General features: G+C 36.3%; 1 protein-coding gene across 5 annotated transcripts; it reads left to right on the plus strand.

Moving 5' to 3' along the window:
- The first annotated feature begins 18,414 nt into the window (after nucleotides 1-18,414).
- On the plus strand, nucleotides 18,415-116,335 carry LOC131067664 (uncharacterized). Of its 5 annotated transcripts, none has more exons than XM_058002778.2 (11): nucleotides 18,416-18,707; nucleotides 18,859-19,009; nucleotides 30,950-32,857; nucleotides 33,015-33,152; nucleotides 46,098-46,169; nucleotides 67,390-67,431; nucleotides 67,727-67,810; nucleotides 114,679-114,786; nucleotides 114,900-114,986; nucleotides 115,088-115,167; nucleotides 115,316-116,335. In XM_058002778.2, exons 3-11 carry the CDS (start codon nucleotides 31,232-31,234, stop codon nucleotides 116,052-116,054), a joined length of 2,976 nt encoding a protein of 991 aa, XP_057858761.2. In that variant the 5' UTR covers nucleotides 18,416-18,707; nucleotides 18,859-19,009; nucleotides 30,950-31,231; the 3' UTR covers nucleotides 116,055-116,335. The 5 variants fall into 5 exon arrangements, with proteins under 5 accessions (XP_057858764.2, XP_057858761.2, XP_057858760.2 ...); XM_058002777.2 differs by having other exon boundaries at nucleotides 18,416-18,703; XM_058002781.2 differs by lacking the exon at nucleotides 46,098-46,169 and having other exon boundaries at nucleotides 18,415-18,703.
- The last annotated feature ends 7,665 nt before the right edge of the window (nucleotides 116,336-124,000 follow it).

A 124,000-nucleotide genomic window follows, 5' to 3' on the forward strand; every position in this document is an offset into this window, starting at 1 on the left:
AAAAAAATGATTTTTGATTAGTTTTCACAAAATTTTTGGGGTAGCATTCTCAAATTTATGTTTTTTAGGATGTGTCCACTTTGGAAATTTGTAAAAGTTCATACATTCATAAAAAAAAATAGCCAAAAAATCTAGCATAAACTTCAACATGTTAGCTACTTTCTTACCAGAGCGATTTGCAAAACTCTAAAATAAAGTTAACATTTTAGGGGCCACATTTGGTGCTATGTTATGTTTTGTGATAAAAAATAGGACCAATAAATGTGATTCCCCTTTTTGAAACCCTCAATCTCCACCATTTTTAAAACAAATTGGTAGTTTAGAAAGTATATTCAAAGCACTTATATTTTTTTTCTTGTTTCATCTTTAAATTTTGAGTGTACCTATCTTTAATTTCTTGTCGAAGTTCAAACTTTGTTGATTTAAAAAAAAAGTGGCATCTTAAGACCCCTTTTTGGTCCCCCATCTTTGTGCACTTACCTAAGTACATATCCAGAAATGGGAAGTAGAGAGGAACTTGTTGCTCAAATCTAAGCTTTGAAATTTGGGACAGAGATGCTATGCATCCTTGACCCAAAATCGTCAAATGTAGACAATGAAAATAGTTTCAAAATCAGTATGTCACTCTGAGTATTTCCTTGAAATTTTGTCAAAAAAAGCATTGATCATTGATGTTAGGCAACCTTGACCCAATGTTTTTATTTCCTCTATTAGATTTTCCTAAAAAGGATCTTTTAGTCAAACACACATAATATTTTCATTAATGATCATAATTTAAAATATTATGGGTATTTTAAAGCTTACTCAAAGACCTACACATTGGTGAAGATATTTTGTTAATTTTTTGCTCCAAATTTCAAGTATATTCATCCAAGGTCAAATTTTGTTTTAAAACTTCAATTGGTCATAACTTTTGTGTTTTTCATCTTTTTGGGGTGCTTTTTTTTTATTTATTAGAAAAATCCAAATAATTTATTTTTTCTATTTATTTTTTGTAGGGTTAATTGGTTTTCTATATATTACTAACTTTTGTATAGGTCTTTTTTATTTGTGTGAGAATTCTATCCATAGCTCTTCTACGAATCCTCCTTCTAACCATCTTTTCCTACTTCCTCCATCCATACTAACAACCTAGATCTAAAACATCATAAACCCCTTGATTACGACCAACACCCTAATGCATCATACAAAGTGAAGCATTCCCATGAAGCAACAGATCACAATCAACTACCAAAGCCAAAAAAAAATGTAAAATCAAAATGAACCTTAAAAGAAACATATACCAAGAAATTAAGTAGCAAAAAAGAAATATCATGCATTAAATAGAATAGGTGTGCAGTACCACCTTCACAATTATCATGCAAAAGTTCACAATCCAAAAAGATTCTTGGTCCTAATCATAAGCCTAATCTCAATTCCAAATCCAATTTTACCACCCAATCCCAATGTCGCTCATTCTAGTAGAAATGTCACATCTCTAAATTCAAAATCCCTTAGTCCACACACTCACCTTCAAATTCCCAGTTATCAAATCATCGATCCAAGTCCCAATCCTCAACTCCAACATCTAAATATACACAACTTCATCCCAAATCCAACCCAAATCTTAAAATTCACTAGATCCTTGTAGCAACATTCTACCACGAGAATTATAATTGCACTTTATTGAGTTGTTTATATTTGGACAAAGCCAACAAAGAGCATCATCATAGTTGTGAATTGTATACCAATGCAAAGAATAGCAAAGCAACTCTATAAGGCAAGATACTATTGGCATGTCATGATTGAGGCATCTAGTTCAACAATATCATATGTCAATTCACATGATACCTAAAGTGAAACAATTCAAGAGTCACCCAAAAATCCCAAATTTTCAAAAAAATTACAAAATTCTAAATAATATAAAAAATAAAATATATTTAAAAAAGAGAGAAATAGTTTATCAAATGGTGAAAAGCACTTCTTGTAGTGCCTTGGGCAAGTATCATGATAAAAACCTATTTATGAGTGTAATGCGTAAATCAACTACTTATGTAAACCTTGTAATTAAGGCAAGTTTTCTCATCCATTCTACCATACCTATCATGCCATTCCATCATACCCATCCACCATGTCCATTTAGTCATGCTTCATTCATTTTCCTTGCTTACCTTGATCTTAACAATAATTGGGTGCAAACACCAAATGTATACTTTGGGACACTCTTGACATGGTGGTCCTTTAGCCACACACCATCTATCATCACTTAATTTCCCGCATAACACTACCCAGCCCCTATCTTGGATCAAAACATATTTTAATCCTATGTGTTTTCATTGGATATCTCACCTTACATCCTTCCATCAATCTATATCTTCTACATCGCATCTAATCCATCAACCATCTCATGTAAACCATCTATCCTTGTCTCTAGGCTAGCACTACCCATTTCCATTGGTTTCACCCCCAAGGTGACAAATAAAATAAAACACAAGTATCCAAACATATTCCCAATATTTAGCATGATTCCCATAAAACTCTTCATCCATTGCATACACAAACAAATCCAGATATACCCCACTCAAAGTCTCACATCCTTCTAAAAAAATCCATAAGATTTGTTTCTTATTTTACTATAATATGTGCTTAATATAAATCAATCCAATTATCATCATCGAGATATGTATTTCTCAAGCCTCATGTTGTTTTAGGGACACGTTCTTCCCACATCAACAATGCTATCATCATCATCACTTCCAAGGAAATTTATAGCTCATAGCTCGAACAAGCTAAAATATTCCAATCCTCATCCCTAATCCTCAATTCCTCACAAAACACTATGTCCCATCATCCCACCTTCCCATATACCCTTGGCTTCAACATGTCATTATATACGAACTTGTGTTTTTTGCACGTGTTTTTCATTGCTTATCTATATGGGTCTATGTTTTTTTGTTGCCTATAATCCTGGCGCTCCATGTATTTCACTATAATGGTCACCTTCATATGTTATAGGATGGCATCCTCAATAAGGCATCTCTTGATTCACTATGCTATTTGCAACTTCATTTTTTTGTAGCAGTCTTTATGTACATGGTGCATTGTCATCATGATGCTTTATATCATGCTGCATAATGCTTTATATCATGATGCATAATGCTAAGTGTTTTATAAAATAAAAATTTTCTCCTTGCATGTGAGGTTACTATGACCACATCTATTCATCATCTCGTATCATTTATCATAATCCAAATTTGCTATCATTTAGTTGCATTACATTCTTGTGAGATTCCATAATTCAACATGTACATCCATGCCATCCTACCATCCAATCATCTTAACAACATCAATCTATATGCTCAAACACTATCCATCCCTAGAAATTTGTCCATAACATGTACATCATCCCAATATGATTTCCCTTAAGTCATCTTTGATACATCATAACACTTCTTTTCCTCATCCCTTTTCTTTTCACAAGTTATTCTAGGATCCTTTTCACCCAACAATTCTCTCTAGGAGGCATCATCACTTTCATCATCATTCTTAAGCAATCAAGGCAACCTACCACCAGATATTTATCTCACCCTGCCTTTTATTCTTCTTTGATAAAACACCACCTAGCCATGTCATTGTATCAAAGAGGGACAAAATATAAGCACTTAAATATTTTTGCAGTGTACCTAGTCCTAATCGACTAAACGCATGACCTAGGCCAAGTCCCTATCACCTAATTGGTTCCATCACCTAAGGTTCTTGATTAATTAAATAATCTTGTTATTTAATTAATTTCCTTTTCCATCTCAACTCACAATAAATAAATGAATAATCACTATTTCCACTTGTTTTCTATATCACACATGACTAAAATAATTAAATATTATTTATTTAATTATGCCTATATTTCCTCAACCTATCCTCATAATAAAGGTCACCTAAGAACACTTGTCCTCATGGTTCCAATATTCTCTCCACCAAACCTAAGAATATAGGCCTCCTAGATGCACATCTCCCTTATCTCCCTCACGGAAACAACCAATTACCAAGTATGGTAAGTCCATCCTAGCCATTCATAATCCAAAAACCTCCATCTCAATCCTCTATTCCCTTCTTGATCCTAGGAAAATCCTCTCAAGGATCCTCCATCTTTGATCTCACCATCAAATTCCAACCATATATTTCCTCTTCCAAACTATTATAGATGGAGGTTGATTATCATCCATCATCACTTGACCCAAGTACATGTTGTTGAATCAAGAAACTTCAAGCAAAACATCATCCACATGCCAACTATTCATTAGACAAAATTGTATCACAATAGAGTCCATGGTAATATTTGAGTTGATTTTTGATATTATTGTGTTGTTTTTAACTTCATTATGTGCCCTATCTAGAGGTTTGAAGTAGTTTGGAATAGGATTCTCTTTCTTTGTATTTGTTTCCATTTGAATTTCAGGTTATTGCAATTCTATTATATGAAAGATATACTAGTAGAAGATATTATCCCCACTTTGATTGCTAATCCATGCAATAATATCTCCATTTATTTGATTATTCCTTTCTTTTTACTCATCTATTTTTAGAACGATATGTTATAGTAGAGTCTAATTTTATTCTTAGAGCTAAGTGCAAAGTGGTCCAAAACCTTGATATTAACATAATATCCTTATTTGATATGATCTTTGCAAGAACTTCATGCAACTTAAATATTTCTTATATAAACGATTTTACTAAGGTTATAGCATCATCTATAAGGTTTCTTTGTATAAAATGAGCTACCTTCATAAGTTGGTCTACTAACATCGAGGAATGAGTTGAATATAAACATCCTTTACAGGAAGATAATTACAAGGACAATCATCTCCAATCTTTGAAAAAAATTACATTCCTCCATAAAGAGATCTATTGGAACCAAAGAGTGAATAAATATTACATTGTTTATACTTATTTCTCAACCCATAAATCTCTTTGACAATTTTCCATGATGCTTTCTAGTAAGTCATGGAGTAGGAGTAGGATCAAATCTTACTGCAGGCTACTATAAAAGGTTTGCAAAGCAAGGAAGGGTCATCAAATACATTAAAGAGTCACGTCCCTTCATGAGAAACCATATATATAATGAATACAAATGATATATGGAAGATATAGATAGATGTGTGATAGGAGATATAAGAGTAGAGACTAAGACCTGCATTTTGTATAAAACTATAATATAATATAAGGAGTTATAAGGATTCATATATATGTGTGTTCTATTGATGAATATATGCTTCTTTTGGTTGTTAGTATAGTATGATTTTTATATCTATGCATCTAGGTTCCTTCCTACATTACACCACTTGAGTGTGAATTCAATAATTTAACAACTAATGATTTCTTTGTTTGTAAGGAATATGCACCATTCATTATAGATGGACTTATTACGACACTTATAATTGTTGGAATGATCTGATATCGGGAGAAAAATGAGAGGGGGGGGGGGGGGGGGGGGGGTGAATTAGTTTTCTCACAAGTACAATAGTTAATACAAACTATAAGATTAATACCATAGCACAACACACATGACACCAATATTTTGACGTGGAAAACTCGGTAAAGGGAAAAACCACGGTGGGAAACCCTACCCACAATTAGATAATACTTCTGTAGTAGTATGTGAAATAATTACAATGGGGATTGCACTTGCAATCATGCCAATAGCCTAGAACTCACTTCTCAACACAAAAGAGAAGTCTCACTGACTTATAGAACATCGAGCTACAATCTAAAGAAAATGAACTATGAAGGTAGCATCCACTAATGTTTGATGCAGTTTCGGTTAAGCACAAATGTTTGCCCTGCAATACCAAATCCTTTTGATCCCTTCGCTGAAAGTTATGACTTTATTTGCACATAAACCTTTCTCTCATAATGCAAACATAACCATCAATCCCAAAAACCATACACAATTACATGAATAAGTTACCTATAAATACAGGTCATCAATCTTAATAATAACGTTGACTAAACCCTAAACCCCAAAACCCATAATTACAAAAATTACATCACACGGTACCACCTGACCAATATTATAATTTACATTACATAGCATGGACCTAATTCAAATATCCAAACAATTATATTCGTCAAAAATTCCATTAAGACCAAAATCCAGCACGTTTCACCAACCAGTAGAAACCCTCAGTGCAATAACACAAAAAGTCTAACCGAATCCAAATAGGACCACCATAACAACACACCAGCCAATGCAAAGTCACCAAACACTTAGGACACGACCAAGAAGAACCTTCAACGTGATAGAAACCGATTCTATAAGCCAAACCAAAATAATTTGATCAAATATCGCTAATCGATACCAAGAAATATCAACAAGGAACATAAGAGATAGTTACTGGAGCACCAACACATGAACCAACAAAATATGGCAAGCATATAACCATCTTGAATAAGCATCCAAAACTGCATCCAAGGATCTAATCATGCCGGATCAGAATCGAAGCCAAAACCAAGATAAACACCAAGTCTAATCGAGATAGGTCCAACTGGGATAGCAGAACCATATCCAACTGGGATACGGTGTTGACATCAATGACAACACTTAACCAAATCCAACATATTCCAACAATAATGTGGCATTTTGCATTGTCATTCTCTCTCTTCTATGTGGAGGTACACATGTGCCTTATCTTTCAAAGATTTTAAGACACTATTAAATCTTTCCTCTCCTTAGGAAGGGGTTTTCTCTCAAGTTTATCATCCTATTCTTTTGTAAGGAACATATTTACACATGTGCCTAATATGACTACTCACTTGTAGGGACCCATTTAACATTTCACCTATGTTACACTCGTGGGGGATATTGGTGCAATATTCATGTTGTATCTTGGATATATATTTCTATCCTAAATGTGACATTGTAGGTAAAATAAGTTTATTTAGGATATTGTGAATATTTAAAATTGTACTCACTAGGTAGCTAATAATAACATGTGTACACCTTGAAATGACGTATATAAATGCCACTATTACCTCATCAATCTTTGATTAATGCTAGTTAACACCTTAGTTCTATCAAGACCACTTCTATCCCATTGAGTCTAATTTAGCTACTCTCTGCTAATTAACAATTCAACTTTTGACCTCTTGATTAAATTATATTGATTGATCCACTTATTGATAGTTAAAATTGTGACCTTTAGACATATCATCTCCTTTTAAGTCATGCACCCAAGAGGTCAATTTACATGAATTCATCCATGCATTTGATATTTGATTTTTTTGATTTTGATTATTGATTTCCTCTATTAAAAAAAATAAAAATTCTTATTTGCATATTTTAGCCCTTGTAATTTCCATTATTTTTTATCGTATCTTTCTTCATTCACCTAGATCTAGGCTCATTGGATTGAATTTAGATCAAATCTCACAAGGTGTTATAAAGATTCATTATCACAACTAGATAGAACATTACAACATGACATGCCTTTTGCTTCATGCACCTTGTTGTCCAATGGCTACCATGTCAAGCACACCATTATCATTTTTTGAACAAGTGAAATTTCCTAACATTACTCTTCCTATCATACTTATATCCTAGATTGTCAATCAAGTACCTATTTTGTAGGATCACATACCAAAGGACATATATATGATGCCACCTTGTAGGATCTGTTACTTTATATAGACCCTGTTTTATATATTTTGTTGTCTGAATTTTTACTTAACACACACATTTGTGAGTGCTATATACTTTGAAATGCATGATCATTTAGAATTTTCACGCACCTCAAAGTGGGTGCAAAATGGAATGGTGAAATTTTCATATCCATGCCATTTTCCATTTAGTTTAGTGACTATTTTAAGGAAATATTGCAATACAAGTACATATGAACAAATGACACAATCTTATACAAAGTTTGGTTTATTTCTCTAGCCTTTAGCATTTAGTCCTTACCTTTTCCTCACATGCACGTTCTACACATTTGTCTTATCATCAAAATCATGACATTCACTTATGCACCTACTTTCAAGATTTGATTATTTAATCAACCAAGGTCATTTTTATAGTTGTGAATTTGATATTTTTATTTCTAAAATTTAAAATTCATTTTTCACTAATTGACCTCTTCATTTTCCTACTCTATGTCGACTAAACATGTTTTACAAAATTTGATGTGATGTACTAATAAATTTAGAGATATTTAATTGCATCCATTTAACACCCTTCATCTCTTAAGCATCACTTATCATCCTAAAGCATTAAAGGAGAAACCAAATGTAAAATATTTGATTTTGATGCACCTTTGTAATGAATCTACATACATCATCTTAGGTCCCTTGCCTAGTGTGTTTAATTTTTTATACATTTTTAGGGTTGACCTAGGAGAGCTTGTTTGCTTGTGACAAAATGACAACCCTTTCAAATTATTTCTAAGTAGTACTTGCCCTCAAATCAAGATAAGAAATGTCGAGCCTTCTGATTCCGCTTCAAAACTCAAGGATAACTGAGCAATTCATCATGGTTTAGAAGCTACATTTACTTGTCATACTAGGGGTTGTGAACTTGAAATGGGACAACATGGTATGTGCATCATGAACTTATCTTAGGCTGTTATCCTATATTAACTGTAAAGATTACAATAAATTAAAGTGCATGAAAACAACTGCTAAAGACTATTACAACCAATAGTGAAATATCAAAGAAAGAATTGGTGTAGTGAAAGCAAAACATGATAATAAAATGTTTCTAATCAAAGCGAGCATAACAAGAACATATGCAAACTATTACTTACACTATTTAAGAATTAGAATAATAATTGCTACAGAAAACCAATAAAGATTGAAACACTATGCAACAATTATGTGAATTTAACAATAAATTTGATTGGGAAGATTTAATGAAACTATTTGCATAAATGAAATTAACTAGGAGTAACATTACCTCTTGAGTGGGCCCCTCTCGGGTAAGTACTCATTTAGAAGATCACAAAATCATGAACTAATTCAAAAGATGCATTGCATTGTTATTCATGTACTGTAGGCATACATGCCTTTTCTTATAGAGCAATATTAAAAAAAGAAACATTACAATAATCTCAATATCATTAAGCTTTTTAGGTTACAATTGTAACTCATTTATATTCTCATAACTCAATATTTAACTAAACGCTACATGATCCACAAAGATAAGGAGAAATTTATTGAACAAATAAAAAAAGCATAAACTGAATAGAGTCCTATCAGGACTAAAAGTCATAACTGATCCAAGACATAAATATCCACTAGAAACATCATAACAAACTATTAAATAAACACCCTCAGGTAGTTAAAATGTTATGGAAGAAGTCCACACGTGTGTGACACTCTTCAATGGGCCTGAACACTTGGAACCACCTTTGATTGATTCAAAGCCAATTCTACTTTCAACTACAAGAACTTGTCCAATATTGGCTACATGAATAGTTGCCTCGAGTTTGAGTAGAATACTGCATATCAAGTTAGTACACACAACATTGCAAACCATAACAATTATCCATCCACATTGATCACACACAATTATAAGCATTATATGTATCATATTCATATTCATTAAATAAACATGTTAAGAGTACTCATATGAGAATTTAATAGTATAATGAGTCAAGTTACAACTAAAGTTTGTAGCATATATGCCATAAAAACTTAACTAAAGTTTGTTGTACAACTATGAAAAGAAGATTAAACATGAGCATATTAAGTAATAGAGTAAGCACAATCCTATTGGGCAAATGACATAGTAAAGTTAGACATAACACATGGTCAAATATAGGGATGTAGGATAATTATGTAATCTGTTAGGCCCAATATGGAAAGCTAATGTACTGAGAGGGGAGGGGTGAATCAGTACTTCAAAACATTTCTTCAACAATATCTTTATTGTTATGCATAAACCGAATAGTGCAGTAACATAATATAAAACTAAAACAAATAGATAACAGTCATACATGATTCACTCCATAACACATATATTTTGATTACGCAGAAACTCTTGGTTAGAGAGAAAAACTGCGATGGGGATGACACCCACAACTTCACTACTGCAATAATAAAGAGTGCTCGGTTAGAGCTACATGTTTAGCTATTTCTGATAGCTTACCTTGTTAGGAGTAACAAGATCTGTTAGATCTACCTTGCTAAAGGATTTTACAACACTTCATCTAAATGTTGCACCTGGTTAGAGGCTTTACAATAAAATATTACAATAAAATCATTACAAATATCTGCAACTTTACATCTGGAATGTTATAGCAGATTCTATGTGCTCAGAATAAGTTACCTTGCTTATAGCATACCTTGGTAACCCATATAGTAACTTGGTAAACCCTTCTGTTTACTCTGTTCTTCGAGTGTTCTCTGAAAACCTTCTCGGTGACCTCTGTGTCTTTGTAACAGTCTTCTTACACTCATGCACACACCTTTAACTCTTAACTCATGTTGTATAAATAGATCTCTTATGATGGTGATCCAATTCATTGCTTCGATCTTACAAATACGATTTATTGAATGAATAACCATGCAAAATATTTCATTGGTTAGATAACCTCAAAATCGTACACAATCTTTAAGTGCAATTTCCAATGTGATAACGGTTAGATGTGCCTCGATCTTGTAACACGTTTTCATATGCATGTCCAGGTTCAATGAATCTGGTAACACGTTTCACTCGTTGTAAATCAACTCGGTTTGTCATCTTTACTGCTCGGTAGACATGTAAAGATACTCGGTAGATAGCTCGGTGTATACTGCGTTCTATGACTACTTTCTTTTGTAACCGACTAGACTGTACATACCGACTGAATATTTCGGTAAAAGATAACCGACTAGAGTATATAGTATAACTTTGACATAAAACTAATGGCAATTTGATAAGTAGTAACAATCTCCCCTTTTGACATTAGTTGAGATGTTTGACAAAAACTACTTTCAAAGTTATAACTCAATAATATATATACTTACAAAATTTGACTATGCTGACAGTATATACAATAGTCAATAATAATATATCAGATATGCTCCCCTTATCAATATACTGTACATAACTTTGATTTTGCATGCTTGGTGATCTGTTCTTGTGCTTTGCTTACTATTCTGTATACTGCTCGGTTCACTGCTCTTGGATACTCTGCTTATTCTACTCGGTATACTCCCCCTGTATGCTATACTCCGAAAACTATATCATTCTCCCAAAACTGTATTAATATTGTATCACTCCCCTAGTATTGTAACATATTACTCCCCAAATATAGTATTAGTATCACTCCCCCTTTTTGACAAACATCAAAAACTTAATTTCCATTCGGGGGCGGTGACTGGTCAAAAATGGATTTGTACTTGGTCCGGGCGTCGGTGAGAGCGACAAAGAGTGTATCCTTTACACTGTCCATTAAAGAATTATGTGCTTAATTATCAGCCAATAGTGATATTAAGCCATCTAGAGTGCTTCCCTCTTGAGTAGTAGATAAGTATGTGGCTCGGTTGATCTGTTCTTGGACTGATGAAAGATGAGGAAGGAATAATGTCTGAAGTGTCATTATGTCCATCTTGATCTTGTGTTTGTCATTTCTTAAGTCCAATTGTTGAGCCATGAGCTGTTGTAACTTTGTATAAAAATTTTGAACTGAATTTGGCTCGGTGGTCAACTTATTTGAGAGATTGGTGATCTCTTTCTCAATTGCCTCTGTTTTATTCTTAATGTCTTTAATGAATAAAGAAAATGTGCAGAGTTTCTGAAATAAATAATGAATGTGCTTGAGTTGAGGAGTCAATTCAGCAATAAATTTGACAAGTTTAACTTTGCCAATAGCTATAGCTTTTTGTACCTCTTCTATCATCTTGGTAGTGAGCTCTTTGTCTTTCAGCTTGCTCAAATACTCTGATGCATCTACTCCAGATGTCTCTATCTTTGTTAGGAGTTCATCTAGTTGAATGTGGATGGCTGCATCTGTTGATACTGTAGCTTCAGGTAGCATATCTATTAAAAGTGCTTTTACCTTCTGAAGTACTTTATTTTTCTTTTGAATGGCCATTTGCTTCTCTTGTTCGGCCTTTGCTTTGCACAGTTCACCGAAATCAATGAGTGCTTGCCCCTTTAATTTTGCTATGTCTACATTGGGCAACACTATGGGTTTTGACAAATCAACTTTAAAACTATGCTTCTTCACTTTCTTTTCTTTACCTTTCACCGATGGAACTAAGACAATTGCTTGTGAGGCTTGATGACCCTCGGTAGGTTGCTCGGTAGAGGCAACACTTTGATCAGTTCCTTTAGCCTCTATAGAGTCCTTCGGTGTCTCGGTACTTGGTGTCTCGGTTGCAACATTCTCAGTGCTAGAAGGTGCTTGAGATGTCTGTTCTTGAGTAGTACCTTCTCCTGTTGCAGACTCGTGACCTTCAGTGCCTTGATCGGTATCCTAAGGAGTTTCGGTTGAGACAGGTTGCTTGACCGATGGATAAGGTTGAACTTATTCCAAAACGGATTCACTAGATACAAGTTTTGCATATGTAGTGCTTTCTATCATTTCCTGTTCCGGTGCCTCTATATCCATGACATCTTCATCTATTTGAATGGTGTCAGCAGGATCTTGTTTGGTAGCATCAAGACCTTGCTCGGTGACATCAGGATCATGCTCGGTGACATCAACAATTTCAACTGTAGCTTGCTCACCGGCATCCTTGATTTTAAAGATTTCCTGCCACTTTACTTTTGTCTCATTTTCTACTTCAATATATAGCCCATTCATCAGTTTTAAGGCTCTTTGTTTGACAAGAAACTTTGAATTGTAGGTTGTCAGATGTTCCTTTATTTCAGCTACTGACATATCAGGAAAGAGATGGACTAGACTTCTTTCTCTGATTTGTTTCTTTGAGTCCATTGCATACTTCCACCTATTATCAATATGCAGATACAGTTCATTTGGAAGTGACTTAGCTAGTTCCAATGGAGCTAGTCGGAACTTTAGAAGTGTGCAGATGACAGCTACTTCAATTTGTCTCTTTTCATCATTGTTCCTGGTTTCATACTTGACATATCTAAATCCTCCAAATCCACCATATTCTTTCAGATTAGCACATAAGTTTTCAACACTATGTATATTTACCTTCTTGCTCTTGACAATCTAGAATTTGCTTGCATCTTTTGATTCGGTATCACTAGACTCTTTTGCCAATATGAGTCTCCGAGTAGATTTCTTGTATGTCTTTGTTACCTTGGGAACAATAAGACTCTTTGTCTTCTTACTCGGTGAAGCTGCATATGCTCTAGTGTTAGGTCGTTTTACTGGAGGTGGAGTCGGTGAGACTTTTGATGTGTCCTGTTTCTTTCTCTTTAACACTTTACCCTTAGGCAATTTAGTGCTCAGTGTTATAGCTGTCTCTTGGGCTTCAGATTCCTCTTCGGTAATGGCAATGGTGCCTTTGACAGGTGTAGAGGAAGAGTCTTCTCCAAATTTCTTTGACAATGCTTTTATCATTTTTGTTGCATTTCTTGTAGCTTTGGGTACTACAATATTCATCTTTACCTTTTCCTTTACTTCCTCATAGGTACCATACCTCAGCTCGGTAGCATGTTTGGGTAATGTAAGAAATGCATCAATTTGTTGTTTTGTGATGTCAAAATCAATCTCGTAACCCATTGGTGACAAAGATCGAGTCCTCGGTTCCACAACATTCACATAACAGTAATCGGTGTCAACTTCAAAACATATATCATTTTTGTATTTCTCTACTAGCTGGGGTGGAATCCTATATCTGTTATGCATTTTCTCTTGAAATTTACTGAAGTAATCATCCATGATATCATTGAAATTATCACCTAAATTCTTAATGAAGTCATTAATCTGATGGGTGATAGGTCGGTGTAGCTCCCAAACAACTTTACCGACTGATGGAAAGAATTTTTCAAAGTAGAAAAACATGCATACCAGTAGTGATCCAAACTTTAGAGTATTAGTCGAGTTGTTCTTCTTCGGCTTCCTGATGGTGTTTAGATTTTCAAATAGGTTCTTCAGCAATACCTCGCATAGGTCAATTTTCATTCCCGTTTTCACAATTTTGTAAGCCAAGTCTACTGTTGCACAGGGAACACTGTTTTCCCTTGCCGATTGGAAGAAACAGTAGCCTATTACTCTAATGGCAAATTTTAGTTCTTCATCAGTGACATTATTCAGTTTCAATCCTTTGCAATCAGATTCCACTCCGGTTAAATTGATCAATTCCTTCTGTGATATCATCTTCTAGGCTCGGGCATGATCATAGATAGGGTAACCAGTGATTAGATGAATGATTTCCTTGGTAATCTTAAATGGTTTCTCTTCTAGCCACATGAAATCATCGTGAACTATGCTCAGAACAAACTTGACCCACTGGGGTTTGAACACACGAGGATAGGTTAGGGCTTCAGTTAATCCCTTGATCTTGATGTGCTCATACTTGTTGTTCAATATACCATTGGTACATAGCTCATCATAGGTGTCTCTGATTTCCACATGACTGAGTTCTTCAACACGTCATTTGGTGAAGAATCTCACATCTTCGACTAACAACACTCTATCCAGGATGAGTGAAAAGGCGGTTTTGTCATCTGGTTCAGAAGCGACTTTGGGGTCAAAGAGTATTTCAGTGAGGGCTTCTCTACATTCTTGACAACTATGGGATCTTGGATCTTGAGCGCCATTTGAAGATTTCAGATAAAAACTAGCAAAGAGTCCTTAGGGTTTCAGGATTTCAAACGACAGATGCTCTATACTTAGCAGATAATGGCAACTAGATAAGATCGGTAAACTAGCTTAACAATGTGTTGAGATTTGATGTAAATACCTTGAATTTGCTTTGTCGGAGGTTTGATCGCCTTTGAATCGCTTGCTCTATTCTCTCGAAAACTTGGTAAGTGTAAATGACCGCGAAAATGCTTTTAAGTACACAAAATACCTTATCGAGCTTTGTGCGGATTAGGTCAAAAACATTAAATGCACTCAGTTCCTCTTTAACCAATTTACTCTCCTTTTTCTGTTTTAACCTAGTAACCAAGCTTCCTTCATTTACCGACTTGACAGGCTTCCTATATTCACTGACTTGACAAGTTTCCTGTAAAGTGCTTCAAAAGACTTTGATAGAATTTCAAACTTACTATTACATCTTAACTATGCAGATTTTGAATTAAGTACATAATAGAATAGGAACTGTTAAGATTTTAACCTTCGGAGAATGTAGTCCCTTCATACCTTTACTGATCAATTTGGAATAGGTGCACCTAACTCGGTAGGTAAGGTGCTTTCTTCATTTGACACAATTTCCTTCTTTTTCCAAATCATCTTTAATTTTTCTTTTATTTCTTCAATGTCTTTTCTAGGTTGATCTCTGTAATCTCCAGCTAAGTGTCCAACTTTGTGACAATGAAAACATGCCATACCAAGATTTCTCCATGATCTTCGGTTGTACATCCCAAACCTTATAAAACAGTTAGCACTAATATGTCCATATCTTCCACAACATTCACACCATATCCTTCTATTGTAATCCCATGGTACTACAAAATACTGTCGGTAAGGATCTGTGTGAGTTCGGTAACCTCTAGCATTTGCTCGGTGTGCATACCACATATAGTTCTTTTGCTTAAACCAACACTTCTCGGTACTATGTCCATATCTATTGCAATTTTTACAAAACCCTTTAAATTTTGCCTTCTGATAATTGTTAACAGACTTTGTCCTACATTGATTAGATGTGTGACCATATTTATTGCAATTGTAACAATAATCATTGGACTTAGTGGCATTCGGTTGCTTACCTTTTCTGATTTGGCATATGTCAGCAGTGTGACCTTGATTTCCATAATAGTTGCAAATAGGCTTCTTTATTTTGATATTATTCTTGTTTCCAGCTTGCTTTGATGATTCTCCTCTCTTGATAGTATGAATTCCTTTCTCGGTAGAGTCTTTTCCTTTGTAACAGAGTCCTACATCTTTGTTGGGTCTTCTTGTGTTCAGTTGCTCATCCAACATCTTTGATGCATCATAACTCTTCTTTAGTGTTTCTTTGGATTTCTTCTTTGTTTCAAGTTCATCGGTCAACTTTGATACTTCAAGTTTCAATGCTTGATTCTCATCATTCTTTAGAATTGCTTCATGATGTGCATAACCTAGTTGATCTGATAGGTTTTGTTGAATTCCAGTCAATCTTATGATTTCATCATTCTTATCAGATACTAAGACTTCAAGCTGTTGCTTCTCTCTTTCTAGATCTCTTACTTCATCCTCAGCTGTTCTCAATGCATCAAGATTTTCAGTCATCTGTGTGCTGAAGTGTTCATGTTCTCTTTTCATTGCTTTTAGTTGATCAACCAGTGCTTTATTCTTTTCTTTCAATACTCCAATCATTTCTTCAGTTTCTTCAGATATATTGTTCTCAGATGATGTCTCAATTTGTTCCACTAACTCTTGAGAGTCCGGCAAATCATCAGATAATCTTCTTCTCACTTTTAGAGATTTTTGCATTTGCCTTTGCATGTCTGCAATCACTTGATTAGCATGATCTAGCTCTTCTTGCATATACACAATCCTCCGAGATTGTTTATAGCCTTCCATTGATAAGATCTTTCTCTTTAGGTAGTTAAACCCTTTTCCAAGATTCAAGCTCTGATACCAATTGTTAGGCCCGATATGGAAAGCTAATGTACCTGAGAGGGGAGGGGTGAATTAATACTTCAAAACATTTCTTCAACAATATCTTTATTGTTATGCATAAACCGAATAGTGCAGTAACATAATATAAAACTAAAACAAATAGATAACAATCATACATGATTCACTCCATAACACATATATTTTGATTACGCAGAAACTCTTGATTAGAGAGAAAAACTGCGATGGGGATGGCACCCACAACTTCACTACTACAATAATAAAGAGTGCTCGGTTAGAGCTACATGTTTAGCTATTTCTGATAGCTTACCCTGTTAGGAGTAACAAGATCTTTTAGATCTACCTTGCTAAAGGATTTACAACACTTCATCTAAATTCTGCACCTGGTTAGAGGCTTTACAATTTATAGACTTGATTAGAGTCTTTTCCCTTGTTAAAGGTTTCTCTTACAACTTCAAAATATTACAATAAAATCATTACAAATATCTGCAACTTTACATCTGGAATGTTATAGCAGATTCTATGTGCTCAGAATAAGTTACCTTGCTTATAGCATACCTCGGTAACCCATTTAGTAACTCGGTAAACCCTTCTATTTACTCCGTTTTTCGGCTGTTTTTTGAAAACCTTCTCGGTGACCTCTGTGTCTTTGTAACAGTCTTCTTACACTCATGCACACACCTTTAACTCTTAACTCATGCTGTATAAATAGATCTCTTATGACGGTGATCCAATTCATTGCTTCGATCTTACAAATACGATTTATTGAATGAATAACCATGCAAAATATTTCATTGGTTATATAACCTCAAAATCATACACAATCTTTAAGTGCAATTTCCAATGTGATAACGGTTAGATGTGCCTCGATCTTGTAACACGTTTTCATATGCATGTCCAGGTTCAATGAATCTGGTAACACGTTTCACTCGGTGTAAATCAACTCGATGTGTCATCTTTGCTGCTCGGTAGACATGTAAAGATACTCGGTAGACAACTCGGTGTATACTACGTTCTGTGACTGCTTTCTTCTGTAACCGACTAGACTGTACATACCGGCTGAATATTTCGGTAAAAGATAACCGACTAGAGTATATAGTATAACTTTAACATAGAACTAATGGCAATTTGATAAGTAGTAACAGTAATCATAGATCTAATCTAGACCTATGAACTCAACCTCTAATACAACACAAATTTTGAGGCCTCCATTGATAAAGAGATCACACTTTCAAGGAAAAAACATAAAATGTTCTAGAATCTTCTAAAAAACAATCATTCTTCAATCACAAAACTAAATATTATATCCCTGTATTTACTTTTCTAGAATGATTGTTTTACTTTATCATATTATGAGTCTCAATTATAATTAATTAATCTAGGTCAATTTGAGCTTACGATTGCATTTTGTTTAATTACATGGTCCCATAGAGATGCTTCAAGAACAAAATTCATGACTTATGTTTCTCATAAAATAAATTTTTATTTACTACGTAATAAATTAGAATGTATTTCAAGTAAATAGAAGTCTCTACCTACAAAAGTCAGGTGTGTTATGACATAAATGAAACAAATTTTTATTACTATAAAATAGATTATAATTCTTTTCAAGTGAATAAGAGTCCCTAATTTTTAATTTTCTAATTTAAGAGAGTAAATTTAGAGTGGGGTTGAAAATTTCTCCATGACCATTGTGAAGAAATTAATAAAACTACCCAATTTCCATAGGTTTATCTAAAACTACAAAACTCATAAGATCATCTGCTTTAAAATACTCGAGGATTTTCGAGAAGCTCCAATGGGATTGCAGCCTTCGTCTAGGTTAACCGTTAGGGAAGGTCTATTTTCCCATACAAATCTATAGTCGTGGATGGCAATTAAACTATTACGAGCAGTTTAGGCAAAATCCTTTATTTCTAACCATCCAAGGACACTCAGCTGCATACTGAACATATTTGGTCTTATTAAAATTTCTTTTCTGCCCTATCTGACTATGTGATTTATCTCGCAATGGCTCTGAAAGCGTACGGATGATCATGATAATGGCCGTAAGTTAGTCCTTAATCCTTGGAACTTTTACTACTTTCTTTCACACACAAAGTATGAGCGCTAGAATTAATGAACGGTTTTCTTACCTGTCTTATGCAATGTTTTCTTTTGGATGGACGTTGAACTGCTTAACTAGGGTTTCATTTATGAGCAGGTTGTGTGTGCCGCCTCAACCGTAAGATTGTTTTGGAAATCTGCAAGAATCGCTAACTGCAGTTTACAAAAGTAGCTGTAGCTTAGTATGCATCTCTCTGCTGTAAATTGCTTGAAGATTTAAGTTGCCCAAGACAAGGTTCACTTCCAAGGTAGTGCTGCAAATTTCTTCCCACTCTCAATTTCTTACATTTTTATTATGCAAAAGTTTTTTCACGTTTTTTTGCCTTTTTCTTTTCACTTCTTTCTGTTGGGGAGATGTTTTCAAAGTTGCAGTGGGTAAATTTATTCTTCTAGGTTTCCTTCATTTACACCAGTGCAAAATTATCTTTCTTGATTATGAGAATGCTATTTACATGTGTCCTTCTGAAAAGCGACCATCCTATGACTAGTGTATGTATTTCCTGAAGTTTGTCAAGCACCCGGAGTATTTTGAACCTTGGTCTCAGTGAAAATACAAATCTGTCATTCACATCTTGGCAGTAGACTCTTCTTTGGGGGCTTGGTTCAAATTTTCAACCAAGCGGTACGCCTGTATTGTTAAAATTTTGTTCTCTGGGTTTCAAGCTTATGTAGAAAATGGAACTTGCTAAAGTATATGGAACGCATTGACTCTTTTTTTTCATCGAAGTTCATTCATATATGCATGTCTATAACTTTAAGCATGCATTGACTTGTTTTCCCATCAATACTCTAAACTACCATGATTCTTTTTTTTTTTTTCGTCAATCATCAAGCTGTTGTAAGGACCAGACATCGTGCTTGCCGAAAAAATTGCAAAAGCCACATGTATCGTGAACACTAATCTGGCTTCAAGACATTGAGAGGGGGTGGGAAGGACAATTGATTGACTCTTGATTGTGAATATTAGAAAGAATATTCTTGGCATGAAATTGTTGTTTTCTCAGATGCTGACTGGCCATGCACTTGTGAAGGAAGCCAATCAAAATTAAGTCTCGTAGAAAAAAAGTTCTTGGTACAAGATTCATTGTTTGCTTTGATGCTGATAGGTCGTGCACTCAGCAAAGAAAAGCCAATTCAGACATGCATTTCAGCAACTTTATCAAGTAAAGTGGCTTTGCAATAGCATGTTCTCAGCTCCCACCGATGGTAGAATACTGAATGAGGATGAGATGAATATGGTTGGGAGAAAATGCCTTGCACCTGATTAAAGAGGCTAAACTTGTGAAAATACACATTTCTAACATACTTCCTTAGGTCATCTCAACAGGATTGGACACTTTTAGATATATAAAAGCGTGAACAGGATTGGACACTTTTAGATATATAAAAGTGTGAACAGGATTGGACAGTTATAAAAGTTTATCTGTTGCATTATGGGATTCTTTTTCTTTCTGCAACTAAGTCTAGTTTGATACCATTTTACTTTTAATGTATACTAGTGATAATTTGAGAGGTGTTTCACTTTTGGGTAATGGGATTTAGCAAAGGAAGATGGCAATCTTGCTTTGGCTTGTTTGTCTCACCAATCTTCAATAGCTGTTCTCCACTGAGTGTGGAATTGGGATGGAGAGGTGAAGGACCATAATCGTTTGGTACCTCCCAATGCTACAGATTTTGAAGTTTATAATTGTGAGATTGATGATTTGCAGGTGGGTCAATTGGTTTTGTTTATTGTGCCCATAGGAATGCAGAACCTTTTCCAGTGTTGCGCCACCTCCTTTTACAGCTGCCTAGAAAAGTGGATGGTCCAACCCCTGTTATGTGTAAAGCTTCAACGCTGTGGCAGGAGCCCCTTGGTTTTGAATGCTTTCGCTAGTGGTAGTGAGGGCACTCTTGATCATTGCTCTTCTCTGAGTTAGCAGAAGGTGTTCAGGGGGGCTGCAACGAATCTAAGGATACAGCCTTGTGGTTCTTTTCAAATGGAGGATTTTGTTGTTCTTCTTGTTTCTCTATCGGGTACAACCTTCTCAACTTGGTGGATGCTTCTTTGGTTTTGTCTCTTTTGGAGAAGTGTGTTTCTGAGTTATTTTTGGAGGCAACTAAATTTTTAGTTGGAAAGTTTGTGGAGAGATTTCTGAACGAGCTTGACTTTTTTTGGTGGATGAAGGCTGCCTGAAATAGAGTTACCTTCCACTTCATCTGATCCAAAGGTTTTTTTTCATCTTCAATTCTGTATGGTTGAAGCAAGGGATTTTGTTTGGAACCGCGGGCTGTGTTTCTTTGTGAGATTTGGATTGTTTTTGAGTCCTTAATTGCCCTTTCTTAATCCAAACAAGGTTATCTTTTTTAAAGTCCCAATTTGACATGGTTCTATGATTTCCCCTTGTTTGCAGATCGATGAAGTTGATCTAGTTGATGTTGGAAATCATTGGCTCCTTTGTAAGTTTGCATTTTGATCAGATGGTTCCATTGGAGGCTTGCGAGTTTGTATCAATGTCTTATGGGTTTGGAGATTGTTTCTAGGTTTTTTGTTCAATCTATACCTTTGGGTGGTATTTTGTATTTTAGTCTCTTTTGGTATGGGGAGGGCCCCAATGGATCCATCCCTTTTGGTTTGATAAAAATAATGATCCAATTTAAAATAGTATTATCATTGCCCAAATAGTATAATGAAATAAAAATAATCTATAGTTATAAATTAATATAAAATAATTTTTAAGTTTTATTTAATTAATTATTCTTAGGATCATAGGGAGGGGAATTGAAACAGGTATGGGAGATGGGGATGGCTACTATTTTTAAAAAGGTTGGAGACAGGTACTTGGAGATGGTAAAAAAGTACAGATAATTTAATTTAGAAGAAAACAATTTTACATTAGATATGCAACTTCTAAGAATGTAAATGTAAGAATTTGTTGAAAATAGCCAAGATCAAGAGCACAATCAATAACACAAAAGAGAGACAAATAGATTTGATAAGAATAAACTGTATTCTAATCAAGATGCAAAATATTGATCAACTGGATCATCAAAAAGTTACATACAATGTAGATGAGCCTGCTTATAAAGGCAAGGCCATATGGATATGTGAGCACACAATCATGACATGTGGCTCAATGAGAAACAAAGGTAGGTAAGGGTAGGTAGGAGTAGGTAGGAGAAATAATAAAATATTCCACATGAGGTGGATCACCCACTGAAGGTGGAATGTAACAACAAGATAAGACCACAAAAAGTGAAATTTCTCCTACATGCATCATCCCAATGTGCACACTTCCTTAAGCATCTCATATCCAAACTACTAGGAAATGCATTACCCTAAGTCAACTTAAGTAAAGTGTAATTATGAGACATGATTTGCACCAACACCCCTCCTTAAGTGCAACTTTAGGGGAATGTAGACTTAAGTCAACAATGCAAGATGGGTCCCGACTACGAGGCCATGTTAGGTACTCGTGTACAAATGTAAATGCAATCAAACCAATGCAATCTCTCACAAATGGAGAAAGAGAGAAAAACCCAGTGGGAACCCCCCCCCAAAAAAAGAGAGATGGAAAGTATACAAAAGAACTCTCAAAGAAGTATGAGAAGGACAAAACCCCATGTGAGGAAAAAGTCCCCCCCATATGAGAGAAGAAGAGAGACCAAGTAGCCCCCCCTCAATGTAGAATTTGCACCAATGGTAGAAGCTCGAAACGGAATGAAGAAACTGCTCCACGATCGTCGAACAACGTTCCTTCCCTTAGGAAGAAACAAAACCAAAGGTGTGTTCATGAAGTCTCCCCAATCATGAAGGGAAGATGTAGGAAAAAACCTTATGATGTGTGGAATCTCTGAAAACTGCTCAAGTGTCCCCATGTCGATGTTGAAAGTTACCCCCTCCAATTCAGGTGTACTGGTTCACACTGCTGAAAAAGGCACTCCAAGATCTAGTGGAGATGAATGTAAAACAAGATCCAAAGACTCACATGTCTCCTCTAAGGATAAAGAGACCTCCTCCAAATGTTGTGCATAAGTATCCACAATCATGTCAACCTCAAAAGAATGATCATGTAGAGAATGAACAAGAGGGTCAGAGTGTTCCCTCGCAACAATCGAAGAAGGATCATCATCATCATAGAGAAGATGAATATCATCAATGATGTCTCCCAAATCTGCAATGTAGGACTCCACAAACAAACCTGCAATGTCTGTCAAGGAGTCATCCCAATGAACTGAAGCTGGAAGACAAGGTATAACCTGTTGCACTGAATCACAAGAAGGTAAAACTGTTGCAATATCTGCATCATCAGGTGCAATAGGTGATGTGATATCAATTGGAGGAGATGAAATGCAAGGCTCAAGGACGGGGTCACATGTGAGAATACCCAAGTTCAAGTACCCAAAATTCTACTCGATATCTGAATCATCACAAGAAGTGTGATCAACATATGAAAAATCAATCTCATCAATAGGACCAAAACGTGAAAAGGAGTACAACTGAGATGCATGATCCACCATCCCAGTTGCAATGATAGCTCTACTTTCCAAGTCTAATGATAACTGAATCTGGTGTGAACTCCGCAGTTTTCCTTGTTGCCCCATGAGTGATTTGATAGATGGAAAGAAGATTGTTTGTCAATTGGGGTACACACAACACATCATTGAAGTAGTTATCCCCAATAGCAATAGATCCTTTCCCAATCACATTCGTATATGTGTTATTGCCCATCAAAATCTGTGACATGTTGCAAGGCTCAAATGAAGAGAACATAGACTGTGAAGGTGCCATATGATGAGAAGCTCCTGAATCTAGAAGCCATCTCCTTGAATCATGACTTGTAGTAGCACAAAGAGCTTGTCCCTTTCCTTTTGATTCAAAAGTGTGATCCTTCCCTTTATCCTTTTCTGTGGAAGAAGAAGCCGATGTAGACATTCTAGAAGGCAAATTGATTTTATTCTTCTCAAGAAGATGTTTCAATTCATCAATATCCTTCTTGTAACAACGTTCATTATGTCCTGACTTCTTGCAATATGCACAGAAAAGATTGTCCTTATACGATTTCCTCTTAGGTGAGGATGTAGAATCATCTTGTTGTGGAGAGGATAATTGGCCTCTATCATGTGGTGGCTTTGACTTAGACTACTTTTGGTTCTTGCCTTTTCCTTGATTGCTTTGATTTCCTTTATTAGCCACCAAAGCTTGTGACTTTGAAGATTTGAGAATCTCCATCTTGGTCAACTGAGATTGCTCAAGTATCAACATCTCCGTGAATGCATCAAATGACGGTGGAGTGTATGAGGCACCTTGAGCCAACCTATGGGTGTGAAAGCTAGAAACAAAGGCTGCATACTCTGATGGAAGCTTGTCCAACAAGTTGTAAACCAATTGAGCATCCTTCTTGTCAATGCCACAATCCTTAAGCTTTGCTCTTAGCTCTTTTGCTTTCGTAACATAATCTTGGATTGTATCAAAATCCTTGGGATCCAATGTTGTGAGTTCACCATCAAGCTTAGAGCCCTTAATCTCATCAACTTGACCATACAATTTCGCATAAATATCCCAAGCCTTTTTAACTGTAGTACATTTCTCAATGTGAAAAATGAGGTCATCTGATACATACTTTCTCAAAGTTCCAAGTGCCATAGAATTTTTCATGAGCCATTCAGCTTGAGCATTAGGATCCAAGTGGTGCTGTTATTGCTCCATTTACATAATGAATGAGTCCTTTTTCTATTAGTTTACTCCATGCTTTAATTTTTCATGATGCATAATTATGTGGAGTTGAAAATGGAAATTTAGGAGAACCCATAGCACCAAAATGAAAAAAACAAGATAGAAAGAGGCAAAATCACACAAGATACCCCCCCAAATTACTCAATCAAGAACCCCCGCCCCCCCAAAATGATGATCTGGCACTTTATACTTAGTGCATGTACAATGGGCCACTTGCGAAGAAGGGCAAAGTGAACTTCTGATTTCAACTTTACAACTGCCTTAAATAGGCTATAAGAGACTCCAAAAAATACTACAAGAGATTCAAGCAAAATACAAGTACCAAATAGGCCAAAAATGACCAAATATTGAAAGTACAATTTATACTCAAAATGGTGAAAATCTGATAGCACCACATGAAAGTAGACGAAAAATTATGCACTTTAAAAAAAAACGGCACCTGAAAAGGAGGTCATATGAGCCCGAACGAAGCCTTTGAAGTTTGGAAAATGAGGATTACTCAGCTAGAAAGGTGAAAATTTGCATTTTCTGAAAAATCTGTGCATCAAATGGAAATCCACTTGCACCATTGTGAAGAGCATAAAATTCTATCCCATATCAAAAAAATTGCACTGAAAAATGATGTCATATGCCCAAGATATCACCATTTGAGGTTCGCCTATCAAACTAAAAAGTTCAATGAGAGGGGGTTGAAGGAAAAATTCTTTCTTACACCAATTTAAGCAGAATTATCACCAATTTTAGTGCTGGGCTAAAACTCCATCTCATTAAAAAGTCCCACCAATTTGATAGGCACATTCAAGGAATTTTTTCTATTAAAAAAATTAAAAACTTTTAGTGGGGAGGGGGGGCCACTATGCTTTACTCCACACTTCCAAAAGAAAAGCTGCATAAATAGTACGTAGGCATTTTAAAAAATCTGAAAATGTGCTGCAAGAAACCTCCAAATTGACAAATGAATGGTCCCCACAAAGCTAATTTCCATTCTACATTGAAAACGTGCCTCTAATCAAGATATGATTACGATCTGGAAAATGGAGGCAACTAATGAAATTAAAGATCCATTTCAAGAAAATGATAGACCAAATGGGTCGATCAAAAGATAAAGGAGCACCAACCTATTAATTGAAAACAATGGGCATACACCGCCAATAGAAGCCAAACCGATAAGAATGAAGTCTTCGACTCTATGATATAGGCAGATGCAATGCAAACTCCTATGACGTAATGATGAAGCAGACCACTGGAACTAGAACCACAGGCTGTCAATAATCAAACCAGCAAATGCCAAGACTAATGGTGGCAGTCGATATAATGGATCATATGAGCCAATTCACAGTATCGAGATGCCAAATGCCAGCTTAAATAGTAGGAAACAAAGCCCACTGAATATGATTTACACCAAGTATGATGGATGTGCCAGGCAAAAATAAAGCAAACTACAATGTGAAGGAGCCCCAACATCAACCAATGGTGAAAGCCACCGATCCAGATGAAAGAAGGTCTCTGTCGGCCAACCATGTATAAATCGCCGGTCTTTAGAAATGATTTGACTCACGTTGGATCTGTCTAGCGAGTCAATGAGATGCTTCCACCAAATACGATAGATTTGCTGCTCCCAAACAATGTGGTGATCAAGATAGATAATCACACGCTGGCCTTTATCCACTATGGATAAAGTACGAAGCACAACCGCCTCTGATTCACAAATGCCGATCTCCACTCTATGTGTAAGCCATAGTGAATAGGATCCTCGACTCCAAAGTTGTAGTGAACTTGCCAAAAACAATAAGGCATTGAGACAAAGAGGTAGATAATGAATATGATTGGTCAAGATGGATCATAAATTGGCCTCCAAACAATGATTTGGGCTCTTGCCAGACAATATAAATTATATCTCAAACAAAAATATTCTTCCAGAATAATTGAATAGCCCAGATTTGAAAAAAATGCAGAAAGAAAATAATGACAAAATAAATTCTGCAAGATGCTGCTGGGGAGGGGGCCTAATGTCCCTAGGACTAATTTTTTTTTGCTACAAAAACAATTTTACCCGATCGTAAGCGTATTTGTAGTCAAAATTCATGGAAACGGCCTCTCGGACTCACTGGTGAGGTCGAAAATGTCGTAGGATGCCCCCAAAACGTGCAGCTCCCCAGATCCAAAAAAAAAGAATGCTCCAAAATCTCTCAACAAAGACTACTCAATGAAGCCCCAATGGCTCTGATACCATGTAAGAATTTGTTGAAAATAGCCAAGATCAAGAGCACATTGAATAGCACAAAAGAGAGACAAATAGATTTGATAAGAATAAACTGTATGCCAATCAAGATGCAAAATACTGATCAATTGGATCATCAAAAATTACATACAATGTAGATGAGCCTGCTTATAAAGGCAAGGCCATATGGATATGTGAGCACACAATCATGACATGTGGCTCAATGAGAAACAAGGGTAGGTAAGAGTAGGTAGGAGAAATAATAAAATATTCCATGAGGTGGATCACCCACCAAAGGTGGAATGTAACAAGAAGATAAGACCACAAAAGGTGGAATTTCTCCTACATGCATCATCCCTATGTGCACACTTCCCTAAGTGTCTCATATCCAAATTGCTATGAAATGCATCACCCTTAAGTCAACTTAAGTAAAGTGTAATTATGAGACATAATTTACACCAACAGTAAAATACTAAAATGCTTAAGAATTCCAAACTTTGATATTCTAAATATTGAAATATTATTGCAACAAAAGCAAAAATAACTATATTGATATTTAGTTTAGCGGCTGGATATAAAAAACAAAATTTTAAACCATACTTGGAGATGGCAGACAGAGGCAGTGGAATGCTATTAGTTTAAATACATGGTATGAGGGTTTTTGGAGACGTCTATTTTTCCAATCAATTTATAAAACTTGTTGATGTAATAGCATCGGTTGGGATTCTTTTGAGCAGACAACTAAATTGTCTAATTGGCCTAATCGGCCTAAGACAATTTAGTTTCACCAATTTGCTTACATTATGTTGAATCGAACTTGTTATAAAATAATAATTAAAACGTACTTGTAATAAACCGATTAAGATGTGAATCGGTTCTATTATAAAACGTGTTAACATAACAAATTTATAATTATTTTCAATAAGACGTGTTGATTGGAGCATAATTGATCTGTGTGAAGAGACGTGATATTTTATGTGAGGACTCTTGGAGAAAGTTGTGCTGGTTGAAGGGACTTATTATCGGGTATATATGATTTGTCTCTCCCTCCAGCGAACCAACTTCATCCATCAGCAGTTCGGATTCTATAAGCAGATCAAATAACATATCTACTCCAGCAGATTGGGCATCATCATCTACATCAGACCAAATCAATACAATCATTATTGGATCGAGCAGATCGATGATCTTGTTAGAAGATCCAGCAGTTCGTATGGTGTCTTCCATACCTTGCATTGGCATCTACAGTTCGTGCTTTATCTTGTGCAAGCAAATTTGCTTCATCTCCAGCCCATACATTCTCAGTTCGTGTGAAATCAATCCGCCTCCATCTGCAGTTCTAATATTGTGTATATCATCAGTTGTTTGGGCATCATCATTTTGAGTTTGTGCATTGTATTTAATTCATCTAAAGGAGCAGATCGATCACATATCATTGTGTAGAGATCAATTACACATTGCGTGCTCCTCGGGGTAGACAATAGCAGTATATTGTCTATGGTTGGGCGGGCAACCATGATCTGAATCACTGCCCGTGGTTAATCGAGCACACTCTATGATTACTGTGCATGGTCATCTTCTTGTGATCCTAGTATTGCAAGAAAATCAACATAACTCGATGCATGTGCACATCTTAAGCCTTACCATTGTTTCTCTTTCTACTACCTCTTTGGGTAAGAAAATTTTCAGCTACAAAAACCCTGGTAAATTTTTGTGCATAAAGGAGAAAGTTACAAGCCTATAAATGTATTTCTTTAAATCTTTTAGCTTTTCTAAATCAGATGTTGGCACTTTAGGAAAACCCAATGTAATCATGATATATCTAAGAAACCTGTATAGGAATTTTATCAATATTTAAGGTATGCTTCTAGGAGACATATAGAGATGCAAAGTAACTTCATCTGAAGTTTTCTAGTGTCTGAGGATGTCCCCATATGGTTTTCAAAGGTAGGGACACATTTCCGATATAGGAGGCAAATGCCAAGGGTCAAGGTTCATGTCTCTTAGTAAGTATGGCTAGGATATTTAACTATTTATTGATACATTATAATTAATATTCAGAAAAATATCTTCATCTGTATGTAAATCAAATACTCATATTTCAAAAGGGTTTTAGAAATTAAGAATACTAATATGCAAATATTGATCAATTGATACCTTTATGTGGTGCTCCTTTTTCAGCAAGTAGACATCAGTATGTGTAATTGCAAATTGGCTCAAATGTGAACACAAACCTTCATAGTTTAAATCCTTTAATGCAGGGATCTTCAGATAGGAATGAACTTACTTATTTTTTTCCTCTTCCATACATGTTTTTAGTCAATTATCTGGTCTCTGATTAAGATTTCATTCCAAAAAACTTACAGCAATGCTAAGAGAGAGCTTGGGAAACAGCAGAATATCGCTTGGAAGGCCCTTTTCTCCCGATGATGTCATTCTGTAGGTCTGTAACAAAGGGAAAATGGACTCCATGTGCTTTCAAACTTTCAATAACGAATATGAGAGTTTGAACTGCCACAAATAGATTTGCATGATGTAGAGCATCAAATATAGATTGGATAGATTGTCCATCGGAAAGGGAAGAAAAACCCCAAATAATAAAAATGAATTTTATATGATTTCGTTCTACGGTTTTCACCAGCTTTTAGAGCATTTGACTAGATTTGAAAAAAATTAACCTGTATAAATTTTATCAGTGATTTTCAACTGATTTTAAATCTGCTACTTCTCATTGCTTCTTATATCTGCTTATGAGTTCAATTTATATGATTAACTTTTATGATGCGACTTGCATCTCAACTCTTTAGCCGATGGCATGCCTGCGTCGTAGCCTTGGAGTTTTACAATCTTTAGTCCCACTTTTAGTGTGTCCAGTCTAAGATATAACTGCTTGATGCAAATTTCAATCCTATAATGCATGGACAAATTTTAAACAAACAAATTTGGATTATACTTTCAATCCTATTGGGACACATCATTCATGCAAACTTTGAGGTATGATTTTGTAGCTTGCATGTGGAATTGATAACATAAAGATAATAGTCTGCACCGACAAGGGATGAGATATGTGTTAGTTCAATCCAACCTTGGATATGCCTTTTATTGGTTTTGTTGACCAATGACAGACTAAGTCTGCCTTGATTATTAGATTTGTGGGTGTATTTATGGATTGCTTATGTCAAATTCCTCGAGCCTGTCTCTGCTATGGCCTATTATCATTTCTCCTCTTGATTGATGAGATTTTCTTAGAATACCTTCTTGCCTCATGGGTTTCTTAACTGGGTATGAATCCAATTCCTGATGACCAACTTTTGTCATCATTGATATAATTTGTCTTTTTAAGGTTTATGTAGCTGTAATTTAATCCTATATGAGAAGAATTTTAATCTTTTTGATTACAACATCATTTTTCTTCAGGATGACAATGCTTACATTGTTTGTGATTCACATTATGACAGATTTAAGGTTAGCTAAATCCAGAATATGGTATGCCATGATATTATAGAACCTATTGTATTTCTATGCTTTGCTTTGTATCGGATGGGTGAAATTGTTCACCCTAGATGCAGTAATGTAAACTTGGAGTTGGGAACTGTAGGATTGCTGGAAATGAAATCTTTCCTTCTCAGATATGAGATCCAAATGGGCCTAAATTTATTTATCATAAAACTTGTGAAGATTTGATGTTTGTTAAATGCATTTATTTTCGGTCACATTGTTTCCTTTTACAGGCTTTTGTTGCCAATTTTTAAAATGTTGCTTAGGAGCCTGTAATCATGTTGCTACTTTTTGACTAAGGCCACTACAGTGGAGGCCTTTATCAATAGGATAATCTCACGATGAATAACTTGGATGCACAACAAGACTAATACTATACTTCCAAGTTTCTAGTAAAAGATGGCTTGCTTTCTACTTTACTGCAATAGACCTTAGAGTAGGGTTTAATACTTTGATCCAATGATATAGATTCTTATTTCTCACCAGGTCTAGTTGGTAGCAGGCTTAACAGAGAACTCCACCTTCTTTTGGTGATTTTCTGGGAAACTCTTGAAAATGTTCTTTATGCTGTCTTTCTAGATTCAGGAATGCTCTACAATACCATGAAGATATTTTGTGCACAAATGGGTCTTAAATTGAGCACGAAATTTCATTTATTTTGAATGGACATAATTATTCTATTGTTATCTTGAAGTGGTCATTTGATCGGTGGGTTATTTGATTTTGAATTTTCTTTGTGGGGTACTGTTGCAGGTTAAAATTCTGGGACAGACTTAATGCAAACATTAGAAGATTACCAAAAGTGCATTCATGATTTTGAAATATCAGTAACTGTGTACATTTCTTCAAATACATGGATGAGATATTGATTTTTTTTTCAAGTTCTCAAGGCTGAACGAAATACTTCTTTATTAACAAAGTTGAATTCTCTCTATCTTATCCATTAAGATTTGGGAAAAGTTAATTTTAATTCAATTCATATGGAGAGTCTATCCTCATCTTTTTGAACAGTCTCAGTTAACAGCCAAGGTTAGGATGGCTGATCTAAAAAGAGCTGGAAGCCAATATGGCTCACAAAATGCAGATGCTACAAGCCCTAGTTTTGAAGGTACAGCAGCAAGGACACGGCCTTGCAGTGTGGAGGATATCATCTTGAAAAGGTATAGTAAAAAACTCATGAAGGATGCTAAGGAAGGTAACAGTAGCACTAAGATCAAGAGTGAGTTAGTAAAGCCTGATATAGAAAATATTGCTCCACAATCCAAAGATGGTGCAGGTGAAATGCATGCAATAGGTTCTGTTCCAGGATCTATTTCCCGTGTAAAAAAGAATTCCGGGGACGAGTTGCCTTCTATAAAGGATACTTCAAGCAGGAGGGAAGAAAAACACAATATGAAGGACACTGGATCCCGCAAAAGATCAGAAAAAGATGATTCAAGAGTAACATCCAAAATTAAACTGCATAAGGATGAGGACAACTCTAAAGCCTTTGGTGATAGCTTTAAGGAAGGTGGCAAAGAGGAAAGAAGTGAAAAAAGAAGCCACTATAAGAGTAAAGGTTATGATGAACGTAAGGACAGTGATTATCACAGAGAAGATAAAAAGGAGCCCATGAAGGGTAAGAAAGAGAGAATTAAAGATAAAGGTCTGGATAAGTCTAAAAGGGAGGAAAGAGGATCTCAGCAGAAGTATGAAGATCAAAGAGATGACAAAAGAAAAATTGATAAGGATAGAGTTAGAAGAAGGGAGAGCAAACGGAAACACGAGGATGATCAAGATGAAAAGATAAAGATGGAAAATGATAAAGGTGACAAAAAGAAGAATGATGCTAAATTTCATCTAACCGATAAAGTTGAGAAAAGGCAAGATAGTGATTATTCAGAAAGGAAAGAAAGGTGGAAGGAGTCATCACACCCATCATGGCACAAAGAAACTAAAAGCAAACGCAGGAAAAGATCTCTCAGTCCTGACCATAAGAAGGCCAAGGAGAGGGGGAGATCACCTTCCTCTTCACCAAGATCACACAAGCGACATTCATCTTATTATGGTAAGGATCACGACCAGGACCATTCTTCACATCATATCTCCGTGGAGAAATCAGAAAGAGATAGAATGGATTCAGAAAAAATTGAAAATGATAATAATGGAGCATCTGCTGAACAGGGTAGTCACTATCGTCGGTATGGTGGAGGTACAAGTGGGCTTGGTGGATACTCCCCAAGGAGGAGGAGGTCAGAGACTGCTGTAAAGACACCTTCTCCTCCTGTTCATTTACCAGAGAGGAAACCTGGATGGGATCTGACACCTGGTGGCATGGATAGTAACATGGTAGCTGCCATGGTTGCTGCTTATCAAGCTTCTACACAGCAAATGGCTGCATCCTCAATTACATCCACATTAGCTACTGTTTCCTTGAGTACATCAAATCTGCAAAATCCTAATGTGTCTGCATCTCAGTTTGTCCCATCTGTCTCTCAGCAAGTAGATTCGGTGATGGATGCTGTTGAACTCACACAATCAACAAGGCCATCAAGAAGAATTGTTGTGAATAATCTGCCTTCCTCAGTGTCTGAAGGAGAGTTTATGGAGTTCCTCAATTCTGCATTGCTGTCAAAAAGTGCCAACCACCTTCCAGGAACTAAGCCTTGTATTAGCTGTGTTGTAAGTTATTTGTTCATATATTAATATTCTAATTGTGTTAAAATTCAGTCCCATGGTCTTGTTTCTAGATCATATTTGTAGGTTTTTGTTCTTACTGATGCATGAAACTATATGGCAGTAATTGCATTTTTTGAATTTTCATTGCATCTGTCTGCAGGTAAATGGAGATAAAAATCAAGCCTATGTAGAGTTTCTCACCCCAGAAGATGCAACTGCAACACTTTTGTTAGATGGCATAACATTGAATGGAAACAATCTGAAAATCAAACGACCCAAAGATTATGCTGAACCAGCAGTAAGATTGCCGATTGAGTGTATTGTATTTTAATTGCATTTGGTTTTGTTCTTGTTGTTTTTTGAATTGTTTCTCTCTTCTTGTATAAAAACATATTCATTATTCTTGTTTATCCTGGCCAGTTACAGGGCATAGAGAAATCCATTTGTATTGTTGAATGTTTTCTGTGGAACCGTTTCAATACCCAGACCCCAACCTACCCAGCTTTTGGGGATCTTAAGTTAGTTTTGTCCAAAAATGTATTCAGGATATTGGCAGTATCCATGAATTAAATACCGTGGCCCTGTGGGTATACCTATCTCTCTTACCATGTTTTTCTTGGTGACATGTTTTGTGTAAGTGCATTTTTAGCAAGTTTGACCTTCTTGTAAAGGTCAGTGCATTGATCATGTGTAAAGGCATCTCCATCCATAAAATGTGTTCTAATCTCAAAACCATAATTTTTGTATCAGCAGTTGGTCTTTTCTTCAATTTAGGATGTGGTTTGGGCTTTAGCCTAAGTTACAGGTTCAGGTTTGTGTATACCTATGGCAATTTTTTTTTGGGTTTGAGTACATACTCTGGGTATGTCAGTGCCAGGAACATAAAAGTATAATAAATGTATACATATTTTACCCCTAAACCAACAATAAAGTTTAAATAGCCACCTAACATTCATATAATAAACAAAAGAACAATAAAAGTTTTATAAGATCACATGGACTTCGATATTAAAATTAATCCTCTTTGCGTGGACACTTAGAAATCAGTAAAAAGTAAAACATGTTTGATGGTGCTTGTGAAGAAAACTGTGGTGGTGATCAAATTATTGGGACATGTTTGCTCTCAAACCATGGGTCTTTCTTAAGACTAGCACTTGCCTAAAATGCTGGAAGTCAATAAATGAATAAGAGCAGCAAATGCAAAGAGTAATCCATCTCCTTCTGGATGCTTTTATGTTAACTGCTAGAGGCTTCTGTTTCCACAGCTGCAGTCGCTATGTTGGAGTAACCGCCTTACCATTCACAGAACTTGCAGGTGGCATGATCGGGATCTATTATTATTTGCTTCACCATGATTTACTGGCAAATATATTAGTGCCACCACTGTAATCACAAGCTGTTCTTCTGAAGGAGATACTGAGTTCTTTAGCAGGGCTAACATCATCCACATCATGAGGCATCGGTTGATGGTTTTGAGGGGCATTTGTATTTCCAGTGAAGACAGAAGGATGCGTGGTGGAAAGAATTGGGTGCTGGCAGACATCCTTGCTAAAAAAATAAAAATTAAGGTGTCTTTTTCAGACGGGTTTTGTCTGAGTCCTGCTAAATCGACCTCTATTTGCCTACCCTGTGGTGGCCTTGGCCAAATCCGACTCCATTTAGCAGAGCCATCAACAGTCTTTTAGGGAATCTGTCCTGGGACCTGGACCTGGATCTGAAGGTTTTCAATGATGAGCTCGTAACAGAGCCAATATGGTGATGGATACATGGATTCTCTAGATGACTCCTAAATTCTTGAGTCTCAGTTTTTTTCCTCTAACAGATTGGGCATTTATTCTAAGCGATTGCTCTCATCCATCTTCTGTTATTTTCATAACTGTTTGTTTGGGAACATACAACTGTGGAGTTTACAATGAGATCAATCAAATTCAGAATATGAACCCCAAAGCGTCAACATCACAATCTACAACATCCCAGTAGATCTTTCCAGCTAGCCTCTTTGGTTCCCTCCATATTTGCTACTATGAATCTTATCAATTTGGTTGGTAATAATTGTGTATTTAATGTTGTCCTTTTTGATGTATGCTCCTAGTCCTTATGGCTATGTCCTCATTGTCGAAAAGTAGCTCGTCATCATTTGTGATCCATTTTGAATTTGGATTGATGTCGTCAAGGTCAATTAGTTGATTGTCTATGATGCTTCTTGGTATAATTAAATTGAATGCATAGATTTGTGAGGTACATGGAATAAATTCTAGAACTGCATATTGCAACTAAATAATAATTAGAATTGCAAGGTTTTCTAACCTTAAATTTTCTTTAGTTGAAGGCCAAGGTTGTGGTGAACAAACACCAAATCATTTTGTCATTGCTAAGTCAAATGGTTGCATTTCTTCAAATGTAAATGTTCAAACACACTCCAAGAACTCTCACCAATTGGGGATGAAATGAATGACTAGCTCAAAATGGGCATTGTCATCCATTATAACTTTAGTACATACTCAAAATTAAGGGAAATCCTGTTCTAACCTTAAAAACTATAAAAAAAAGGTTTAGGGTTAGGGTCAATACATGCAAGAAATTTAAAAATTCTCAACCTAGATCCTTAAAAAATGTGTAAGGTTTATGATATTTTGAAAATTAAAAAAATCCTTTACCCCCCAACCTTAGAATCCAAAACAATGAGGTCTAGGGTTAAGGTTAAGGCAATACTACAATAAATTTTTTGTAACAGCTAACCCTAAACTAAAAAAATAGTCTGGTCATTACTGTTAGTATAGAATTAAAATAAAAAAAATCTAACCCTATCCTAAAATAATAATGATCTAGGGTTCCCGCCTATTGGGTTTAATTTTTAAAGTTTACAATTTAATTAATGAAAACTTAAAATTTAAAAACAAAACCTAAAAGCCAAACATTGAATGTAAATGGAAACGTGAAAAGTTGAAACACTAACCTGAAATTGAACTTAAATAATTAAACTCAATTTTTAAACAAGACCTTAGTGTCTAAATATTTGGGTTTTACATTATATATTTAATGTTAAAAACCCTAATGTTTAGGGGTTAATGTTAAAAAGCTTCACCTTTAGGGTTTATAACTTTAAAATAATAAAATGAAAAGAAAAAAAGGGCCATACCTGGATTGAGTGGATACAAATTGCCAAGCCCTTGGAGAGCCTAATTGATTGGATTAGATCCAACATGATTATTTTGTATTGTCAGGCTCTCGGTTTGCATTCATGTTTACCAAAATTTTTTTTTTTGTAAAAAATAAGGCTTTAAAATAAAAAGAAAAAACATAAAAAGATTATTTGTTTTTTTTCGGCATAAAAAAGTGATTAATTTTTTCCTTTCAAAATTATGCTAGATTTTTTAAAACAACTTTGCAATCTGAGCAGCCCTTGATTGCCTTACTTTGGAGCTGCGATTTATCATGATTTTTTTCTTTTTTTGCTTCATTGATTAAATATAGTCATAAATTCAAAGTTGTTGGAGTACTCACCTTTTGCCGAGTTTGCTGACTTAGTATTTTTTCATTATTTGCCTAGTCATTGAGTTCGAGTCAAAATTGGCTTTGGCAAGTTTTGTTGAGTAGTGAGTTATAAAACTTTGGATGTCTAAACATGATGGATCATGCACAAAGAAAGGGTATCATCATTTAATGTCTTTTGTGCATCTATCATGAGTAAAGATATAGAAGGATTTGTATGATGTAGATCAACTTTGAGATCCAAATACAAGATGAAAAGATTCGAAAGAATCAGATTTAAAACTGGCAATTGCAGGAAGGTAAAATCTTAGAGCAAAGCACTAGGTGGGTTTGCAATGTCAAGGTTCACCATAATGTGGAGAGATAAATATGCCTTACAATAAACTAATATAGAATAGCAAATAGCAATTAGCCTTAATTAAAGAGTTGAGATTATAATGAAATTGGAAATGGTACTAGAGTAGTTTAGTTTAGTTTTGTCACTTTTGGGTAGTTTATAGTTGATTTTTCTATATAAACTGTCATTGATGATCAAAATTTAACTTTTGAAGTTAAACTAACAATATTTGAGGCCAAGCTGTTATGAGTTTGCCTAGAAGGTTTGCTACTCCTGGATGGGGCTGTGCCTGTGGCCTAGTTCCCTTTGTATAGTTTAGTCTTGGTGGTGTAGTTGTGTCTTCTACTCTCCTAGTTTTTCTAATTGTGTGCTTGTGTATTTGTAGATGAGTGGTGTTGAGAAGCACTTTGGGGAGACTGCTAATGGTAGAGGGAATGCTCGAAACTTCTTTGATAACTAGTCAATCCTCATTGATGATGAACAAGTTTAGTTCAATGAGATTGATCTATTGATGGTGAACTTATGACTTGGGGCTCGTCTTTAAATACAAGAGCCTTGGTGCTCAGTACAAAGTATTTGGCCTACAAGCCAATAGGAAGCTGTCGAATTATTTGAAAGAGTTGTCTTGGGAAAGTGGGAAAAGAGGTTTCGTTTAGGAGGTAGGGGTGGTCATGTCCAAGGTATTGATGCATGCTCGTGGTTGAGCCCAAGCATATGATTGGTGGCAACATAATTGTTCCAAACAATTTGGGATTGAGAAAGATAGATAGGTTGATAGGTTTAAAATTTGAGTTAACTTATGCACAAAATAAGACAAATGAGCTTTAGAACATTGCATTTTTGTTAGGACCAAAAGTGAGTGTAGAAGAGTAAGGTTTGCAATTTTCTCCTCTATGAAAACATAAAAAGCATCTTTTTTTGTAAATGTTAACACAATATATAACAGATTTTGCAATTGAATTGTATTCTTCTCTTGAGACAGCAACATCTTGATTCTAATAATCTCCTTAATTATATCATCAACTCTATAATTTTCTCACCAATAGCTCAAAAACATGTGACCCTTACAACTGGATATATCTGAATTTGAGTTGAACTCAATCACTTGGCAAAAACTCAACAACCTGAAAAAAATCTACTAGGCCCTTTTATGTAGTTTGTGGAGGAATGCGACAAAAGATGAATATTGGAATGCACATATACAAGCTCATTTGCTTTGTTGGCTGCTGAACTATTTCATTTCACAGAATGGATGAATCCATGTGTACTCCAATTCCTCTGAGATGCAAAAGAACTTGAAACCTGTAAAAAAAGATTATATTATAAGTTACAAAGACACAAATAATCAAATAAAAATTAAAATAAGAAATACTTTAAATTAGAATACAATCCATATAATGTTAAACTTGTGACAAAAGTTTGATAGCCAGCCTTTGCAAATGTCTAGTCGTGGCACCATGGAAGTTCCATCACATTATAGGGTCCATTTCTTTTTTATGTGCCATTCTATCAACATCTGCATAACCATTAGAGAATGCAAGCGACCCAAACTCATCTGGAATCTTGATAGCAACTCTAGGATCTATAAACATTCCATCAACAACTTCAACATTCATATTTTGTGCTGTTCTATTTGGCATTGCCAACATGTTAGCATGGTAGTATTTGGGGTTCAAAGCATATGCAAAAAGTTGCAAAGGAGTTGGCATTTTATCCCTTTTTTTTTACCTCATATATTTTCCTATTTAATAATTCAAAAGGCTCTTGCCCTTTTGGATATCTTGCTTCCATGACCAACCTTGCTTCTTTGCATGCTTTTGCATTATCTGTGATCATTTGAACAACTCTTTTTGTCCCCACTGACTCAATTGCTTCAATTAGAATGTTGGAAATAAATTGGGTATCTTTCCTTCAGCCTTGCATTCCACTGCTTTTAAAAACATTGCTCCCTTTGGACTCATTGCAACCACATTGATTAGTGTCCTATTTGTAGCATCCTTCCATCCATCACAACTGATAGAAACTCCTAAGGTTTTCTTTGCATTTCGAATCATCTGCAACTGTCTATCAATAATATCTTTTTCTTTAGCCAAAAGGGTCGTACGAACCTTCTCGTACCCTGAACTTTTGTATCCTTTTGGGGCTTCATTAATTGACTTAACTATCTCTTGCCAATATGGAGAGCAAATCACATTAAATGAAATTCCATTCGCATATACACAACGTGCAATATTTTGATTTGTATTCTCTCGACTTTGCAAGTTAAATGCCTTTTCAAGAGGTCCAAAATTGCTCCTTTTGTGACTAGTGGATGTTCCTTAAGTTGGATGCAAAGGGGGTCTATTTAGACTTAGAGTTGACCTTTGATTTGATGTTTGGACCTGATTATCAACTTCATCCTCTTCTTTTTTGATATTTTGCAATCTTCTCAGCTAATAATCCCTTCCTTGGACAATCACCAACACCTAGACCAGGGCATACTTCACATCTTGTACCTTATATGTGGCAAAGGTGCTTATGAACCCTAGTATAGGAACCTTTACAATCACGTAAAGACTCATGACACCTCCATTTATAATCTCCACCACCTTGAATTTTTTCAAGGATGGTGACATTTCTACAATGAAGATTTAGCATTTGGTTTGATCCACTTTTTGTTTTCGGATGATGATGATGATGATGCCATGATTATATATATATAGTTTATTAAACACAAATTATAATTTAAAAATTGATTTAAGAATGTAACTCAAATAATTTATAATTTATGCTTAATATTTACCTTTTCAAAATTAATTTTACACAACATATAATCTAAAAATCTATAATAATATAAATATATACACAACAAATTTTAAATTTATTATTAATTTAAAATAACTTAAATATATCTCCCTCGTCAGTGGGGCTTGGAAGGTTGATCTTCCTGTCAATTTGAGAATTGGCGTTCAATGGATTGCCCCCAAACCTGGATGGGTAAAAGTCAATTTTGATGGTGCATCATTGGGCAATCTAGGCCCAAGTGGCGTTGGATGTGTGGCCAGAGATCACGAAGGATGAATATCAGGGGAAAGATCGAAATCACTTGGGGTGGCCACCAACAACTTGGCGGAATTTTGCGCGACTTTGCTTGGTCTAGAGTTGGGAGCAAAATTAAAAGCAGAAAAATTGCACCTAGAGGGTGATTCCTTAATCACAATCAATGCTATTTGGCAAAATACTACCCCAAATTGGAAGCTCAATAGATGGTTGGTGCCAATCAAAACATTGATAGAGAGGTTCTCGGACTTTAAAGTCACACACGCGTATAGAGAAGGGAACACTTTAGTAGATGAAATTTCCAAACACACGGCTATGAGAACTCATGGGGTCGTGACGGGGGAGGATTAATAATTTTGGAGAATCTATCAAGGATGGGGTGGTGACGATGTGTGCAATCATGAGGAGTGCATTCATAGCCTCAATTCGGATATTGGGAATGTGTGTAAGATGACATGCGCGATGGGTGCTAATTGAATTGATGTGGCATTATATTTCCAACATTTTTATGCTATGAATACTGGGAGAAGTGTGCGGGACAAATGTGATACAAACCTCATTGATTGTGTGGTGAGTGGGTAAGATCGCAAGGACAATGGTATGATTAATGCGCAAGACAATGAGATATTATGATATGGACACATGGCAGCTGGCTATAAAAGGAGTGGGGTGGTGGCTTATGTGTCATATTGTTGTTTCAACTACTAAGAGCATAAGGAAGGAGCTTTGGACACACCAATATTGTCAGAGTCCACCAAGTGGCAAATGTCTTTCTTAGGGGAGGTCATTGAAAAAGACTAATGGCCATACTTACCACAAGCCATCCCCTGGTTATTCACGTGGTCATGGCCATTCTTGGGAAGGAATTCCTCATGGCTTACCATTGGTATAGGGTGAACATAGATGTGTCTGCCATGATTGTGGGCGAGACGAAGACTGGTGCTAAGGCATTATGTCAGAAGGTGATAAAGCATATCTTTTTGGGTGAAATTGATGCTATCCTTGACAACGTGGATGAAAATCTATGCACCTGTTGCCTTGGAACTACTATATGCAGCGAGGTGATGGCGGTGTGGTGAGGAAGTTTACCCTTATCCAAACTTTGGAACTGGATGTCCTGGAAGGGCATGGGGGTAGAGGTTGGCAGAAGCATTGTCTTTCTGCAGAGGTTGATGGGGACGCTCTTGGTCATGGAGAATGGGTGGGTTAAGGAATACATGGTGCTGGAGGGCTTGCCAAATGAAGGTGAACCGGACCCGGATGTGGAGCTGAATTTTGGGACTGCCATTTAAGAAGAAGAATAGGCGGAGAATGACATGCATGACCCCTTGGAAATGGCTAGCATTGTGGCTTGTGATGCTTGTGGGCTTGAGCGTCCGGTGGTGGCCAAAGCCCTGGCAACGAAGAAGATGAATGATGGCGAATAGTGGAACGAGTTGCAGACATCCTGGTTTTGGCATTTTCTACACCAATTTTGATCTTTATCAATTGTTTATAGGAAAGTTTACAGTTGTATTGTAGTATGTTGTCTCTGTCACCATTTTGATATATGGTGACTGGTCATAAATGGATATATGCTTCTAATTTTAAGTCATGCAGGTAGGTATTGGGGATGGGCGTAGATGCTATAGGATTAGGGCAATTTTGGGGTAGAAATTTGAGTATATAGCTTAGTATATGGTATGCTAGTGAACTATATTGTATTACTTTTCATTCTCAATAATAGACGGGTGCTACCCCTTGTAGTGATTTATCTACCAAAAAATAAAAATAAATTAAATATATTAAAACTAAAACTAAATATATAGTTACTGTTAAATAAATAAATTTAAAACTACAACTAATTCTAAAGTATTTATTTAATAAATAAAACTAAATATAAATTAAAAAGGTTACTGTAAAATAAATTAAACTGAATATTAATAATTAAAACTAAATATTTAATAAATTAAATTTAAATAAATAAAGATTGTTAAATAAAGCTAAATATTAAATAAAGTTATTGTTAAATAAATATTAATAAACTTACTATTTTAATTAAATAAAACTAAATATAAATTAAAAATATTAATAAATAAAAAAACTAAAACTAAATTTAAAATTTAAAATGCAAATTAAATGAAATTTAAATCCAAGCATTACAACTTTCGAACTTCATATAAAAAATTCCTTACCTGCGAGTTGCCGAGTGGAGGAAGATGGGAAGACAAGATCGAAGCCAAAGACCGGCAAAATTTAAGCAAATTCTAGCCGAAATCTTCTAGAAAGGTTGAAGCCGAAGACTAATTGCAAAAAGACTACTTGCAAAAGGAATCAATCTGCAGAACTTATCAATTGCCATGTGAATCAGAACATTGCTGGTTGGCTCATATATAGGGAAAAAGTCTTAATTTTTTTGGACTAAATCGATAGTTAACTGCAGTTCTTTTCTGTTTTGGCAATTTTTTTTAGAATTTTTATCCAACCGAATTTGACATGCATCAAAAAAAGGGCAAGTTTTTTGAAATGCATGGGTAAGTTTTGAGTGCCGCACCACACCCATACCGTTTTCGTATTTGTGTCGGGTATGGCTGTACAGTTATCTTGGTGGGGAGGGGGGGTTCCATTTCCGGTAACCATGGTCTTATCCAAGTCAATCAGCTCCCTAGCAGTCATGTCCATCTTTCTAGTATGAAGGTCGAAGTTTGTATTGCACAAAGTTGAGGTCATTGAAACGCTTTTATGTCAACTTGTTGCACTTATTTATCTGAACGGCTTCAACAAACGATAGTTGTGTTCATATCTAGAAGCATCACTATATAGATCAATCTCATCCAAGTCAATCAACTCTTCAACAACTATGTCCACCTTTCACGTTCAAAGGTGGTAGAGGTATTGCACAAAGATGAATCATTGGGCTGCTTTGGTGTCATCTTGTTGCACTTCTTCATGTGAATGGCCGCAAACAAACTCTAGTTGCGCTCACATCCAGTAGCGTGACAAAGTTAAGATAAAATTTTGAGGGCTATCTTTTAAAGTGTATGGGTATTTTCACCCCAATAATTCCACTAAGAATTTGCAAGGAAGATATTCAAAAGTTTGTAAGTAAACAATAATTGTAATTTGTAAGCTATAAGTGAAGACTCCTTTTTTTTGTTACTTGGTGCTTTGGTGGTTCTTCCTTGAATAGCTAGCTAGTGGTGCAGAAAAAAAGCCTCTCTCTAACTTGTTTTTCATTCTGCAACTCCACATTAATTAGATCCTTTGTTGCAATCTTAGGTGATCCTCACAATGCATGTTGAGGGACCCTCAATAGCCTCCCCATTAATATGCATGAAATGCGCTAGGAAGAAAATTTGCGGGTTGAGGGAGCACCTTGCTGCCTAAATGGTTTTGTGGAACCTCAATAGCCTCCCTTATTAGTATACATGAAAAGCGCTAGGAAGAAAATTTGCGGGTTGAGGGAGCACCTTGCTGCCTAAATGGTTTTGTGGAATTGATTGCTCCACCTCTAATCAATGATCTCTCAAATGGGTTCAAATTTAGTTTTGTCTCACTTGTAGTAGTTTTGGATGGCCCCCTTGGCCTCATGAATGTAACCCATAAAGTTTTGCTTCCCATCCACCAATCACAAAGTCCTCAGCCAAAGGCTTTGATTTACAATTAAATAAATACTTTAAAAAGGTGAAATTAAAGGATACAATTTAAAATGTATATTGAAGTTCGAAGTTACATGATGATCATTTTATTTTCTTTGTTAAGACATCATAATTTTTTTCCCTTTTGACTCTCTCTCGCCTGCCTTCTTTGAATAAGATGTAATTAAGCATGCTTAGCTCACAAACATTGGTTTCAAAGATTTCAGCGAAGTATACATGTTCTGCAAAGTGAGGGAGTTAGTTGCAAATTGTGTCACACCTACTTGGACAAGTTCTTTCCCCATTTCATGATCTCTCATCAAGTTGAGCACTCAAAGGTGATTGTAGATGGATTTGGTGATATCCCTGGCTTCAACCATCGTTGGTTTCACCCAATCAGTTTTACCTATGTCTTTCAAGAGTGTAGGGAGTTTAACAAAGTGTTGGGTGCCTCTCTTAAAGAGTCTTCCTGATGCTACACGTTGCTGCGTTATTGGTTATAGCCTTCACCACATTTCCATTGCCCATCTCTAACACAATCTCCTCTACCTTTTTACTCAAATATTGTGCATTCTTTACCTTTTTTTAGGCATTTATGGACCTCAAAAATACCATCTCACCACTCAAAGTTAATAGAAAGTTGATGATGGTGTGGTTCCTTCCTTTTGTCCACTAATTTGAAAGATGGTGCATCAATACTTGCACCATGCCCTCTTTCGGTCGTTAAGAATAGTTTTTGCATTTGTGACTGCCTTCTAGAGAGACAATCCACTTATGTCATATGGAGTGAGTTCCTTGTACCATTCTTTGCAAATATGGGCTCTTCACCATGATGAAAGCAAGGTTGTAGAATTAATAACTAGCACGAACCATGTTTGCTTCATCTTACTTTTACTTGTTCCATGCTATACATTCAAGCAAAGACTGAGATATACACATATTTCAGGGAACATAAAATCCCTATGACTATGTGTTGCTTGAGCTAGATGAAGTGGATGTATTGTGAATGCTTGGAGTATGACTAGAGCCCCCAATCTCTGTTTTCTTGTACCTTGTCAGCATTTATGATTGCTACTATGGCTATGTTTGGGCTTAACCGCCAATTTCTTTTGTCTGTCAATGCAATAGCTGCTTTGATCTCTTGTTCTACCACATCCTTGGTGTTGGACATAGTTTGACATCTCAGGTGGCAAAATGTTCAGGGTGGTAATTGAGGCATTTGGTGCCTCCCCTCACCGTCAGGATGCAGTATTTGCAAATAATAGTTCTTGTTATCAGGCTTGGTACGCAATGCTTTCAATTTGTGTCCTTTTCTCCAATGGGTTGGCTTCCACTTCTTGATGCCAGTCATTTGAAATTAAAAAATAATGCTTGAAACCCTATGGTTTAAACTTTAAACAGCGACCTTGACTAAAATGATCTCAATAGCTTTAAAAAATAAAAATTGGAGCAAAATAGAATATTTAAATATCATGAATTGGTTAAATCCTACACTAGTAAAAAGCAGTATTTTTGTTAAAAAATAAAATAAAAGCAATATTAATTGCTATGAACATTGAGTTGAATGGTTTACAAACATGTGTAGCACACATAAATGCTGTCTTTAGGAATGGAATAAAATGTAGGAAATGCTTGGAAAAATGAAAAGAAGAAACTAACTAGGTATCTCAATAGTGTGTAGAATTTTACTTCTTGAATTGTCTTCAAACTCCTCTCTAAATTGCCTTTAAATTCATTCAGTTGCTCAGCAAATGCAATGTGAGGAATGATGGAGGGTCGGATTATTCAAATTTTCTGCATTTCTGTAGTTTTTTTCCCACAGGCTCAGGAAAAGTAGGTTGCAAGGATGTTGGTGAGATCCTCAATTGTTATATCTAGTCATGAGTATTTTGGACTTTTGTGAGCACTTGGCAAGTTTTTGTACTATGATCCAACATAAAATAATCTGGTAATAGGATTTTCAATCATTGTCACTTCCAAAGAAATGTGTTGGCTAATTTATTAAAATAGAGTATGTAGGCTCATTAAATTAACAAACACAAGAAAATATTACTCATTGATACATTAACTTTAGAATTAATATAATTATATATAAAACTTGTTATTCGGCAAGGTTTACATGAACCTTCATATGAATATAATAAGATAAATACCCACGCTTAGGACAACAATATAATTTCATTCTTTCTCGGTGCCATTCTTTTTTGTTTTTTCTTTATCTGTATCTGACTCTGACGTCTGCAACACTGTATGCAAACAGACTAATAAGATTTCTATTAAGGTTTCCCACATTTTCTTTCCGAGGTATATGGGCCAGACAAGACAGGAAAGCTTAGCTATCCGTAGTTTCCCTTTTCCGTATATTTTCTTATCTAAGAAACCTGTATAATTTGTAGTTTCAAATTTGTTATATTCTCTTGCAGGGGAGCATTCCTGCTTTCATAGGTTTAGAAATCTAGAGTACTGTTCATTGTTGTCTAGTCCATTGATTTAGTCATGGGAATAAAAGCAGAACATAATGTTAGTGGTCATTGATCCTTCTAAATTTCCCTTAATTTTTTGCTTTTTGAAATTTTGGCTTAAGTATAATTTGGAAGCATGCCTGTTACTTTAGATTAGCGGGCTCCTTGTTGGTTGGGGCCCATCATTATATATGATGGTCCACATATATAGTCGCTGCTTACTTTCATAGATCTTTCCAGTTCTAAGGTAGATTATCTATGTAGCAGGGGTTCAGAGAGTTACTGTTGTGGTGCAGAATGGAGGTTCTGAGAAAACGTTGCCTGTGGTTGATTTGATATCCAGCACTGTGATTGATTCTCCTTACAAGGTGCCGTCCTCCATCTTTTTCTTTACTCAATCCATTGAATATTGGAATTGAATGCATACTTGCATGTTATTTTTGGAATCATGTCATAATAAAGTTCATATTGCACAGAGCTGCCTAGTGCGCTGATGGGTTTGCTTCACATTTGTTTTAAAGTCTTTTTTGATTTGTAGGCTATATTATTTCTGATGTGATAATGATTTTAAAAATTTCACGAATGCTGTAAACTATCTAGCAGAATGATATGTACTTATGCATAGGAAGAGATTTAAGTAGCATGAAGTGAGACTGTTTTCAAGTTTTTGGAGTTGTTCTTTCACATCTGGAACCTCTACCATGAATGATTTACTTCTATGATTCAATTACAATCTAGGAAATATAGAGTGCGATGATGATGACCCTCTGAATGGTTGATCGCAGTATCCTGCACAATACAACGGGACGAAGAATACTAAGTATTGAAAATTAGCAAATAATAGGATATTAATAGCATTTATACACCTTGAATAATGTATAGCGTATAGATATATAATATAGATGAATTGATGGAAACTTATTTTTGTTGCAAAAGTATGCATTCCACTTATTCAAGAGCCACCATGGTATTCCATTCAAAGCAAAATGGTCCACAATTTGACACTAATGGGGTATGACCTCACAAAAATATGAACTTAATATACAGTTATGACCTAACCTACCTAGGACCTTAACTGAACCTCCCAATGTAACATTACATTTATGGACAAAATAACTCATTAGCTTTAATAACAAAAAATGCTGTGAATAGATACACTCGTACACATGACACCTTACCCCCTTGATAGACCTAGCCATTAAAGCTATAGAAATTTTCTTAGGGGACATATATGACAACCAATGATAAACAGCTGAAATAAATGGCTTGATTATGCAAAAATATACATCCAGAATATTTGATATAATATCATACAATGTAAGAACAAACTTTCCAACATTAAAGAGTGATGGATTGCAGAAATCATAAATGTTGTCAATAAACCTGCCATTTTTAACATAAACTTTCCATATTTCAAAAATGTGTAATAGTTGTGGACAATTCCTGAGAAAATAATGTGCAGATTATTCTTTGAAATGGTAAAGGATTTACAGAAGTACGTCTAGACACCTATGTTCTGTTGTAATTCTGGGATAGGGACAGTGGGGAATGGTGTGATTGTTTCCAGGGTGGCTGGGGGAAGGAAGCTATTTTTTAGGGGATAACAGGGGAAAGGAGGCCTTTTTAAAGGGGATGGCAGGTTGAGAAATTAAAAAATAGTAAAAATTTAAAAGATAGGAAGTTTCAATTATATATATACAAGGCATTCATTATATATACTATAGAACCATGTTTTATAACATGAAAATTCACATGAAAGTTGACATGCAAATTCACAATTTTTTGTTGCTTTAATTGATAATGTAACTGTACAACAGCATATGATGTTCCATATTGTCATTAAGAAACCAAAACAATTAACATGTGAAGGTACTGGAATGATAATTGATTGAATTGATTTAACAAAGGAGACAGAGGCTCCTTAAATAAGCAATTACAAGCAAAGTTTCTTGTCATGTCCCCCCCTTGATCATTATTTACATCTTAAATGAAACAATTATTTATTTATTATAATATTTTGAATGACTATTTGAAATTTATTAATAAATATTAGTATTTAATTAATATGTATTCATAATCCTTATTAATAATATTATTGAAATATTCAAACTAAAAAAACAAATTAATATCATCTCACTATTATATTACAACTTGAAAAAATTGTAAACAGCATTGACTAAGAAGAGTTTGAGCAAACAAACAGTTATCGGGAGGAAGCTTTGACGTAGCATCCATATCCTCCAAACCCTCTACACATCAGCAAATAAATGTCTGACTGTTTATGACTAGTATAGTGGCAGATGAAGGACCGATAAGGAAGGTATTTATCGAATATGTCCCAGATTGGTAGAACCGAGAATATCATAAGATAACAATTGGAGTAAAGAACGAATGCATTAAAGATGTGATTTGAATATGGATTACGATGCATAAGGGAAGGCATCGATAGATAATAAGGAACAACACTATCAACGGTCAAGCAATCGATTTAAGGAGAAGACAATTAATCAAGTAGTTGGCTCTTGATGGTGACTTGTCAACTGTATCAATTTGACCAACCGATGACTAGCAGCGACTATGATAATCCAAGGTGAACAACAATTATCTTGTGTATGGCAACAGTTGATTCAAACTCCATATCGTCTTCAGCAACAAAGATTTGGAAGATGCATTTGACCAGCGGAGAAATTACCATAATCAAATACGGTATCATGCAACACAATCACCGAGTCAGCCACGAGTACTCAAACTAGCGATCATAGTATCGAGCCCCTAAATGATATCATGGTCGATGAAGTATTTCTTTGAGAAGTAATTAACCGAGGACCACAATTATCCATATCTAGTAGGCGACTGAATTAAAGATTGATAAGGCTAATTAAGACTAAAGATTAATGGTAACCAATGACAGTTCAGATATGACATGTACGATTGAAGTGGCAGTGATTGAGAGCTGTCTAGAATCATTAGCATGAATCGATTGATAATGAATAGATGCGTTCTGTTAAGAGACACTTCTCTTGGCTTTCAAACATTGCAATTTTCTGATTTTGGGAGATATTAATAATAAGAGGGTGGTTCGGTTGAAGGGGGATGGACTAGAAAAATAGACCATTGATGAGTTTGGAACAGCACTGTTATGGAGTTACAGCAGTGATATCTATGTTCTTGGTGGTATACATGGGATGTTCTTAATATGTATGCTTAATTACATGAAGCGTGATAACGTTCTGTTGTGACCATTTCACACATCGCCCCATTTGAAATGGGGACCCCCTCTTTTTGCTCGTTTTTCGCTCGCCTTTCGCTTCGTTTTTTAGGGTTTTGTTAGTCAGTCAATTGTCTGGATTTAGGGTCAAGCCTTAGGGTTTTAATTGCCGTCTTTTCAGGCCAGAATCCAGTCAGTTTTGAGAGCTTTTTGAGTCTCCTTTCGTAGGATGCAATTTTGAATGCAATGAATTCGCCAAAATGGTCTATTTTCAATTGGAAATTTTGAGTGCAGAGCTTAAATTTGTCTAAGTGTTGAAGATGAAATGTGAATTTTTGTCCAATTGAGTAATTTTGACTAAATTTTGAAGTTTTTTGATTTTTTGATCCCGGGCATTGGAAATGATTTGTTTTTGCCTCGTGAATTGGTTAAACTTGTGAAATCATGTTATTTTGGCCTGTAGGAGCAAAATCGCTCCTGTCCCTCAGTGAAGGACCGGAGCTCGTTTTCAAATATCTTATTGTCCCTGCAGAGTCAAGATGAATTTCGAATTAAAAGTGATGAAGGAAGGCGTGATTTTTCCGTTGAATATAAATTGAAGAATTTCACGAACACGGAAATGCCTCAGGGAAGAAAATCGCTCCTGTCCCTCAGTGAAGGACCGGAGCTTAAAATCAAATATTGCTTTGTCCTTGCAGGATTTTAACGACTTGATGATTTGAAGAGGTCCAAGGAGATGTGTTCTACCAAATGAATATAACTTGAAGTGCCGTCGTGAAGAAGAATGACCCAAAATGCAAAAATCGCTCTTGTCCCTCAGTCAGGGACCAGGGCGAAATCCATTATAGCTTCCGTCCCTCTCCAAGGGACCAGAGCGAAGTTCTTCAGAAGGCATGTTTTTGGCGAAAATCAAGCAAATTTCAGGTTTGAGGCAAGTAAAGACGATGAGTTGAACCCGTTGAAGATAAATTGAAGATTATGAAACGTAAACAAGGGACCCAAATGCCCAAGTTCGCTCCTGTCCCTCTCCAAGGGACCAGAGCGATTTTTGTCTTAGATGTTTTTCTTGCCAAGTTTGAAAGAATCTCAAGGCATGGATGGATGAAAGGAGGTATAACAAGACAAGTGAAGATAGTTTTTGAAGGTGATGAAGTGAAATGAAGCCTACAAGAGCAATATCGCTCCTGTCCCTCTCCAAGGGACCAGGGCGATATGATGATTATGATGCCTTTTCCTCCAAGTTCAAGGCACTCCAAGACAAAGTACAAGGTGGCAAGGACGTTTTAAGGCATCTCAATGAAGGACGAAGTATCCAAAGTCGCCTATGTTGAAGGAATTACACCAAGACCCCTAGTTCGCTCCTGTCCCTCAGGAAGGGACCAGAGCGAAATTCCTATAAGTGCCTAGATTTCAAAAGTTTGCCAAGTACCAAGCGGCTGAGAAGGATCGAGGGACTTTATTTTACACGATGAAAGTGATTGCAAGTTGGTCAAAACAAGGACAAGCTCAAAACGTTGAAGTTCGCTCCTGTCCCTCTCCAAGGGACCAGAGCGATATTGATTATATTGGTTAAATCTTTCCAAAACCTCGTTAAGTCAGGGTTATGCAAGATCATACAAGGTCAAAGGTGTCTTTCGATGATGATATACAAAGGTTTTTAACGTCAAAATGTTATCAATTGAGCCAAGGAGCTTATATCGCTCCTGTCCTTTGGACAAGGACCAAGGCGATTTTTATTAAAACACTCATGTTCCGTCAAAACCTAGACAAGGCAAGGGTAGGTAAGGTCAAGAACGCCATTTGGAAGGTGATGAACGAAGAACAAAAATCAAAAGTTTGCAAATTTGAGCCAGGACACAAGGATCGCTCCTGTCCCTCTCCAAGGAACCAGGGCGATATTGGTTAGAGCACTCTTTATCCTTTGAAGATCACGTCAAAGCAAGGTTGCATAAAGTTTAAAACATCATTTGGAAGGTGATATAAAGGAGGTGAACGTTAAGATGTTACCAATTTTAAGCTTGAAATGGAGAAAACACATGGGTCGCTCCTGTCCCTCTCCAAGGGACAAGGGCGATGATCCTTCCAAACGTCTAAATGCCTTATAGAAGTCAAGAAAAACAAGCGTGGAGTAAAGAAACAAGGTTATTGTTCGCCTTATGATGGAAATTGAAGATTGAAGATGCAAGATCAAGGAGAAACAATGAGGATCGCTCCTGTCCCTCTGCAAGGGACCAGGGCGATATTTGCTAAAGCACTTATCATCCTTCGAAGATCATGACAAAACAAACTTGCAAAGGGTTCAAAACGTTGTTTGAAGGATAATGAACGAGGAATTGATATCAAGAACGAAGAATCTCACGTAAAAGAATAGGGATTGCTCCTGTCCCTCTCCAAGGGACCAGGGCGATAATGGTCATGAGATGCATTCATTCGCACAAGCAAGTCAATTAAGATCGAAGGACCCAACGAAAATGCCAACTTCAACGTGAAGATGAAGACTTTGAACGTCAAATGTGCAAGGATCGAGACCAAGATGATGGATTGCTCCTGTCCCTCAGTCAGGGACCAGGGCGATGAGGTTTGTATATTTCATTTTCAAATTTTGGCGCTCAAACACATTTTTGAAATTATTTAAATGCTAGAAAATTCGATAAGTTTGAAAATCCAATTAAAATGGCATTTAATATTTGCGCTTGGTATTAATTAATTGTTTTTGCCTTGTAAAAATCGAAATTGTTAAATTAAAAAACATTGGCAAATAATTAATTAATTATTTTAATAAAAAATTAAATATAGCGCTTGGTATTTATTTGTTTTATGGAGGTCGGCCCTTGTATTTATTTAAAAATCGTTTAAATTGCCTTATTTAATTACCAAGTCGGCCTCAAGGTGAATATGAGGTGAGCGCTATAAAGGGTGGTGAAGATTTTTATTTTCACATTATCATTTTATCATCTCAAGTGCGATTTAAGGAAGACAAAGGGAGAAGTGCGAAGTTGTGTTCAAGGTGATGCGAATTTCATTTCAAGTTAGGAGGTGCGAATTTATATCCAAAGGTGGCGCAAATATTATCCAAGGAGGTTCGAACTTGTCAAAGGCATTGAAGATCACATCAAGAACATCCCAAAGGTGGCGAAGTTGCTATTTTGAAGGGAGATCACGTAGAAGACCATCTAACGTCATTTTTGCCTAGGCGATTTTATTCATTTGCATTCTAGAGTTAGCTCTCAAATAAGGTATGGCGATTTGGTTTTATTGTTTTAAGTTTTAAATCGTCATAGCTTAAATTTTGAATTTTGAATTTTGAATTCCTAGCTCAATCGTTTTTTAGGAAATGATAACTCTAAGACTTATCATGAAGTTTCCTAAAATTATTCTCTAATCTATGTTATTTATTGCAAGATCTAGTTTCTCATTATGAAATGTTGTGTAGGTATGGCGACCCCGAAGGCGGGAGCATCCACCAGTCGTTCAGCTCTCATGAAAGAAGATCAGAGGACCGAAGAAGTGGAGACCAAGATCGTGTCGAAGTGGAGCAACATTGGAGATACCAACTTGGGTAACTTTAGCACGAAGAAATTTCGAGAGGTCCCTTACATTGGCAAGCCATCACCTGTCGCCCGGAGAATAATCGAGAGTGGCATCATTAAGGCGGCCGGCTTTCCTCCAGCTGTTCAGTGCCATGAGTTGATGATCGAGTGTGCTCGTCACTATGATCCACAGTCCAGAACGATCGTGTCCAATGAGGGAAACACTTTGGCGTACCTTTCAGAGGAAGCTATAAGTGAAGCTTTCCATCTTCCAGAGCACAGGGACATGATATACAAGAGCATAGAAGGAGCCAGGTCAATGTACGAAGATGATCCAGATGCTTGTCTAAGCATTATCAATAAGAACTGGTTACTTAAGAGCCGTCCCCGTCTGAGCAAGATCCCGAACACACCGCACAGGATTGATTTCCAGGAGGAGTACAGAGATTTGATCACAATGCTCAACCGAGTTACAGGAGCCCCTCACGCCTTCTACTTTGAGAAGTGGATGTTCTACTTCATCCAGGTGATTGTTCAAGGAAAGGGTACGATACATTGGGCTAGGATGATTAGCCATTGCTTAGACGTACAGTTAAGGAGACTCAAGGCTACCAAGTCCTTCCACATGAGTTCATACGTCATCTATGCCTTGATCAGGAGTTTTGAGTACGCAGGACTACCTCACAGAGGAGTGATAGGAAGAGGACCCGGCGAGGTCAGAGCTTGTGATTCCTATGCCTACTTGCATCATCCGCCAGGGAGCAACTACAAGCTAGTTAATGATACCTTCACGATGAACATCACAAGGACGTTGCAAGGTGGGATTCACAACAGATTATCTCAAGATGCACAGGAATTAATCAAGAGGTACGGTGCTTGGTTTATTCAGTTTCCGAAGTTCACTTATATTAGAGTGCATGGATGTCCTTTACCTCCATACATGTTGCCGAGATATCCGACAGACAGAATTGTGTTACTTGAAGTAACAAGACAGTTGGCAGCGTATGCGAAGGCATTCAGACACAGACATGGGAATGGAGTTCCAGTACCTATCATTTTGGGCAATTCAATTGAGGTATGTCCTAATGCTTTAGCCATGGATGACGTAGAGAAGGAGTTAGCCTTGTATTCTTTTTCATCTTTTGCTTTGAGAGAAAGCTTTGATCCACATGGACATTTAGAGGAGACAGTCGGTAGGAAATTTAAGCATGAGTACCAAATTGAAGATTTTATGATGAATCTCTTAGATGATCTTGAAGTGAAACGAAAAATGCATTCTAGATTGCCTTTGGATTTCATCAGGAAATGCAAGATTTACAGAGTGGCCGACCAAGCACAGGACAGTGGCAGACATATCCAGTCATCCTATGATCGAGAAAGCAAATCAATAAGGTTAGATTGGAATGAGCCTGAGGTCGTGGATTTAGATGCTTTAATGGCTCCAGTCTTGTCTTGTACTCGCAGATGGGTTGACGTACAACATCAGAAGTTGAGAGAACAAGGTATAGCTATGACTTTCACTTTGGAAGAGAAACCAGCCGAAGGTGGAGCTAGTGTGAGTGAAGGCAATCCTAATCCTAGAAATTCAGGTGAAGGTAACCTTCGATGTGCCAGTGAGGGCAATCTCCATCCAAGAGGTTCGAAGAGGAAAGAGAGACCTGGAAAGAGAGAATCTTCCAAGAAGAAACAAGAGGCCAACCGAGATCGTTCATCCGGCACATCTTCTCAACAAGAGAAAAGGACACTTCAAGTGGAAGAATCCATGGAGTCGATGGTACAGAACGACAGGCAGGAGGAAGGACAGGCACAGCAAGGGTCACCAGATGGATCTCTCCAAGATTATGAGTTTGATGAGGATAAAGAAGACAATGAAATGACATCTCCTCCCAGACAAGAGGAAATAGTGCATAAAGAAATTCAAGTTCAAGAGACAAGATCGGCTATCCCAGATTGGTTGAAGGAAAGATTAACCAAGGTGATCGTAGTAGAGGACGAGGACAATGCAATTGATTTAGAAAGCCTTGTTGGACGCTCACACGAAGTAACAGAGAAGAGGAAGGCTACCAAGATGTCCAAGATGATTCGAGATGAGACTGGATCCAGAAAACTGCAGATAGCTACACCGGCAGTAGACAAATATGAAGGTGAGATCCTAGCAGAAGAATATGATATACAAACTTTTGAGTTAGGACCATCTACAGCAGAGCAGACACTGGATGATGCTACCGACTCATTTGAGGCATTAAAAGACAAGCTTAGAGAAGAAATGGAGAAGAATAGAAAGCTTGAGAGAGAGGTCGGTGCATGGAGGACATATTTCAGTCACATCAATGAACCTTTGGGACGTCAGGATCCAGCTAGATCACCAGTGCAGGCACTTCCACTTCAATCAATCAATGAGGCAGAAAGATTCAGGAATATTGTCCAGCGTACAAGTATTTGGATGGATAAATCTCATACAGTGGCCATGGAGTTTGTAACAAGGATGATGAAGATTATTCATCAAGCTATCCAGGTTCTTGAGATAATCCACAATTTGATGATAACAGTAGCCGCATTTGCCCATACCAAAGATGTTATCATTCCTGTCTTGAAAGTAATTAGACACACATCAAGGAAGGTCTTAGCGCAAGAAAATGGAGGACCTCACAGTTTGCTTCAGTGGTCAACCTTACTCCATATGAAGAGTGTTCTCTTCGAGGACATCAGTACTAAATGTAGCCAAGTTGATGAGGTGATCAATCCTATCCAGGACAGAGTATTTGAGGTACTTCGTACCATTCTTGGCAGAAGGATCGAGGTCGAGACAGATGTGGATATGCAGGAATTAGAGGATAGAATCAAGGTCATCTTTTGTAAGGACGCTAATGTTACAGATGAGCAATATGATCAGATGTTTGCCACCATGCTCCTGATTGAAAGAACAAAGGAACTTGAACCTTCATGGGACGCAACTCTTCTAGATGCATTCGATCAAGTCATCCATTTGGAAGAAAGTATGAAGAATCTTCCCGAGATTCCAATTGCAGAGATCGAAGGAATCGTATCAAGATTCATTGCATATGCTAAAAAAGAGAATTGGAAAGGGAATAAGATTCTAGATGAGAGGTTGTTATAGATGACATGGCATCTTATTTGTCATTGGTTTTTGTCTCCTAGGTTTTTGTGCCAAATTTAATATTTGGCTATGCATTTAATATTGTTCAGTAAAAAGGAGGCCATTTGTAACAAACCCTAATTAGGGTTTAGGTGTCATGATCTTGACCATTGATCTACTTTCAATCTGGACCATTCATTGTAATTGAGGATGCTATTTATACCCTCATTTTTCATTTCATTTGTAACTAGAGTAATAGAGAATAGAGATAGTTGAGAGATTAGAGAGATTAAAATTAGAAGCAATTTTACTTTTGTAGCAAGATTGAGTTTGAGGAGAGGAATTCAAGCAATTGTTGTACATGATGACTTTGAAATCAATGAAATATTGAAGTTATGGTGTTTTGTTGCAACTTTCTTGGTTATCTTCATGGTTGTTAAATTTACTTGAATCATGCTCAATCAAAGTAGTGTGTTAATTTGAAGGACATAGTGTGAGACTTGATCTTTGGTAGGATTCGTAATCCAAACCACTAGCTTCTTGCTGATTGTAGGAACGCCTTGCGTGGTCGACTGGAGAATACCTTGAATCACTTAACCTTCAATCATTATTGTGTCTTGGATATGTACCTTCGTGGTGGTGTCTTTGATCTTTAATGCATTGAAAATCATTTTGTTACCTTAGAAGATCGCATCAATTTCAATTGAGTTGTTATCTTATGGCAAAATTGAAGTTGGTTGAATCTTGCCAAGTCTTGTTCACACGAAGTCATTCTTAGGGTTAGACTAGATTAAACTTCTTTCAAAACCCTATCCTTTTGTTATTTTTTGAAAGCTTCTTAGTTTAGTAAGATTTTGGAATTTCGGAGTGTAAGATCCCCTTGAGGACACAGCAAATCACATCATACCAACTGGTGCTTATCCACACGTAGAGACCCTACTAACCAGAACATTGGAGTCATCCTAACTGATCCTTCATGCGAATCTTCAGCAGTTAGAGACTTTATTCAAGAGAGGATAAGATGCCTTTAGGTATTTTATTCTGTGTATGATGGTGTACAAAATACACGTCAACACGTTCTTATGCAGAATTTAATATTAATATAATCATAAATAATAATATAATAATTATTATAATACTTTATGGAAACTGTTCTACAGTAAAAATATATTATAATAATAACTGAAAATAAATAGTATATATAAATGTATAAATATAAATACACACATAAAATAAATAATATATATAAATGTATAAATATAAATACACACATACACACATAAATTGAATGAGTGATTTACGGATTGAACTATGTAATGACCTTGATTTGGTTCATTTCAAGATGGATTGTTCCCTAATCGACCTAGTTTAAGTCATAAATATATAAAAATAGATTAAATATGGTTAAATAGGGTCTAAATATAGTAGGGGACATTACATTTTTAAAAGAGAAATGAAAGATCCAAAATAAACATTATAAATAAGAAATAACTACGAAAGGAAAGATCCTAAACTAACTAACTAGACCATTATAGAAACATTACAAAATAACTTCAATACTCTCCCTTAATGGTCATTCTACTAACTACCTTACAAAAGACTTGACATAATGTGCAGGTCATATGGCCATGAATGCATAGAAGGTTGACTCCTCTTCTGAAGGCTTTGCGACATGAGCCTGTTGTTGAGACCCTCCTTGGTTGGATTTCTGATCAGCCAACCGCTTTCTGCACAATTTCTGGATATGACCAAATATACCACAATAGTGACGTGATAATCTTCTTAAAACTCTCCTCAGATTTGCCTTGGCCTTTCTACTAAGTGGACGCGCCTTTGCCTTTGCCCTTGGTAGTAAACGCCTGTTCCGCACTAGTCGTGTCACTGCTGCTACCAAACTTTTGCCTCCACTTGGCTTGCTACAAGAACTTATTGCACAACTCATCAAACATCAGGGCAATATTAGTGGATGTAATTTTGAGAGTTTTGATGAAGTGCTCATACGATCGTGGTAAGCTTTTCAATGTAATGACCACCATATCCCTCTTCTTCCATATTGCAACCAATGGCCTCTAGTTGATTGTGAATGTCTTTGATCTTCATTCCATCATAATCAAGAACAACATGTTCTTAAGTAAGAAAGCATTTCTTTATTTGATGTCTCGTGCAAATCCTTCAGTCCAAATCTCTTTAGTAGTCTTGCTTGATGGCACTTCTAGAGGCATCTCATTGGTGACTAATAACTTCAACAACATAATTGCTTCGCGATTACGCTCATCAAACTTGTCTTGGTCTTTGCTTGCCATTGTGGGACGAGCAGTATTATCCAAAACAATTTGGTCTAGACATTAGTACTAAAAAATAGAGAGCATTCTTTGCTTCCAGGTATTGTAGTTCTTGCCGTTGAAGCGCTGATTGCCTTCTAACATGATGTTGGTCAATGACGCCATCCCTCTCGTTTTCCAATGACACGAAACACAAGGTCAACTTTTCAAAAAACTTCAATTTTTGTAAAAAATCAGCAAAAAGGTTTGTTTTTGGTAAAAAACTAGTGAAAACCTTCAGTGAGTAGTTGACACGAATTGCAAGGCAACCAGCCTAGAAATAAAAACCCCTTCAGAGAACTCACAAACAGTAAACCTGTCTCCACCAAAACCCTAGTTACAGAAGTATGAATAGGGAGTGTAGATTTGAGCAACCAAAAAAAACAAAAGAAACCCACGTTGCAAAAAATAAGAAGAATCCGCGGCTAGGAAAAAAACTTTTTTCCTAGCAAAAAACCCACAAAATGTAGGTGAAAATCCACAACAAAAAGAACCGTGCAAAAAGAAGATTCCTCACATGGAAAACCCCAAGCGATGTGCGGAAAAAATTGGAGATCCTTTGACAAACTAAGCCATTGTGGAAAAAGGCTTAGAAAACCCTCTTCAAACAAATGTAGGACCAAAGTGAGCTGAAAACGTGCAGAAAAGCCCCTGATTTTTCCAAAAAAGCTTTTCAAAAACTGTGAAAAAACTTTCACTCAGTTCTGAAACCTTGTGCGGTTTGAACACCTCCCATTGCTCAAACCCTGATTGCAGGATATAGATGTGGTCATGATCTGCTGAAAATGACGGCCACGATTTTGTGTCATAAAACTCCACAAAGAATACAAGCGATGTAGAGAGTCACGACCTTCAGATCTGGTGGTGTCAAGCTGGAGATAAAAAACCTGCAGGCGTGCAATTCATAGAATTAAACTCTAAAGAAATGAATTGTTTTTCATAACCTTAGATCCCTCGATTACCCGTAAACAAACCCATGATTTTTTTTTTGAGGGATGTCTTGGCATCTCTGCAATGTCCCCTAATGGGACCCTCTTATATTCTGTCCTAGAATAACAATTTTTCTACATAGAGAGAACAATAGAAGGACACTAATGTCAACCAAAGCTTGGTCTGGGAATTGCTCAACAAATTAGACAACATTTCTATTATGTCATGATAGAACATATATTCGTCATTCTTAATATATTGCAAGGTGTTTATGAAAGATTCAACAACCCTTTCTCTCTCTACACCTGTCCTCATATGGAGCTCAAGGAGAATCACACAAGGTGCCTCTAGTCTACCCCTCTCCAACAAGCCCAAGAGCACCAAGGATCTTGTCAACTTGCCCTCTTGGCCCACACTCGGGGTTGGCGTACCTGCTAGAGCCTAGTGCTCTTGCTTCCTTGTATTCTCCCTCCATTTGTGGATGGTGAGATTGAAAGGTATTACAGACTCCATCATATAATTTACTTAATTGTCATATGAACAGTTAGTGATAGAAAGGCATATTTACACTGTCTCGCATATTGCAGTCTATATTAATATTACTGTTAGATACTGCATAAGAACATTATCAGGCATCATATATTAAACATACATATTAATCACATCCCCATGCATACCACCAAGAATAAGGATGTTACTGCCTGTAACTTAATAACAGTTCTGATCTGACCTGATTGATGGTGCTGTCATTGGAGGCTTTTGATTCCTTTGCTTTATATCTCTCAATGTGAGGGAGTGGTTATGCCTCTTCATAATGTATGCCCTTTGGCAAGAGACACATCCTTTCACCATTAGCACCCTTTGAAAGAGTGCAACTCTTCATTATTTCTGCCCTTTGAAAGGGACACAACCTTTCACAATCAGATCTGCATTTGTGATTCCCCCAAATTATCCCCCCTCAAATGAGGTTCTCTTCTCCCTTTTATATCTCATGTTTGAGGGAGTCACAACTTTTCATTCCATGTCTTTTGACCATTCATTAAATTAATTATATTCTTTTATATTTTAATTTTATTTTTTATTTTTTTATTCATTTGAATTTGAATTTATTTATTATTATTTACCATTAAATTCCATTTCAAAGTGGGGACATTACAGTCCGCTCCACTCAAGATTGCTTGTCCTCAAGCAATGATCATGAAGTGTTCAAAATGACTTCCAATATGAAATGTCTTTGAAAACACACATGGAATAAACATGCTGGAAACATATCAGGCATGAACCAAACACAGAGCATACACATGGATGTATGCAAACATGGAGCATACATGCAAATGCATGTACTATTAGATTCCTTATTGACTAGAATGATTCATCGATTCATCGTTACCCTGCAGGATGGCAAGACCAAAGTTCTGATACCATTTGTAATGTCCCATAATAGGACCCTCTTATATTCTGTCCTAGAATAACAATTTTTCTACATAGAGAGAACAATAGAAGGACACTAATGTCAATGAAAGCTTGGTTTTGGACCTGCACAACAAATTAGACAACATTACTATTATGTCATGATAGATCACATATTCGTCATTCTTAATATATTGCAAGTTATATATGAAGGATTCAACAACCCTTTCTCTCTCTACACTCCTCATGTGGAGCTCAAGGAGAATCACACAAGGTGCATCGAGTCTATCCCTCTCCAACAAGCCCAAGAGCACGAAGGACCTTGTCAACTTACCCTCTTGGCCCACACTCGGGGTTGGCGTACCTGTTGAAGCCTAGTGCTCTTGCTTCCTTGTATTCTCTCTCCATTTGTGGATGGTGAGATTGAGAGTCACACAGCAAATACTGAGGGGGGGGGGGGGGGTGAATCAGTATTTGAAACTTCTAAAACTACTAATAACTCATAAAACCACATGAAACGAACAGAAGCAAAGTACATAAACAGGAGCACAATATTTTCTCGTGGAAAACCCTTTTGGTTAAAAAACCACGGCAACAAATTACTTTTATTAGCTTGAATGGGCACCAACCCAGATTACAAGACAACTGAAGAAAGAGAGCACCAACTCTCACACAGCACCAACTGTGATCAACAAAGACTCCAACCTTATGCAGAAAAGAACACCAATTCAGAATCAATCTGACTTCAACCTTAACAGAAGTTTCACCCCAGATAGCACCATTTTAAGAACTCAGAACCACAGAAAAGAATTGAGATAAAGATACAGCAGAAGGTAACACTTTCAGATTTCAGAAAGATATATCTCTAAGTTAATCTGAAAACTCTCTTCACTGATAAAATATACATTTCATCCCAGTTCGATAGCCAGCGTATATTCCTGAACATAACCTCCCCCAAAAAATTTATCGTTACATAATATCCAAAAAGGTGACCTCACTAATATTCAAGAAGAATAATGTTTTTTTTTAATTCACTGACAGCAGTTCCCACAGAATTATTCATTCCAACTCTACATCCAGAAAACGCATCCCAGCTTGAAGATGAAAACCTCTAATCAATTTGTAAAAACGTGGCCTAGCTGTACAAATCACACAAAGCCACGTCAAAGAAGAAATTCCGACTCAAAATGGCATAGGCAATAAGAATTTCCGCAAGCAAAAAAATATATTTGATTTTTAACCCGTCTCTGCCATACGATAGCGATTCCAGCAGCCCACGATCCACGCACAGGCAGTAATAATAAAGATGCACAAACATCTCCCACGATTTTTGGCCAGTAAGAATTTGAAAAAAAAAAAACTTCCAAAAAATTCCTTTGAAAACTGCTGGTCTTGTCTGAATTAGCCACCACACCAAACGTCATATATTCGATTCCACACAGCCTCAAAAAAAAAATCGGAGCTATCCACCTCACAACTTAAGCCATTTAAAATAGTAGAAAATATTCTCCACGTCTCTGCTACAGAAAGAAACGTATTCTGAAGATGTGACTCAGCCGCGACTATAATCTGTCAAAAGTAATTGCACACGATATATCCAAAAAATCATGGCCTTGCAGAAACGCCTCCCAGCCACGCAGGACAGCCAAACTCTAATTCAAAAAATGGTGATGTTTAATTCTGCCGCCATAAAGAGGCATGCAAAGGTAAAAAAAACTTCTGCCTCGTTAAAAAAACCACTCCACATACAGGCCACAATTTAATTATTTGCTTCAAGCTTAAAGAGTCAGACCTGAAAAAAAAGGCTCGATAAAATATCACCACTAACTTGCCTTATGAAAAGAAATAAATGAAGCGTTACATGCACGGTCTTTACATGTCAAACTGATGACATGGTAGACAGGAGCTGATTTGACAAAGAAGTCTTATGCATTTGACAAGTAAGCACACAAGTGGCAGTAATAGGCACACACACTGCTGATGCAAACACACAACCAGCTGAACCACACACACACCCAGCTCAAGTAAGCAAGCAACTAGGTAAAGCTGACAACCAAGCAACTGAAGCAGGTCAAGCAGGTCAAGCACCTCAAACAGCTCATGCACCCAACCAAGTAGCTGAAGCAGGCAACCAGCCAACTCAACCAAAATTGAGAAAATCTAATGAATAAACAGTAGCTCGAAAAACGCTTCAAACTTAGTTCAATATTACTTAGAGTAGCACAAGCTTGACAAAAACCACTTGACATCAATGACAAAGTGTCTAACAGAGATTGAAAGGTATTACAGACTCCATCATATAATTTACTTAATCGTCATATGATCAGTTAGTGATAGAAAGGTATATTTACAGTGTCTTAACATATTGCAGTCTATATTAATATTACTATTAGATACTGCATAAGAACATTATTAGGCATCATATATTAAACATACATATTAAGCACATCCCCATGCATAGCACCAAGAACAAGGATGTTACTGCCTGTAACTTAATAACAGTTCTGATCTGATCTGATTGATGGTGCTGTCATTGGAGGCTTTTGATTCCTTTCCTTTATATCTCTCAATGTGAGGGAGAGGTTATGCCTCTTCATAATGTATGCCCTTTGGCAAGAGACACCCTTTCACGATTAGCACCCTTTGAAAGAGTGCAACTCTTCATTATTTCTGCCCTTTGAAAGGGACACAACCTTTCACAATCAGATGTGCACTTCTTATTTAAATCAGATCTACATTTGTGATTCCCCCAAATTGTCCCCCTTCAAATGAGGTTCTCTTCTCCCTTTAATATTGCATGTTTGAGGGAGTCACAACTTTTCATTCCATGTCTTTTGACCATTCATTAACTTCTATATTTTAATTTTATTTTTTATTTTTTAATTCATTTGAATTTGAATTTTATTATTATTATTTACCATTAAATTCTATTTCAAAGTGGGGATATTACAATCTCCCATAAGGGGACATTCCCAAGAGATGTTTCATGGTTAGGTTGTGTCTGGAGACATCCCTAATGTTTGCAAAAAAATGGGGACAGTTGGGGTGTTCTACCCGACCCCTACTTGAAATGTTTGAGCTTGCATAGCAACAAAATCTTTTTGGGGCAAATTTGGCAAACCAAAGATTAAGATTTTTTTCCTATTTTCCATAGGTCTTGGCGATGGGGTGATGGGGGAATTAAGGGCCTACATTTAGGGAGTTAATGTTGCAGATTTGTATAGTACTTCAAAGATAGTTATAAAAAGTGTATAAGGAATAACGACAAAAACTTCAAAATATTTAAAACTGTTGGACGGACAATGAAAATGCCAAATATTATTAATATATTTATATAATATTGTAATTGATGATTAAATTTAAAATTCAAAATTCAAATATAGTTGGCCAATGGTCCAATGCCCCTAGTCATCATTCATTCCCAATGTTTGCACCAAATTCCTCATCACTCGAATTTCTCCATCTTCAAGGTCAAGATCCTCCAAACCAATACCAACCAACCATGTTTGCTACATCATTATTGAAATATGTTGTCTCCTCTTGCTCTACATCCTATCAGGGTGATAGTCACGATCCTTGTATGTAAGTGTGTTGCAATCAATGAGATGAAAGGTTCTATGTACAACTTCAAACTTCTTTGCCCTCCTAGAGTTAAGTCTATTTCTAATAATAGAGGGGATGAAACTATAAGTAAACGAGTTTCTCTCAATAGGAGACGAACTATAGACTTGGGGCATAGATGAATGGCTTGTGTGGCTGCCAAAGAATTAAGTCCATGCATAATTCACCATAGAATTGGATCCTCCAATGATATAGTCTCCCTAGCCACCTTGGCCTCTTTTGGATATCCCCTAAGACTGAAAATTTTTCTCAACTCATTATAAGTGATGTTGGCTTATACATACATCTTTTGAATAGCCTTCATTCACCTCGCCTTCATTTCAACATCTTTTATAAGGGTAGCTTTGCCAAGCCTTTGCACATATCACTTTGGGTTCAATGCATAGGTAGCTATGTGCAAGGGATTGTTGGCACATGAGAGTGTTGATCTTATCCCATTGGCCATGAATGATTAGCTAGATATGTTCATTGTAGAATTGCAATGTGGGGTTTTACTCTTGTACAATGGCCTTTGTTTTGCAAAGCTTATTGTCAGTGCACTTATACACCTTTTAAAGGCTAGGTGCATTAGTGTCCCCATATATAATGACTTTGAAAACTAGAGTAATGATGGCAAAAATGTATCTTTCATCAAGCCAATAAGTGTCACTCTTTACCACCTCTCTTTCACCTTCCTTACTTGCTTTAACTTAGAATTGGGCCATTGGTTCCACTCTACAGTCATGATCATTAGTTGCAATGCTTCCTACAATTCAATCATCCTCTCTAAGAGAAAGAAATTTGATTCATATCTAGTCTCTATGGGTTTCAAAACCTTGCAGAGAAGCTATCAAAGATTACATATATGAAGTGTGGTGGTTGCAAATAAACATCTACACATCTCTAGTGTCATTAACCACTTCTTTGATCCAACCAATTTTGCCCATGTTTTTAAGTGCATTATTCATGGCATGCACACGATAAAGAATACAACATACATGTGCTTCTTAAAGGCTGCTTTAATCAGTTTCCTTACAACTTTGCACACATATGCCACATTTGTCACTACTTGCACCACATTCTTTAGCACAACCTACTGAATAGCATCTGTAAGGATTTAGAATTGAAAACTAGCATTATTGTGGTGTTTTGAATAATCAATAGCCTTAAGGAAGGAATGGTCCTCTATACATGTGACCAGACTGTTGATGGGTGGATGATAGTTGATGTTTGTTTGACCATCCTTGATTATGCTACATCAACTAATGACATAGGTAGCATTAATTTTCTCCATTAGAATATCAAGCTTGGAATAGTTCTTATCCAAGATTGTTCTCCTCAATTTTGTCAACCTTGGTGGCATATATGATGGTCTTGCTCTTTTGATTTTTGTCACAGTTTATTTATAATAAGTAGAGCAAGCCAGATGGAATGGAATGTCATTGGTAGAGAAGAATTTTTCAATGGCATCATTTGCCTCATCCTTTTTTGGCACATTGAATAAATTTGTGATGTTTCCTTGCAGGCTTTGCTGCCTCCGAATTAGATGGAAAAGTAGAAGTAAAACAAATTCATGGATCTTGTAAAGTCTTCCTAATAGTGGAAGTAGGACTCCTTGATGTTAGAGTAGTGGGTGCAAGTGTTTGGTCATCACTACAACCCCACAATTTATTTAGTTACACTTTTTTTTCAAGTGACAATTCCTTGCACACCCGTACACATTTTCCTAGGACATCAAGAAGGTGTGCATTAATTCTTGTAATGGTGCCTCAAAATTCAAGTTGACAGAAATAACATCTCCATAACTTAGTGCCCCTTATATATATATTTATGTATTTATGTATGCCTGTACCTGTGTCTGTGCCTGTGTGTGTACAATTATATATATATATATATATATATACACGTGTGTGTATATATACAAATATACATGTATGTGTGTGTGTACACACACACACACACATATATATATATATATATATATATTGTGTGTGTGTGTGTGTAGATATACATGTGTGTGTGTGTCTATATATATATATATATATATGATGTAAATTGAACTCTAATATTGATCTATATATGGAGGAGATTAGTATTTTTTTTTTCAAATTTATGCATTTTTAAATGTTCAGAAAATTCACTAAGATTTCTCGTCTCCCGAGTTTTTAAAAGTTCTGGGTTAGCTGAGTTATAGCTGAGTCCAAGTTTTTCAACTATGTTATTAAGTTCTATTGTCTATTCAAATGGGTCTAATAGCCCTAGCCATCCCATCTCAAATGAACATGGTTGCTAATGCCCCATCTTCATCATCATTTCGTTGATCTGGAAACACAACTTGTTTCTATGTTTCATTGTCTTTGCTGAGTGCCTTTGTGGATACATTAGCTGCTTGATCTCTGATTATGATATAAGCTATTTCAGGTTCTTTGTTTTGAACTAACTCACAGTAGTATCAATTTTTTTGTCGTGATTTGGAATACTGGATTCTTGGATAATTTTATTATATTTCAGTTTTCACAAAGCAGATGAGTTTGCTGCTTTTGCTGCATATTTAGATTGCTAGGAACCTCCTAAGCCACATTGCTTCACATAATGTCTGAACTCTGAAGTAGTGCCCTGCACTTTCCTTTAGGGAATATAGTTCAACGTCGAATGTCTGCTAGGCCAAGGAAAAAAGTAAGTCTTGAATTCAGGTTTCTCTAAATATATTACCTAGGCCTTTGATGGATTAGCAAGGCTTGATTTATTACAAGCTTAGGCAAAGCGTCAAAACACAGAGGTACAAATTTGAAAAATATATTATGAAAATGGTAAAAAGTTTCCTTTTGGGCTTTACATAGGGAGATCTCATACATGAATAAGCAAATGGCCTGGTGATGACCTCAAAAACAACCTTTATCTTTATTAAGCTTGGACATTAAGTCTTGAAAAAAATTCAAGTAACTTGATCTCTCCTTCAAAGCAAAATTTATAGTTATTATTGAGGAAGATCACCAACTTTGGGAGTGAGTGACTATATATGGAAATTTTATATTTTATGGGGAATTCTCACTATACTATTAGAGTGATAATATGCTAACATTATTCTGCCTATGTCTACTATTGTGAATTCTCACTATCAGGAATTTGACCATCACCATTTTTATCTTTAGTTGGACCATTGTTCTCTTAATAAAAAGTTTCATATCTTTCTTTTATTTCATTTTCTTTACCTCCGCTGAAGCCTAGGTTTCCTTATTAAATGCCCGTGACTGGGTGTAAACTTGCATTAAAATTGTAATCTAGAGTTCCACAGACCAAACTGTTATGGCATGTTAAATAAATAGTCTAAGATCTGACTACTTTTTGTATTTGGTTGTTGCATTCTATATACCATGCAGTGTCAAATTTTTCTTATGGCAAAGAAACTGTGTAAGAGTTTCTACTGAACTGATTCTTAGCTGGTAATATTTATTGATAAAGCAATTCTTACATGATCCTTATTGAGTGCAGATCTTTATTGGAGGGATTTCACGCTTACTTTCTTCTGATAAGGTGAGGCTGTCTACAGTGCTTAGATTCTGAGACTTTTAGTCAAGTAGGGATACTTATGGACTATTTTCTAGGAAGGGATCTAGGGAATTGTTTTACAAAGTAAATAGAATACCCATACTTGTGCCACACGGGGAATATACAATATGCAAAAGCAATGTAGGTGTTTTGCTTCCATTTGAGAGTAAGGCCCCCAAGGAAATCATGGCTATGCTTGGATTGTTAAATAGTTAAATTAACTTTTTTTACTACAATTTTTTCTATACTTAGTTGAGTTTGTTAATGATAATCTGTTTAGGTCAAAGAGATTGTCACTGCATTTGGACAGCTGAAAGCCTTCCGCTTGGAAGTTGACACAAATGAAACTTTTGCATTCTTTGAGGTATGCGAATTTCAGACTTGGCTTTGCTAATGTTGTATGTTTAATATGGAACCAGTTCTTAGATGGCATGGTCTGGCCTTTTTTGAGCCTGACTTACCAATTTCCACTATGTTCTGCCAAAATACTTAAGTACTTAGTTCATTTGTTTTGCGGAGAAGAAGGTTGTTTTGGTACTTAGTAATGCTCTTCTCTTGTACCTGACTATTTTTGTTTCTTTTTTTGTTGTTTTCTCTTAACTTTCACTTTTTCAATATGTTAGTCTGGATTTGGAAAGTTAAAGAGGGAATAGATCATACATGAGAGAATATATCTGACTTAGCTAATGTCATATGAAAATATTTGTCTTGTGTGCATAAAGGGGTGTTTTGTGGAAACTGAAATTCTAATGTCTACATGGGTGGTAACTGTCTTAACCTAATTATTTTGGTTTGCTGATTGGCAATAGTACTCTGCCAGAGCTTGACTTTCTTTTTGTTGTGGAGATGAAAAGTTTTATTTCCCATTTCCACGGAAACATTTGTTCAACTCAAGTTGATTTCTATCATCATATATTGCTAGTTAAGATAATGAAGTTACAGAGTAGTTGTGCAAGAAATCAAATTTTTAGTGATATAGGATGCTGAGGGTGACTGTGGGGATCCAGGAAAGCATCATGCATAGAAATTATGAATATCATTGTAAACATGTAAATTAGTATGAGAAAAAAAGATAACATTGGCAAGTTTTATCAAAAGATGGTTGGAATATACAACTTGCAAAGGACCACATAGATAAATTTTAATATATTCTGCAAAAGAAGCCTCAGAATTTCTGAGTGAATGAAAGTTATGGGAGATTTTCTTTTGGTCATGATTATGTGATTTGTAATTAATAATTATATATTAGACCAACCACTTATTATGAGTATCAGAATTTTCTTAGATATTTACTTATCATAACCCTTTATTTGCAACGGGTTGCGAATGTACCCGTCCTTAGATCGCAAGAACTCATTGCCGTTCTTGTTTCTGGAGGATTACATTTGGAAATCTTGTACAATGACAAAGTTTACTTATAATTATCATCTCTTTTAAGTTTTCCATGTATGGGTCATGTTAATATTCAATTGAATGGTACATTTCATTTTGAAGGTTCTGTTACATATTCTGATCTCTCTGGCTTACTTGTGAAGCAATATTGCTTGAAAAACTTAGAATGCTAATAGTCCTAGACCATCTTTACTCTGCAGATCCCTTATGTTTTCCTTCTATCATCATTATTCATCTAATATTAAGTATAAACTTGTGAGAAATAGATAAATGATAATGGCTGATAGGGATGGCTTGAAACACGTACAAGCTAAATTTCTAAAGCTTTTAGATTTGTAAACTGCTTTATGGGATTATTCCTGATAGTTTCTTTAAAATTAGAGTATGGTCGATGTATAAACACCACAATTATATTTTATAGTGCTGAACAACAGTCTCAATTATTGCTGTAGTGTCTAAATTTCTCAGTTATTAATTTGTGATATTGAGGGAAAGAAAACTATTGCTGCTATTATTCTAATACTTATATGTTAAATTCTGAATACTTTTTGATGGTCGGAAGCAATAGATTTTACTATTTTAGCTAGATTCTTTGACTTGTAATATTGATTCGTGGAAGCTCTGGATTTTGGTTTAGATGCTTTACATTTATATTGGTGGCGTCTTATATTTCAATAGTTACATGTTGTTCTACTTGCAGGGTTGCGAAGTCTCTTTGTTTTGTCTTTCTCTTTGTTAAAACTGAATGTAATGGTAAGCATTTGATACGTTGTGTGTTAAAGTGTAGACTGATGGATAGTGAATCATCTGCTGTCTCAGCAAAGACATGCTATATGGGGAAATGTCAATTCTCAGGAGCAGTGTGCGGATATAATTCACGTGGAAGGTTTTAATGGTATAATTCTCAGTGGTTTATAAGGCAACCTAATATTTTTTGGACATCATTATGATCATGTGGAGCCTATCATGCTTGAGACATTTTATTTTATCTAATACACTAAGCATTCTTTTTACATTTTGTGTGCATAATGATAAAGAACTGCAGAAATCTGATTGTTGCAAACTTGCTCATTGTGTACTCGAGTGCAATGATCCTTAAAATGTTGGTTGGCATCCAACATGACTTGTGTAAGAAATTGGTGACCTTTTGGTGGTGATTTAATACTATAGCCACTGATACTTTTCAAAGTAGCATAATGAAGAAAATTGTATCTGGGATTTTGCTAATGTAGTTTATCAGGGCAGATAATTGCATTTAGAATAATAACTCTTCTATTATCTGCAGTTGAGAATATCAACACTTCAACTCCAGATAAAAAAGCATAATAGAACTTAAATGATGTACAAAATAGCCTTTTGTCTTCAAGTTCTGTGCAATCCAACATATTTAAGCAATCAGTTGTAACCAGTTCAGTGAGCTCACTAATTTCTGAGAGCTTCATTTCGTCGTAAGAGTCAGTGCCCTCATGACTCCGATATGATAAAACTATATATATTTAATACCATATAATAATATTTGATGTGCTTGTCAATGTTAAGCAATCAGATTATAACAGACTGTGGATAAACAGTAACTGCAATGAAAACACAAGACAAAACACACCAATACCTTGGGAAAACCTCCCTCTTGGAGGTGAAAAACCCAGCCTCAAAATTCAATATGTATTATCTCAAATGTAGGCAATTACAAGGCAATGAACTTATCTCAGATTGCTGTCCAATCAGCAAGGTAGCAGATCAGAATCTTTCTTTACACAACAATGAAGATTGCAGCCCTTATCAACAGCAGATAGCTAAAAGAAGATCAACAATGAATTCTCATACAATGTAGACCAATTCACATGTTCCAGCCTTCGCTTGGGAGTCCTTTCAGATTTGTATGGATATCCTTATAATTCGCTCAAGGAAGACTTTGACCAGATTCGCACAAGAAGAGTCTTCATCAAATTCGCACAATGAACTTGACAAAATTCGCACAGGATAGAGGAGTTCGCTGAGCAGATTGAATTCGTATGAAAGATGATTATTAATGTCTTCATTTGATGTTTGTTTTATATCCATCCTTTGGCGCCAATCACCCAAGTTGGCTTGCATATGATATTAATTTATTTTTGTCTTACATTGCTATTTTCTTTACATCATTTTCTTTTGCCTTTACATTACATGTGTTTGGGCCCAGCTCTAAACAGTTCGAATTGCATGAGAGATAATACATATGAATTTTAATTGTCATTGACAACATTAAAATTCAATAATCAGGTATCCGAGCTAGCTACTATTTCCAACACTCCCTCTTAGCTAGGGAGGATAGCTGCCATTTGTCATGATCTAGTCATATGACCTTCATCTTGCATTGCCCGCAAGGATGAATATATAAGCTCCATAGAGTGTACTTGCAATAAAACACATAAATATCATGAACTCATTTCATGATGTCCATCTTGCATTGCCCGCAGAGGATGGATCCACCTTGCATTGCTTGCAGAGGGTGGAAGAGGTCTTACACCTCAGCCTTCTCCCAGAGAAGGATACAATGTCACCTTGCATTGCCCGCAGAGGGTGACTCCACCTTGCATTGCCCACAGAGGGTGAAAGATGCAAACTAAATTGCATCACTAAGATTGAGACTCCCTTTCAATCAATGCTGTGTTCTCCACAATTCCAAGCTTCTCTCTGAAGTACTCAAACTTCACTCGAGCTAGAGGCTTGGTGAGAACATCTGAAACCTGTTCATCAGTGCTGATATATTTCAGCTGGATGGCACCTCTTTGTGCAATATCACGAACATAGTGATAATGAGTTTCCACATGTTTTGACTTGTCATGAAACACAGGATTATTAGACATTTTAATACAACTCTGATTATCGCAATAAATAATATTGGATTCCCAAGGTTGTCCAAACAACCCAACAACAAGCTTGTGAATCCAAACAACTTCTGTAGTTGCCGCACTTGAAGCAATGTATTCAACTTCTGCAGTACTCAATGCAACTGAGGACTGTTTCGTACTGGCCCAAGAGATCATAGCGGAACCCAAGCTGAAACAAATTCCTGAAGTGCTTTTCATGTCAATAACACTTCCACCCCAATTAGAATTAGAGTAGCCTTCCAAATTGATCACTGTGTTGATTGGATACTTCAGCCCATAGCCAACTGTTCCACGTAAGTATCTCAGGACGTGCTTGGCTGCCATCAAGTGAACATGCTTTGGCTGGTTCATGAATTGGCTAAGCGCACTCACTGTATAGCAAATATCTGGTCTAGTGTTAACTAGATACATCAAGGATCCAATCAACTGCCTGTACTCCGAAGGATCTGCAAAATCAGAATTAGTTGCAGAAATACTCAACTTCTTCAAGTTAGTTTCCATAGGAGTAGACATAGGTTTACAATCCATCATACCAAATCTTTTCAATATATCAATAGTATACTTTTCTTGACTAAGTATAATCTCATTAGGCCTTTGACATACTTCTAACCCTAGAAAATAATGCATTAAGCCTAGATCTTTCATTTCAAATTCAGTAGCTAATTCTTTCTTACATCTATTGATAAGACTATCTTCCTCCGTTAGAAATAAATCATCCACATATAAAACCAGAATTAGCATTTCACCATTGAATATTTTAAAGTAAAGGTTAGGATCAACATCATTCTTACAAAACCCTAAACTAACCAAATACTTATCAATTCTTTCATACCAAGCTCGAGGAGCTTGCTTGAGGCTGTAGAGAGCTTTCTTCAGTCTGCACACATGAGTTTTATATATTATGAATCTCATAACCTTCAAGTTGTTCAATATAGACTTCTTCCTCAATAACACTGTTAAGGAAAGTAGTCTTTACATCCATTTGATGTAACTTCCAACCTTTGGCTGCAACAATAGCTATAATAGTTCTAATGGAAGTATATCTAGCAACAGGAGTAAATGTTTCTTCATAATCTATGCCTTCCTTTTGAGAAAAACCATGAGCTACAAATCTAGCTTTATATTTCTCTATACTACCATCAGTAGCATGTTTAATTTTAAACAACCATTTAGAAGAAACAACAGACTTACCTTTAGGTCTAGGTACAATATCCTAGACATCATTCTTGATGATGGATTGATACTCTTCGTCTATAGCTAATTTCCATGCTTGCTGGTTCATAGCTTCTTCTATGCTGGATGGTTCAGTCTCAATGATGTTGCACATCATTGCAACATAGTTGGAGAACTTCTGAGGTCTCCTACTTTCTCTGAAAGTACCACTAGGAGCTGCAAACTTTTCTGCTTCTTGAATTGTGCTCCTAACCCAAAGTGGCCTTTTCTTGTTAACTGCGATATCTCTAGGTCCATCAGTTGGATCCAGAGGCTCAGGAGAATCATCATGCTCAATAGGTTCAGGAGGCTCAATAGACTCCCTCCGAATCTCAGGGTTAGTATCAATATCCATATTTTGATTATCATTAACTTCTTTATCATTATCAATGTTGAGACATGGACCAGCTAAGACTCGAGCCTAGGACCTTCCATACGCTACTGGAGTGCTCTACCATTGAGCTACTGGCCCCTCTTGGACCAGTCCATCGTCGGTCCGAGTGTGGCTTATTTCCAACACCAACACCCCCCCTTAATCCACACCTCTCGTGTGCTTGGGGCTCCTAGCCGACTTGGCTCTGATACCATGTTGAGACATGGACCAGCTAGGACTCGAACCTAGGACCTTCTATACGCTGCTGGAGTGCTCTACCACTGAGCTACTAGCCCCTCTTGGACCAGTCCATCGTCGGTCCGGGTGTGGCTTATTTCCAACACCAACAATCAATAAGAGAACCTTTAGATTTCTTGAAAGCAACCTTTTCTTCAAAGGTGACATCCCTGCTTACCTCAGTATACCTTTGACTGGGAATGTAGATGCAAAATGCCTTGGCAGATTCACTATATTCAACAAGGATATCCTTCTTCCCGGAAGGCTCTAGCTTAGTCCTCTTTTCCTTTGGCACATGAACATAGACAAGACTTCCAAAGATCCTTAGGTGGCTGATATCTGGTTTGACTTCAGAGAAAGCTTCCTTTGGAGTTATGTTCTTCAGGACATGGTGAGGGCATCTATTCTGAATGTACACTGCAGTCTTGGATGCTTCGGCCCATAAGAAGGTCTGCAGGTCCTGATCGTAAATCATAGCTTTGGTTGCTTCAACGATGGCTCTATTCTTTCGTTCAGCTACACCATTTCGCTGAGGATTGTAGGGGTCGCAAAACTCCCTCTTAATTCCTGTCTCTACACAAAAGTCATTGAAGCCACTTGAGGTGTATTCACCTCCATTGTCAGATCTTAACACTTTAATCCTTTTGCCAGACATATTTTCAGCTAGGGCTTTAAATTTTTTAAACCTACTTAGCACTTCATCAGATTATTTAGATTTTAGAAAGTAAATCCAAGTCTTTCTAGAAAAATCATCTATAAATGTAACATAGTATAGAAATCCGCTAGGTGAAGGAACAAACATGGGTCCACATAAATCAGAATGAACAAGTGCTAATTTTTCCTTAGCTCTACTTTCACTTTTATGAAATGGACTTTTAGTGTTCTTATCTAATGCACAAGCTTTGCAAGCATCATCATGAAATTGACTAAGTTTAGGCATACTTTTAACCATCTTTTCAAGTGAAGGAAGTGCCTGATAGTGAAGATGGCCGAGCCTTCTATGCCATAGCTCGCTAGATTCAGGAGCTTCATGAATGAGTGCTCGAATGGGGTTAGCTGAAAGCTTATACAAACTATCATATCTATTTCCAATAACACGAGCAGATTTAATACTAGATTTCTTAGGCCATGCAAGTACTTTACCCTCAGAAAATGCTATTTGATAATCTTTATCTTCTAGGGCAGAAATAGAAATTAAATTCCTCTTAATTCCAAGAACAAATAAAATATCACTAAGATGCAAGGACATGCCAAATTCTAAATTTAAAAAAGTGTTACCAAAACCTCTTACCTAATACTGAGCATCATCACCAATTACCACATCAAGTCTGAGAGATGCTCTCTATATCCCGTGATGTGTCTGGATGCACCACTGTCTATCAACCAAGTGTTGCTATCGGCTGGCACATTGCTGGACAAGGCAAAAATGAAGAGGTAGCCTTCATTATCCTCTAAATCTGCAACTTCATTCAGGTTCGCTTCTCCTTGCTTGGGTAGATTCTGACATTCTTTAGCATAGTGTCCAAACTTATCACATCTGAAGCAACGGATACGTGAAAGATCCCTTGGCTTCTTCTTTGAATCGTAAGCAGCAGGAGATCTGAAGTCTCTATCTCTTTTGAAGTTGTTCTTCTTCCAATGATCACCCTTTCTTTTGACATGTTGAGATGCTAGCACATGATGGTCACCTCCATGAGTGCCTTTGAGCATTCCTCTTGCAGCTAGGCGAGATTCCTTTTAAATGCAATCAGACCGGAGGCGATCAAAGGAGGGAAATTCAGCTATTCTTCTTATGCTTTGAATAAATGGATCCCAAGAATCACGGAGACCATTTAATGCAATCATGACAACATCCTTGTCCACTACTTCACTTCCAATGGAGCTGGTTCTTCAATTCTGAAATTTTCATGAAGAAGGACATGATAGAATCTCCCTTGCTCATCTTGATTTGAAGAAGTTGCTGCCTCAGAGTAAGAGCCCGATTGATGTTATTGATTTCGAACATTCCTTCTAGGTGTTTGAACATCTCCTTGGCTGAAGATAACTTGGAGATGACAGGAACAAGATGATCCTTAACAGAATCAATAAGAAACTCCTTTGCCTTAAGAGAATTCTTCTTGAACTGCTTTAACTCATTTGGATCTGAGGGTTCAGGCAGATCCTTGTCTTCCACAAACTGTAACAGCTCAACCTCTTCAAGGGCAAGAAGCACACGAACTTTCCAAGAGGTAAAGTTGAGAGCACCATCAAGTTTGTCCTCAACCTTCAGTCCAATAACCATCTTGCAAAACTAAAACAGCAAACTGAAAGTGAAGGATAACCAATAATCTGATTTATAATGAACCTAAAGCTCTGATACCATGTTAATTTTAAGCCATCAGGTTATAACAGACTGTAGATAAACAGTAACTACAATGAAAACACAATACAAAACACACCAATATCTTGGGAAAGCCTTCCTCTTGGAGGTGAAAAACCCAGCCTCAAAATTCAATATGTATTATCTCAAATGTAGGCAATTACAAAGCAATGAACTTATCTCAGATTGCTGTCCAATCAGCAAGGTAGCAGATCAGAATCTTTCTTTACACAACAATGAAGATTGCAGTCCTTATCAACAGCAGATAGCTAAAAGAAGATCAACAATGAATTCTCATACAATGTAGACCAATTTGCATGTTCCAGCCTTCGCATGAGAGTCCTTTCAGATTCGCATGGATATCCTTATAATTGGCTCAAGGAAGACTTTGACCAGATTCGCACAAGAAGAGTCTTCATCAAATTCGCACAATGAACTTGACAAAATTCCAACATGATAGAGGAGTTCATTGAGCAGATTGAATTCGTATGAAAGATGATTATTAATGACTTCATTTGATGTTTGTTTTATATCCATCCTTTGGCGCCAATCACCAAAGTCGGCTTGCATATGATATTAATTTATTTGTCTTACATTGCCATTTTATAAATTACATCATTTCCTTTTGGCCTTTACATTACATGTGTTTGGGCCCAGCTCTAAAAAGTTCGAATTGCATGAGAGATAATACATATGAATTTTAATTGTCATTGACAACATTAAAATTCAATAATCAGGTATCCGAGCTAGCTACTATTTCCAACAGTGCTTGCTGTTTAGAGTTAAATATTCTTTGTTATGAACAAGCTTTTCAGTTAGGATGCTCTTAAGTAAATTTGAAGGAATGCTTAAGAAATGGCCAATTTCAAAGTATTTAGAAGAAATTCTAAACCATATGATTGAATGCAAAATTGATGACCAGGCATTATCACTACTATTTTACTGGGGGAACATGCACAGCAGGGTTTGAAGTTGGATGATCATGATGCAGTGCTTTGCCTTACCACTAGACCATGAATCTTTTCCTCATAATGGCAATTGCTTTGTCTTATTTCTAGATCCTCCTGGACTCTTCGGGAAAATATGTTTTCTAGTTAATTGGTTTGAGTTTATAGCACAAAAGTGTTCTGTGACTAAATGATAGTATACAAGTTGATTCACTTGGAAAATGACGCACATCACATATGCTAAGGTGGAGCAGTAGATTAATCTGTGATTTGCTTTAGTTGTCACTAGGAGTTAGTTAGCATAAGTACCTTAAGTTTATTCCATCACACCCGACTTTCAATATTTTCTGCATCTTTCTACTATTTAGAAATGAGAATGCTATGTCATAAAAATTTCCTTTGGTCAAATCACAGTTGATTTAGAGAATTTTTTCGTTCGAAATCTGCAAGCTAACCATTTGTTTGTCAAAATGTAAAAATAATTCCTTGAGTAGCATTCAATATCATCTAATTAGAGGTCCTTACTATTGAATTCTCTCAATTGTCCAAGGGGGTTAAGATTAATTGGTTAAAGTATTGAGTGTGCATTGTGGAGACTCAAGTTCAAATCCAAAAGGGGCATCTAATATGGAATTCTAAGTTGTGACTCATGGCTTCCATAGTTAGCTTCTAGTGTGGAGATGGTTTTTAAATAAGTGGATTTTTAAGTTGTGACTCTTGGTTTTCCGTAGGTGGTTTCTCAAAAGGAGCTTTTATTAGTCTCATGGTTGTGCTTTCAAGAGCTTGTATTAGTCTCATGTGGATGCCCATATGAGTGGAATATTGTAAACTATTGGCAATATAAAAGAGAACTCTCTACCCATTTTCTCAAGATGATTTTTTAACTTAATGCTTTGATAAGGCTGTTATAAATAAACTTTATTTTCTTTATTTTAATTCCATGTTTCAAGAAGAAGAAAATTGGCCAGTTATTTTAAAAACTATTTGGTCATTTATTATCATAATAGACCATTAAAGATATGGCAATCTTTGAAGGTCAACCAAAGAGGTCTTCCATTCCTTGCCATTACATGAAATTTGCTTTCAATCTCAGATGCATCTCCATTTTCCCAGAGCATACTCTATACAGTAAAGCCTCATTCTTTCTGATAGCTGAGTGAACCCATTGCTTTACACATTTCATACGTATGTTCTCAGTTCACCTACTTAAAGAGGAAGGGAAAGGATGTTTCAAGCATTGATCTCTTGGTACAACATATGTTCAAGAAAATTAGTGCAATTATTTTACGTGTTCTCCTATGATTTTTCCAGAGACTTTAAAAGGAATGATATTAGCATCCTCCATGTCTTGAATTCATCACTTTGGTATTAATGTGCTTATGGTCACAGCATTCTTTTTATTTACATAAAAAGAATGATATTAGCATTTTCCATGGCTTGGATTCATCACTTTGGTATTAATGTGTTTTTGGTCTCAGCATTTTTGTATTTACAACTACCACACAACACTAGATCAATGATAGAAAAATACTTCTTAGTTAGTCAAGGATATTAATTGATTGTTGCAGTTTAGGGATTTCCAGAACTAATTTTGACATAGTGAAGTTACAAAGTTTGTTGGCAAACAAGAAAGAATTTGTAACTTGCAAAAGCTTATAAATTTAGTCACTAAGGATGAAGCTAGAGTCAGAATATTTTATGGAATGCTCTTTGGAGGAGTCCGTTGTGCAAACCAACTTGTGGGGAATTGTCTTGAAAAATGGCAAGGATAGGTCAACAAATCAAAGTATACAAAGATGGTTTCTTTTAGATAATTAATAAATAACACTTTATGGTGCATAATTTATAGTTGGTTGTAGAATGATTTCTCTAGTTGGAAGCACTAGTGAATAGATGATGGATTTAGATCAAAGATGATAACCCGAATAAACGAGTCCTATTTGTGAGAAGTAGTTTGAAGAGAGTGTGTTCTAAAATTTTCAATTAATTTGAATAATTATTGACAATGGATTCATTTAGAAGAGGAGGCTGTGTGTGAATAGCATATTAACTTAATGTAAATAAGTGGCACACATTCAATCAAATTAGTTGGAGAATTGAATATTGGGGCATTTGAGGCTTTAATACAATTATACAATTTTTGATGAGAGACTAGAACCAATCAAAGTGTAGAACTATGGCAAAATGTCAAATGGTGATGATAATTTGATGCCACTGGGGAAGTCGTTGACAACAAAATGCTACAAGAGATTTTATTTATTAATGACTGGGAGCAATTCAATGATTATCAATTGTAAGAGGCTGTTTGTGAGTTGCATATTAGCTTAATGCACTCACATGGATTCAAAGAATTAATGTTGGAGACTTAGTTGTAAGGTTCAATTAACCTCAATATGATATTTTAGAAGAGTTTTTGAATGCTTAGTTTTTAAGTTGAATTGATTGCAGTCATGGTCCTCTATGCATGTCATGCATACTTGCACCATCTCTTTTTCCTTGGTGTTGTCTTTTATCAACTTGAGAACCTAGGGGCGATGGATGTTGATGATGTTCTTGGCTTCTTCTACCATTAGTCTCACCTAATCAATTTGTCTATGCCCTCTAAGAGAAGGTAATGGCAATGGGTGGTGTAAGAGGTTCAAAAAATCTTGGGTGCCTCTCCTAAAGTACTCTACCTGCCACAACATATGCAGCCACATTATCAATTACATGTTGCACCACATTTTCAATGCCCGCCTCTAGCACAATCTCCTTTAGCATTATACTCAAATTCTCAAACATTTTTTAGTTGATTTGAGATGTCAAAGGACACCATGTGACCATTTGAAGCCACTAGAAGGTTGATGAAGGTGGTGTTACTTCCATTTGTAGACCATTTCAAAGTGTGGTGGATCAATACTTGTGCCATTGCCTCCCTTGGACATCCATTTTTTTATTGCATGTCTTGTTTGAAGCAATGACCCACTTATGTCATATGGAATGCGCATTTTGTTTCTTTTCCTTGCAATTATTGAAACCACAACCAAATTCTCTCAATATGCGCTGTTTGCCATGTTGAAAGGAAGATTGTTGTTTGACAAAAAAATAGTACAAGTAATATCTATTTTGTTGTGCTTTTCTTTGTTTCACTTTGTACTTCAAATGAAGACTATGATCCAAGGGTGTTTTGGGGAACAAAAAACCATTGTGATCAGATTCTATTTGAGCTAGATGAAGTGGATGTGCTGTGAATCATAGACCTAATTGGAGTTCACAACTCTATATCATGCAACATTTTGACATTCATGATTGTTGTTATGGGTGTGTTTGTCTTCATCCTCTCCATTTTCTTTTGTTTTGTCAATGCAAGATCCACTTTTATATCTCATTCTACCTCATTCTTGACATTGTGACATAGTTTGATGGTGCCTCCAACAATGTGTGAGGTGGTACTTTGTAATGTCCCCAACTCCGCAATCTAAAGAAACATATAAACAATGAATTTCAACGGTTGATTCTTGGGTATGAATAATTTATCTAGAGTATAATTAGCCAAATTCACTTAAGGTCATTTGTGATCAATAAGCCAATTCCCATATTTGGTTCCTAATGAAATCGAGAGGACTAGCTACCATAGGATGCCCGTAGCGCTTATCAGGCCCAAGGGCAGTACACTCCCCCTTGGCCCAACTGTCAGTAGACCCTTAGTCAACTGCAGTGGGTGGCCTACCTAACAGAGGCCTAGTTCTTGCTATCCCTGTTGCTTAATTCCTCATCTATCTCACTAGGTTTGGATATGCAATTGCCTTATTCATCACCTTGGTAAAATCTTAGTTCATTCCTACTAGTCCTTAATTGAATAATGCTATTTATTCTTCAAATTATACATGTAATCTGCTTAATTAATTTAGCACATGTAGATGTATTCATATTGTATACCCATATATATATATATATTAATATATTATATTGGTTTTCATTATATAATTTCCATTCATGTAAAAATGTATTTTAGCCACATCTAAATATATATAATTATATTGAATTAACAGCTACATAAATTTATGCATCTATGAAATAAATACTTATCTATTTATAAGCATGTAACCCCATTGATATATGAAATTATTACTGCAGATCTAAATAAGTGCGGTAAGTGTCTTACCTGTGTCTCCTACCTTTCCTTTATCGCTCTCCCTTTTCCTCTCGTGCCTTTTTCCCGTGCCCTTCCTTCCTTCCTGTTTGCACCTTAATACCCGTGGGGAAGCGCTTGGAGTGGATACCTCCAAGGGACGTGGCCGCTGCGGTGAGTGGTAGTGACTGCTCCCTGTTCTAGCCGCAACCCTCTTGGCGCCTTTGTTAAAAGACATCGCCGTTTCAGGATGCGTTTGCTTTAAGGTAAGACGCCCTTTTTGGGTATAAGTTTTAATCATAAACTTTGTTAATGTAAATACTTTATATTATATGCGTTAGAATTCTAATTATAACGTATGGTGTTTTAGGGCATTATTCCATAATACTTATAAAGTATTTCTTGGATGATTTATATTTAATATCATAGTTTTATGTTTGTTTAATAATATATTATATGATAAATATAATGTTATATTATGTACCAATATGATAATTTATTTTGTATTGCGTTGTATGATAAATATATTATTATATTATATTATGTGTTAATATATCATGATAAAGCTTATTTAACAGTTAACATTAATTAAAAAAATATGATCAATATATATTAAAATAAAAACAAGGAGTCATCACCAATTAGGTTACAATAATAATGGAGAGTGGAAATGTTTTATTACAAAAATGTGGGATTATGACATACTTGAGGTGATTGATTCCTACGCTCACTTTTAGCCTACAATAGTTGAAAATAATAGTCCCAATAGTTAGTCTTGGTATCATGCTTTCAAGCAACATCCTTTCCTCTACTGGGTTGACTTCCACTACATGATGCAATTGTATGCTATGTGAAAGCTTGATATTCATAAAATCAGGAAACATATTTTAGTGCAGAAAAAATCATTTGAAATTAAAAAAGAGTGATATAAACCGTAAGCAACAATTTTATTACATCGTACACGACCTAGACTCAAGAAGTTGATTTTTGACTTGGACTTAGTCTTGGCCAAGACTCAACAAACTGAAAAAACCATGAAATATAGATATTTATAAGGATTTAAAGCATTGATTATGCACTCTTTAATAAATAAGCTTTGATGGCAATAAAATAATAAAATAGATGCTGTTTTGGTCATATAGACAAGTATACATTGATCACACAAGTACAAAAGTAAACTTTAGTTGAAGAGAACAAAGTAAACTTTAGTTGAAGAAAACAACATTTTTTAACTATATAAATATTGTCAAATGTAGACAAAACAAATAGATTATCCATTGCATAAAATAATATCAAAACTAAAAGTATAACTATTAGAGGGGCTTGCAACACTTGTCCAAACATCCGTAGGTGTGTGATAAGCCTTGCATGAGCATCTAAGATGGGTTCTCTATGTTGATGCAACCACGATATTTGCTTGTGTATGAGTGACACCAACATTAGAAAGGTTTGCTTATCCACTATCCTCTGATGGGATCCTTAGCCTTGTGTTAGAATTTGATTGTAGATCAGCCTCCTTTAGAGTGATGGGAGATACTTTGCCACCCAAGATTTGTTTGTGACATAAGTGAAGGTTGTAATGAACATAAAGAAGATCATTCAACCTTTGCACTAATAACTTCTTGGGCCTCTTAGAGTGTTTAAGCATAATGAACATAAAGAAGATCATTTAACCTTTGCTCTAATAACTTCTTGTGCCTCTTAGAGTGTAAGTGCTTAAACATACTCTAATTACACTTGAATTCTGAAGTGTTGCATGATTGCCCCAAGAAATGAATTGACTCCTCATAAGATTTAGCACGTTACCACCAAACCTCTCACCATGCATTTGAAATGAGAGAAAAATAAACTCATTTTATTGTTCAACTTCAAGTTTCAACATTATGTAAAAACAAATAGGTTTTAAATTTAGTATGCTTTTAATAGAATTTTTCTTGGCTGCAATGTTGTTTGAATTGCCTTACAAACATCTCATGCATATAGGTCCCCTTTCACAAGATTTTAGATCTCAATCTCAAAGACAATCTTTGCTTCAAACTAAGGATTTGGTTCAATTTACATTATGAATTTGTAGAGCCCATTCAATACCTTCTTATTGGCCTTGAGATTTGGGTGGAATTCAAATGTTGGATTTAAGAAATAGGCAGTTGCATGTAAGGGACCGTGAAGTTCATGGTGCCATTGCTATCACAATGATGCCCCGCATGGGATAATACTCATCTTCAACCCCACCATTGATAAATTTAATTGCCTCCTTGGCTCTATCGATACCTTAATATAAGTAGCCCATTGTAGGCTTCATCTCATTACCAACTCATAGGGTGACAACTAAAAGCTCTATGAGCTATTAAAGAAGGGAACACAAAAGTTATAAACAAATAGAAGTACTCTAATTGATCAATTAGTAAAATAACAAAAATAGAATGAAAATATGAACTTACATCTGTAATCTTTTTTGTTGGAAGTCAGAAGTCGTGCTCATTGAAAACCCAATTGATCATGCCAACCCTTGCATAGGTCTTAGCACATGAAGATGTAAACTACTCCTTGCTAACAAACAGCTTTTGATTGAAGCAAAGATTGAAACGTGATAGAATTTGTTGCAAAGCAGTTTATTCAAGTTGAGCTATCTCATCCTTGTGTGTGTATTTCTTCATTGTAATGTCCCTTTCCTAAGCACTTAAGTTTGGTGGACCATTAGCCTATTCAATAGGTTCCCATAGGCTAATAAGTTGGGTTAGGTAACTCATGATGATAGGTTGATTTAATAATGAAAGGTGTTTCTGTGAGCTCAGGTGGTTGATATGTCTGTAATGCTCTTTTCTAGAGTGGATTTGGATGGTTTTCCCATACTATTTTTAGTGAGTCAGTTCCAGGCACTGACTAAGCCAGTTGTCAATATTAGTATTTTTTGATTGGTCAGTGGATGCAGTTAATGATTTTATCTTGATATTTAGTATGGTCTAGTGCTTTTAAAATAACATAGCGATAAGTTATAAAGTTGAATTGAAGATTTAACTTTCTTGTTGTTTTAATTTATTTAAATAGGATTATGTGGGCTTCCAAATAGCAACATGAAGTGTTTAAATATAATAAAGGGGGGCTTTTGGGATGAGTGCCACTTAAAGGAGACAGAAGGTTTTAAAATAAAATTAAAAAGTGACTCCTTGGCTGGGGGTGTAGCTTTTGGGAGAGCTATAAAAGCAAGTTTTAAGAGCTCATTTCATATGCTTGCTTTGGATATTTTGAATACTTCTTTGCTGGTTGAACTTGTTCATCCCCTGGCTTTGTGACGATGAAAACCCTTGCAAGGCGCGTCTTCCACATTGGTGAGAGATCCAATTTGGAGGATTAATTGGTGGTTTCATACAGAGATCACAGTCGGGCTTATTTGTGAAGTTTCATATTTAGTTGTGCACATAGATTATTAAATATCAGACTTATAGAGGTCGATTTAAGGGAGTTTTGGGGTGATTGACTGCTGTTTGTATTTCTTTATTCTGGCCACACATCATCCCAAGCTGGCCATACATCATTCCTAGCTGGTCAAACTTGCCTGGGGGTGGCGTGAGGGTTTGGAGAGGGGGTCAATTACAGAATTGAAGGGGTTTGCTGCTGTTTGCGGACATCTTGGGCTTGCACACTCAGAGTTATCAATTTCTTGGCCTTGGGAGGTGAATATTGAAGGTGGCATCGAAGTCTACTAGTGCCAGTTTGCAGATTTCAGTGAAAAATTAGACTCGTACATTTCCAGATTTAATGGGTATGCTTGTAATGCACTTTTAAAGCATTTGGGCTATCTGGGTATTGTTTATGTTGATGTTATATTAAAACCTTAACTCTGAGAATAAATTGGAGTTATTCATTTTGTTATTTTGTGGGGTTTCCTGAATATTGTTGTTTTCTGAGTTATTTCATTGTTGCAAGTATAATTAATGTCAAACAAATCTTCTACATACCTCTCTACTTCCATAAATACACTCAAATAGAAGAAAAAAAAAACAAGGGTGTATGTTACTTTCATTAAGGTGAGGACCTAAGCATGGTTGTATATGTATTAACAAATTTTTCTAGGATGCTCCACACATGCTTTTGATCTATGGGATTTTGTTAAGATCATTCAATATAAGGTCAAGGCAATGAACAGCACAAGGATTCTAGAGTAGGGATAGGTGCCTATCCATAAGAAGTTCACTAACGACAACATAATTTGCTGCATTATTTGCAAATATGTGCATAACATTTTTCTCACCCTTTTTAGCCACAACCTCTTCCATCACTTCACAAATGAACTCAACACTTTTTGTGGTTTTTGAAGCAACAATTGAGTTAAGGAAAATTGTGCTACTTGAGGAAGAAAAAAGGAAATTTGAATTATTAATGTTCACTAATGCAAAAGTTTGAAATCTGAATTGTTAAGCCAATGGATTTCAGGAAGTAGGTCATACTTGAGCAAGAAACGAGGAAATTTAGCAATGCAATGTTCCTCCTATTCCTCCAACCATCAGTCATGATTGTGCAACCCTTATTTCATATCTAACGTTGCTCCTCAATTTTGACCTTTACATCGGCCACCATTTGAGTCAAATTAGAGCCTTTTTATCTCCTTATCATTAGGGGCCTTGAACCTTGCCTTATTGATAATAATGGTATCTACCATATTTAGCCAATAAGGAGACTTTTAAGGAAGAAAATAGACAAAATATATACTATAAAAAATTGAGTTTAACATTAAATTCACAAAGTTCAAAATCCCTAAATTAAAAAATTTAAAGCCAAAGAAATCAAACAAGATATTTCAAAACAAAAACAATAATTAATTATTTGGCTGCATGAAATAGAATGAGACAATAGAACGTTTCCCCTATTTCAATCCTCATGCTTTCAAGGGATCGCTGGGCACCTAGAGTAGTGCGTGGACAATTATATGAATTCTATCTAGATCAATCAACTCTAAGCCCAATGCTAGCACTCTGACTACCACTGCCTGTAATGTTCCCTTCTCGTTGATGTCCTTCCAGTGGTCCATTGGCCTATTCCTGAGACTCGTAGGCTATGTGGAATGAAGAATGAGGGTCAAACATTGATGAGGCGAGAACTTACTATTTTTAGTAAGTCAGGGGTTGGGCGTTTTGGTGATACTGTCCTACTGAGCTCTCGATGCTCTATCACTGGGTGCGAAGATCATGCTTTTCGGAGCAGTAGTTCATGACTTACTATTTTTAGTAAGTGGCAGTATGGCATATTTCTATTTTTGGCAGTGGACAGGGTCCTGATCCTGCAACAATTCAGTGGTCTTCCTTGCTCAGCTTCATCCTGGTTTTGGCAATAATCAATATTGGAGTCATAAGTGATATAATTAAATGTTATTTCCTTATCCTAAGGTTTAATATTTAATTAATTTGATTATTTTTACTACTGATTAATGACTATGGAAATTGCGCATAATGTCTCCTAAGTGCTAGACGAATTATTATTTCTAGAAAGGGACGCCATTTTTATAATGGGAGATATTATTTTATTCACCTAAAATATTTGCTAAGTCAAAATCGTGGTCTTGTGCTTACTTGGCATGATTTTTGACTTATGGTATGGGCGGCATTCTTGGTAAATGAAATGCAAATGGGAGAGTGGAATTTGGGTGCATTTGCGAGCAATTGCATTTTCGATTTGGTGGTGTTACAAGTTATAAATAAGAGCCTTGGGCTCCCATTTTGGTTATCTTATGAATTTGCATCGTTATGTTGCCGAATTGGCGATTGAAAAATCTGAGCTTCGAAGTGTGGCTTCCTAGCTAAGTCTCAGTTTCGTACTTGCAAGACAATACCTAGCTGTGTCCTTGTATTTCCAGTGCTGCTGGTGAGTGAGTTGCAGATTGTGGAGTGTTTTGTGTGGGATTGGAGTGTTTTCTGGTTGCTGGTCATGGAGCTGCTGAAACTATATTTTGCTCATACCTCTTGGCCTGACGATTCCATCATTCTGGGTATCGGCTCATCCATCTTTCTTGCCACTGGCGATGGATCTTGTAAGTTTTTAGCACCTTATGTTGAGTGTGGAATTTTATAATGCAAATCGAAATTCCTTTTGTTAGGCATTGGGTTTAGGGAGTGCATTGGGATGTGTGCAAAATAAATATGAGTGTTTTGATAGCTTCCTTTGGGTTTGTTTTCATTGTGGCTGGTGTAGTATTGGTTTAGAACTGATTTGGGGTGAATTGGGTGAGTAATGAGAGAGTTATGAGTGTTTTAGTGAATCCATAGTCTGCTGGTTTTTCATTTCCAGCCTGCAGATTTTGATTTTAGCAGAATTTCATGCTTATTATTTGGATGTTCAGCATCACTCTCCTCTCACGATCTTGATTATTGTAAGGTTAAGTAGTAGTACTACTAAACAATTTTGGCTTGTAAACTCTCATCCCGTTGAAAAGTGGAAGAGGCTGGCCTGCCGCCTATTTCAATTGAATTGTAATTCAGTCCTCCCGCTGCATAAGCGGTCGAGTGATGATTGATTGTAATGGTCCTCCCGCTGCATAAGCGGTTGAGTTGAGTTTGTTTGTAATTTCAGTCCTCTCATTGAAATATTGCGGTCGAGTGATTTGTGTCTTTGTGTGTTTCTCTTGGCTGGTTCACCGCCAAGTTTCTTGCTTTCCCGCTGGATAAGCGGAAGGGGCTGGCTTGTCGCCCAGTATTGTATTTCAATATTGTATGCTCTCGCCTTACCATATTGGGCACTTGGTGATCAGAAAGTGGAAGGGTTGCATTTTCCAACAAGCTTTGAGTTTATGCTTTCTAACCTTAACAGGTTATCTGTTTGTGGATGATTATTATTGGTCTAAAAAACAAAAAAAATATCTGGGATATTACACTGCCTTTGCCACTTGTGGTTGACAATCTATTGAATGGAGGCTAAGGAATTGAAGAACTCTTCATGAATGGCCGCCATCTCTTCTCTTTGCCTCCTTTTTAGTGTTAAGGTTTGATCAGATTTAGAGGTTATGGTATTTTAATTTTTCTATATAAGATATTGATCACAAAGCCTTTATAATTTCTTCTTGAATATTAACATATATGTATATGTCAATTTACAGAAATCATAATATCAATATTGATGATATGGAGAAGTAAACAATATAAAGAGATTGTAATGCAGATCGGAATGGTATATATAATGCTTCTGATGTATGCTTAATCCAACGATTCCAAAATATATAATTTGCTGTAACTTGTTTGGCACATTGATTACGGTACCTTAATCAATAAAATTGGTACCTTAATCAATAAATCGGTACCTTAATTTGCTGTAACTTGTTCGGCACTTATTGATTACGGTACTTATTTGCTGTAACTTATGTGATACACAGTTGGCATAAATCGGTTTTATATATACAACAGGGTGGAGACATGTCTCTACGAGGACTATGTTCACGAATTATTACCGGCTGTTTATTAACGATGACTAACATCAATACACATTGTGATATAATAAAGTTCGATACACATTGCAATATAATTAAGTTCGATACACATTATCGAACCGTAGTTACATCAAGGCATTACTAATGATATCTGTATCATAGTATGCTGTCATTGATAGCATAGTATGATATCGATATCATTAGTATGGATATCGATACTCAATATCGATGTATGAATTATTATAAACAATGCGATAAGTATTGTCAACATGATTATTTTTATTAAATAGTATGAATAACAACATGATTTACATCATTAGCAAGATTAACAATGGTTATATTCCAATCATGTATATATGTATATATAATATACATGTACAATATTATACACACACACACACACACACACACACACACACACACACACACACACATGAAGGCTTTGGTATTCTGCATCCATTGCCTGTTCCCACTCTAGAATCCCTTTTTCTTTGGTACAAGTCTAAGGCTCATAAATACTATGAATGTTGGCCTTGAGGGCAAAGTCAATTGTATTTTGCTGCTTGCCCTTATTTTTGGAAGATCTGCCCTCAATGAGCTCATTAGGATGAAGATCACTGATTGTCTTAGCTCACCACTTAGGCCGAAGAGTAGATGTGCCAACATCGGATGGAGGAGGAATAACTGGAAATGGAGGTGGAAGAGGATCTGGAATAGGTGGAAGATTAGCATCATCCGGAGGAAATTTAGGTAGTGCATCATCAAATACAGAATCTGCATCATCCCTCCCATCAGGTGAACCAAATGGAAGATGAACACCTAAATCAGAAGCCTTCAAAGGCTGATCTTCAAAATTTTGCTCAGATGAGGAAAGCTGAATTGGTCCTCAATCTTCATCAAAGACAACATCGCGACTGAAGATGAGACGTTAGTGTCTACATCAATCAGCTGGTAGGCCTTATGGTTGTCACTGTAACCTGTAAACATGAGCTTCTGACTCTTGGAATCCAACTTAGAGCGCTTGGCATCTGGAATCCAAACATATGCAAGAGAGCCAAAAACTTTCAACTGGCTGATCCTGGGTTTGCGACCAGTCTAGGCTTCCTCAGGAGTCTTCCCTTTAACAACATGAGTGGGAGACCTATTAAGGAGATAGACTGCAGTAAACACTGCTTCTACCCAATACTTCTTAGGAACATTTTTGTGTTCCAACATAGACCTAGCCATTTTTGTAATGGTGCGGTTACGACGTTCTACAATGCCGTTCTGCTGAGGGGAGTATGGTGTGGTTAATTGACGTTTTATGCCATGTATATCACAGAAAGTGGAGAAAGCTGTAGAACAAAACTCCCCCCCATTATCAGACCTAAGAGTAATAATAGAACAACCAGACTCTTTTTCTACCAAGACCTTAAATTTCTGAAATACAGGAAACACATATGATTTCTGTCTAAGAAATTGCACCCACATCTTACGACTGTAATCATCAACAAAAAGTAAGAAATACCTGCACCCAGTAATAGAATTAGTATTCATTGGACCACATACATCAGCGTGGACCAACTGCAGTACCTTAGAGGCTTGACATGAGTCACCATCCTTGAACGGTGCCCTGTGTTGCTTCCTAGCCTGACAAGCTTCACAAACTCGTTGATTCTGAGTTTGAATTTCAAGTAGGCCATGTACTAAATCTTCCCGAACAAGTTGAGCAAGATAATGAATGTTCATGTGACCATATCACTGATGCCATAAATGGGAGATAGAGGAGGATTTTGCTGCGAAGGCATGCTCAAGAGAATCACCTGTATCCACAAGGCTATGAAGACCATGATCCTCAATACCAACAACAACTGTAGTGCGTGTCGCACGATCAACAATAGAAGACTTATGTGAAGATGACATCAAGCTGAGGAGAATGCTGCATAATCTTGTACTACATTCCTAGCATTCCTCCCACCAGACTTGTATCTAAATGTTGCCCTTGCCGGCAATTATATACTCCTCACCTCCTCCAAAATAACTAAACCAGTATAGGGAGAGAATTCTGTAAACCAATCACGCCAGTGAGTGAAATGCCGAAAAGCACCAGAATCAATATACCAAGCAAAATATTTCACATGGTCTGCAACCATGAAGGCATAAAAGGCAAACTCTTTTTGCTTTGTGTGCTTAGCGACATTGGCTTTAGGTTGAGACCCTCCCTGCTTCTGTTGTTCGGAAGCTATCCGGTTGCGACAATCCTTAATCAAATGGCCATATTTTGTGACAATAATTGCATTGAACCTTCTTTTTCGAGCCTTCTTGTGACTGGCTAGAGCCCTGCCACTGCGAGAACTGAGATGATTGAAATTTGCCTTTATCCTTGTGAAAGGATTTGGCTGCAAAGGCTTGCTCAGAGGAGGATGAAGTGGCACCGCTACCAAACTGTTGTTTCCAGCGATCTTGCTGCAAAAGTTTGGTGCATTCCTGGCATTCCTCCCACCAGACTTGTAGTACACATTGAGGAGGAATACAAGTTTGGTGCATTCCTGGCAACGTTCAAATACAAGTCTGGTGGGAGGAATGCCAGGAATGTAATACACATTGAGGAATATGAGATTCCTCCCACCAGACTTGTATCTGAACGTTGCCCTTGTCGACAACTTTATACTCCTCACCTCCTCCAAATCTGGTGGGAGGAATGCCAAGAATGTAGTATACATTGAGGAATATGAGATTCCTCCCACTAGACTTGTATCTGAGCGTTGCCCTTGCCTTTATCCTTGTGAAAGGATTTGGTTGCAAAGGCTTGCTCAGAGGAGGATGAAGTGGCATCGCTACCAAACTGTTGGTTCCAATGATCTTGCTGCAAAAGTTTGGTGCACAACTCCAGAAATTTCAGATCAACATTCGTAGACGTAATGTTGAGAGTCTCTATGAAGTGCTCGTAGGATTTTGGTAGACTTTTGAGGGTTATGACTACCATATCCTCTTCCTCCATTTTCCGACCAATAGCGTCGAGTTGATCTCGAATGTCCTTACTCTTCGTGAGATGCTCCTGTAAGGACATGCATTCATCCGTCATGATGGAGAACAACTGATTCTTCAAGCAGAACTCTCAACTTTTGTCAGATGTCTCATGCAACTCCTTAAGATGCTTCCAAATTTCTGAGGCTGATTGACCAGAAGGAATCTGAGGTAGCTGGTCATCTGTGACAGAGAGCTTGAGAAGCATGACAACTTCCCTATTGCGGTCATCAAATTTGTCTTGATCGTCTCCGGCTGCAGAAGGACGAGATTCTTTTCCCAAGACAAGATCATCTAGGCGGCGATCTTCGAAGATTGTCAGCATGCGCTGCTTCCAGGTGTTATAATTTTTGCTGTTGGATTGCTGACTGCCTTCCAACATCAAGTTGGTCAATGATGCCATCTTGCACGTTTCCCAATGCACGAAAAACAAAAAATCAAAGAGGAGGCGATAGCATAGAATACAAAGCACAAATCCCAATGCAAAAAAATAGAGGCAGATACAAGTACAAACTTCAAAAAACAGATGAAGTACAACTGACAGATTTCGAGAAAATTCCGGCTGACAGAAAAATCCGAAGACAACCCAGAAATCCTTGCAAAAAACCCAAAAAGAATCTGAAATCAGAATTGAAATCCGTGGGCACAAAATTCGAGGCACAGAAAATGATGCACTCACAAAATTCTGAAAACATCCCAGTTGAGCCCTCGAAAAACCCACCAAAAATCTGCAATCAGAATTTTTTTTCGACTTGATCTGAAGGGTAAAAACCCTAGTCGAAAATGCAGATTTTCGTCCAAAAATGGCAAAAAAAAATTGTAGGTGGGAAAAAATTGTGTCACGTCTAGGAATGGCAGGTCGTCGCATCGGGGGCCGAAGTTGCAGAAAAAAGAACGAGCAACGACCTTGCGGAGGCTGAAAAAAGACAACGCGAAAATAAAATTGCAGATTGCAAAGAAGCCGCCGCAAAATCACATTGTGTAGGAGCATGAAAGTCGCCGTGTGCAGACTGAATCGCGATTTTTTAAATCGCGTCAAAATAGAAAATCCTCGAACCAAAAAGAAACATGCAAAAAAAACGACAGAAAAATCCGTCGCGCAAGCTGCAGAACAAAGGTTTCTTCACGATTTAGCATGCGAAAAAAACAAACAAAAAAACTTCTTTTTTTAACAAATCACCCAGGAAGAAATTACGGCTCTGATACCATATTATGGAAAACTTAATTGGTAAAAAAATAATTGTTGTATTAACAATGAGCAAATACGCTCAATAAAAAGATTTACAAAATGTACAAAACAACAAGTTTCTAAAAAGAAACTGCGAATAAGATCAAAAAGATCTTATTAGAAATATTTACATAATATTATTTAATTGAGCATTAAATAAATAATAAAGTATTATTCTAATAAATAGAATACAAGTCTTTCAGAGTCCTTATCCGAGCTAGCCTTGCTAGCCTCAGTTAGGGAGGCTTGTGATTTAGGCCTATTCGAACACTTCATTGCAAAGTGACCATGTTTGTCACATCTATAACATTGTACTCTAGACATGTCCCTTCTTTTCTTGAATGGGCGTTTTCCATGGAAGTCCTTCCCTTTCCTTCGTTTGGAGTTGCCTTTCTTCCCTTTCTTGTGAGAATTTGAATTTAGGACTTGAATCTTTTCATTAGAGGTATTTACGCCAATTCCTCTAGTGATCAGCCTTGATTCTTCTTGAATGCAGTCGGTTTTTTAAATGATCAAACTTAGGAAGTTTAGATCGAGCACTTATCCCTTGTATGAATCCTTCCCAAGATGTAGGGAGTCTGTTAAGGGCCAACATTGTTAACTCCTTGCTCTCAATTGTGTGTCCAATGGTGGACAGCTGATCTCTTAATTCTGTTATCCTCATGAAGTAAGATGTGATGGTTTTTCCCTTGTTCATTTTGACATGGTGGAGTTGCTGTTTTAAAGCTGGAGCCCTGCTAGTATTATTTATTTCATACATGTTCTCTAGAATTGTGAACATTTGATATGCTGTATCTAGTTTGGATATGATTGGAACTATATGATCCTTCACTGCATCCACTAGTATCTTCATAGCTTTGTTGTTGTTCTTTGTCCATATAAGTTTCTCAACATCTTCCTCAGGTATAGGTATTGCCTTCTCCACAAATGTATTCAAATCATGTTCTTTTAGTGCAAGCATGATTCTAAATTTCCAAGATACCAAGATACAAAATTTGCAGCTCCTTCAAGTCGGTCCTCAAATCTATAACACCATTCACCATTTTGTTTAATATAAAATTTAAGAGAGTTTAATGGTGGTTAGTGTTGTCATTTTATGACACCCTCGGTCCATCAGTGAGAACCGATCAGAGATATGTTCCATGGACCAGCGCTGCCCAGTTGATCAAGGAGAAAAGCAGTGAAATCATGGTTTGAAGTGTTGTCTTGTCGGAAGTTCCTTGGCCCTCTCTTTCTCTAGCTCGGAACTTCGGAGCCCCAAGGTTCTGAGTTTCTTTGCCTTAGCTTCTTTCTTTCTTGCTCCGGAACTCCGGAACTCCAAGTTTCCGAAGTTCCATTCCTTCCCTTAGCTTTTCTTCCCTAGAACTCCGGAACCCCCAGGTTCCGAAGTTCCTTAGTCTTCTTCCCCGGAACTCCGGAACCCCCTGGTTCCGAAGTTCCTTAGTCTCCAACCCCGGAACTCCGGAACCCCCAAGTTCCGAAGTTCCTTAGTCTTCTACCTTGGAACTCCGGAACCCCCAAGTTCCGAAGTTCCTTAGTCTTCTACGGAGACCTCGGCCTCTGAAGTTCCCCAACTACGGAGACCTCAGTCTCTGAAGTTCCCCAAGTTCCTAAGTCTTCTACCCCGGAACTCCGGAACCCCCAGGTTCCAAAGTTCCTTGCCCAACTACGGAGACTTCGGCCTCCAAAGTTCCCCAACTACGGAGACCCTGGTCTCCGAAGTTCCCCAAGTTCCTAAGTCTTCTACCTCGGAACTTCGGAACCCCTAGGTTCCGAAGTTCCTTAGTCTTCAACCCCAGAACTCCGGAACCCCTAGGTTCCGAAGTTCCTTGCCCAATTACAGAGACCCCGGTCCCCGAAGTTCCCCAACTACGGAGACCCCGGTCTCCGAAGTTTTTCAAACTACTTACGACTTGCAACACTTCCGGATGGCGTGATCGACACTCAAAGCTTTAAATGCTCCGACAGTTTTGGTGACTCATGCATTTTTTTTGTGGAGCCACAGAGGTGCATTTAATGTTTTTGGCAGGATTTCCATCAAGGGAGGTATGGGGCCATGGTGGGTGACTTATGTCATGCCTGACTTTGGAAGGTCAGTCAATCCACCTTCTTAGGATTGCTCTTTGTGGGTATGGCTAGGTTACTTGCATGTACAAGTCAAGTGCATGCACTTCCCTGCACCTCCAGACTGACATGCAGGGGTCATGATCACCATTGTAACCCATTTTTTCTATATAAGGCTGTTAAGCCTCATTGTAAAGGTTCTCTTCCTGCTGCCTTAAGCTTTCTTATGCTCCTCTTCTCTTGAAGACTTGTAAATTTTTGCATTTCTGCAACTGTAAGATTGGCTTCTGGCCTTATGATTAATTAAAAATCACCATTCTTGCCTCTTTTCAACTTATGTATGCTGTGTATGTTTTCTTACCTCCATCATAGGTGTATGTCTTGTGGTTTTTTTCCTCTTCATATATGTTGTGTTAACTGGTTTTTCTGAGTGTGACTTGTGGGAATCCTTCTCCCCTCTTGGCATTCAGTGAATTCTAACCTTCATATATGCATTGGGGTCACTCATACAACTGAAAAGTTGTGCACCTTTAGGGTGTTTCAATTAATTACTTGTGTCATTTCGGTAGGGAGAGAAACAATCTCTTTTTGGTGCATCACCTCCTTTTATTTCAAGCAATTCCCTCTTCCTTTTGCCTCTGCAAGTTGTTAGGATAGGCTTAGTAGTAAGTTTTGAAGTGTTGAGTTGGTTCAACACCTGCACCTGGAATGAGAAGGAAGCCGGCCTTCTCCGGAGATTCAACCCCCTTGCGCAAGGTCCCACACTTCGGGGTTGTTTCCATGTTTCACAAGGTTGCTGAGTTAATAGCTTAGCAAGGGTGCAAGCTTTTGTGATAACAGTTAGATTGCCTCTTTTTATCAATCTGATTGGATCTTTCCTTATGCTAGCTCTGATACCATGTTAAGGTTTGATCAGATTTAGAGGTTATTGTATTTTAATTTTTTGTATATAAGATATTGATCACAAAGTCTTTATAATTTCTTCTTGAATATTAACATATATATATGTCAATTTGCAGAAATTATAATATCAATACTGATGATATGGAGAAGTAAACAATATAAAGAGATTGTAATGCAGATCAGAATGGTATATATAATGCTGCTGATATATGCTTAATCCAACGATTCCAAAATATATATTTTGCTGTAACTTGTTCGGCACTTATTGATTACGGTACCTCCCAAGTCATATTGAATTGGTTTTATATATACAACAGAGTGGAGACATGTCTCTATGCGAACATAGTCTGCGTAGAGACATGCCTCTACGTAGACATGTCCACGAATTGTTATCGGCTGTTTATTATCGATGACTATCATCGATACACATTGTGATATAATTAAGTTTGATACACATTGCAATATAATTAAGTTCGATACACATTATCGAACCGTAGTTACATCAAGGCATTACTAATGATATCGGTATCATGGTATGCTGTCATTGATAGCATAGTATGATATCGATATCATTAGTATGGATATCGATACTCAATATCGATGTATGAATTATTATCAACAATGCAATAAGTATTGTCAGTATGATTATTATTATTAAATAGTATGAATAACAGCATGATTTACATCATTAGCAAGATTAACAATGGTTATATTTCAATCATTGTATATATGTATATATAATATACATATACAATATTAAAGATATATATATACATGATAGTTATCTTACTATTATTAATCATGTATTATGATAATCAATAATCATAGTGAAATACAAAGAAAAGATAGTAATCAAATGCTCAAGGCCGATAGGCCACTTATGCATTTGATTTCATCAATAGGAGTAATCTAACTGAAGCTACAAATCATTAACAGCTAGTTTCTTTTGTTGGTCAAAGGTCTGTATTTGGTTCCTGGTTTCCTAGCCTTGACTAGTTCTTATTGCCTTGAGACTTGGCAAGTTGCAGCAATTTTTCTCAAGTTTTGTAACTATGGTTAATTCAGTTGCATTTCAAATATTAAATAATAGCATTAAAAATTAAAGCAAAGCAACATTTTTTAATTCTATTATTGAGAGGTTTGAGCTTTCTTAATTTTTTTGTATTTTATTTTAACATTATTGCTGAGCATTTTGGTCTTTCAAGTGGGACTCGTTAGGTTCAAAGAGTTTGGTAGACTCGCCAATTACTTGTTTCCCATTCTCAGCCTTGGCTAGCTTAACCGCTTTATGACCCGGTGACTTTGAGCAATTCTACTCATGTTTTGTAATATGATTAATTCAATTGCATTTCAAATATTAAATAAATAGCATTAAAAATTGAAGCAAAGCGACATTTTCTATTGTCATAAATTGATTAAACCCTACACTAGTCAATATGTATTGTTCAAAAATTAAATAAAAAACAATGTTAAATGACATGAAAAGTTGAAAACTGATTTGAATTGTTTGCAAACATGTAAATGCAGCCTTTTTTGAAATAAAATGCTGGAAATGCTTAGAAAAAAAGGAAAAAGGTTAAATAAAACTAACCCCAACTCAAAATATTGCAGAAGTTCACTACTTAAATCACCTTCAGTTGCTCAGCAAATCCAGTTTGAGAATTGCTGGATGGTCAAATTCATTTTAGAATTGCAGAAAACTACATTTGCCTGTGATTCTGCAGTGTTCCTGTGGATTTGTGAATACTGCATGTGATGAGTGTGGTGAAAACTTTTATTGGACTCACAAGTAGTCACTGTCATAGTGGACTTGTCAAAACTAGGTCACAAGTTCCTTGCCTGTCATCTTAGCTTACAAGTAATCTGCGATTTTTTGTACAATAGGGCCCTCATCAATTTTTTCTCCTACACATGCAAATACCATACGAAAACAAAGACAATTGGGACTCCCTCAATTTTGCAATATTCTATATTATCAAGTCCAATTAGTAGTTGGACTTCACAAGTGAATTGTGTTGGATTCGTTGCATATGTAACAATAAAAGAAATTTGGATATATTTCATCCAAAGTATAGAGAAATGATAAGAGCATGAATTAAATGTTTCCTCCAAGTCTAATATATGGTTTGGTTTACTCCTAGATTTCTGTATTTGGAAGGTGCCTAATTCAAATGTCATTGGGATGTACTTGACACGCCTCTTTTGTACTAAACAAATAATATCAAGTGCGTTTTCCTCAAAATTTCCATTTGACTAAAGCGTTTACTGTAGACATACTAACTGATGCACACTTGATTAGGGATGCTTTTCTTGTTGTGCTTTCTTTTCTTACAGACATGGCATTTTAAAAAAGATTTTAAAACAGGTTTTGAAATCTTGATTGGGTTCATGGATATTCTGACCGTTGTGAACATATTTTAGTTGAGGGTATGAGAAGCCGCTTGTCCTATTCCATTCTTAAGTAGCTGATTTTATTTTAGGACATGTTCTGATGTAAACTGCCATTGATCCAGATCAGATTGGAAAGTCGGTGGACAACAGACTAAATTGCAGGAATTTTATGTGTTATTAGGTGGAAGCAAACTATTTTGCAAACTGTTTTAGCTTTGAGATAATTGTCGAATTGCAAATAAATAAAATGTGAACAAATGGAAATAAAATCCTAAACAAAGAAAGTTATGAATAAAGAATTTACAGATTCATTGATATAGGAGATCTTTGAGAAGAGATTTAAGCTATTTCTCATCTTATTTGAAGAGCTAGTAATCTCTGCAAAGAGCTTTAAAGCCACAGCAGTTTGTTCTACACTATGTTTTACATATTTCAAATTGGTAGCAATTGTTTTAACTTGAAGAGATTTTATCATACAAAATTCTGATTTTTATATTCAGATGACAATTCATTTGGAATTATACTCATCAAAACACAAGATTTCTTGGTTGAAAATTCTGGTATTTAGTATATTTCCTATATTTTTTTATTTTGTTACTTTGAGCCCTTAAGAGTATTTTTTGGGGTTAAAATTTTTCTCGCCAAAATTTATGCTAAACCCAACCAATTTGATTGGGTAAGAGCAGAGTGAAACTTTCCAATGCAAAAATGGTTTGGAATTTGGATTAATGGTGGAGCAGTTGCATCTGCAACATGGTGACTAGCTAGTTTTTTAGTGCCCTTTCAGGAGATTGTCTGGAACATCTGGATCACTCACTCCTTGGGAGGAAATGAGCCTCATTGCTGCTAACATAAAAACTTCTTAGTGCATAGGTCATTTTCTTCTATTTGAGTGGGGTGATCCATAAAAAATTTATTCTCACTGATTTTGAAGACTTCTAGGTAGGAATGTTGGCAAATTAACATATGGAACTACTGTTTGTGCACTTCTGCATAATTCACAAGGATGAAGATTCATGACCTCTTCTACCACAATAATCACATACAGTAGGATGAAACTATTACCTTCCATATTTGTGAGTAGGATGCCTGCAGTGAGGTCAAGTATGTTGTTCTGTGTTTATTGCATCTGCATACATGCCTGCTTAATTTAGGAGAAACCCATGCTGAAAGGTTTTATGGCATATTCAAGACTGAGATTCCAGCATCTGTTTTTATTTTCTCTTCTCGTCAAACTCTATTTGTAGTATGGTTAGTTCCTATAGAATTTTATCACATATTGTTTGTGTTTCAGCTAATTTTTGTTGAAGCTTATGCATAGACTGGTTACATCTTTCCTTTGCTTGAAGTGACTGTTCGACCATGGGGTTTTCCAAATTAGGATAGATTCTTCTGCATCGTAATCATTCACCATGATGAGGCTGAGGTTGATTTGCAAATACTGGTTCACATCCTTCAACCTTTGAATATCTTATCTGCATTTTTTGTGGGGGTCAAACTTTCTGGCCAAAATGATCCAAACCAATTATTTTGTTTGCTCTAGAGCATGAACTTTCGGATTCTAATTGATGGTGGAGTTCTGTGCCTTTGACAAGGTGACTTATTAGTTTTTTATACTTGTCAAAAGACTGCTCCAAACTTCTGACCCGGATTACCCTTGTTACGATTTTAAGTTCAGAATGTAGGATGTACAACAATCTAACACTGAAATTTCAACATATGCATATAATGTTATGGAAATATCTTTGTGAAAAATTGGGACATGAATGGCAAATTCTAATGGTATATTTTTCTTCAACCAATGAATAGGGGGAGATGATTTAATTTTATTTGTGTAGGTTTGCAGAGTTCAATCAATAAGTTTGTGTAATGTCCCTTGTTGTAAATGCCCTAGTTTTTGCTCTAAAATCACAATTCCAAGTAACTTCCCTACTAGGTTTAGGAACATAAACTTAATCATAAGATCTTAAATATGTTTGAAGAAGTTCAACCATAGGAGATCCTCTACCCTAGGTCCAAGAGTGGATATAGTATATACCATCCCTCTTGGTCTCATGTGGCCCGTGCCATCCATATGAGGTGTAACTAGGGAGGTGTCCTACACCTGTTTCCCCTTCATCTTGCCATCCATCTCTCACTTCCTACGATTGGACTTCTTGGTGTATTAATTCACCGTGATAGAGGGATGAGGCGTATTCACAATAGGGTGCCTTGGAAGCTCTTGTACTCCCTTGGCCTCATGGGACCATTCGGTCACCACCATTAGGTGGCATACTTAGAAGAATACCCCATCGCCGTTCCCTTCCATGTAATCTCTCATTTCCCCTACCATGGCTGGTTATAACAATCAAACAGAATCTATCTATCTATCTATCTATATATATATATTCGGTCACCACCATTAGGTGGCATACTTAGAAGAATACTCCATTGCCATTCCCTTCCATGCAATCTCTCATTTCCCCTACCATGGCTGGTTATATAACAATCAAACAGAATCTCTCTCTCTCTCTCTCTCTCTCTCTCTCTCTCTCTATATATATATATATATATATATATATATATATATATATATATATATATATATATATATAAGCATCCTATATAATGTCATATAGCCTATATTAAACAGTCATAAGCAAAAACATAATATGAATCAGCAATGAACAGATTAGAAATAACATGCACTATGCTATATTAAATAATCATAACAGCAATATGTCATCAGTCTTTAGTATGCAGATATTAATAGTACTCGTTATGCCATATATGCGGAATTCATACGACCACCACATTATAGAATCAGACTGCTGAAATCTCTTATAAATGCCAAAGTTTGATCTTATTCAATGATTCCATTAAAGGTTCATGTGTTGTTTATATATATATATATATCCCAATTAAAGATGGAGAGTTGTGACTTCCTCCATGGTGACTATTCTTGTAAGTTCCGCTACTCCCCATAAGTTATCCTTTGCCTTAACTAATAACCATTTGTTCTAATCGCACCTCTTTGAGTGCTTAATGACATGTATCAACATAAGCATAAACCTTCGTATGTTTCTAAATCTATTCACCGCATTATTATCTTGGATAAGTCCATGCATTGATGTAATTTAAGAATGCTGACCATCGATGGAATGGAATTATTGTCTTCATCTTTGCTTTGTGAAGATAACTAGTGGTTGATATGTTGACTTCAGAAAATTGTGCAGTCTTATCAATAAGATGATTTTGTTTACTTCCATGGTGGGGGCATGACAGTCCGCCCTTCCCAAAATTGCTTGTCCTCAAGCAATATTTGAACATATCTCAATCCTTAATTCAAAATGTGAGTTATCTCAACCAGTGATTGTGAATGGCAAGGTTTGTAATTTTAAGACAAGTTCTCTCATCTTTATTGCCTCATCACTTGTAAATGTAAAAGACCACTTTGGATTGACCAAACGTTTGCACGATATCATGGATATCTCTTAACGACAAGGCAAGAACTTATGTATCAAGATGAGGATTAGAAGCATGACACACATCGATGACCTTCATATCTTTTTTTTTGGTTCACTCTTGTTATTCTCATATCCTAGATCAACCCCAAAACAGTAATCATAGATATTCACGTAGTAGACATTCCAAACAAGGAGCATTCACATAAAAATACAAAGCATACACTTGGATATATGAAAACGGGGAGCATACATGCAAATACATGCATTGTTAGACTCCTTATTGACTAGAATGCATCCATTGATTTATCTCTACCCCGCAGGCTGGCAGGATTATGCTCTGATACCATTTGTAATGCCCCTTGTAGTAAATGCCCTAGTTTTTGCCCTAAAATCACAATTCCAAGCAACTTCCCTACTAGGGTTAAGAACATAAACTTAATCATGAGATATCTTAAATATGTATGAGGAAGCTCAACCATAGAAGAGCTAAGATAAGGTGACACGATAGGGTGTTCTAGAGATCCTCTACCCTAGGCCCAAGAGTGGATATACCCAAGGATAAAAAAATCGTCAATAAATCGTTTGAATCACGATTTATCGAGAGTCACAAGTTGAAACGATTTAATCTGCAAAAAAATCGCGCTGTTTTAAGAGGAAAAATCGCGAGAAAAATGGCAAAAAATCGTGCTTTTTAATGAAACCCTAAACACGTCGGAGAAAATGCATGCAGTACACACCCAACGGGATTCATGGCTTCGACTCTTCTGCAACATCTATTTCAAATCGACGGGATTGGCTTCAACGGGATTCACAACATCTATTTTGACGGGGTTTGATTCTACATGTAACTGCAGTAGTCGGTCCTCGTTGCAGATAAAATAATAGTTTTTCTTTTTTTGTTCAATGTTATATATTGTGTGCTCAATGCACTTAATAATCTAATTAACACAAAGTCAAAAACTATTAAAACAATATGAAATATCGAAATTATCCCATATACTTGAATATGATGGCTAGGAATAAAAAAAAGTAATTGGAAATGGAAGGGGGTGAGAAATAATTAATGTTTTGATATTTTCAAATGTTCAATAATTTTGCCGATTTATTGCTGATTTTTTCCCGATTCCCGATTTTAAAAAAAATTTCGGCCAAAAGATTTATTGCCAATTAAGATATTTACATCTTTGGATATCATCCATATGAGGTGGTGTACCTAGTGAGTTGTCTTGTACCCGTTCCCCCTTCATCTTGCTATACATCTCTGACTTCCCATGATAGGATTTCTTGGTGTATTAATTCACCATGATAGAGGGATGAGGCGCATTCACAATATGGTGCCCCGGAAGCCCATCTCTTCTAAGCCCAAAGGCAATACCCCTTGTACCCCCTTGGCCTCATGGGACCATTCGGTCAACACCATGAGGTGGCATACTTAGAAGAGTACCCCATTGCCGTTCCCCTTGTAATCCCTCATTTCTCCTACAATGGCTGGTATATATATATATATATAGAACATCCTATATTATGTCACATAGCCTATATTAAACAGTTGTTTTAAAAAATATAATATGAATCAGCAATGAACAGATTAGAAATAACCTGCACTATGCTATATTAAATAAACATATAGGAATGTCATCAGTCAGTAGTATGCAGATGTTAATGGTAGTCATTATGCCATATATGGGGAACTCATACCACCACCACAGAATAGAATCGGACTGCTGAAATCTCTTATAAATGCCAAAGTCTGATCTTATTCGATGATTCCATTAGAGGGTCGTGTTGTTTATATATATCCCAATTGAAGATGGATAGTTGTCTTTCAACATGGTGACTATTCTTGTAAGGGTCGCTACTCTCCATAAGTTATCCTTTGCTTTAACTAATAACCATCTGCTGTTATTGCACCTCTTTGATTGCTTAATGACATGTATTAACATAAGCACAAACCTTCATATGTTTCTAAATCTACTAATCACATTATTATCTTAGATAAGTCCATGCATCGATCTAATTTAAAAATGCTGGCCATCGATTTTATTTAAGAATGCTGGCTATTGATGGAATGGAATCATTGCCTTTGTCTCTGCTTTGTGAAGATAACTACTGGCTGATACATTGACTTAAGAGAATCGTGCAGTCTTATCAATAAGACGATTTTGTGAGCATTAAGACTTATTTTGTTTACTTTCATGGCTGGGGCATGACAGTTTGATAATTGATTTCCAGGTTGACTGTAGAAGTGTTAAGGGATTGTGGTAAAGTATTCTTAGAATTTGGAATATTAAATAAAATTGAAGATAGAACAATGCTTGTTTGCATAAATATAATGAGGAGCTAGCATAATCATTATTTGTTGAAGCCTTTGCAAAAGAATAAGTCGTTGTATCTGGATGATGAAAGAACTAAGGACTTAAAGTGGTATAATAAAAATAGTGGATGATTTAGAGCATTGAGAGCTTGATCAAATGATATAAAATCCAATTGGTGGAAAAGATTAGGTCCTGGCTTATATAAATGCAAAGTAACATTCCATTGATTAGGAAGAATGGAATTATCCAGATTCTATATAAAATGAAAGAGATTAGCCAGCTTATTTAGCCATCTAAGAAGCAGACATCTCAGCAAAGGGGAATTTTTTAAGTGATGGGCTTATATTTTCTTGATCTTATGGGCAGTGAGTGCAAAAGCTGAGCAGAATAAGGCACACTGTGGTATAGTGTGTCCAAGTAGACCCCATTAGCCATTGCCTTAAGAATGGTTAATGGTTCACCATACATAGGAACCTCGTAAACCTAGATCACATAGGGTTCATGATCTCATGGGCAAGGATTGCAAAAAACAAGCAGAATACTTTATGCTGTTGTATGATATGACCAAGTAGATCCATTAACCATTGCCTTATGGTGAATTGGTAACTATATACAAGATTGTAAATCTAGAACTACTGCATCCAGTTGGATTGCAGATATTATTGGTTGGATCACCATGCTTACAAAACTTTTCCAGACCAAAAACGAGGAAATTGATTGAGGCACTCAGTTCCTTATAAATGAAGGCTTGTTGATAACTATGTCGAGCAAGGAAACACAATTGCAATTGTTTTGTGAACTAGATAACTATGGAAACAAAACTAAAATTATTGAAGGATAATGTGTATTGTGTGTATTCAACTTCAACTTTCTATATTAAATTGCTTTGGCTTGATAGCCCCAAAATATTATTCTGGTGACTTTGATCATGCATGCTAGTTTGAACTAAGTTGGGAAAATTTGCCTAATAAGGTATTAGATGTGTGATAGTTTATATATTTCATTTTTGGCTTATACAAAACAAAGAGAAGTACAAGGATATGGCCGATATTTGTAAGCTGATTGCATCAAGTGTTGAGATTGGGAACTTGTTTTTAAAGAAGGATATCCAGTAAGGAACCAATTTCAGATTGGCCTAGAACACAATATCACTACTCCTCCCTATGATGTTATCTTGCTTCATATGAATCTGTTAACAGAATTATAATCAAAGTACCAAGTTTATCATTCTGAAATAATGTTTAGATGTACCGTTTTTGGATTTAATGGCTTGAATGAGAGTACATGGTGGAAACGGGCGTTTGAAATCTGGTGCCATCTATACAGCCAAGGATATTAAGCAATTAGAGATCAGAGCCGAATGAGTTCCTTGTGGCCCTGGTGGTGTTTATAGTTGTTATAAACCAGCTTCTCCATACCTACATTTATGTAGATAAACATGAGTTTTATGATCATATGATCAGTGTGCAGTGCAATCTTTATTAAGCATTACAAGGGAAAAATGAATAAGTATTCCTATTAAACCTTTAAAGTGATGACTATGGTATTGCTATTATGGCAATTGGCGATTTCAGTTCACTAATTTAATAGTCCAAGCAACTTGGCATATCCACCCTTTTAAATGTAATTCTAAGGACGAAAAATTGAAATGTTTCTGCTTATATGATTTAAAAAAAATTAAGGAAAATTTTAGCAGAGAGAAAAGAGACGCAGATAACTTATCTGGATGAAAGTGCTTTGCTTCCATACAGGCTGCCATATCTCTGTTGAAGATAGAATCTGGAGGCTTTGTTCTCTTTGGGAGGTGGAGATTGAACAGCACATTATCAGATGTTTGTTATACAATGAGATGGAAGGGATATATGCTACTTCCTTCTCAAGATTTTCAAATACAGTGTTTTCAGTCATTCTGAAGAAAGATTCTTTGCTCGATTTCCTTTATAAAGGACCTATAGGGTTTTCAACCTAATCATGTGTTTTTTGATTTGACTCGTTTATTATGGGTATGAAATGACCTGCATTTTCCACCAGCATAGAAATATGTTTGAAGGTTATATAGAGTCTAGACATCGTACACAGGCCTGCATTTGTACAAGACTGTAAAGCATTGATAGATCTAGTCTCTTACCATGGGATGGCAATTATCCCTCCTTACACTGGATATACAAGATTTGTGTCTAAACCCCATATTACCAATTTTGTGATTGGCTAACCAGAAATTTTAATTTTGGATGCTAGTATAGTACTACTACTGTATGTTCTACTTCTAAATTTCTAATGCCCTCAAAGGTAGTAACACTTTTTACTCCCAGTCTTGGCCGCTTTTTTACAAGCATTATTAAGCTTGCTTAGGGACACTGCAATGGTTTGATAGCTTATGGATCATCTTTACTGTAAAAGATACTGGTTGAATGGTCTCATGCAGGGGCATGCTACAATTTTTTTATCAGGGAAATGCTCCAATGTTTTGCATTTTTTAATCTTTGCTACAGTTTTTTTTAAGAAGAGGTAAACGCTTTTGACCTAGAGCTGTGAACTGGTGAGGTCACAAAAAGGAGATTTCATTCCCATTTAAACATTCAACAATACTGCCCCAGTGGAGTTTGAACCTTGATAGCAAGAACAACAACACCACAACTTAACCATCATACTATGCCACTAGCGACTAATCTTTGCTACAGTTATCTCTCAAAACTAGCTCTAGATATTTTGAGACAGAATAAACGTGTTAACAGATATTCTTTATCTCACTATATTAGTTATCAACATACATTAATATATGTCGTTTCTTTTCCTTTGAAAGACAAAAAAATAGGGATTTTAAAAAATTATAGAGAAATTTCATATATCCATATCATAACATTGATAAAGCATTCATCATAGACATTGTAGAAGATTAATACCTAGCATTAGACTTGAATTGAGATTTCATATGAGAATCGACAAACAAATTAACAAAATTCAAATGCTTTCATTGTCAATGTGCATACATATTATATTAGAATTATAACAAAAATGTCCAAAGACTCCAAGTATAACAATAAACATAGAAGTCCGTAATCAGCTGCTGATAATAATGAAATGATAGAACTAAGAAAATATATGGCTGTCCATAATCAGCACATGGTAGGTTTAAGAGTCTAATTCAAATCAGAACTTAGGTGTACAGCCTGAGTTGGCCTAGTGGTGGAGAATTTGTGCTCTTGAAAGAGAGGTCACAAGTTCAAATCCCATAAGTGGGTAAGGTATGTATGCCTCGTTTGTAGCGAGGTTAGGTAACTCTTGCAAGGAGTACGAGGTAGTCCCATAGGGCTCTAACCCATCTGTAGACCCATACACGGATGGCTGGCATCGTGGACTATAAAAGACCCTTTCTTTTCCTTTTTTTCATGCTGCTCTTCTCCTGTGCAGATCTGAAAATGAATGTCTTTTTCTTCTATTTGATTATTTTATGCTTAGATTAGGTTTTGGTATTGCTTAGTGTGGTTTGGGGGTCCTTGTTGGCCCAGCCAGCCCTTTTTCAAATTAAAAAATATGTTTTTTTATCTTGCTGTCTAAAAGTGGCTTGGGATGTAGGGGACAGCCAGAAGTCCCCAGAAGTCCCTTGGTCGTTCTGAGAACTTCTGGCCGCCCCCTACATCCTCGATCACTCCCAGAGGTGTCCTGGAAGCGTTTCTGAAACTCTGCTCGGTTTGGGGATGGGCAGGGTACTTCTAAAAGCTGTCTCTGCATCCCCATACCGTCCCCGGTACAGCAATGGGGTTACCAGCAGAGGGGACGTGTCCCCGTAAATCATAGGAGGTTAAACTTTAAAAAGTCATTACCATAGACAATATCGTAGGTACAATTCCAACATTCCTTTCAAAGAGCTTTTTCAATGGATGATACACCACTGAGCTCTTGAACATGGTTCCCCTGAGCATGTTGCACGTTCTCACCAATAAATAGTAAAGAGGATATTAGGAAAAAGGACTATCTTGGTCTTTTCTGTTTCATACATATGCATACGTTCACAATAAAACTTCCTGAACTTTATGTTAATGCTTAGGGAGGATGCACATAATGAGAAAGCATTACTTAGTTTAAAGTTCTCTTTGGCTAAGAGGTTGTCTACGGGGTTTCATTTCTGCCAAGTTTATTCATGACTTGCATAGAGCCCTCTCTACTGGTCTGTTTAAAGACTTCCACATATGTAGGGAGCATGCCTAGCTTGACTAGTAGCAATTGGATACAGGTTCTTGTTAATGCAATAGCTCAACCTTGCTGTCAATGCATGGCCAGCCAATCAATTTGGTTAGAATATGCTAGAGATATTTTATTCTCAAATGGAAATCCTATCTTTGTATATCAACTCATTCTGTTTATTTAGCATAGATTGTCACTTCTATGGTCACACTGACTCCATTCATGCTTGAGTTAGCTGGGTTCAGGTTACCAACATATTCTAGTTTAACAATAGGTTATATGATTATTTAATATGACTCAGTTTCTCAAAAGTTAAGCACACATGTACATTTGATACGTGCTGGAAATCTATAAGAATGCACTTTCTGATGGTGTGATCCTCGTTTTGTGATATTCTGTATAGTTCCACAATTTTCCTAAGGTCTCACAAAGGTTTTAGGTTTATGTTCTGGCATCATAAGGTGGCTTATGTGATCCACAAAGTATTGTGCACTGGTCATGGGTTTATTCTATATTGTTATAAAGTTCTTGTAGTGTACGATGCAATGTTTATCTAATCTTATCAAGGTTTTCAGGGTACAGCAGATTATTGTTAAAGAAGCAATTTGTAGCAATTTAAGTAGAATTAATTGTAGGATACTGACGTATTGTTTAGATTACCAAGGCTACTTTGTAATTGATAGAATGCTAAGAAGATGCGTACTTTATTTATAGTATCACGGATAAAAGAGACATTTCCTTGAACTTGTATGATTGCTGATTTGGAACAGTGTTTCATTAAATGTAGCTTCAGATTGTGTGATTGCTATGGAATATTAGTAGTATGATTTTTTCTCTCAGATGGTTCTCAATATTTTAATTTAAGAAATAGGGGGCATGAAAACCAAATAGGGTTGTGACAAAAATGACAAGCAATAAAAATCTAAGAAAAAGATCCAAATCATTTGTAAAATGTTTAAGGATCGTTCAAAGCAATCACCATACAAAGTTACAGACCATCATCATTGTAATGCTTTTCCTTATCATCTCAAATTAAAATAACAAATCTTGCAATCATATGGTGCTTGATGTCACTTGCTCCCTTGCTTGTTGGGAGACTGGCCCTTACCAAACTGGCCTTGCATTTGTCACTGTTTTGGCTGGCGATGCCATTGTATATGTGATTGCTCTCTTTATTGAAGATTGAGTCATGTAGAGTGAAGAGTGATGTATTTGTTATAATTAAAAAACTTCCTGTCATGCTACTTAATGAATGAAATCAGTTGGCTAGAATTAAAAGGCAGTAATCAATAAAAATTGCTTCTATAAATGTAAAGTGAAATGCCAATTGGAAACCAAAAAGAAATTGGAGGTAACTTAAGCCATAATTAAAATGGTGAGAGATTTTGAAGGTCTAACATGCAGGAATCCTGCAGGTGAATGCTTTGCAAGGATTGTATTGGGGTCTCAACGGACTTTGGAAGCGCCTGGATAAGATATTGGGCAGCCTCTTAAAATGGAATATGTACATCTGTGGTAGAGGAAGGTCTTAGGACTTGAAGTAAATTTTTACCAAAAGCGATTCCATAAGTATTCAAATTCAGTTTGATAGTTGATATTCTTCTGTGCTCCCTTGTTTATTAGAATATTGATTGAGTAGGATGCAATATTTTGTCTGAGGGAATATTAAAAAATAAGTAGTTTTCAATCCAGGATTCACTGTCACCAAAGGACTAGCGTGAGTTGGAGAGGTTGGTGATACTATCTTGGAGATATTATGTTACCCTCAGCAAGATAATATTGGAACATGATTGAACATTCTAGGACCATGAAGTATTGCCCCATATTCAGGTCATGCTTGGTACCATCGAGAACGCTAAAAAATCTGTTGTGCAGTATCAAACAGTTAACTCAATGAAGTCCCAAAACTGTAACTCAACTAAAGGGTCCCCAATTAACTGAAGCCAATATTCTCAGCATCTTGTGATTTTTGAATAAATGAATGTAGGATCAACTTATCTTTTTGGGGTTCCTTGAGTACTTGATTCAGAAACTTAAAATTTGTATTTCATTTTATAGTTTTTCTGAGTTGAACTGTGGATGCATATATTTGCTTATGTGCACCTATGCCTTTGTTTGTAGATTTGTCTAGTCATATTTGTAATTTCAATTTCTATATGTTTACTTCCTTGTTGTATTTATCTTTTTCCTTTATCTTCTCTCATCCACAACAGTTGTTTTTTTCTTATTTTTTACTCTTTGTGGTCTCCTGGTTTCTGCATCACCTCCCTTTCCCTCTACTTAGTTTGCGGGGGTCTGTAATTTACTATTGTTCATTCTCTTCTTGTGCTCGTTCTCAAAATCTTGATGATGGATAATGGAGTTTAATCTGAAATGTTTTTCTGATAAGAAAAATAATTACAGTTTAACCCAGAAAAACTATCTACAATATTATGGACTGGAAATTTGATGTCTTTAATTAGTATTTCATCTTTCTGAATTTTCTTAAAACTTGTCTCTTTGAGTTCTACAGTCTTGTGTAAGGTTTAAAAAATCCGAGCATAAAAGTATTGAAAATTGTTATGACAGGCCTTGACATCTGCCGCAAGAATCGCAAGTTCTTTTTTGGCATTCCTTTGTTTCTTTGCATATTACTATCAGAGTGCCTCAGCCCCTCGTTCTCATTCTAGGCAGATTGGACTTGATTTGTTTCAGCGTCAAGGGCATTCCCCTTGTCTGTAATGCATGTCTTGGAGGCAGGTACATGTTACTCTATTTTTCCATTTCTTCAACAAGGTTTATTGGCCTTAAATGTTAGGAGAAGAGTTTCTCCTGTGGTTTCATATTGTGGAATCGTCAACACCAGATATTCCCCTATGCATATTTTCAAATTCTTCATTGGTTCATTGCAATGATAGCTGACAAAACCATCGGTTCTCCTAGTCTGAGCCTTGCTACAGATGTACTTTCTGAGTTCCATAGACCTACTTTGGTCATTTAAGAGCATTATTGTAATTTTCTTTTCTTCTTTATATTGTTATGATTGTCTAAGCCTTATGTTCATGTCAAGTTCATTTTTTCATTAAAGCATAATGCTGAAGTTAAAGTCTGTTTACTGTTTGATGCAGTTGTTTACTTATTTTTGGCTATTCTTATGTATTCTTTTTTTCTTGGTAGAATATGGAATACTAGTATGTTGGAAAATAATTTTTTTGCTGATATTTATGGTGTGAGTTGAAGATGGACAATTAACTTGATTCATGGGATAGACCTTCAGGGTAAGTTGAAAAATGCCTGGTTACATAGTAACTTCCACCTTTTAATGGGCAGGAGGTCATGGTCCTTGTTCTCCAGCATTGTTGTTGACTTCTTGCTGAATTTGTTATGTTGATATTCTTAACTGTCATTCCAACAATTCATTTGACACGTTCATTTGTGAATGAAAGCTGTTCAAACATTTTTTTTTCTGTTTTTCATAAGGTGACGTAACCATGTAAATAGTATGCTTGTGGTATATTAACTTTTTAAAAGCTATCAAATACCCTTTTAATAGGAATTTATGACACCACCTCATGCACATGATATTTTCAATTGAAATAATTGAAAGTATTGACAGATTTTATTTGATGTCATGGGCATTGATGTAAATGTGATAACTGGGCCTGTGTTCTCTAAGTGGATGCCAAATCAGATGAAAACTTAATCTTGCCAGCTTACTACTGATTTTGATAATACAATCATCTCACATAATCAAATTTCGAAAAGCGACATTAAATTATACGGTAGCATTTGGCACATAAGAGACGGCCAAACATTTTGTTTTGCCACCATTAATTGTACAGTAGCATGCTGTACACGAGATGACCAAACATTCTGAGTTACCACTACTACTTGATGATGTTATTAGCTGCACGGGCTTTTCATCAACTAGGTGGCCTTGCTTCTTTAAAATATTCCTAATATAGTTTGACCTATACAGAAACTTGGTGGTGAAATCTGCATGCCAGCAACAAAACTTCTGGATTTGTGTGTGTATGTAATGTTTCATCCAGGACTGCCTCGGAACAAAATTGGATCTCTGCCTCCTGTCAGCTTTCTTCCTCCTGAAGTAGAAGTTTCCCTGTCTCTAGCATGTGATGTGGAGAGCATTGCAGACTAAAAAATTATATCATTGTTGGATTTTCTCAGACGACCTCTTTGATTAATGCTTTTTTTGGGTTCTATTTCGAGTTCACTTAAAAGAATCAATTAGACACGGTAATAATGTTTTATCAACTATCATTCTTTTCAGACTAAAAGATGGTGGCCCTACTAACCTTACCAATAACATGGATATTCTTGTACATCACTTATTAGTCAAAAAGAAGTTTAAGTTTGGTCTGAAGGCATTTGCCATTTTCAATTGGGCTTTTCTGTTAAAAGAAGAGGTATAGGGTAAAAATCTAAGAGTTTCTTCTTCTTTGTTAAGGTAATGCCAAGTGGGACTGCAAAATCTTGGTGTAGCTAGATTGTCTGGAGTGGAAAGTTTATAATGCACCAACAGCTACAGATTGAATGAAGTTCATGGGAAAGTATTGTACTCTTGAAGTCTTTTTTCATCTTATCTCTGTCAAATTTTTTCTCAATGAAACTTCATAGCAAGTGACAGATGCGTGAAGGGTTGCTTGGGAAAAGTAATTAGCTTGCTAAAAGCGCAAATAAATTAGTGAATGGGGTGGAGAGAAGCACCAGACTTCCCAACAATTAACCCAGGTTAGTAAGCATAACTGAGATAGAAGACATATGAGTGGAGTTCATGGTAAGGCCGAATTCAGTCTATCTTCCCGGACTGGTCCCTGCCCCACAACCCATATAGTAGACTTACTAGTTTTCTTGTGCTTAGAGAGAGAGAACATGCTAACAGCAAAACAATTGTTTCTCTTAATGAAAAAATTAGAACAATAGTAGTTTTAATTCATCACATGAAATGTACAGGTTTCAGCCTTTAAAGTTTCATTCAATGTGGTCCTCACCAACATCATTGGACAGTCTCCTCACTCATGATATTCCTTGGTATCATTGACCCCTCATTTTTGTTGGGTGGTGTATAATCTGGCTTTATCTTTTGTTCTTTTCTTGTCACCTGGTTAAAAGGCTTGGATGGATGGGCAAGGATTGATATATTAGCAACTTAGTGTGGGTTCTGAAGAGGTACATATTTGAACATTATACAAGCAAATAAGTCTCGTTGTGGGTTTGCACAAGACTGCCTTATAAACCAAATTGGCATCTGGTCTGGCTATATCATAAAAAAAATCCCTTGCTTTCATCTTTAATTTGTGATGCTGTATGTTATCTGTTTTTTGGTAAATGGGTTGATTGTCTCAGCAAATATCATGGACAGTTGGTGGTTTGAGGAAATTTTTGCTTACAACTTTGTGCAAGGATCATCTAATAAAAAAGAGTTGCTGAGAAAGGAAATACAAATAATTAGTCTTTGGAAAACTTCTTGGTCAACAGAAAATTTAAGGAAGTTACTAAAATAGAGAAACACCCGAAAATTCTCAAATTAGAGCTGATGGTCAGAAAGGTAGTCAGTCTTGGAAAACCATACCTTTTAAACTAAGACAAATCTGAGGTCTGAAAAGAGAAGTTTTTGAATAACTCTCTTTAGTCCCTTTCTTGTTTGTCTTGTTTGCTTGCTTTTTTAATTTTTATCTGTTCATTAGTGTGTTCATTGTCTACTCATCTTTTCTTTAGCTTCCATGCCCTGCCACCCTTCCCTCCACCCTTTTAGTGCATCTGCTTCCTATCTACTATATTACACGGTTACACTTTTTTCCCTTCTCTCACCAACTCTCCTAGTACTGTAGTTTTCTGTAGAACATTCTAATAGTCAATCTTGTGTATTTTGGTTTTCTCAATAATTTTTGTTTTCGATTTAAAGCTATTAATCCTTCTCATTAGATGTGGTTACTTTCTATATCCTCTTTTTCCTCCTGAGGCATATTTCAAAAGCAGCGCTTTTCTCTCTCTTTGTCATGCAATGGCTTCTTTGCTGATGATGGGCTTATTAGCAAAGCTTGAAATGTAAAAGGGAATAAATTCAACATGGTTTAACCCAGAAATCGATCTCATAAGTATACATTGGGAATACAACCTATGCACTACAGAAAATAGGCTCTTTCAAATTTTCATTCTACAGGCTCTTTTTCTCTTGAATCAGTTTGGAGAAAGGTAGCTTTTCAGTTTTATCTAGGTACCGCCAGTTTAGCTACCAAGCATTTGAAGGGCTGTGAGTCAGTGCCCATTTTGGAATCATGCCAGAAGATTGTGATACAGAAATGCAACACTTGTGGAAATGTTTTGTGTGCATACATAACATTGGAATCTGGTATTTTGAGAATTTTTCCATGGTGGCTAAATTAGTTATAGATTGCATGATAGTATTATACTAAAATCGATTGTTTTTGTATAGAGAATTTGCATAAATTCTGATTATTGCAAAGGAAGCTTGTTCTCACAAGCAATTATTTTTATCAAAATTAGTTCCATTTGTTGCCATCTGAATACAGCTTTAAGGTATCAAATATGTAAGAGAAGATTACAGATTTTCTCATTTCATTGAGCTTTTAGTGTAATTTCTAGTCATCTTTTCAGTTCTTTATGTTTTTTTCCATTGTCTTGAATCATCTTGCCCAATCTTTTACTTATTTTTGTGTTTTCTTCGTTTCCCTGGTGGTGGTGTTCCTTTCATTTGCAGCTTTTTCTCCCATCTCCCCTTATCTATTCCTAATACCATTGCTTGCTCATTGTCCCAGTATGTTGATCAATCTGTCACTTTGAAAGCCTGTGCTGGGCTGAATGGTATGAGGTTAGGAGATGGCATCATCACTGTAGTTCAGGCTACTCCTGATGCATCTGTTGAGGTTTGTCATTTTCTTGACTTATTTTTGATGTAATGGTGCTTTCTTTAAAGTAGCAATGGACTCTGTTATCCTCGGCTCTTATAAGTTTATGAAAAAAATTAATTTTTTTCAAGGTTGAATGCCTTCCAAATTATGGTATCCCAGACCATGCAAAGGTGCTCATGCAGAAGCCTACACGAATTGTGAAACTGAAGAATGTGGTACAAATTAAGCATTTCTCCTTTGATTATGTGCTTTTTTTATTTCATTTGTAATGCAGTATTGACTAATAGTTTTTGTACTTGTAAATTCAAATATTCAGCTTACCAAAGAGGAGCTTCAGCAATTGTCTGAAGAGGAAATAGAAGAAATTTCAGAAGATGTACGTCTTGAGTGTACTAGGTATTTTTTGAACTTTTCTATTGCACCTTGTTGTGATTAGAGCAAAAAGAAAAAATGACCAATTTTTTGGATTTAGTATTTTCATCACTTCGGTTTTCGCCAATAATTTTAATTTTTAAAGCATGATGTGTCATATATCCTGTTTCAGGTTTGGCGCTGTCAAATCTGTGAATATTGTAAGATGTAATAGCCAAGGAGATCACATTAAAAACATCCAAACAGAGAAAAATGGTAATTTACAGAGTTGTCTACCAGATACAAGCAATACTGAAAATCAATCTGAATCTTTGAAGGATCAAGAGATCAATGCTGTTGAAGGTATTAAAAAAAATGGAAAAGAATTGAAGGATGTTGACCTAGGTGTTAAATATACTTGTTTGGAAGAAAATGAATCTGGTGAGCAGCAGATGGCAAACAAGATGGATGTAACTGATACCACAAATAATAACGCAATTGACATTTCTAGTGTACCAGCCCAGGAAATGCAAGAACACAGCAAAGCTGCCGAAGATCATGAAATGTCTTCTCCTGCTGAAGTTCCTGAGAATACTGTAACACCTCAAAGTGTTCATGCTTTAGAACTAGGGGAAAGTTTGGGTCCTGAAATTATGGTGCAGGTGGGAAGAGATGAGACAGAGAGTTGTTTAGATCCCGACAATGTGCATCACCAAATGACTGTAGCTGCAGAGACTGATGAGTCTGAGTCATCAAGAGACTCGGAGTTTCTAGAAGTGGGCAGTGTCTTGGTAGAATTTTCAAGAGAAGAAGCTAGTTGCTTGGCAGCACATACATTAAATGGACGTCTTTATGGAACACGAAAGGTCATAGCTAGCTATATTCCCAATATTGTATACCAGCAGAGATTCCCAAGAGGTAGTCTTAGATGAGCGAACATAGAGTTATCTCATGATCAAGAATGGTGTTATATTGTTATAATGGACGAGAGAAACATTCTTGTTGAATATTTATAGAATTGAGATTTTGACATCTATGCAAAAATACTCCGGTCTCATGCATGTAGCAATGGTTTATCATTTAGCCATGTTGAAAGTGTAGTATTTGACACGTATGCATGCAGCATCTGTAGGCAATGCATGAAGATTGTACGTTTAGTTTGTTCTTTCATTTGATGAGACAGTAGAAATAGAAAAATATCAATTTAATCTCACTTTGTATGCATATGATTAAAAAAACATTATCATTGTACCATAAATATTGGCTATTTCACCTTGTATGCATATGATTAAAAAAACATTATCATTGTACCATAAACATTGGCTTTTTCACCAGGTCTACGATTCTCCAAGTTAAAATGAAAGGTGAAAGAATGTTTCCTTTTGGCATTGTGTACTGTCTGAACTGGAGAAAAAGTGGATGGAGCTATGGGACCTTACAATTCAAGTGGATAGAGTAGGTCTCATAAATGCTTCACAGGAAGAAGAGAAGAAATCAATTTTAATATTTCATCATACAAATGGGTGAAATTTTCTCATCAATCCAGTTTGATATTCATTAAAATATAACCTTTATCGTTAGAGAGTAGAGTTTTGTTAATGAATTTGGGTATATGAAGATTAGTATTATATAAGTGAAAAACTGAACGTTTTAGTTTGGGGGATAGGGTCATGTAAGCAATAACTAGAAACGTGCTGCCTTAAATTTCATCATTTACTCTAGGTTGCATCAGAGACCTGTTTGTTAAAGTCTATCCAGCCATATATTTAGCACATCATACAAAGCAGATATATATGGCTGGATAGCCACCAGCGTTTGTTAGGGTCTTTTACAAATCAAAAGATGCAAGCAATTTATTCCAAATAAGAAAATTCCTTGACTAATCAATCAACTCTTGCCTATAACAATAGTCTTAGAGAGCATGCTTTAGTACTGTATCATGCTTATAACACTTGGAGTTTGCTGTTGTTTTTCAGATCGATATAACACTTGGAGTTTGCTGTTGTTTTTCAGATCGATCTCTAGCATTTCTGAGCTCCTGGTTTTTAATAGCATGTATGTAATGTTTCCACGCTCATTACCTTGGGGGCTTATGCTTCTTACTGTCATCATACATTGGATCCTTTCATGCATTGAAGGACTAAAATACATCATCTAGGAACACAAAGTCACCTCGGATGCTGACACTATTTTGTCTGTGATGAAAACTGTCGTCCAACTCTCCCTTCTTATGCAATGCTGCTATTTTATATGGAAAGAAATAAAAATAAAAAGAGTTCCTGGAAACTCCTGTTCCTCCTTGGGTGCACGTATCCCTGTATCCGATACAGATATGAATCCAATACGGTCTGGATACACTTTGGATACTGTACCCGTGTGCACAGAAAACCTTGATTTTTCAGCCATGGACTCTGTGATTTGATTTTTTAAAAATTTGATGTAAATCTTCCTAAATTTAATCTAAAAAACTTCATTCATCCATTTACAAAAAGTAAAATTGGTATAACAAACACCAAATGAGAAAGACGTGATTTTTTTTTTAATATTTCAGTGACCCATTTTTGAGCTATCTTTCAATGCAACTCTACTATTTTTGCATATTATAAATTGTTAAATCAACTTATAATTATTTATGTAGCAATTATGTGTTTATATTTGTGAAGTAATGAAAATTTCCTCTAATAACTTAGAAAATTGTGTTAAATATATGCGTATGTGTTTTTTATGAATGTTGTGTCCAGCCGTATCCATATTGGGGGTGTTAAAAAATGACCGTATCTGTATCGGAGGTGTTAAAAAAAGACCGTATCTGTATCCAATACCGTATCCGTATGTGTGTCCATGCAATTTTGAAAAAAATGGTTATATTCTCGGGCATCTATACACTATTCCTTGCGAGGAGTTATGTAGGACCGAGGCAGTGCCAATGATGAAAGTATGCTTTCTTAAAAAGATAATAACCCTTGGAAACAATCCATACTCCAAATTTTATAGATGGCTGATACCTCAATGGTGGACCAGCCTTACACGGTATGAGAGATCATAGCTTTGAGTTCTCGATGGTCCATAACGATTTAACATGGTATTAGCCATTATAAGCAATTCAAGACAAGTTTTACGAATTGAAATAATTTGCCGAGCACCCTTTTATTTGAATGTGGAGGACTATCGAACAGAAGTAGAGGGGCCTCATCCTCGAGAACTAATCTGTAATTTCTCGACTCAATGCTTGTATAAATAAAGAACAAAAAGTAATGGACTGTGCTACTTTTATTCAAATTAAATGTTTCTTAGAGAGAGAAAGGCAGGGAATGAAAAAAAGAACGCAATTTTTTATCCTAGAAAACCTTTAATGAGGAAAAATCCAGCGTTGGTAGTGGCAATTACATCGTATAATGAGATATTCTGGGTGCATTTTTGACCCTTGCAATCCAAGGTAGATTATACATGCTAGCCAATCTAGATCCAAGTGATATCACTTTACGGGATATTAGAACACTAATTAAAACATGCTATTGATGATGGATGTGTAAGAGGAGGAGGATAATTAGAAGAAGAGAATACGAAGAGCCAAGGGTCCCTACACCACCAAATCTATAAGCAATTATAAAAGTAACACGCTAATCAGTATAGAATTTCAACTAAGAATGAATGAGTGAATGATTTTACTAACGTCTACGAGACTGATCAGTCTATGGGACCAAGAAATCATAGCCTAGGATAACTTCATAATCTTTTCCATGTCAGATCTCCTACTTTGAATCTTGACCAAAAAACTAGCAGTCTGATTGATCTTATCCTCGCCAAATAAGTGATGCATGCTGTCACTTTTCAAGATGCACTTGTATTGAGCACGAATATCATCATAAGCTGTGCACTCACTGAGAAAGTGCCATTCGGTCTCAATAGCACCCATATCGCAAAACAAGCGAATTCTCTCTTCCCATAATTCTTTGGGCCTTCTCCACCTACCTTTTTCAAATCTGAGATGATGCGAACCTGTCCTTAATTGAGCCACTAACAGTCTTGCTTTGCCTTTAATAACTGCCCCTAAGTATGCTTTCTCTCCATGATCCCAATTTGGGTTAAACTCTTTGATGCAGTATTTTTTTCGACCGATACAATTATTCCACATGACACTTTGAAACTTTCCTATGACCAACTTATTAATTTCCTCATTGGTATTTATACATTCGTGCAACTTGATGTTCCATTTGTTCAACCACTTATTGTTTTGTTTCATCCAAGTTTTCTGCCTACGGTTAAGTCCCTCTTCCATGATGATTTTGGGCCATCGTTGATTATCCATGATTTCCACCTTCTTTAGATAACTTATTAACCTGGTGATCGCTGAAGCCTCCAATGGGAAAGTACTTGCTTCCACTAAAAGGATTTCATATGGCACTGACATTTTAACTTTGAGATTGTTTGTGATTAAGTGCTTTTGAATCCTCTCTAGCTGTTTCCATCCATAGTTTGACATGCTGCCTCCCCAAACTTCGCAACCATATAGAACAACTGGCGTAACCAACAAACCAAAAAGAGTTTTCTTGGTTTTCCAGTCCCACAATTCATCTTTTCTGCACCTATTTTGGAGTAGAAACAAAGCTTTCCACCCTCCTTGTATCCTTTTCGCTCTACAAGTCTCCCAACTAAGCTTATAGTGGAAGTCAATCCCTAGATATTTGTATTCTTTCACAATTTCTAGCGGCCTGCCATTAAAGAGGAAGGTAATTTGCTTTTCTTTCCTCTTTAGAGAGAAAATCATGATCTTGATTTTAGTAATGTTCACTTGTATCCCTACCTCCTGACAAAAGTTCTCTAGTGCTTTTAAGTTCTCTCTAAGCCCATGAGCTATTTTAGAAAATAGGATAAGATCATCGATGTATAGAAGTAATTTCACCACATATTCTACAAGTTGGACGCCGTCTCCCTCCGGTTTGTTCATCCATGCTTCTAATTTATCAATGTATCAACCGAATAAAGTCGGGGATAGATGGCATCCCTGTTTAACGCCAATATCACTACCAAAACACTTAGACATTCTCTCACTAGTTTTGATTTTAGCTCTAACTTTCTCATAAAGTCTATGCACTGTAGCTCTATACATGTCGGGAACACCCAATTCTTCCATTCTATTCCATAACTTGTCTCTAGGCACCATGTCAAAGGCTTTCTTAAAGTCCACAAAACAACAATATGCTTCTTCCCCTTTATTGTCCCATATTTTCTCTATCAAATGCTGAAGAGTGATGCAGTGATCGATGGTAGAGTGCTTAGATCTGAAACCCGCTTTACCTTTGTCTCTTTTTCCTCCATTTTCTGCCCATTTGCTGATTCTACGCTCTACCATGCTCCCGAAAAATTTGCCTAGAAGGGGGTTGGCCATGATAGTGCGGTAGTTAGATGGATCATTCTTATCCCCACTTTTAAAAAGGGGAATAACCACACTAGTCCAATCTGCCGGAAAACCATCTCGAGTGACACTATTGAAGATACCCTTTATGTGAGGGGTGAGAAGTTCCACTCCCCACTTTAAGAATTCAGCTTGCAACCCATCAATATCATTCGCCTTTCCACTCACTAAATTCTTTATTCCTTGTTTGATATCCTCAACAGTGAATCGCTCCACCGAAGTGTTCACAATGGGGGGGGGGGGAGTTATTCTCATGTGACCTCTCGTAAAGAATCTTAGCATATTCCAACCATTGCACATCTGTAATATTGTTTTCAGTTTGCTTTTTCTTTTGTTGTATTTCCTTCCAAAAATCTTTAGGATTGTGTTTACCAAGGTAGATTAACTCTTTCTTCCTTGTGTTTACATATTCTTTCTTTTTTTTGCTTGAATCAATTTTGCACACTTCTTCTTGTTCTCTTTACTCGACTCTTGCCCCTTTAAAGATCCTTTGGCCGCCTTACATTCTTCATCATACCAAGGATTTGTTGGAAAAGTACTTGTGACCCTCTTTTTATTGCAAGTCCTTTTACATGCTCTCAAAGCCTATAGGATTATAGAGATCAGTAAACCGCTATGGACATGGCCCCTTTCCTTAATGACCCCTTCATCAACCATAGTATTGTTTATTTCATGAAATTGCTACTTAAGAACAACACTAAAGATGTCCTTGTTTTCCTGATTTATAAGGATTTTACCTTTTGTAGTTGTTCTCTTTTGCATGTGAAGAAGCTATTCATTCTCATTTTGAGAGCTACTTGGTACCACGTCCAATTTAACAAAAAGAGGCATATGATCAGATTTCATTTCTATGGGGCATTCTCCAATGTTAAACTCCAACACTCTAGACATAAGGTTTTGCGAACAAATAACATAATCTACCACACTCTGACCATTATATGTTTTGCAAGTGATATCCCCTGAAGTAGGCCAGCTCCCTATTTCGATGCAAATAACCATATCATACAAACTACACAACCCCAACAATTCTGCCCCAAAGTGTGAGATACCCCCATTATCATCTTTTGAAGCTCTTTCCCAAAAACAATCCCTCCCTTCTTCCAACCAAAGAGGATTATTTTCTCCTTTCTCACTGTTGCTCAAAAGTAAAGTCTGGTTACTGGTTGTTCTTGCATTGAAATCTCCTATTAGCATTATGCCTCCTAGGGTGCTAAATAAAGAGAGATCCTTTTTTAGAGAGGTATATGGGTCTTCATTGTCTAAACTCCGTCTTTTGCAAAACTTGGAGTTCTTAGGAGCGAAGCAACATGCAACCAACCTGAAATTTATCTCATTCATTGTTATTTGGAGCCAAATGTATTGTTTGTTTGGGTCCTCTTTTTCAACTTTGATAATTCCATATCACTTCTCATTTATAAGCACTGTGACTCCTCCACGCCCTTTACCTATTCCGTTCCCCTTGTTCCATATTGAAAATTTCTTGTAGCCTTCAAATCCGAGACCATGCAACCATCATGTTCATGTGTTTGGACAAAAATGATAATATCCTTCCCTTCAGCTATGGGCCCCACCGTAGGACCTCTTCTCCATGGATAGCCTCTGCAGTTCCAACTCACTACACTTAAATGATCCTGTGGGGCCCCTAATTCCTATTTTTTATTCGAGAGACACTCTCTGATTTGCGCTTGGCCATTCTGCAACCATGCCCACTTTCCCTCATTTCTCGCTGCCTTTACTTTATCCCACTCCTTTCTTTGCTCATCCTGTTGGGCAAAAGTCAAATCCTCATCCAAATAAAAATGTGAACCTCTAAGTAGCCTTCCATTTTTAAGGATCATATTCTTATCCTCTATACTTCTCATTGTAACTCTTATGTGTCTATCTTGTCCCCCATTTATCTCCTTTCCTATCCTATTAGCTTGTTGAATACCTCCTGTCCACTCCAATTTATCACGAAGAAAATCTCTTATTAGCAGGTCGGTTTTCTCTTTTACTCCCGTTGGATCTCAAATCAACAGATTGGATAAGTTCTAAGGAAATGCCAACTCTTATGATCAAACCCTTCAATTGACTTGGCCAGCTTATAGAGTGAACCTATTTGGTTACTAACTCTCTCACTTTAGGCTCTGCAAGACCTAGGCGGGTATACCTATTCACTAGTGGCTTTCGATGACTAGTGCTTTTTATAGCAGATTGAGTGTCTTGATCTAACTTCTTCCCTGTCTCAGAATGGCATAGGTTCCTAGGATAGGTAGCTTTTAGATAAGTTCAAGATGGTTATTTGTGAAAGCTATTCGATATTTGCACTTGAAATTTATATATTTACACTATTGCTAGTTTATTCTATATTTCCTACTCAACTATTCCCATTGCTTTAAAGTAAAGGTAATTGATATGGTAAAAAGTTATGATTTGTGAATGACCAGTGCCTTTCCTATTATTTGGGCTACAGAGTCTTATATTTCTCTAAGACTTAATGTATGATTTGTGAGATAGTTTTTAAACTTACCCCCTTTGGTAAATCAGTTAGTTACTATTTCTTATAAGGTCTGCTAAATGTTTATATCATAAACCGCCCGAATGAATTTAACCCTAACCTTAAGGGACCATTCAAGGAAGAACTACAAGGAACAATTACAATCCACGAGTAGATCTTTTTAATCCAAATTTATAACATAGGAACATAAACTTCACTGTAAGAATACGAATAACCTTATCTCCTTTAGATAATATCACAAACAACTGCCTACAGAAAATGAGATAATTCACAACACATATGCGAGGGAAAACAACTGATTGAATTGATGGTTAAAAAATAATACAGTATTATCCAGAGTTTATATTATATTTCTCTTCTATTTCCTCCTCTTTCTCTCATTTTTTAACCACTTATATATGTAGTTGAATGGGAACCATACCCCTTTTGGGGTGAAAAGTCACCATTTTACATTAAAATTAACAAAACCATTTGAAATTAATATGCAAACTAGTTGGTCAATAGCCTTGCTTTAAGCTATCTTTCTGGTTTTCATTTGGTCGGCAACCTTAAACTTCAGATACGAATCTGAAATTTTTTGTGGTGGTAAGAGACATCCACTTCTAAAATGGGTCTTCATTATATTTGAAATTTACATAAATTTGCATTCCAAGTCGACATCTTCTTTCATGCATCTCGAAATAACAGGCTTTTCAGCCTTCTTACGGTCTTCTATATGGTCTATAGCCAAAAACACATTGTACAGATTTAATATTTTTACTGGAGCTTGAAAAATTGATTTTCTAAAATGGGTACTTCTTATATTTTCATTTTTCATTCATTTTAATTCTCTGTTCATATCATCTTTTCTACAGATCAAAAACGCTAATTTTTTATGGGGTCCATTGGAATTAATTTATTCATATCCTCCTTTACTCTAGTTGTTCAAATCATTAATCATCTATTATGTGTCATTTCCATGAAGT

This window comes from Cryptomeria japonica, chromosome 11 (assembly GCF_030272615.1).
Source record: "Cryptomeria japonica chromosome 11, Sugi_1.0, whole genome shotgun sequence".
NCBI classification, from domain to species: domain Eukaryota; kingdom Viridiplantae; phylum Streptophyta; class Pinopsida; order Cupressales; family Cupressaceae; genus Cryptomeria; species Cryptomeria japonica.

Coding starts and splice junctions, on each gene's coding strand:
- LOC131067664 (XM_058002778.2), top strand. CDS start 31,232: ATGGCTGATCTAAAAAGAGCTGGAAGCCAATATGGCTCACAAAATGCA. Junction 114,987..115,087: donor TTGTGAAACTGAAGAATGTG/GTACAAATTAAG, acceptor TCAAATATTCAG/CTTACCAAAGAGGAGCTTCA. Junction 115,168..115,315: donor GTACGTCTTGAGTGTACTAG/GTATTTTTTGAA, acceptor ATCCTGTTTCAG/GTTTGGCGCTGTCAAATCTG.